Genomic DNA, 144,179 nt, shown 5'->3' on the forward strand with positions numbered 1-144,179 from the left:
TCATGTGCTTCTGAGCATCTACGGAAAGAGGCAGAAGGACAATGAAACTACCACTGGACGCTAAATGGTAGGACCTCCACGACTCTTCGCAGAATGTGGTGTTCGGAGGCTTCTCTGCTCTGTAAAGTAAGATACATTTTGATCTGTGGCATCTCTTCCGAAAGGACACAATGCCGGTGCACGCACATGTGTTTTGGAGCATACTGTTCGTCGTACAGTGTTGAACATGGAGCTCGACAGCAGACCATCCCTACGTATTCTCATGTTGACTCAACGACATCGTCAACTACGGTTGCAGTGGGCACGTCTCCACCGAGATTCGACCGTCAACCAATGGAAACGTGTCGGCTCTTCCAGTGAATCACATTTTTCCTACGCTAGGACAGGGGTTGTCTCCACGAACGCCGCCATCGAAGGCAGCTCGAAACATGCTGCGCACCATGGACGCAGGCTGGTGGGAGCAGTATTGTACTGTGGGAACACTCTCCTGCGCTTGCGTGGGACCTGTGGTAGTAATCGATGGAACTCCGACAGTTGCGAACCAAATGCATCCCTTCACGCTTGCCGGCCGGAGTGGCCGAGCGGTTAAAGGCGCTACAGTCTGGAACCGCACGACCGCTACGGTCGCAGGTTCGAATCCTGCCTCGGGCATGGATGTGTGTGATGTCCTTAGGTTAGTTAGGTTTAAGTAGTTCTAAGTTCTAGGGGACTTACGACCACAGCAGTTGAGTCCCATAGTGCTCAGAGCCATTTGAACCATTTTGAACCTTCACGCTTGATGTTTTCCCCGACGGCTATGTCATATTCCAGCAGTATAACTGTCAGTGTCTCGGAGCCAAAGCCGTGCTGCAATGGTTTGAGGAGCGATATACTGAACTCACGTTGATGTCTCGGCGACCAGATTCGCCTGATGTAAATCCTAAGGAACCCATCTGGGTCGCTATCGGACGCTGACAGCATGTACCCAAATCAGCGGCCTGTTATTCATGACCTGTGCGTAAATATCTAATGCAATATACCTCCACAAACCTACCAACTAACTGCCGGGTCCCTGATATGCAAAACCAGTGATGTATTACGTTCCAAAGACGTACAAACAACCTATCAAGCAGCTGATCATGACGTTCTCGTTCATCAGAGTAAAAACTTACCAAATACTTTGCCTCAAAATATTATGAAAGCCTACTGAAAACGTTACAAAATTCCTACCACCTGCCCATTATTTAGGGACCCAATTGACTACTACTGATGTAGATGATGAACTTCACTTAACAAAACAGAGTCTTGACTATCACAAGTACTTACATTCGCATCTATTTCAGCTTGTCAGGCATTCGTGTGCCATAGTAAATACCACAACATCAGAGCCGTCGAGTAAGTTACAGCAGTCTCTGCAAAATGGATTACATGTTGAGTGTGACAGTGACATTATCTGGTCGCATGTAACAGGTATAGGTGGATCCAAGTTAACTACGTATGTTTTTACAGGCCACCTGATTCAGCTGTGACAGCCGAAGAGTCTTTCTCAAGTAGTGACTGCTTCTACATCTACATTTATACTCCGCAAGCCACCCAACGGTGTGTGGCGGAGGGCACTTTACGTGCCACTGTCCTTATCTCCATTTCCTGTTCCAGTCACGTATGGTTCGCGGGAAGACGACTGCCGAAAAGCCTTCGTGCTTACTCGAATCTTTCTGATTTCACATTCGTGATCCCCTCGGGATGTATAAGTAGGGGGAAGCAACATATTCGATACCTCATCCAGAAAGGCACCCTCTCGAAACCTGGACTGCAAGCTACACCGCGATGCAGAGCGCCTCTCTTGCACAGTCTGACACTTGAGTTTGCTAAACATCTCCGTAACGCTATCGCGCTTACCAAATAACCCTGTGACGAAACGCGCCGCTCTTCTTTGGATCTTCTGTATCTCCTGTGTCAACCGGACCTGGTACGGATCCCAAACTGATGAGCAATACTCAAGTATAGGCCGAACGAGTGTCTTGTAAGCCACCACCTTTGTTGATGGACTACAATTATCTAAGGACTCTCCCAATGAATCTCAACCTGGCACCCGCCTTACCAACAATTAATTTTTTATGATCATTCCACTTCAAATCGTTCCGTACGCATACTCCCAGATATTTTAGAGAAGTAACTCCCACCAGTGTTTGTACTGGTATCATATAATCATACAACAAAAGATCCCTCTTTCTATGTATTCGCAATATTACATTTGTCTATGTTAAGGTCCAGTTGCCACACCTTACACCAAGTGCCTATCCATTGCAGATCTTCCTGCATTATGCTGCAATTTTCTAATGCTGCAACTTCTCTGAATACTACAGCATCATCCGCGAAAAGCCGCATGGAACTTCCGCCTCGATCTACTAGGTCATTTATATATATTGTGAAAAGCAATGGTCCCATAACACTCCCCTACGGCACGCCAGAGGTTACTATAACGTCTGTAGACGCCTCTTCGTTGAGAACAACATGCTATGTTCTGTTTACTAAAAACTCTTCAATCCAGCCACACAGCTGGTCTGATATTCCGTAGGCTCTTACTTTGTTTATCAGGCGACAGTGCGGAACCGTATCGAACGCCTTCCGGAAGTCAAGGAAAATGGCATCTACCTGGGAGCCTGTATATAATATTTTCTGGGTCTCATTAACAAATAAAGCGAGTTGGGTCTCACACGATCGCTGTTTCCGAGATCCATGTTGAATCCTACAGAGTAGATTCTGGGTTTCCAGGAATGATATGATACGCGAGCAAAAAACATGTTCTAAAATTCTACAACAGATCGATGTCAGAGATATAGGCCGATAGTTTTGCGCATCTGCTCGACGACCCTTCTTGAAAACTGGAAGTACCTGTGCTCTTTTCCCATCATTTGGAACCATCCGTTCCTCTAGAGGCTTGCGGTACACGGCTGTTAGAAGGGGTTCAAATGGCTCTGAGCACTATGGGACTTAACTTCTGTGGTTATCAGTCCCCTAGAAGTTAGAACTACTGAAACCTAGCAAACCTAAGGAAATCACGCACATCCATGCCCGAGGCAGGATTCGAACCTGCGACCGTAGCGGACACGCGGTTCCAGACTGTAGCGTTAGAAGGGGGGCAAGTGTTTTCGCGTACTCTGTGTAGAATCGAACTGGTATCCCGTCAGGTCCAATTGACTTTCCTCTATTGAGTGATTTCAGTTACTTTTCTATTCCTTGGACACTTATTTCGATGTCAGCCATTTTTTCGTTCGTGCGAGGATTTAGAGTAAGAACTGCAGTGCGGTCTTCATTGAATCACGGATGTCACGGCGGATAATGTTGTGGAATCTGCACAGTGTTTCAACGACACAGCTGCTCGTCCTCTTCAGGTGCTGACGTCTTGCTGCAGTGGCTCGCCAATGTATACGCTGAGTCGCTAGATAAGCCCAGGCGCCAAGGGTTGAGGCTATAACCTCATCGTAGAAGAATCACACAGCACGGCGATATCCAGTCCCTCTGCCGGTGAAACGGGCCACGGTCTGCGCATTCGCGACGCAGGAAAGCGCGGCGGCTAACAGCGGCCCAGAGCGCGCGCGGACAGTGTTGGCTCTCAGTTTAAGTGTGCGGACTTTGATTCTCCTTCTTTGTTGAACCGGATTCATTCATCTGCGGCCGACGATGCCTACGTACCCCCAGTGCTGCTTCCCGTGTCTTGCTGAGTTGAAATCCTGTGCCTCTGTCGTTATTTCTACGAATTTCGCCTGCTCCTTTAATGGAGTCCCAGTACGTGGAAGTGGACGAACGGATCTTTGTGTCTCCGTAGTTCATGCTATGTCCCGTGTCAAGACAGCGTTCAGCCACAGCAGACTTTCCTGGCTGATCCAGTCGGGGTCTATATTCAGCACATCTATCCTTATCGGTGCTGCAAGTCTGACCTGTGTATGATTTCCCACTGTGGCAGGGGATTTTATTTATCTCTGGCTTCCTCAGACCCAGGTTGTCTTAACAGAATCCAGCAAGTTTGCGCGCCCGCTGGAGGGCGGAGAACTCATTTTATTTGATGTTTCTTAAACAGTCTGCCAGTCATAAATTACTCGCCACCAACATTAGGTAGGAAAACCCTCCCTATGGAGTTCTCTGTTCCTTTGGCTGTTGAGCTTCAGTGCTTGCAGTTTTAAATACATTACGGATCTTTTTATCAGAGTATCCGTTTTGTACAAACACAGAGCGAAGATGGCTAGCCGGCCGGAGTGGCCGTGCGGTTCTAGGTGCTACAGTCTGGAGCCGAGCGACCGCTACGTTCGCAGGTTCGAATCCTGCCTCGGGCATGCATGTGTGTGATGTCCTTAGGTTGGTTAGGTTTAATTAGTTTTAAGTTCTAGGCAACTGATGACCTCAGAAGTTAAGTCGCATTGTGTTCAGAGCCATTTGAACCATTTGAAGATGACTAAGCTACAGAGCTCGCTGGTTCAAATGGTTCAAATGGCTCTAAACACTATGGGACTTAACATCTGAGGTCATCAGTCACCTAGACTTAGAACTAGTTAAACCTAACTAACCTAAGGGCATCACACACATCCATGCCCGAGGCAGGATTCGAACCAGCGACCGTAGCAGCCGCGTGGTTCCGGACTGAAGCGCCTAGAGCCGCTCGGCCACCATGGCCGGCTCCAGCGCTCCCTGCATCTGAGATAATTCTAGCCCTACGAACGAGAGACCATAACACGGCCCTGCGTCGAGATAGGTGATGGCAGCTCGTATAGATCAGTGTGAGTCGGTTTGCGAAACACACTGTGACCTGAGGTACCATCCTCTTTTCTGCGTACCAAGACATCAAAGAACGGGAGGTGTCCATTTTTCTCCACTTCCACGGTGAAGCAAATGCTGGGATGGAGGGAGTTAAGATGTTCCGGAAATGCAAGGAGCATTGCTGCTCTGTGTGGTCAAACTACAAAAGTGTCGTCCACATATCTCCAGAAACATTTAGGTTTCAACACCGCTGACTGAAGTAATTCCCCCCATCCCAGCATCTGCTTCCTCATGGAGGTGGAAAAGATGTTCCTTGATGTCCTGGTCAACAGAAAACAAGATGCTTCCTTGGTTCACATCGTGTTTCTCAAACCAATTCATACTGGCTATATATACGACCTAGACAAAGTTTCCTGTTGGTGTGGTGAATGGCAGGTAGCTCAAAATGTGGAAAAATTTAAGTCAGTGTGGATGAGTAGAAAGAACAAAACATAAATGTTTGGATGCTGTATTACTAGTGCCCTGCTTGACACTGTGAAGTCGTCTAAATATTTGGGAGTAACATTAAAAAGCCATATAAGATGAAACCAGCATGCGAGAACTGTCACAGGGAAGGCAAATGGTCGACTTCGGTTTATTGGGAGAAATGTAGTAAAGATTTATTCACCTGTAAAGGAGACCGTATGAAGGACGCTGGCCCGACCTATTCTTGAGTACTGCCCGAGTGTTTGGGATACGAATGAAGACATCAAAGCAGTTCAAATGCGGGCTGCTGGATTTGTTAGCGGTAGGTTTGAACAACATTTCGCTTAAGGACCACAATGTAAGGTACGGGAAATTAGGGCTCATATAGACAGTCGTTCTTCCCTCGCTCCATTTGCGAGTGGAAGAGGAGAGGAAACGACAGGTAGTGTTACAGTGTACCCTGCGCCACGCACTGTACAATGGCTTGCGAAGCATCTTTGTGTATGTACATGTTCTTTTTGGTTCAAATGGCTCTGAGCACTATGGAACTTAAATTAAATGAGGTCATCAGTCCCCTAGAACTTAGAACTATTTAAACCTAACTAACCTAAGGACATCACACACATCCGTGCCAGAGGCAGGATTCGAACCTGCAACCGTAGCGGTCACGCGGTTCCAGACTGTAGTGCCTAGAACCGCTCGGCCACCCCGGCCGGCATGTTCTTTTCCTTTTATGCAGTAGTCTGGTGTAAACGTAGAGGCTTTTGGTACCTGAAGAAATTCTATTCATTGTAAATAAACAGATTTTAATAAATGTTAGCTAAAATTCCCTAAATGGGTAATGTGCAATAATTAGTATCACTAGTTTTACATTAATACCAGCGGTAACCAATCTTAGACCCTCTCATATACACATATTTTCCATACTTGTTTACTGACAATAACGAGAAGTAGCCGACAATCGACGATTACTTGCACCGAGCCGCCTCCCCGCTTGCCAGAAAGGCGTGACACAAACATAATGTCTCGATATTACATTGCATCGACATACGAGCAAGGGTAAGTTTATACCATTCATATTCGTTTTATCTACATCGGCCACATTGCTATCGACAGACAGTAAATGTCCGGAAGAATTAAACCGATTTGACCCAAATGTTCCATGTTTTCGAAGTCTTTGTTCGACGTCGGCAATCCAAGTGATGACTGACCTAACCTGGGCCTAAATATGTAACAATGACCATTTGAGACAAAACTATTTTGATAATCAGAAACATTTTTCGGCCACAAACATTTCTTACGATTACAGACAGTCAGCGAGTTTCGCATATATATAACGACAGTCAAATGAAAAAGACACATCGGGAAAAAGTAAATAATTTGTTTATTATTTCAAAAGTAATCGCCGTATGTGTTAATACATAAATCCCATCATGAGACAAGACCATAGTTACCTTTATCGTAAGACGTTTGTGGTTGCCTACTGACCATAATTGTACCCAGGTACGGACCTGTTGGTCGTAAGCTAGTCGAACGCCACGTAAGGCTTTCTTTAGGCCTCCAAAAATCGCATGGAGAAATGTCGCGATTGTATGAAGAGTATGTAAACGCTTGCTAGCGAAACCGCTGAATCTTAGTCGACACCACCTTGGCAACATGTGTCCTGCTACAGAAAGACGTCATCCGTGAACATTCCTCGGCGTATGGCCTCGATGGCATTCTTCAATTATTGCGAAGTGTCCGCATATCTGTGTGTGTCGATTGTGGCCCCTTATTCCGAAAAGTATATGAGCAGCGGGCATTTGCAGGAAAACAAAAAGGTGGTCATGACTCTCCCGGAGCTGCCATGCACGGCTTTGGATTTTTTCGGTCTTAGTCGGGGGAGGGGGGGGGGGGTATGAACCCATGTGCTTCCATTGTTGGCCCAGACTCCTGCTCTCTCGATCAAAATGACGACACCATCTTTCACGTAACGCGACTATACGGGAGCGTAGATGATGTTCTTCATTTTGATAGCGCTGCAGGTGCTGCAGTGATGCCGACCTTCTGTTGAACTCCTGCTGCTCTTTCAGGCTACAGGGAACCCACTGTGCACAAAAGCGCTGCCATGCTGGCGTCAGCCGTATCGTGAATGACTCTCGAGTCAAATGTCTTCCACCATCTGTAGTATGTCGTTTCCGATGGCAGCATCCATCACAGTAATGACAAAAGGGGTAATGACACGATGAGCCTACTCTCGCCGGCTGCTATCTTTCAGTATCACCCTACCTTCTCGAAATCCTTTATTCCACGCAAAAATCCGTGCACATGACATACTGTGTTCGCCATATACAGTAGATAGTAGCGAAATTCCACTTACTACCACTCCTTCCGCTCCGAAAACCCCGCTGTTCACTACGCCTCTCTGTTCCTCTTTCTCGGGCTCTGTAGTGACGTCGGATGCAGAGACAACTCGTTGACCTCACATTGAGTACTTCCAACAGACAGACGGCGCACTGGCGAACGTTCGAGATGTTCCTTTCTGATTCCCAGTAGAGGGCTCCTGGGTTGCCGACGTCCGCGCAATGCTCGTTATACAGAGTGCTCAGAAACAGTCCTTACTGGTAGTGAGGGTGCTGCAGACTAGGATGCGCTGAAAAACCAGCTCGGTAGCTGTGGCGCTTCCGAGTTAATTAGCACTGAAGTTAGCCAATAAAGTCGTCGTGCGCTAATTCGAGTGAATCGCCACAGACGGTGTAGCCATAACAAGTTCTTCGTCTGGTTTCCTATAATCGAACAAGAGAGCGATACAAAAATTGGACTTGGGACGGTAAGAACCGAACGCGAGCGAAAGGCTGAGCAGTCTCGTGCTCTATTATCCACGCCACGTTTTCCAAAACTATGTTCCGCAGAACACTAGGGTTGCGTGGGAAGTGAATAAATGCTCACGAAAAGCTATTAATGACATGATGGTTTGTTCGATATTTTGACGATACTAATTATCTTTTTAATTTCATTATTACCTGTATTATTATTTATAATTTAAAACCAAAGTAATCACTGGAGAAAAAAAAGTTTTTCTCTTGTTTTAACTTTGACAAACGCTCAAAATAAACGAGGTTCTGCATCAAAGTACCAGGATTCTCGAAGTGTTCCGTCAGAGAAAATGTTATGGAACCCCTGGTCTACGCTATGAGAATCACTGACATTAATTGTATCCAGCGGACCTGATTAGCTAACTTCAATGCTAATTATCTCGGATACGACGTAACTATCAAATGGTTTTCTTATCAATTATTTCTTAGTACAGCCTACGCTGCAACACCATTACAAGCTTTTCAGATTATTTATGACCACCAAGTAAGATCTATCTCTTTTTCATTTGACAGCCCCTTATTTTTATATCAGGTGGGACTGACGGATGACATCGAAAAACTTCAAAAATATTGAGCACCTTTTTTATTATGGCGAAACTGGTGAGATAGTGCCACAGACATGATTAGGAGTGGCAATCATTGAAACAAAGGCGTTTTTCGTTGCGACGGGATAAAAAAAAATGTTCAAATGGCTCTGAGCACTATGGGACTTAACTTCTGAGGTCATCAGTCCCGTAGAACTTAGAACTACTTAAACCTAACTAACCTAAGGACATCACACACATCTATGCCCGAGGCAGGATTCGAACCTGTGACCGTAGCGGTCTCGCTGTTCCAGACTGAAGCGCCTAGAACCGCTCGGCCACACCGGACGGCTGCGACTGGATCTTCTCATGAAATTTCAATCATCAGTTTTGTCCTCCGATTGCGAAAACATTTCCACCTACATAGGGAGATCTGATTATCACGATAAAATACGAGGTGTGGCTAGAAAAAAACCGGACTAGTACTGGTGAAACAATAAAACGAATGCAATAAGGCTGAAAGTTGCGTGGGATGTCACGTGACTCTCGCTCCGCCTACTGCTCGAGTTTCATCTGTCTCCTGCACTCAGTCTGCCCGTGGCGTCTGTTTTAAGTAGTTGACGTTTTGTCTGTGCGTCGGAAAATGTTGAGTGTACAGAAAGAACAGCGTGTTAACATCAAATTTTGTTTCAAACTAGGAAAATCTGCAAGTGAAACGTTTGTAATGTTACAACAAGTGTACGGCGATGATTGTTTATCGCGAACACAAGTGTTTGAGTGGTTTAAACGATTTAAACATGGCCGCGAAGACACCAGTGATGACACTCGCACTGGCAGACTATTGTCAGCAAAAACTGATGCAAACATTGAAAAAATCGGTAAACTTGTTCGACACTTTCCTTGTCAACTCCTGTTAACTCAGACACTGCTCTGATTGCTAAACGGCGATCTTGTCGAACAAGTTTACTGATTTTTTCAATGTTTGCATCAGTTTTTGCTGGCAATGATCTGCCAGTGCGAGTGTCATCACTGGTGTCTCCGCGGCCGTCTTTAAATAGTTTAAACCACTCAAACACTTGTGTTCGCGATAAACAATCATCGCCGTACACTTGTTGTAAAATTACAAACGTTTCACTTGCAGATTTTCCTAGTTTGAAACAAAATTTGATGTTAACACGCTGTTCTATCTGTACACTCAACATTTTCCGACGCACAGACAAAACGTCAACTACTTAAAACAGACGCCACGGGCAGACTGAGTGCAGGAGGCAGATGAAACTCGAGCAGTAGGCGGAGCGAGAGTCACGTGACAGGCCACGCGACTTTCAGCCTTATTGCATTCGTTTTATTGTTTCACCAGTACTAGTCCGGTTTTTTTCTAGCCACACCTCGTAGAGAAGTCAGCTCTCGCACAGAAGAATTTAAGTCCTCGTTTTTCCCACGCGCCGTTTGAGAATGGAATGGTAGAGAGACAGCTTGAAGGTGGTTCATTGAACCTCCGCCAGGCACTTCATTGTGAACAGCAAAGTAATCACGTAGATGTAGATGCGCAGGATACTAAATGAGTACTGCCTTGTGGTCATAATTTTGGTGTCACCGCCAGACACCACACTTGCTAGGTGGTAGCCTTTAAATCGCCCGCGGTCCGTTAGAATACGTCGCAGCCGCGTGTCGCCACTATCAGTGATTGCAGACCGAGCGCCGCCACACGGCAGGTCTAGTCTAGAGAGACTCCCTAGCAGTCGTCCCAGTTATACAGCCGACTTTGCTAGCGATGGTTCACTGTCTACATACGCTCCCATTTGCGGAGACGACAGTTTAGCATAGCCTTCAGCTACGTCATTTGCTACGACCTAGCAAGGCGCCATATTCAGTTACTATAATACAAGAATGTATTCTGAACAGATAATGTTGTGAATCATGTACCGTCAAGAGCGACGTTCTTAATTACTGCATTAAAGTTAAGTATCAAACTAATTATGTCCGCTTTCTTAATTATCATTCCTTTTCATGTTCCAGACCTCACGTCAGTATAGTTCATCCCTCCTCACTCCAGCCTGCGTTAGCTAAAACGCGTGCATTTCGGCCTCCACTCGTAACACGGTGTTGGCTCTTCTGCTAACACAAAAATATTGACGTGTACAAAACAGCAGGGTTAATAGCCGATCACGTCTTACGTAACATGGTCAGAATACTTGCAAAAAGTACATAGGCCTGCATGCCTGTCAAGCTTGCAGTTACGTGTGTGGTCACCTCTACAGAATTGACGAGTACCGGTGTCGGAAGCTGTTTCTCCTACGATGTACACTCCACAGATCCGACTCGAATTCGGTCTTACCGACACAGCTCTGTGTAAAATTAAATTCCGGATATCCCTCAATGCTTTACCGTTTGCTAATCTTCAGCAAAATTTCCGTAAATAAATCGTTGCAAGTATCGGGTATCGATGTGGACGATCCTGAGAACGCGCGCCGGACGCCTCGGCCACTGGGCGCGCCTGCGGGGCCGCCCGCCAGATGGCAGCAGGGTCGAGCGGTTGTGGGAGAGCGCGGAAGCCGAGCCCAGTGCGACGCCGAACGCCGGCCGGGGACGTCGTCTGGCAGAGCGACGCCGAATCCTGCTAAAGGCGGTCTGCGCGGGAGGGGCAGGCGCCGCGGAAGCCGTCGGTCAGGGCGGGCGACGAAGAGCGAGGCAGCGCGTCTGTGCCGCGGGGCGACCGCGATCCGTGTCCGGGGCGACCGGCCACCTGCTACTCCCGTCGGGGGACACGAGGGCGTGTGGGACACACTAGCTGGGTGAGGGGGACGAGGCTGGCACCGCTGCCCGCCAAGGAGGGACTGCAGGAGGACGGAGACGTGGAAACGCCGGTGGGGAAGCGGCGGCCGCTATGCGGCGACAGCCGGCGCTTGTGTAGTGCAGTGCTCGATGGCTGCCGGAGCTCCGCGATGAAGAAGAGGCGTGTGGGTCGCAGCGGCGGGGGCGGCGCCGCCTCCGGAGGCTTCGGCGGCGGCCTCAAGACGGCCCTGCTGTTCACCGGGGCGCTCTGGGGCCTGCTGTCCGGTGAGTCCTCTGGAGGTGCCCCGTGGTCCATCGTCTTAAGATATCGCCTGACCGCACAAGAAAACATCTCCCACGTCACCGACAGCGATCTTCATTCCCCTTGTCAGCATCGTGAGAAGCTTGCGGGTTCCCAACAAACTACGAGATCACCTGCCCATAGAAGAACACAATTATACGACATCGAAAGTGACCCTCATCTCTCAGGTCTTGCAGATAGCGGATCCTATTTCCTCACCATCAGCTGCTCTGGAAAACCCACATTATTCCTCAATTTTTCTCCATGCTCTCAAAGCAGTCTGAAGAAAAATCTTACTGATGAGGTCGTAGCTGATAAAGTAAGAAATAGGTATTCCACAGTTCATTTACCTTTCTTTCATTTTCTTACTACTAGTTTTGCCGCCTCGGCCTCGTTCCGAAGCAACGAATGATAAATAAAATAAAAACAAAGTGTTAATGTGGAACTCCTATTTCCAAGAAAAATTTATTACGTAGTTTGTGCTTCGTCAACCACTATCTATAGCACCAGGGCACAGCATCAGCTTCCAGGGCTAACAAATACTTGATTTTATATATGTCCTATAATTATCGACCGACTTAAAAAATTTAATATGCTCTCAAAATCTACACATTAAGTGGTGTAATATTATGTTAAATGTTTACCACAGTAAGACAAGGAATGGAGTTAGAAATTATGTGTACTATGAGGACAGCCTAACTCACCTGATTATATTCACCAAGAGCAGGCATTGCCTTCAGGGACCGGGGGGGGGGGGGGGGGGGGGGCGCCTGTTGAAACTAAGTTTGAAAACAGCCACAAGTCGCACTTTGTATTTTTTATTTCCTGGTTTCGCTCTTCAAATGAATAAAAGCTTCACAGAGTATACATTTTAAAAGATACAAATTGAAATAATATGGAAAATGTACGTAAAGTACCTATTCTATTTCCAGTATGGTGACTTAAGTATAAAGTTAGATGGCAGCAGAATATACATTTTAAAAGATACAAATTGAAATAGTATGGAAAACTTACGTAAAGTACCCATTTTATTTCCAGTATGGTGACTTACGTGTAAAATTAGATGACAGCTCTCTTACTACGTGAAGCCTCCACCATAATATTCTGGAGTAGATTATGACAGCACTGATATGGTCTCATAATCTACTTATGAAGTATTGTAACACTATGGTGGAGGCTCAACTTAGTAAGACAAGTACTGGAGTTAGAAACAACAGCGAAACTGGCAAATAAAAACTACTAAATGTGACTTGTGGCCTTTTTGCAAAACCTCAGATTGTATATGGCCATTCTTTCAGAATGAGAGCACTTAAGGACTCCCAACGGACTTCACACATAATTCTGAAACCTTTTCGAAACCTTCTCTCACTCGCACATCCCACGAAAGAAAGGAAACAAGTTTATCGCTTACTGTACTTTCGCTGTTCATGCAGTTAAACTGCAGCCTCAGAAATAACGTTTTAATTTATTACTTCCTAGCAATTCTTGCATGTAGTATTTACACATCCCATTGAGTGTTTATCGAAAATTCTATCATCGTACGAAAAATAACTCAGGAGATATGACGTCATAAACACTGAGATGCATGAAACGGAAGTTTTACACACGGAAGTTCCATTCATTAAAAATTACCTTATGGAGGTGGGTTTGGTGAGTTTTGTAAGAACATGGTTCCACAGCTGGCTGCCTTGGAACGTGCGTTACAGCAATTTTTTGCTGGTAAGTTATTTTCCTAACGGCAGGAGCTGCAGTACCACAAATTTTACATATTCAGGCAGCTGTAGAATTACATTGTAACATATATAGATAAAATCCTTATTATTGCTACTATTTTCGACATACGTAGATAAAATCCTTATTATTGCTACTATTTTCGACTGCACCAAATCGTCAACACAGTCTGTGTTTCAGCCGTATTATCTGCGTGGATCCACACATGGACCCAAACCTGCCCCAAATATTAAGTTCAGATGCTCAATAATTAGGAACTAAACCCACAAAAGCTTGGATTTTCTACAGTATTAACTTATTTCGTTAACCGCTTTCGACTTACAAGGCCATCATCAATCTACAACTGGCTATCGTCACCAAAGAGAATACAGAACTGATGAACAATACTGGGAAGGAGTTACATATAGGGAGCTGTGTCAGCGCAACAGTAATGTAATGAAACGTATATTTAGCGAGTTTGACTGTATGTATAGTGGGTAGGAACGACATGTTTCTGAGAGTATATACGTCCACACAGATAAAGTGATTAAGAAATTTCCAGTTTCTATCGATGACCTCTAACAACATTAATAGAGATCGTAGAAGTTTTTCATGGGATCTGAAGGTGGTGCAGTACGATTTTAGATCGTGCGAAGCCATTACTGTTTTCTCACCCTTCGACGATACGACCTGCCTGTGCGTACAAGAAGGGTTTCGCAATGTGTGGACATAAGAAAATCTTTTTGAGATAACAATCGTCTCAAGCTTCGGGTAGCGTAAACTCTGGTCACATGTTCTGGTGAAATGAACATCAAAAAATAGGCAATTCCGAAACTCCGCCGTTTGCGAAGTCTGATATCACGAGATTTTATTGCATTAGCTAAGGATATTTTGCAGCCTCTCAGCCATTATCCTCTTACTTTTATAAATTTATGTGAAAATTTATTCAACAGGCGTACTTCCACGTGAAATTAGGTTTATAAAAGATTCGCCCTTTCATGGCCTTCATCAACTCTAATCGTCATTTGATAAAACCTCATCATAATTGAAACTACTTCCAGCCAGCTGATTAATACATCGTTCAGAGAATAATGCAGAAACCATCTGGCCTGGGATACATTCAGATGTAATTACGACTGGTTAAATAGCACTTACATCAACTATGAGCGCTGATTAGTAGCTGTAAAAACAATGAACGCACTCATAAAGCAAAATATTATTTAATTACTACCGAATTCAACTTCTATCGCTGAAAATAGCCATTATGTCCAATTTCATAAAATTAACCTAACTGACTTCCGAAACAATTATCTTTATGTAAACATTTAAATTTACGTCTCTCATTTATGTAGCAATAAACTCTGCCTCGTAAGTAACACACACACACACACACACACACACACTGTTTGAAATTATCTAATTTGTCAAATCATCGATACCCCACCCACGTCTGAAAACAAGTCTGCATTTTATTCATTGCCAATATCCTCCGGAAAAAAATCATACCCTATAAGTTTTAGTTATGGCAGCCATCTGTCAACAGCCACGAAAGGACGGGCTGCTTGTAGGAAGAAAATGGTGATATAGATTTATCATTACTTTGCGAAAAATTTTTTGCTGTTACATATAAGTACGACATAAGTACGAACCAAGCAATTAAAATTGTTCGAAAGACATGGCTGCAAATTTCGAAGAAGTTGAACGATTTTGAAACATTTGTATTTGCAATTTTCTAGTTGCTAGGAGGTTGCATTGGCACCTACGACGTTCAGATATACAAGAATGAAAGATGATTAAATCGAAACTGTAATAACGAGCCCTTCGTGAATCTGCAGTGGACATGCCACTACAGTTAATTTCATGGTACGTTGGGAACGTGAATGGACAACCACTGTAACAGAAGCGGTCTTTAAATTTACGAAGTCAGAAGGTTTAACGTAACTAAGTATCGAACCTTGCGGATTTTTTAGGATAATAGTTGAAATAAACAATAATTTAACGGTAAAACGAAACGCTCCGTCAACAATCATCAAATAAATCAGAAGGCAAAATTTCTGTTCAAAGCCTCGCAAAGGTTTCCTTACAATATTACGTTCACAACCATTTCCCACAACTTTAACTAGCGTGTTGAGTGACGCTCTGTTTTCAACGCACCAATACATGCTTTTTTTCCCTTTCCGCCGTCTTCGGTGAATTGTGAATTGCTGATGTGATAAATTCGTCGACACCCGGTTTGACAGGACCGCACACGGCTGCCCGGTCTCGACTTTATTGTTGTTTTTCGGCCGTCCACCGATAATTAGTAACCGTTCTCTTTTTGCTTCCGCTATCGTCAGCATTATTCGACGCCAGTGGAATGGCACGGGAAATTGAAAAATTAAAATGTGGTTGCACTTTTTTTTGTCCGGACCCAGCATCACAGCGAAAAAAAAAAGCTTGCCGAGGCTAGAAAGGTTTCCATTGCCGCCCAATTGTGCTTCTAAAAACTCAAACAGTTCACAAACAAAATGGCAACATCAGTTTGATTTTTTTCTCCATAGCGCCGGTTACATGATTACCACTGTTCCTTTTCGCGCACAGCGTCGTCGTGTTCAGAATGAGCGGATAGGCTGGTTAGCCTGTTGGGAATATATTTGAATATGTGTGAAGTTTACGACACCGGCTGAATCTCGCCGAAAGATGCAATCTATGGAATCCGTGTCAAGTTGTGGTAACAGCCACTGCACAAGGATGTCTAGGTAGATATTTGTTGAAAGATTTAGTTCAATGAAGAAAAACGGCCGGTGTAATTTTTCTCCTGACATCGCACAGAATAGATTAGCATTCGGTGAGTCACGCTGAAGTGCAGCTATATACGAAGTCATTTCTGTACCCCACATTCTCGGGTTCTGCAATTAACCTTTTCTGTTATGTCTAAGGCTACTTGATCGCTGAAAATTACACGTGCAGCAAATCTTTCCTCCTCCATGGCTTCCAGCATTCGTATGTTTGACGTAGTCTTCCGCAAGAAAAACAGTTACGGGCTATATTTTATATCTTCTGTAATTCTTATCGACATAAAACTATTTATGAAATTGGAAAAGCTCTTTGTAACAGCTATATTCATACCGAACAGCCATGTACAGGGTATAAATTTGGGAGGAAAGTCTCTTCAGTCATTAGTTCACCGATGATTGAGTAGTAATGGTGAGAAACTGCATCCCTGTTTTACCCTTTTTTGTTCTGAGTACTTCGTTCTTGGTCTTCAGTTCATGATGTTCTCTTTCTCATCTTGTACATATATGAGCCGTCTGTTCCTACAACTTACACCTATGTTTCTGAGAGTTTATAACATTCTGGACCATTTTAAAATGTCGAATGCTATTAGTAGTTCAGGAAATCCTGTGAAGAACTGGTTTTTCTTAAATCTTGCTTCCATTGTCAAGCACGTAAGAACTGCCTCTGTGATGTCTTTACATTTCAAAAAGCCGAATTGATCGTCATCTAATAGACTCGCAACTCTCTTTCCCAAACTTCCGCTCTCAACTAGAGACCAGGATTTGGTGTATTCGGTCTCTGTTTTGCTGCTGACATCGCTTGAACATCCATAATAATTTGAACACCATTATTACTAATATATTAGTGTAAATAAACTAAACAACTCTATTGAACGAAAGTACTAATACCAACCAACTGTAAGAAGTATCCATTTGCCATGGTATTACTCATACTGTAGAGTATCTGTGAGATTGGTTACAACCCTTACATTCAAGTTCCGGAGCTCAATTTTCCCTTGTAATCTCTCATGTGTCATGTGACTTCTGGAGAAAGTAACTCCCCAATTTCACAGGCCTTACTTATTCAGTTACTATTTACAGCAAAAGTGTAGCAGATATCCTACTATGTCGTTAATTCAAGGCTAAAAGTCTACGAGGAGGATAGTTACAGCATGACAGTGTGGTGTCACCGCCAGACACCATACTTGCTAGGTGGTAGCTTAAATCGGCCGCGGTCCATTAGTACATGTCGGACCCGCGTGTCGCCACTGTCAGGATCGCAGACCGAGCGCCACCACAAGGCAGGTCTCGAGAGACGTACTAGCACTCGCCCCAGTTGTACGACGACGTTGCTAGCGACTACACTGACGAAGCCTTTCTCTCATTTGCCGAGAGACAGTTAGAATAGCCTTCTGCTAAGTTAATGGCTACGACCTAGCAAGGCGCCATTTGTACCATTGCATGTCTCTCAAGATAGTCTCACTTGTATCATCAAGAATGCTGTATACCAAAGGACGATATAAAAGTTAAGTGTTCTAGTAGCTACGTTCTTTTCTTTGTCACATTCATTACGAATCCTGTTCCAGACTTCGCGCCAGTCGGCGTGAGTTGACGCGTGCCCTTTCGGCTACTTCACTGTGGACTGGCTGCCTTAGCAGTCCACTACAGACAGAATGACGCAATGAGAGAGAGGAGCTGCAATGATTAAATACTGTAAGATAAACGCCAGATTCGTCTCTCTGACATACTCTAACATATATATATACAGTAAAAAAACAGAAGTGGTATTACGGTGAGCGTTGCTGACCCTCGATTACGGGCCCCGGGTTCGATTCCTGGCGGGGTAGAGGGTGAGGGGGGCGGTGTAGGATTTTTTCCACTCTTAACTGATGTTGTGTGTTTTGTATTCATCACAGTGTCATCATCGAGACGCAAGACGCCGAAGGGGCGTCAAATAAAGACTGGTTGGCCGAACTCCCCAGAAATGAACTCCCAGCTCAAAAATGCCATAACCGCACTTCACAACACCCACTTGCAATCACACTAAGCGATATTGCGAAAACTATATGAATTCAAGGTAGAAATTTTTTTTAAGATTGTGAAGATTTTGCACCTGGTCGCAATTAGTTACGTTAACTTCAAGCTATAACTGCAACATTAAACTATCGTAATGTGTTGTACCATTAACATGATTATAAACGGTGACTTACTGAGAAACCGAAGGGTTGTGGTGATGGTGTGGCTAGAACACCGGACTCGTAATTATAGAGTTCCCAGTTCCATATGGTACGATAGTGTACAGTGTTCTGTGGTTTCCTGAAACAGCCTTAGCTAAGGATCGAAATGATTCGTTTGGAAATACTACCGGCGTCATTCCTCTAGCATAGCAAATTTGTTGGATTTTTCCACGTCACTATTGATTAAACTTTATATACTCATGTTTAATATCGTTTATCAAACGGCATGTAAAGAGAAAATCGAGTTATACTGGATTGACCCTATGCTTTGGTCCGTATATTACAAATATCAATGTGCGACTAATCCACACTTTCTTATAATCTGTCACGAATTGACACCAGATGCTTAACCTCCCGTCGACAAAGACATCGTTCGAGACGTAACATAAATTCAGATTCGGTAAGAATACAGGCCGTGTCTTCAACATAACAATCACATTTTATAACAAATTGGTGGAATCCATGGAAATCCTAAATCTGGATGGTCGGATGGAGGTTGAATCGCTGGCCTTCCGAATGCGAGTCTGTTGTCTCTTCAGTGAGAAACCTCGTGTTCGGTAAATCTGACACTGTGGCAAATTTGTCGAATACGCGTAGCGCAGAGTCTCTTTGTTATTTAAATATGTTTTCCATGCCTAGCGGTAGTACTGTATAATGTGCCCTTTTAATAAAAGGTGAGAAATATTTTCCATTCTTGACATTACATCACAAATCCAACTTACCACTCTGTATCAATGCAGCTGTTCGTGCCTCTCCCGCGATGTCTCTGTATCTTTCCACCTACCTACCTAACTTTCTTCTCCATACCTTCCTCTCTCCACCCCAGTTTTCCCTGAGACATGCTTATACAGTACTAGTTGCTTCACATTTCATTCCATTCCGTGACAGATACCTTTTCGAAGTTATCGCCGGATTGTTGCTTACATAGACTCATGTCCATCTACTTTCGTAATACATTGTATGACCACATGTCATAATACATTTGATACTGAACATTATCCGACAACATTGCACCTGAATATAAAACGACGATTCCTACTCACAGTATTCATTAATTTCATATCGCCGGCCGGAGTGGCCGAGCGGTTCTAGGAGCTTCAGTCTGAAACCAGGCGACCGCTACGGTCGCAGGTTCGAGTCCTGCCTCGGGCATGGATGTGTGTGGTATCCTTAGGTTAGTTATGTTTAAGTAGTTCTAGGGGACTGATGACCTCAGATGTTAAGCCCCTTAGTGCTCAGACCCAACTTGAACCATAATTACATATCCTATAAATCTGTACATGTGGTTCGCAACAAAATTTACGGATTGGCATCAGAGATAGCGGTTGTAATAAAGTACCTTTCATTTTTAAAAGGTTAGATTATTTTATTTCACTATGAAAATTATTTTTTTATGAACTACACTACTGCCGCTTCGGACTTCTGCATCAGTTTCAAGTCAAACATTATTCCGTGCTCCCATCCCATTGGTAGGCTTCAGTTTCTGAAACCTTCTGCGTAAGATCATAAACTATTGTACATGTTCGCTGCCTGAGAGCAACTCGTAATGAACAGCTTTGTGTTGATGCAGAGAGGAGTCTTCAATAAAGCTAATTCAACAGACGATAAAATGAAACGGCACTGAAAGGGTTCGACTTCGCTTCAGACACTAACATTTGACAAGGCACTGATCACGTTTTAAGAATTAGTTTCTAACGGCAGAAACCATGACTTTTTCAGCAATGTCGTAATACGATCACACAGGAAATACCTCAGTTCCAAAAATGTTTCTGATATTCATGTGTCCAGTCATGGTATAGGTTGATGCGGTACAAATGTTTTGTTAAATCCTATGCCTCCTCAGTAACCTATAAAACCCATTTTTTGTTATCATATGGATTGTATTACAGTTAGTTACAGTATAGATACGAGTTGCGTTCCTCGTGTTTCCTCTTCTGTCAAAGTGTCACCTGCGTACACATTTCCATATTTGGCTCAGAATTTTCTGCTCAACTATTTGCACTGCCACACACATCAGAGGTAAATAATAAATAATGTACCACTTTTAGGCATCTGCATTCTTTGTGTCGTCGTTTGCGTATTTTATAACGGATTATCGAGAAGCGCCTATCTTGATGAGAAAACAAGTTCTCGCAGTTTCGTAACATTAAAAAAAATCGCAAGGAAGTAGTCCACTGCCCAATTTATTTCACAATTGATTTCGTTGTACAGGCCAATTTGAAGTAATTCTGAAGTGGTTGGAGCGTGTCATAATCTAAAGCCACTCTAAACAGTCTGTACATCTGCACGCATTCTCAGCAAATCATCGTGTAGTGCGTGGAAGAGAACACTGCGTACTCTTATGTTTCTGTACGCGCCCTAATCTCTTCTCTTATTTTCATGACCTACGCATATAATGTACGGAGGTGGCAACAGAAGTTTCATTCTCTTTGTTGAACACCGGATCTCTAAATTTACCCAACGGGGTTTTCTGCACCTACACCTACACGACTACTCTGCAAATCAGACTCCAGTAATTTACAGTGGCAAAAAGAGTCACTTATAGGCTATTTTTTGATCGTTGCTCTCCTGAATAATATGTGGGAATAGTAGGAACATATACCTTTCCGTGCGAGCTCTGATTTCTGTTATTTTATTACGATGGTAGTTGGTATCAACAAAATATTCTCGTATTAGTAGGAAGTTGTCCGCCCCCGGTAGCTGAACGGGTAGCGTGACTGATTGTCAATCCTCTGGGCCTGGTTTCGATTCCCGGCTTGGTTAGGGAATTTTCTCAGCCCAGGGACTGTGTATTGTGTTATCATCATCCTATCAGCCTCATCGACTGCAGGTCGCCGAAGTGGCGTCAAAGTGAAAGGCCAGCACACGGCGAACGGTCTGCCCGACAGGGAGCCCTAGCCATACGGTTAAATAAAAGTAGGAAGTAGATAACGAAATTTATTGAGAATAGCGCGTCCTAACGAAAAAGTCTTTCTTTCGATGATTGCCACTCCAACTTACGTTTAATATGTGTGACACTCTTTCCCCTACTTTAACATAATGCGTAACTAATTGCTCTACTCTGAACTTTTTTGATGTCCTCGATCAATCTTATCTGGCAAGAATCCAACACGGCGCAGCAATACTCCAGAAGAGGGAAAACAGGCATAGTGTAGGCAGCCTTTGCAGTGGATTTGCTTCATCATTTTAGTGTTATGACAAGATAATGCTGTCTTTGGTTCGTCTTCACGAAAAAAATTTTCTGTGCACAATGTTACTTACAATCCGTCTTGATTGCAAAATCTTTGTTCTTATAACCGGTTTCGGTTCCTCCAGTACTATCTTCAGATCGGTAACGATAATGATACTAGTTTACTAATTCACGAATGCAAACGTTTTTCATCCTACTTAATCATCAACTAGGCCAGAACGGATCTGATATTTCGGTCACAGGAATAACCCGTCCAAATACAGAAACTTTCACATGCTGCGTCACATGAAATTTGCTGGTAAAATTCGCGTCACTTATATTAATTATAACACCATTGCCGACAGGTGGCGTATAGTACATTTGTTACATTACATATGCACATACTGTATTCAGTAGATTTTTGTAATTAACTTTTATCCCTAAAAATACTTAATTAAAATCTGTAGATGTCAAGGTTAAAATCTGTACGTATCAAAATTAAAAAACACACTACAGTTATCATTTTTATACGATCTAAACACAAAGGGCGATTTATATATCTATGGCGCTGGTGTAGACTTGTTTTCCTCCATGGTCTGCTTCCGTGGTTCCCGCCATTTCGGTGTTGTGCCGCGATCAGCTCAGTCGTCTGACGTCCATCGCCGTGGGCAAGAGGGCCGCGCTGGTGGGCCCCATCAACGACGCCAGGCGCTGCACGCATCTTCCAGCTTCTCTATTATGCTCCATCTCTCGGCCTGGACCTACACATGCAACAGTTGTCATCTTAGTAAGTCGTCATAAATAGCAAAATAGGCGTTATGATTTAACTCGCATTGCTCGTTAACGATTAAATCCGGATCTTTCTTTTTGTGGGTGTATATTTCAATTTCTTCCAAAATGTTAAGGAACCGTCCCTTATGAGCTCTAAGCAGGATGTCTAAATTTTGTTCAATGTTCGTGACTGTGTGCTTTCAGGCAGACATATAAGCCCCAAACGCTGTTTTGTTTTGAGAGTAGGTGTGCTCCCTGAATCTGGTCTCAAAATTCCTACAAGTCTGCCCTGCATATTGTTTACAGCAGTCATCACATTTGATCTTACATACACCTGAATCCTGAAATTCATTCCTACTATTACATATTTTATGCCGGAGCTTCAATTTTAGCGTATTATATGTTCAGAACCCTATGTTAACGTCGGATTTACGAAAGCATCTTTCAATCTTATCTTGTGAGAGCCACATTTTTTTATGTTGTTCCTCTTAACTGCGACTTGACTTCCTTGTATTTGTTTCATTTGCCTCTTCATCTTATAAAGATTCACCACTTGCTTACAGGTATATCCGTTCGTTATGGCCACTTGTTTTAAAATACTTAGCTCCTTTTCTTCTTCTTGTTGGCTTAGTGGCAATCTTAGTAGCCTGTATGTGTGTACCATCGAAGTAAAATACGCCCATTTGTATCGCAGTGGGTGACACGGTCGCTCATTGATAACCAAATCTGTACACGTAGGTTATCTGAATATGCTAAATTCATGGTTCCCATGTTTCTTTATTAGTGTTAAATCAAGTAATCTATACGGTCGTCTTCTCCAAATTCCATAGTCAATCTAATTTTCTGGTGTTGAGCTCATATTTTGCGCTAAGTTTTCGATATCATTTTTATCTCCTTTGTGTAATAAAATACAGTCGTCAACATATCTCCTGTAATATACAATTTTCTCAGCGATATCAGGATTTGCATCAAAGAATTCGTTTTCTAAGTGATTTACAAAAATGTCAGCCAGAATCCCAGCTAAATTGTTCCCCATTGCCGACCAGTCTTTCTGTTGATAAATTTTACCATTGAAAGTAAAGTAATTGAACGACAAGACTTGTTCCAACATTTCCACTAGTTCAATCACCTCCCCCAATGCTAATTTACCATGAGTGAGAAGATTGTTCTTAATGATCTCAATCGTTTCTTTTACGGGAATGTTTGTGTACAGATTGGTGATATCCAATGAAGCTAGTGACGCATCCTCAGGTATAACTAAGTCTTTAATTTCCTCGGCAAATTCGTAGCTGTTCCTAATGTTAAAAGTCCGACTATACGTATATGCCGCCTTCAATCTGTTATTTAGCTCTTTATTTAATTTATGACTTGGGCTACTGGTATTATTGATGATTGGTAGAATCGATTTTTCAACCTTATGGAGCTTTATTTGTGACCGTTTTTCGGGGATTCGCGGATTCATTACCTTCAATTTAAATTTTCCCTGCTCCGTGAAGAGAAACACACTGTTGTCTGTTTCCTTATGTCTGTTCGAAATTTCTTGTTTGGATCTTTCATGACCCCTACTACTCCGTTCTCCATAAAGAGCTTCCCGGTTTTCTCTATATAGTCTGTATCGTGTATTAAAACCATAGTGCCGCCCTTATCTGCCTTTGTGACGATAGCCTTATGTGGTTCAAACTTCTTAGTCAAGCCCTTAAGAGTTAGTAGTTCGTTTCTGTTCTTGTGAGCAGAGTGCATTTCATTTATAATCGGCTTCTTTACTTTAACTGCCGTGTTGGTCTGTTCGTATCTGTTCATATTTGCGATATCACATGCAACTTTCACTTCTGCGACAGTATTTATTGTTTTTGAGCTAACTGCGGGATTTAGGTTATACTGCAGTCCTTTATTTAAAAGGTTCTGCTCATCCTTTGTTAATTCTATTTAAATAAAGGGATCTGAAGATGTTTCTAGAGGAACTGAAACCGGTCATATGAATAAACATTTTGTAATCAAGACAGCTTGTAACAAACATCGTAAAATCACTGATTGCGGCTATCCTATCAGACATTGTCTGTTTTTGCAATTTTCTATTTGATTGCTCTAAAATAAGTTATCTGTAGTTGCCGAGCCCAAGGTTCTTAGTTGAACAATTAACCTTTAAAATTCTTTGATTTAAAGTGTAACTAAAATGTAACAATTTTTAGCACTTACTCGGAGTGCTTCACACTTTTTACTGTCTAGGATTAAGTGACAATTTTCACGCCATATAGATGCCTTGTTTAAATCGTTTTACAATGCGTTTTGATAGTCATATTTTATCGGGCGGTAAATGAGAGCATCATCCCCTATCACTGTAAGACAGCTGCTGACATTGTCTTAAATTGTTAACATACTTGAACGCCGAACGGGCTATAACACTTCCTTTGGGAACCCGCGGATATCACTTCCAGCTTACTCGATGACTTTCCGTGAGTTACTACGAACTGGGATCTTGTAGACAAGAAATCCATTTCCTTAAGTGAGACGATACTAAATAGGACCGCAATCTGATTAGAAGCCGCTTGTGACAAACGGTGGAAAAAGTGTTGTGGAAATTTATGAATATGTAATGAACTTGAGATTCCCTATCAATAGCACTTATTATTTCGTGTGAATTAAAAACCAGCTGTGTTGCTACAAGAATATTTTATGTGGTGGATGTGTGTCAGCAGATTGTTTTCTTGGATGTTTGAACACAATGAATGCTCCATGGATATCAATGATATAAGTCTGTAATTCAGCGAACTACTTGATTCTCCTTTCTTGTGAATTGGTATGACCTGTGCAACTTAATGATCCTTATTAATGATCTTTCGTCGTTGCAGTATGGGCCGGAAGACTTGCCTCTGTTAAGTAACTTAATATGTTACGTTACACCGAGGGTATTTGCTTCCAAAGTACTCATATTAGCAGATGTTCTTTATTCTGGAATATTTACAGCATCTCTTTTGGTGAAGAAGTTTTGAGAATCCGTGTTTGGAAACACTCTTAGTGGCGCCCTTATCAGCAACATCACCAATGAAACGGCACAACAAAGGTACTGCCCGTATCTTCATCGCTGATATACTTTACTACTGCGGAAACGACGCCGCCTTCCTTTCAAAGATTCAAATTTAAGTTCTTCTGAGCAACTGTGTTAGACTTTCGTAGTTTGAACTACTTGTTACAATCGTAGAATCGACTCCTTGAACTTGTTAATTTTTGCTACCAAGCTCACTTAAAAAGGATTGCAACCGTTGAAGCTTTAATCTAGAACTTGCCTCACTTGTATGGAACTACCTTTATAAACGCAGCGCTCCTTCTCAGAATTCTTTCAAAACTTTTATGTACTTCATCTCTGCTGCTCATGTTACGTATTCGTCCCACTGCATATATCTTCTTTGCATTACCCGCAAATATTTATGTGATCTCATGTGCTCCAGATCTCGTAACCTGATAGTATATTGTGCTGTGTGTCAGTTATGAGCGTTATGTTGAACATTTAACGGGCACTTACGTTCTGTACACCATTTAGAAATTTCGCTGAAGTCTTTCTGCATGTTCTTGCAGCGGTGTAGGACAGTTACCGTGACATCTCGATCTTAAGATATTAGTGGCTCGGTAGATATTTTCGGTAGCTCGCGGTAACGCTCAGGTTGCCTTAGAGAGCTCGGACCTTGCTCACGGCGGCTAAAGCTTGTTTCTCCAGCACAACTGTCATTGTCCGTACATAATACCGCATCCTCAGCCTCGAAGTTGACAATAGATGCGTGAGGTTGGGCACGTTATGATTTCTATCTGTATGTCATATGCTTCAGTCATGGACTGTGCGGCTGGTCCCGGCGGAGGTTAGAGTCCTCCCTCGGGCATGGGGGTGTGTGTGTGTTCGTTCTTAGGATAATTTAGGTTAAGTAGCGCGTAACCTTAGGGACCGATGACTTAGCAGTTAAGTCCCATAAGATTTCACAAACTTTTTTTTTATGTCACATTAGCTAACGTGGACAGTCTTATTTCCGTATAGATACTAAGCTATGTTTGTTCTAATGTTGGCGCCTTCAAGCCAAAAACAAAAAGATAATGACTTTAATTCGGATTGGGGAACCGATTACTTCTTTACCCGGATAAAGGAAAAATGTGCGTGTTGACAGTGCTATTCAAGTGTATCAGTTGGGAAGAAAGAACGCCGGACGTCGCCTCAAAATCGTTCACTCAGGGATTGAAAAAGATTTCACTTGATTCTGTTTCAAGGAAAGAAGTAGCATATGGACTACAAAATTTGTGCTCGACAATGAACTTTTTTAAAACCATTAGACAAGCAGCAGCTGAGGCGTCATTGGAGATTAAAAAATCTTAACACAGAGTAAGAAATCATACGCTATCGTTAGTTACTAAAAAATTAGCAGCTGCAAATTATTTGATAGTTTCAAAAATGATATTAATTAAAATTCATTTAATGCTTTGCAGAAACGTAAACTTACAGCCAATAAACCAATGTAAGATTTTAAAAAAAATTATCTTGTGCCCGTTTTCTTTTAATAACTCACAGTAGGATTTAAAAATGGTACGGTAGCTTAGAAGCTTCATAAGTTTGGCGACCACTAGTTTAGGATGGCAACGGCATCGAATCTGATGGTGCCGCTGATTCTGTTTATTAACGCTGTGAGCGAGGTTACGCCATTTGGCCCTTTTGAAAAGTTTGTGTACAGCTGTAAGCTTTGACAGTGTCACATAGGCTATACTTGTCTCGTTGCAGTTCATCTTTAGAAGAAGACATACGCGTTTTAAAGCTACTTCAAAATGGCCTGTATGCCGACATCTATAGTGGAATAAATTGAACGTTATGTTCCTTACTGTCTTCAGGTGAAAATGTTCACTTTTCACACATCGCGCCCCTGACGCAGAGTCTGGAAATCATTCGGTCTTCAGAAGGAAAGGGAGAACCTGGAACAATTGTACCGGTGTGTTGAAGTAGAGGTGCGATACATATTTCCTAAACAATTCAGCTCTGAACCGCACTAACACACGCAACGTTACAAGCATAGCGCCCTTGTTCTGTCAGCCAATGCACGCACTTCGAATGAAACGAAGTTACGACAGAGTTGGGACCTGCCATGAACCTAACGTCGTTGAGCAATACAGCGCGAGAGAAAACTGCATTTTAAGCGTCTCATTATGTATTCCAGTTCAGTTCGAACGGCGAAGGTTGGCCCGGGATTCTTACTGGCCGACAGCGCTCCGTGCAGCGACGCAGATCATAAACGCCGCGAGTGTTCCCCGTGCGATATGCTTACTGTGCGTTCGCAGTGAAGTGGCTGGCCAACGCGCTACCAATTATGGCGTCTGCGTTCTGACATTCTTTAACCGCTCTAGACAAGAAAATGCGACGAAATGTATTGCATTCACTGTAGCCCTCTTCCATGAATTACTTCAGCTGTAAACCGATACTAGTGAGAGTCCTTTCAGTAGTAAAATTCACATACATGGTGAATAACGTAAGACGTGACGCACCTTTTATTTCGTGAACGGTTGTAGATATCGAAGCAAGATTTTCGGCGAAAGATAGTACGTCAAAGGGCACGTATTTTCTTGTGTGCTAAAGAGCCTGAAGTATTATGTAGATCGAGATGCTGAGGCAAGCATGATCTTTTAAGATGGAACGATACACCTGCGTTGGAAAGCATTTGGAAAAGCGAGTACAATGATACAACTCTTTATAATATTGACATTGAAACCTTTCGCCAAAGAATCCGAGAAATATAGTAATTAGAAATCAGTGCTGCTGGAATCGTCTATTGTAGAACTCTTGTGCGTCGCTATACACAGCAAGAGACGGCTACGCTACTAAGATAGAACATGATTTCCTTTACGAAATAGATAAAGCATGAACTACGATTTTTGTACATGGATCTCCGGCATATGCTAGCTTCTAGTGTAACGGATGGATCTTAGGAAACATATTTCAATTGTGTGTACGCTTCCAGTGTTTCGCGGAAACTACAATTTCGTCACGCAGTTGGCGATTTAAACCCACCCTGTTGTTGCTTATTTGTCAAAGCCGAAACAGAAATGCCGGTAGTTCATACTTTATAATGGTACACGGACTTACTCGCTGAAAAAATAAACTAGTTACTAACTCCCTTTGATTTAAAAAAAATTACCCGGCCTCTCTTTGTCTGGAGACACCTGAATGACTCTTAAACACCTGCTGTCGGACGAAAGTGTCTACAGATACTATTATCTGCAGTTGGGCTCAGTAAACTTCAAATGATCTAAACATTTTTTTTCCTTAGTTACTGACGACGTATAACCCACAAAATAGATTTCGTTAATTAAATGTAGTTTTACATCTTTTTTTAAGCAAATGCTCAAATTTTTTAGCATCGACTGCAAGGCACATTTGAAATCGCCGCTCCAGAGAAAATTGTACAGTATTGAATAATGTTCCGTTGCGTACTGTACCATTCGATGGCGCATATAGTTTGGCATAGTCGGGGCATCATTATAGACTGGTTTTTCCAATGCTCCCCATAGAAAGAAATCAATAGAAGTCAGATCAGGAGAATTGGCCAGGAACTGCACTGCAACATTACGTCCTACCCAACTTAAGGCAATTTGGCATCCAGTATTTGTTACAACACGGGAAGACAGTGCTGGAAACCGCATAAAATGGCACTTACGCAGTGAGTGTAAGTATTTCCATTTAACACCTCTGGGATGAAATAAGGTCCCTTGATGATGACGCACCACATGTTTACGCGCCACGATCGTTCCTGCTGTACCTCAGGAAGCCAGACTGGAGTTTCAGCTGCCCATAGTGAATGTTACGTAAATTTACATCACCGTGGTTCGTAAATTTTTTTGTTTTGCGGAAGAGCATACTCTGGAAAAACGTAGTGTCGTCTCACAGGCTGTGCAGACCGACGAACAAAATTCCATTCGCGGTTCGAAATAAAGTCCTCCGAGTGCCTGATGTAGTGACAGGCGATAAGGGTGGAATTTATGTCGATGCAAGATGCGAATGGCACTCGATTGGCTGAACCCGCGTTCCTTGGCAGTACGTCTCTTGCCATTGTGCGGAATGACAAGCGTCGTAACTTGAATATTTCCTTCACGTGCTCGATCAGCCACGATCTTTGTTCTCGTCCTGTGTTTCTTCGACATGCGTTTGACGGTGAAGCTGCCCCTTCGCTCTAGTGACCTCATAATATGGTCATGCGCCTGCCGCGACGGACATAGGCAATCAGAATTGACATCCTCCTATCGCCGTACTGTTTGGATAGCATTTCTCTGACATTCGCCATTAAAGTTGAATATTTAGGTTCTCCTTACTGATGAACATCTCTGTGTGCAAGGAATATTGAAGCACAAATGACCTGCCGATAGAGAACAGAGTTCCTGCTAGTTCTGCAGTGCAGACGAGTACACAGTCGAAACATTGATACAAAGATGTAGCCTGGCATGAGCGTCTTTACATCACAATACCCGACTCCGATCGACTTACCTTTCAATTTTTGAATATTGGTCGGATCATTCTGCGAAGAGTTCCAAACTAAAAATTGACAAGAATGATATCACTGTTAGCGTCTTATTCGGATGCTGTTAAAAAAGTATATCATTCCAATTAAAAAATCATGCTTGATTCACTATTTCGATCGATACAAGAGTTAAGACACACACAAATACGTGCTCCTTAGCGTACTATCACTTGCCGAAAAACTTCGTTTTGGTACCTAGAACCGTTGACGAAATAAAAGGAGTGTTACGTGGTACGTGACCCGCCCTGTTTACATGATTGTTACAATGTGTAGTGGTGGTCTTCATTTAAAGACTGGTTTGATGGAGATGTCCACGCTGGTTAACTCTGAGCAAACCACTTCGTATCTGTATGATTGATGTAGCCTTTATCTATTTAAACCTGCTTATTGCCGAGCCCAGTTCTCTAGTGCAGCACATATGGTTTTTAACCACGTACTTCCCTACCAAGCTGTCTATATCTTGGTGTCTCATGATGTGATCTATCAACCGATCCCTTTTAGTCAATTTGGGTAACAAATTTATTTTCTGCTTAGTTCTATTCATTAATTGCCTGATCAACCTATATAATCTTCAGCATTCTTCTTTGATCTCATATTTCTAACGCTTCTCTTCTTATCCAAAGTAATAAATGACGACGTTTCGCTTCCTAACATCGAAATTTCTAATCGCTCTTTTTAAAAAAAAGAACTCTCTAGATTTTTAATAGCCTCTACCGGAATCAAAAATAAAATTTCTATTAGCTGATTATCATTTTCGGTTGATTAACAACAATACTCAGAAACAAGTAGAAAGTAATTTCGGATAATGTGGACTTAGTTCTCTTTACAAACCATATACTATTTATAAAATGACTCTGAGCACTATGGGACTCAACTTCTCAGGTCATTAGTCCCCTAGAACTTAGAACTACTTAAACCTAACTAACCTAAGGACATCACACACATCCATGCCCGAGGCAGGATTCGAACCTGCGACCGTAGCAGCCTCACTACTATTTATAATACGGAAAATTAATGTAAATTAACTCCAAGGCAATTTTCCTTTCATTTTCATAAATCTGAAACTGCTTCTCAATCAAACGAAACCAACGATCAGCATATACTACTTCTATTTCTTATAGCGGTTAAGAATATTAATTTTTAAATTTTTAGCAAGTAATATAGATCACTGTATGTAAGGTCTTATAAAAAAAATTGTTTTTCTAAAATTCTGTTCTTGCCGTGGTCTGTCTGCGTTTTGTATTCTCTGTACTTCGGTCGTCGTTAGTTATTGAACTTCATTAACAGTAAAATCTTATTTTTCTGAAACTGGCCTTATTTAAAACTTCCTGGCAGATTAAAACTGTATGCCCGACCGAGACTCGAACTCGGGACCTTTGCCTTTCGCGGGCAAGTGCTCTACCATCTGAGCTACCGAAGCACGACTCTCGCACGCTCCTCACAGCTTTACTTCTGCTAGTATCTCGTCTCCTAACTTCCAAACTTTACAGAAGCTCTCCTGCGAACCTTGCAGAACTAGCACTCCTGAAAGAAAGGATAATGCGGAGACATGGCTTAGCCACAGCCTGGGGGATGTTTCCAGAATGAGATTTTCACTCTGCAGCGGAATGTGCGCTGATATGAAACTTCCTGGCAGATTTCTTCTCATTCTGGAAACATCCCCCAGGCTGTGGCTAAGCCATGTCTCCGCAATATCCTTTCTTTCAGGAGTGATAGTTCTGCAAGGTTCGCAGGAGAGCTTCTGTAAAGTTTGGAGGGTAGGAGAAGAGGTACTGGCAGAAGTAAAGCTGTGAGGACGGGGCGTGAGTCGTGTTTGGGTAGCTCAGATGGTAGAGCACCTGCCTGCGAAAGGCAAAGGTCCCGAGTTCGAGTCTCGGTCCGGCACACAGTTTTAATCTGCCAGGAAGTTTCATATCAGCATTCTATTACTCAAGTTTTGCCACCTCTCTTCAAGAAACTATCCTTTCCCAAATTTTTGTCTTCTCACGCTACAGTATCGTGATGCCATTTAACAAAGGGTCAATGCTTGTCCACAGATGTCACGTGCCTCGATGAACGTCTGCTTGGTGTTGATGGCCTCTGAGACATTTACAGCGTGTATGGCAAAGGAAAATCTTTTCCCTGAACCTTAATTATCTTTCCACATTTCTCCTTCGTTTCCTTTCCAGTTTGCTCAAAGCAAAAAAAATGGAAAAAATATATCCACGTATCTGTCCCCAGCATAACCGTCCCAGTGCCCGTATTCGGGATATCAAGGAACGATTGTGAACCCGATTTCCTCAAAAGGGGTTACTACGGCTTAATGACACGCGTCCTAATCGAATTGGGCAAGCATCCATGCTAGAGGGCGATGAGATGTCGTAGTGTTAACTGGACTTCTGATGTCAAGCTCCTTGTAAATATGTCGCGATTATTTAATCACTGAAACAAAACCACAAACTCCTTCAAGCCGTGACGTATCATTTTCTCTCCTCCTGCCCTTCTGGGTAGTTCACATTTTTGTCAGGCAGTGTAAATTAAAAATCAACATAACATAAAAATAATAGAGGACATGATTATTACTCAGTCATTAGGAGTTTGACATTTCTAAACAATTCCACAACATGCTCATAGTTTTAGTAGTTTTGGATTAGTGCCAGCTATTTGACATGGAACTTGCGTTAAGTTTTACGCTCTTCATCTGTTCTTATCACATTGACCAAACATGTTTTGTGATATCTATCTAGACTCCACTATGTCGTGTCCAACTTTTCTCTTTATCGGAGACCAAGAAGGAGGTTAGTTGGTCCTTTGCATTACTTCCATAATTATGTCATCGAGCGAGGTGGCGCAGTGGTTAGACACTGGACTCGCATTCGGGAGGACGACGGTTCAATCCCGCGTCCGGCCATCCTGATTTGGGTTTTCCGTGATTTCCCTAAATCACTCCAGGCAAATGCCGGGATGGTTCCTCTGAAAGGGCACGGCCGACGTCCTTCCCCATCCTTCCCTAATCCGGTGATACCGATGACCACGCTGTCTGGTCTCCTTCCCCAAACAACCAACCATAATTACGACGTACATTTCATTTCATTTGCTGTTCTCTATCATTTTCGTCTCTCTTCTCGTAATTTACCACATATATCTCTCCATTGGTCGCTGTATAACCCTCAATTTTTGAATAATTGTACATTATTGCTTACAGACGTCAGCCACAAGTCAAAATTCGTAGTAGCATGGGTTGTAAACATTTCGTTTCAGATGTATCAGAAGCATAGTTTTGCAAACAGTATGTAGCTTACCGAAAACACTTTCGAGCTTTTCAACTCTTCAGCTTGTATTTTTTTATTTTCGACCGGGTGCCAACGGCCTTGCCACAGTGGTAACACCGGTTCCCGTCAGATCACCGAAGTTAAGTGTTGTCAGCCTGGGCTAGCGTTTGGATGAGTGACCATCAGATCTGCCCAGCGCTGTTGACAAGCGGGGTGCACTTAGCCCTTGTGAGGCAAACTGAGGAGCTACTTGATTGAGAAGTAGTGGTTCCGGTCTCGTAAACTGACATACGGACGGGGAGAGCGGTGTTATGACCACATGCCCCGCCATATCCTCATTCAGTGACGCCTATGGGCTGAGGATGACATGACGGCCGGTCGGTACCGTTGGACTTACCAAGGCGTGTTCGGACGGAGTTCAGTTCGACCCTGTCTTTCTCTTTCTCACCTGAATACGCAAACCCGTCAATTAGTTCTGACATGTAGTGTTTTTGTTTATACTACTGCCTTTTTTTTTACATGCGGTTTGTATGCTACTTTGGTCTCAATATGATTTACTTTCTATAGATCTTTTTAAACTGCTTTTTCCAAATTCGTTATGCACAGAACACTGACATCGACCAGGCAACTACATAGCGGTAACAGTAATTGTTAAATGGATGCAATTGAAAAGTCATTGGGAAAAAGAAATACTCTACATATATTTAGTGTGTACAAATGTTATTAATATTTATTGTAGAAATAACGATCTACTTTTGAATTAAAGTAATATGAAAAAAATAACAAATATACTCCTTCAAAAGGACTTTGAACGCAGCTGAGACGTGCTTCGTTTCGTGTTGCTGCTTCAACATTCAGGCAAATGTGGAACATAAAAGCGGTAGGAGCCTTGACCGTACGATAGCCGCACACCAGCTGGCAGTTTGTCAAATAGCGTTGTTGGGATCGCCAGAGAGATGTTCGAAATACCAAGTGTGTCCACACTCTGTGGGAAACAGGGCGAGGTCGTAATTTCGATTTATTACGGAAGACATCCCTACTTCTATAGAATTTGTAGAATTCTTGACAACGTCGACTTGAAATTGCTAAGGTACTAGGGAGAAAATTCAGGGAGCGAGAGCTTACGACCTGTGCGGGAACCGGACGGCAGTTAAGAGAGTAGCTAGATTTGAAAGGGGGACATTTGCTACCTGCAAGGTTATTGAACATTTGTACTGAGCAAACAGGAAAAGAAAACAAAGATAAATATGGAAAGAGAATTAATGTTCAGGGAGAAGTTTTCCTTTGCCATAGGCGCTGTAAATATCTCAGAACATCAATGTTACGCAGACAGTTCATAGAGACGAGTAGAATGTGTGGGTGAGCACTGTCCTCTTGTAGGATGAGATCACGATACTGCAGCGAGAGAGGTAAAACAGGAGGTCCTTGAAGTACTGTTGAGGCGCCAGTGTCCTCAACCACTACCCGCCATGATCTCACGTCATACCCGATGGCTCACAACGCCGGGAATAACACCACTGTGCTTCACCAAAATACTGGAATAATGGATGCTCTCTCCGGGTCGCCGCTGCAATAGGCGACGCTGGTAGTGCAGAACCGCGATTCGTCGCTGAACGCAGTGCGATGCCGTTCATCGGTAGTCCATGCTTTCCGGTCACGGCACCATTTCAACCGCAGCCATTCGCGTCGAGTTATTAACGTCGGCCTTCACATGGGGGAGTAATTGGCTACTCAAGCTGCAGCTCGAGTCCGGCTAATGGTGCAAGTGACAAAGAATGTTGCAAGTCCAATCCTTTATGGATGGTACTCGCAGATGTGTAGGCGCTACGATTTGCTTGGCGCACAATTAAGCCAACCAGCCTTGTGGTGTCGATCAAAACCTTGGCGGTGAGTATGCCTGCCCTCACGTTACTATGCATTCCTGTCGTGTCCTGACACAGGACGGGGGGAAGTTAGGGGTTTATAATCAGTCTGCAATTTCCGAGCGGTGAGGAGAAAGTACAAAAAGACAAACTCCCACTGAAGGCAGGCTGATGACTTGGTATCAGCGCCAAACAATGTCACGGGGCATCTACGAGAGATGCAGATTTTGGGACTCGGCAGGATTCTTGCAGCAGGAGACTCATTGAATTATATGCGATCACACTAACTACTACACTGAACGCTACTTCTAAATACTAGAAAAAGCAAAAGAGGCAACTGGTTGCACATCATAAGTCAGTGTCTGAAGCCACGGAGGCATGTGCAAACAGAAGTAGCGACACTAGCACCACGATAAGTACAGGCTTGAGAGCAGCACTCCAAGTGAGAAAAAGAGACATGTCGGAGCCTACTGACGCTGACCACGAGCGACACGGATTCGATACCCCAGCGATCTGACTGAGAACTCTGAATAAAAAAATAGGTATTAAGGAATAGTGGCGGCGCACCATTTATCCCTTCCTACAGTCGACCCATCAATCCACCGGCTCTTAACAAGCTTTGGCCAATCCGGTAAGTCATTCCGCACGTCCAGGACGCCTCTGGCCAACCACATGTAGATTCACAAGCTGCGACATGGTTGCGAATTGAACAGTGACCCGGAAACACAATAAATTTTCTTTACTTCATGTCTATGGACACAAAGTTTTATGTCATCAGACTACCTGTTTCGGTGTATAATGACATCTTCAGATCTGTTTTATAAAACCAGATCTGAAGATAAATGTAGCGGGACTTTGGGTGGTCGATTTCTAATAATAAAATAGTAACAGCCGTTATTTTGGTCTTATTTGTTAGGCAACACGTTTCGGCATTACATTATGCCATCTTCGGGCCTGCATGTATCGAGTAACCCTCGTGTTAGGAACCAATGCAGCACTGTCAACTGGTATCGTCTTTTTTTCCCAAGGGTATGTGTGCTCATTGGACAGCTGTCAGCAAGGAGCGCACATGCCCGAGGGTAAAAATCTTAAGATACCAGTTGACTGTGTTGCATTGGTTCCTAACACAAGGATTACTCAATAATTCAGGCCTGAAGATGACGTAATGCCGAAACTGGTTGCCTAACAAATAAAACCAAAATAAAGGCTGTTGGTATTTTATAATTGGAGATCTGAACATAGTCAGTACAGAAATGAAGTAAAGGAAATTTGGAAATTTGTCACATTCAGACTCCTCCCTTGCTCCTACTCGATAGATAGGGACGCTTCTGGATTTTACATTAACAAACTCCAAATTTGGTATCAACAATGATCAGCTAATAGCTCAGCGTCACTGCCACTCCTGTTATGGCCAGCAACGACAGTGCTTCATGTCACTTGGCCCCGCCCTCCGTCCTTGTGTGGGTGGGGACTCTTGCAGTAGCACTCTAACCTTGTGAACTCACTGATGTCGCAGTTCTCAGGAGTAGGTATCAAGCTTGCTGCCCCTGCTAGGACGTGCCTTTCTGTGGCCATCTTCTAAAGCGAAGCCATGTGACAACGTCTAGGCGGTGTATGGAGTTAAGAGTTAATTCTCTGAGTGAAACTTCTCCCCTGCCACTTTTGCGCGCCCTCTGCACTCTCTCTGCCCTTGATGGCTCCAAATAGCGGTAAGAGTAACAACGTACAATTCATTATGTCGTCAATATTTGACAGTCCAAATTCGGGCCACTGTCGTATCCTAATAGCCCACAAAACTAGATGTTGAAAAACCCAAAGATACCCTTTCAGACACTGCTTCATGTTGATGACGCTATCTCGGACGGGTACGCGACACCTCTGTGTCCTTCCCAATGATGACTCACCATGTGACGATGTTCACGCCCTTATTACTCTGTCAGGTAAAAACACGACACGAACAACACTAATGCTATCTAGTGCCCATTCTGTTTATCTCTAATGATTTTCATACCCTTAGAAGGTGTTTCCATGTAGGAATTTATACCAACCATGTATGTGGGTGCTCCACTTTTTTCTAGCAGGCACTATAGTTGATATTTTTGCTAGGACTTTTTAGGTGAAGGCTATTTGCAACATGTACATCTACTCTTCTGTTCAGAGTAATTGTTTGATAATGTTGTCATCCTCTGCCTTCAACTCGTCTTCGAGCAAATACACACGCAGACGCGGTTTTTGATCGTTATAAAAAAAAAAACAAAAAAAAACTGAAGATGGTACTCTCAATCTTAACATTTTGAATTAAATTACCATTAGACTGTCAACGGTAACATTTACTCTTCGTTTGCACATCTCCGTTTGTAATATCTTCCGCAGTGTTGTTCACCAATTGTGTAATCTCTTTGACGGCTACCGTTAAAGTCTGACAATGGTTTTGATAGCAGACAAGAACCAGTAAATAAAATATATTATTTCGACGAGGGTTGGAACTTAAATAGTGGTAACACTGCTGTGGAGACACTATGCAATTGAATCTATTGTCGCTGATAGCACACGTTGTTGACGTACCTGCCTTACCTCCGAGCAAATGGACTGGCCTGTCCCACGTCACCGGCATGCTCACAATAGAGGAAAAAAAACAGCCATTTGTGAGCGAGCGTTCTAACGTACGACTGATTTTTTCCTAACGCATTACGTTCCTCCATGGTAGACCGTCATTGCACAGTATTACTGTTCGTTTTTGAAGCATCGCCTGCGACCAGCTTTGCGAAAGAAGCGGCGACGCTTTCTGCGCAACCCTCCAATCATTTTGCACGACAATGCGCGGGCGCATACAGCGCAAGCTGTGGCTGCTCCGTTCGGTCGCTGGGACTGGGAAATACTGTACCATCCATCATGCTCCCCTAACTTTAGTCCTTGTGACTTTTATTCCGAAGATGAAGGGACCACTTCGTGGCATTCGCTTCAGAGCTGTTCCTGAGATTAGCGTAACAGGCTCTGCTAACGGTGTACTATGCGTTCCACATCGCTGGCAACGGGTCCTCCACAACGCTGGTGACTACTTCGAAGGACAGTAACAGGTGCAAACATGTAACTCTTTTTGTATCGGTCGTAAATAAATAGTTCCTACTAAGTTCCAATCCTCGTATATGGCATCCCAAATTTTGTGCTTTTCGTGCATAATCATAAAGATATTTTACTGTGAAGCGACGAAAGTATAAGTTAACATGCATTCCGTATCAGAGGTACAGGTATACACAAACAAATCATTGTAACGAAACGACTCGACATTTTATGTCGCTGGATAAATACACATTCAACAGACACCAGACAGTATTTCATGAACAAGGCTGAGCAGCATGGCGCAAGCTCGCCAGTGACAGGCAACCGTATCTCGACGTGTTGACGAACTTTGCAATTCCACAGATGCCCTCCGACGTCACTTTCGGGCCCTCCTCTCTCCCCCTTCTCCCCCTCTATCATGGTGATGTTACCACCTTTCTCCACAAGATGTTTTTTGAGCGGTGGATTGGATGGGGGCGGCCCTCGGGCCCTCGGTCTCCCGATCTCTGCTGGATTTCAGTACGTGTGGATTTATCAAGGACAAAGCTACATAACAAGCGTTCGAGATCTGGATGATCTGAGACAACGGTTCTTCGCTGAAATAGAGGCTATTACACCTGTCATGCTTATGAATATTTAGCGAAAAGTGGAGTACCGTTTCGATATCTGTTGAGCTACAGACTGTATCCATATTAATCTGTGCCAACATGCATAAAAGTGTCTAAGCTCCTGTGTACGATGTTGGACAAATAAAGCTACAAAACTTAATATACATTGAGGCAACTGTTTTTGTGTATCCCTATCCCGGACAGCCTGCGTAAAAGCTACAAAAGTAAATGGGTACAAAATGAAATGCTTTCTATGCAGTGTTCTTCGTACATTCGTTACTGTTCGTAAGATCATTAGATCTACACGATTTATATTGTCATTGTCATCACTGTAACACTTGTTTCTAAGTTACTTTACTACCAAACAGGGTCATCTCCACATCTAGAGGTAAATTCTTCCAATCACTTGAATCCTCCAGGTCGTTACCAGTAAAAGTATCTTACAGTTTTCCTTGTAAATGCGGTCTTGATATGACAAGACTAATTTTTCTTGTATTCTCTGCATCTCATCTGGAGGTTTGCACTTTCAATTATTCTTACTACACGAACACCGCAACACTTATCCAAAATTTACAAGAGATGAATACCACTCACAATTGCAAATCAGCAATTTTCCACATTTTATAAGTGCTTAAAATTTGTAACCGTCCTGTTTCCGTAATTTTCTGTTTTTAATGGTCGGATTGTTTGCGTACATCGCTGTCTGGAGTATAGAGTTTCGTTAACGTAGGAGAACTGTGCGCTAAAAGTGTAGCTGCAGCACCGTTTCACGGCAATTGCAAAGTAAATATAGAAAGTTAGTTCTGTTTTGTTGACCTCTGGTTCTTTCCCCCATGAAAGTTTTGTGAAATGTTTCAGACTGAACACTGCGTGTTGTCACACTAATTCCAGTTATAAGGACGTTCTCCACTTTTTAGTAGTAGCAATAATTGAATCAAAACGCTACATTCGGTCCTGTTCTGTTGCGATCTGATATTAGGTCGGTACGTCAACGTTTTAAATCAATAGTGTTCCATGCCATTCTCAATCTGTACATCCGTCGTGTTGAACGTTTGCATTATAAGTGTTTAAGGTACACAAATTTCCTCACAATTGTTCACCAGTACCAATTAACAAATATTCTACCAAGTGTAGCATTAGGCTGCCATTTCTTCTGATAGAAGTTTCCTCAAACATTAGTTCCCGTTTCTTTCACGTAGCTGGTAATGGCCAAAATCGGAGATATTAATGTTTTTAATATTTCCTCTTTATGCAGGTTCAGTAACCCAAATATTAAACAAGACTGAAATATCATCATTTGCGATAACTGTGGTGTTGGTGCATAAGCTAAAGGCAGGTATTGTTGTGTAAGAGAAAGTTATTGGTACCTGAAGAAGTGGTTGTCGGTTCTAGTAATATGAGGACATTCCTTTCAGTGTTTTTGTGTTTTCTAGCAATATGATTTTAAGTTTGTAACTGAAGCTTAATACGTGGAATAATGAGTAAATTAGAGTAGAGGTGAAATTATAGCAAACTATGTGGGTTTATTTCTTCGCATGTTATCTCCATTATCAGACGTAGTATTTATTATTTCATATCATCTCATATCAAACATTTTGTGTTCTACTGGTATGTAAGTAAAGTTTCACTTCGATCTTGGGTTGTATACAGTAATAGTGCTTTCACGTTACAATAATATACGCGTAGAAGAAATGAATACATTCTTTACATGTACCTGAACAGGTACGGATGTTAATAAATTGGTTCACGGATAAATTATTATAATGTTTGCCTGTGAATAGACGTGTGTTCAGGAAACGGTGGTTCGACTTCTAAGTTAAAACACTAGCTACATATGCCATTTCAGCGTGTCACACTTTCAGAGATATTAGCATTCCACTACCCGTGCCTCACGATCCTATTTTTCTGTCTCCTGGAACCTAGTAATATATTTACAGAAACTGGTACTTGCTCACTTTTTAATGAGTAGGTTACATCCCAACCCACATATGAACAGCACAGTTCATGTCAGTGATCATAGCTCCCGCTTCCATCACTAAAAGTGGTACGCAGTTCTACTAGTATTCCGTTAGCTATTACATATGCCTCTTGTCGTGACAACCTATCGAATATTTACCTATCATCATGATATATGGACGAAGTTGCAATAACAGGATAAGAAGTCTAGAGCTATAAGCGTAAAATTACGTCCTACAAACAGTTCTCCCAAGCTATCGATCCCTCCCGTGAAGTTACTGAATAAATGTTATCATTAGTTTCCATTATCATAAAGATAATTATCTAGCAACAGTCTTGTTCTGAACCTGTTGGGCACCTCACGGTCAAGTTATGGTGACTTGATGGACTCTCCACGCTAGATATGCCGTTTAAGTCTCATATCTCCATAACTACGGCAACCCACATTCAGACCTGCTTCCTGTGCTCAAGTCTACAATTTTTATCAAAATAACCTTCCGTCCATTACCAAAGTGCCAAAAGATGTATCAGGAGATGAAGATTTCGGCATTTCTCTCAGAAACACACAGCGTCGCATAAGAACTGCTTTTAAATAAAAAAAAAAAATGAATACATTTAGACATTGACATGAACAGTTACTGATGTATTAACGTGATACACTAATTGGCGCAATTCCTAATGAAATGTACTCTTTACTTCCCAGTTTGCTACTGTATCTAATTAGCAGATCTGTTTCGAAATAATGTGTTTTTATGTTTTGACTCGACGAGTTACATACATTCTACGACATGAAATAAATTCTTTTTAATAATCGGTTAAATAAAGTGACATTGTGTAATATATCGCAACTATATTGTAGCTCGTAAGTTTTAGGACAGTGTTAATACAAAAAGTGTAATTCAAGTTTCATTGACTCTGACTCTACCTTTCAGTCTAGGTCAGTCTAATCGATAATTTCTCTGTAATGCATATTTTTTGATTTTCCATTGGTGTCGAAAGCATCAGATTACCAAAAGAAGATAAAAACCTGCAGTGCACGGTACAGTAACGGTACTGGTATACACTGCCACTTACATCACATATTACAAATTACAAATAATGCGTTGGAAATCAGAGCGTATTACCGTGAAGAGCTTAACCGAGAAGTCGTTGACGGAAGCTGCATTAGGTGTTGCTACTCGTAGTATTAGGTTCTTGAATATGAAGTGGATGGAGCAGTCAGTGTAAGAATACGTATGTTATTTTGTTCGGACCTCACCACAATTGCCTAAGTCAGATGTTATTGAGTAACACAGGTCGCAGATTAACTACTACAATACGAAAATGCAGCCTTCCATTTGTCCGAACTATGTAGAGTTAGAACAAGACGGGCGCATCTCTCTCCATCCGTCGGAAATTAATTCGAGAGAAAAGAGGGAAAAGGTAAACCGAAACGCAGATAGGCAAAAATGTGGATGCAGTCCCTTCAAGCAGCATGAAAATACACTCCTGGAAATTGAAATAAGAACACCGTGAATTCATTGTCCCAGGAAGGGGAAACTTTATTGACACATTCCTGGGGTCAGATACATCACATGATCACACTGACAGAACCACAGGCACATAGACACAGGCAACAGAGCATGCACAATGTCGGCACTAGTACAGTGTATATCCACCTTTCGCAGCAATGCAGGCTGCTATTCTCCCATGGAGACGATCGTAGAGATGCTGGATGTAGTCCTGTGGAACGGCTTGCCATGCCATTTCCACCTGGCGCCTCAGTTGGACCAGCGTTCGTGCTGGACGTGCAGACCGCGTGAGACGACGCTTCATCCAGTCCCAAACATGCTCAATGGGGGACAGATCCGGAGATCTTGCTGGCCAGGGTAGTTGACTTACACCTTCTAGAGCACGTTGGGTGGCACGGGATACATGCGGACGTGCATTGTCCTGTTGGAACAGCAAGTTCCCTTTCCGGTGTAGGAATGGTAGAACGATGGGTTCGATGACGGTTTGGATGTACCGTGCACTATTCAGTGTCCCCTCGACGATCACCAGTGGTGTACGGCCAGTGTAGGAGATCGCTCCCCACACCATGATGCCGGGTGTTGGCCCTGTGTGCCTTGGTCGTATGCAGTCCTGATTGTGGCGCTCACCTGCACGGCGCCAAACACGCATACGACCATCATTGGCACCAAGGCAGAAGCGACTCTCATCGCTGAAGACGACACGTCTCCATTCGTCCCTCCATTCACGCCTGTCGCGACACCACTGGAGGCGGGCTGCACGATGTTGGGGCGTGAGCGGAAGACGGCCTAACGGTGTGCGGGACCGTAGCCTAGCTTCATGGAGACGGTTGCGAATGGTCCTCGCCGATACCCCAGGAGCAACAGTGTCCCTAATTTGCTGGGAAGTGGCGGTGCGGTCCCCTGCGGCACTGCGTAGGATCCTACGGTCTTGGCGTGCATCCGTGCGTCACTGCGGTCCGGTCCCAGGTCGACGGGCACGTGCACCTTCCGCCGACCACTGGCGACAACATCGATGTACTGTGGAGACCTCACGCCCCACGTGTTGAGCAATTCGGCGGTACGTCCACCCGGCCTCCCGCATGCCCACTATACGCCCTCGCTCAAAGTCCGTCAACTGCACATACGGTTCACGTCGACGCTGTCGCGGCATGCTACCAGTGTTAAAGACTGCGATGGAGCTCCGTATGCCACGGCAAATTGGCTGACACTGACGGCGGCGGTGCACAAATGCTGCGCAGCTAGCGCCATTCGACGGCCAACACCGCGGTTCCTGGTGTGTCCGCTGTGCCGTGCGTGTGATCATTGCTTGTACAGCCCTCCCGCAGTATCCGGAGCAAGTATGGTGGGTCTGACACACCAGTGTCAATGTGTTCTTTTTTCCATTTCCAGGAGTGTATGTCCACTCGCATAAATTGCTCTCATTTTTATGAATATTCATGCATACTGACAAAAGGAATAATTTAATAAATTATTAAGTCTGTTCCGGATCACGCCTTTTATAATTCCTAGTAGGTTTACTCAATCATTGGCATACGTGTATGACGACTTGCATCGGAGCGTGTAATTAAAAAGTTACATAGCGTTTCATATTAATTTGTAACCAATGGGCTCAACAAACAGAAGGAACAGGCGAAACCCTGAGACTTCTATACAACTCTGATACCGGTTAACTCACTTTCTTAAAAATGTTCCAGTATGCGGAGATTTTAAAACTCATCATCGCGACGTGCGTCTGTCAGCGTTCCATTGTCGTTTCGCATCTACAATAATGAGAAAATAGCGAAACTGTGAACTGTTCCAACATGAAATGTTTTTAAAAATATGTAACCGAGGATAAGCACAATAAGAAATTAGATGTTTACGCTACACAATTTCTACCGTAGTTAAAGGTACGAAAATAACAAACAGTTAAACAGTGTTCACTACACCGTCAGTTGCTAGAGACACAGACATTTTTTTGAGGATTTCAATACTACTGTCGTCCGAGCTATTTCTTTATTGGTGAACTAAGCCCTGGATTTAACATTTTGTATAATTTACACAATTTTACGAATATAACCAAAGGAATTTTGACTGACATCAGCGCACAAATAGTTCCCGGTAACTGATTTCACTTCAACATGTATTCTTTTAAATTGTCAGTGAGAACCAGTACAACCAGAACCAGTACATTTAATGTGTCAGAGACTGCGGAGAAAATTACACTGATAGGTACGCATGTGTTGAAGACAGTGTTGTTGTAAAGACTACTATCCATGCTATTCCACAAATATCGCCTGTATAGCGAGTAACACAACGCATAATATTTTAAACTCCTTTGCCGTTGCTCAGTTTGCTGAGACAAAATTATAAACATTTCCCGAAATATTATCCACAAAACCGTAACTAGCTGAAGATATTTTTGGCCATACGCCACTCCACACATAACTGAGCAGCAAAATAAGTAATCCTGGAGCAACAGAAACAGGTTTCCTCTCCTAGTATCTTCTTCGCTAATGCTAAAGGATGCGTTTACCACGCGTTTCGTCTCATGAAGTGCCTTCGCTAATAAAAAATTTTGTCGAATTTATTTTTAATCAGTAGAGAAGTGAATGGGTAGAGACCAATGGTATTGGTTTTGTTAAAACCATCCTCTTAGAAAGATAATGGGTTCTAGACCAGTTAACCCTTTACTTTTGTAGTTCTAACTGGTTTCAATTTCGCTTCCAATGTTTTGAGAAACAAGTCCTCAGTTGTGAAAACTGTCAGTCAAAATCTAATTATCTTCCAACCGATGTCCAAAGAAATATACGTGAACCTCGTACTACGTAAAAGTAAGATTTGTTTCCTCTTACACACAAGAAAACAGTTTACTGTAGACACAAGCACCCTCAGAGAAAATGCAGAAAATGCTGCTGACACCGGAGGAATCATTTACGTTTGTTGAGAGCATTAGTGTTACTGTTAGAACGTAATATTGATAATTCCGTTCTGTTGAATATTAGTCGCTCAGTATAACGTAGTTGGATCTTTTAGTCAAATATTATTCGATCTGGTAACATGTCGAAGGCAATATTCCTCAGCATGTCATCTTGTATATCAGTCACTTGGTAGCATATCGAATTGGTTTCATAAATCTCTATGAAAAGAGAATCAATTTTTTTATCCATGTCACCTGTGTGGAAGATACCGCATACAATAAAGGAAACTGTATCCTGCACGAGTGTTTTTTTCCTGAACAAATGTCGGTTCTCTGACGGTAAATTATTTTACTCATGTCACGTTGTAATAGTCGGGGTTGAAGTGCACTCCACGATCTCGCGAAAGACGAACGGTTATGATTTTTGTCTGATTTAAGCATCATATAAGCTGTAGCTTATGGAGGCTACACGTGTACTGTTGTCGCTGTATACAAGAGTGACGTGCGTTGCAATGTTCCTGTCAATTACCTAATCCAGTACTAAAGCGACAAACTGCTTCCGAGAAAGCTTGCAAGCATTGCAGGTTAAATTATCGACCATGATCTGGTAATAGAGAAGTATTAGTAGGGAACTGACTAATTTCATTTAGTGGCGGCCGACTGCCAGTGGTCGGCAGTCACGCGAGCCCTAAGTACCAACACGTAACCCGAAACGTCCGCTGAATGTTATATCAGGTTTCGAGGGATGCAATAGAATTCTGGTTGCAGTTGACGACATTTCAGTGCGTCTCTGAAGTTTAAATACCGCCTGCAACGAATAGTTATTTATAATACGGTGTGTCCTGTCAATGTGCACTGCGATCATTGTTTTCAGTCAGATTCAGTGTGACTTGTTAACTTCCTGACACACAGTATGAACAACAATTTAGTTCCAATGACGGTTAACATACTCTGGTTTCAGTTTTTCGTAACTAGGAATTGTTGATGACAAACCATTTCCATACATGCAGTAACAAGTTCTTCGACGTTTAGTGTTACTGTAAATATTTACAAAGAGTTTTCTTTGACATTAGCTTCATTAGAACACAACTCATGAATTTGAATTGTATTATTTGTAACAGACCTCGGCTCGTTTCATCTCAGTTCACCATTCCGTTCCCACAGCAAACAAAAACTTATTAAAAACAGTCGTTTCCCCACAGAGGCTGTACGTCGCTCTAAATATAAGGCTTTAATCTGTGTCACGATAAGCCGATTTAGTTCATACAATCCTTTTCAAGCATGCCTAAACACACGTTGAGTAAAACTAACGTCAGTAGAACGTGAATGATAGCGTGAGCAATTACCAGATCAATACAATAACTGAAGTATATATCTACATCTACATCCATACTCCGCAAGCCACCTGACGGTGTGTGACGGAGGGTACCCTGAGTACCTCTATCGGTTCTCCCTTCTATTCCAGTCACGTATTGTTCGTGGAAAGAAGGATCGTCGGTATGCTTCTGTGTGGGCTCTAATCTCTCTGATTTTATCCTCATCGTCCCTTCGCGAGATAGGAGGGAGCAATATACTGCTTCACTCTTCGGTGAACGTATGTTCTCGAAACTTTAACAAAATCCAGTACCGAGCTACTGAGCGTCTCTCCTGCAGAGTCATCCACTGGAGTTTCTCTATCATCTCCGTAACGCTTTCGCGATTACTAAATGATCCTGTAACGAAGCGCGCTGCTCTCCGTTGGATCTTCTCTATCTTCTCTATCTCTTCTATCAACCCTATCTGGTACGGATCCCACACTGTTGAGCAGTATTCAAGCAGTGGGCGAACAAGCGTACTGTAACCTACTTCCTTTGTTTTCGGATTGCATTTCCTTGGGATTCTTCCAATGAATCTGTCTGGCATCTGCTTTACCGACGATCAACTTTATATGATCATTCCATTTTAAATCACTCCTAATGCGTACTCCCAGATAATTCATGGAATCAACTGCTTCCAGTTGCTGACCTGCTATTTTGTAGCTAAATGATAAGGGATCTATTTTTGTATGTATTCGCAGCACATTACACTTGTCTACATTGAGATTCAATTGCCATTCCCTGCACCATGCGTCAATCCACTGCAGATACTCCAGCATTTCAGTACAATTTTCCATTGTTACAACCTCTCGATACACCACAGCATCATCTGCAAAAAGCCTCAGTGAACTTACGATGTTATCCACAGGGTCATTTATGTATATTGTGAACAGCAACGGTCCTATGACACTCCCCTGCGGCACACCTGAAATCACTCTCACTTCGGAAGACTTCTCTCCATTGAGAATGACATGCTGCGTTCTGTTATCTAGGAACTCCTCAATCCAATCACACAATTGGTGTGGTAGTCCATATGCTCTTACTTTGTTCATTAAACGACTGTGGGGAACTGTATCGAACGCCTTGCGGAAGTCAAGAAACACGACATCTACCTGGGAACCCGTGTCTATGGCCCTCTGAGTCTCGTGGACGAATAGCGCGAGCTTGGTTTCACACGACCGTCTTTTTCGAAACCCATGCTGATTCCTACAGAGTAGATTTCTAGTCTCCAGAAAAGTCATTATACTCGAACGTAATACGTGTTCCAAAATTCTACAACTGATCGACGTTAGAGATATAGGTCTATAGTTCTGAACATCTGTTCGACGTCCCTTCTTGAAAACGGGGATGACCTGTGCCCTTTTCCAATCCTTTGGAACGCTACGCTCTTCTAGAGACCTACGGTACACCGCTGCAAGACGGGGGGCAAGTTCCTTCGCGTACTCTGTTGAACTCGTATTCCATCAGGTCCAGCGGCCTTTCCTCTTTTGAGCGATTTCAATTGTTTCTCTATCCCTCTGTCGTCTATTTCGATATCTAACATTTTTTAATCTATGCGACAATCTAGAGAAGGAACTACAGTGCAGTCTTCCTCTGTGAAACAGCTTTGGAAAAAGACATTTAGTATTTTGGCCATTAGTCTGTCATCCTCTGTTTCAGTACCATTTTGGTCACAGAGTGTCTGGACATTTTGTTTTGATCCACCTACAGCTTTGACATAAGACCAAAATTTCTTACGATTTTCTGCCAAGTCAGTACATAGAACTTTACTTTCGAATTCATTGAACGCCTCTCGCATAGCCCTCCTCACACTACATTTCGCGTCGCCTAATTTTTGTTTGTCTGCAAGGCTTTTGCAATGTTTGTTTGCTGTGACGCTCCCTTTGCTTCCGCAGCAGTTTTCTAACTCGGTTGTTGTGCCACGGTGGCTCTTTTCCATCTCTTACGATCTTGCTTGGCACATACTCATCAAACGCATATTGTACGATGGTTTTGAACTTTGTCCACTGATCCTCAACACTATCTGTACTTGAGACAAAACTTTTGTGTTGAGCCGTCAGGTACTCTGTAATCTGCTTTTTGTCACTTTTGCTAAACAGAAAAATCTTCCTACCTTTTTTAATATTTCTATTTAAGGCTGAAATCATCGATGCCGTAACCGCTGTATGATCGCTGATTCCCTGTTCTGCGCTAACTATTTCAAATAGTTCGGATCTGTTTGTCACCAGAAGGTCTAATATGTTATCGCCACGAGTCGGTTCTCTGTTTAACTGCTCAAGGTAGTTTTCAGATAAAGCACTTTAAAAAATTTCACTGGATTCTTTGTCGCCGGCCGAAGTGGCCGTGCGGTTAAAGGCGCTGCAGTCTGGAACCGCAAGACCGCTACAGTCGCAGGTTCGAATCCTGCCTCGGGCATGGATGTTTGTGATGTCCTTAGGTTAGTTAGGTTTAACTAGTTCTAAGTTCTAGGGGACTAATGACCTCAGCAGTTGAGTCCCATAGTGCTCAGAGCCATTTGAACCATTTGATTCTTTGTCCCTGCCACCCGTTACGAACGTTTGAGTCTCCCAGTCAATATCCGGCAAATTACAATCTCCACCCAGAACTATAACATGGTGGGGAAATCTACTCGAAATATTTTCCAAATTATCCTTCAGGTGCTCAGCCACAACAGCTGCTGAACCCGGGGGCCTATAGAGACATCCAATTACCATGTCTGAGCCTGCTTTAACCGTGACCTTCACCTAAATCATTTCACATTTCGGATCTCCGTCAATTTCCTTCGATATATTGCACTTATTATCGCTATAAACACGCCTCCCCCTTCACTGTCCAGCCTGTCTCTGCGGTATACATTACTATCTGAGTTTAGGATTTCATTACTGTTTACGTCTGGTTTCAGCCAACTTTCTGTCCCTAGTACTATATGGGCGTTGTGACCGTTTATTAATTAGAGCAGTTCTGGGACCTTTCTATAGACGCTCCTGCAGTTTACTATTAGCACATTAATATTGTTATTCCCTGTTGCATTTTGCCTACTCCTACCTTGCCGCGTCTCAGGAGGCGTCTTGTCGGGCCTAGGGAGGGAATTCTCTAACCTAAAAAACCCACATTTGCACTCCACACGTACTCCGCTACCCTTGTAGCCGCTTCCGGCGTGTAGTGCACGCGTGACCTATTCAGGGGGACCCTACATTTCTCCACCCGATAGCGGAGGTCGAGAAAATTGCACCCCAGATCTCCGCAGAATCGTCTGAGCCTTCCACTCGGCTCCAAACCAGAGGACTGCGATCGGTTCTGGGAACGATACTACAAATAGTTAGCTCTGATTCCACCCCGCGAGCGAGGCTTCCCGCCTTCACCAATTCCGCCAACCGCCTGTACGAACTGAGGATGACCTTTGAATCCAGACGGCAGGAGTCATTGGTGCCGACATGAGCAACAATTTGCAGTCGGGTGCACCCAGCGCTCTCTATCGCCGCCGGTAGGGCCTCCTCCACATCTCGGATGAGACCCCCCCCCCCCCCACCCCGGCAAGCAGACAGAGTGAACACTGGCCTTCTTCCCCGCCCTTCCGCTATTTCCGTAAGGGGCTCCATCACCCGCCTAACGTTGGAGCTCCCAATAACTAATAAAAGTACTTTAACGTACTAACTTCGGTATGCGTTGCTTTGGCAGAAGGTACGGACGTGGAGATCGAATAGTACCTATGTGCATGTACATCACTATCCTTTCTTTAAAAAATTTCATCCTTTTCGCTAGTACACAAAGCGAGCATTTCAAGATTCGGTCCATCAAACAGCTTCTTTTCTTTCAGTAAAACCATTTCGAGTGAAGCATGGAGGTTCCCAATTAGGAAAGTGTGATAAGGTATTGTTCCGGCATCCGTCGTGTAATCAGCTGAAATCTTTCGATAACCTTCAGACTATACTGAATGATGGACTTACTTTCAATTTGCTTGTCTCCAAGATAAACATCGTAGAGATCTATTGTACGTTCTGTAACTGTTTGTATGAGAGTGTGAAGTTAATGACTAGCCCTAAATGTACTGAAGTGTTCTTGCATCTGTGTGAACCGTGGGACAAATGGTTCAAATGGCTCTGAGCACTATGGGTCTCAACTGCTGTGGTCATCAGTCCCCTAGAACTTAGAACTACTTCAACCTAACTAACCTAAGGACATCACACACATCCATGCCCGAGGCAGGATTCGAACCTGCGAGCGTAGCAGTCGCACGGTTCCGGACTGCGCGCCTAGAACCACGAGACCACCGCGGCCGGCGAACCGTGGGACATCTCGATATTTTTTTTTTTCCTATTCCTCCATCATGGAGTGGGCTGTCAGCTATCGCTGTAGATCTCTTCAACCTATATAATGGTTAAATCTTGTAATTTGAAGAAAGTTATAAATTTGAAATAAACATTTACTAAATGACAATGTTTGTTCTCCGTTCCATGGCAAGTATATTGCACGCAAATGGGAACCTGTTCTGTGATTGTGAATATATGGATAAATGAGTAAATGCTAAGTTGAGTAATACTGGTAGCAGATGCTCAGTTTGGGTATGTGTCGCATGTAGCTGTGCGTGCCAGATGTTGGGTGAATACTCGAGACCTGCAGTGAGAGCTGGAGGTGTAGGTAACAGAGGCCTGGTTAGTAGGCAGGAAAGGGTTGGCTTTATCTAGTAGAAACTATTTCTGTACCGATTTGTAGGTCACAAAAGGTCAATTATTATCCGTGGGAAAGGATATACTCAAGAGATACAGGCACCCCTTTGTACAAGGAAACAGGATGCAATGAAAGTACAGAATACATTACCGTGAAACGAAAAAACCGCTTGGTACCGGTAGGGTGTCGTTTATATTACACAGCAAAACAGCTCTGAACGCTGCGCTCGTATCCATTACAGATCGCACGGAAGTACAGGGTTTCCAGTCGGCTGAAAAACATTAAAAAAATGTACAACTCGTGCGAAATTAAATTATGCCGTTCGTCAGCTATACTCTTACTGCTGGAACACTCAATCTCGCTAAAGTTCTTATTTTTCACTTTTATGAAAGTGATGTTTATGAAAACTTCTACTTCGATGTTTAAAATGTTGAAAAACTGTATGAATTATAGAAATAGATGTTGGATAACTGTGTAGACGATAGAAATGGCGATTACATTTGAGTTCTAAGAACGCAGAATCTTATATTAAAAGTCTGTACTTCTACGAAAGAATAATTAAACTGAAATACGAGGGCTATCCACAAAGTGTATTACGTTCTGGAATGAAAAATAAAGTATTGGATTTTTTTTACTATATACAGATGAAAGCCACACTTACATAGTACTTTTCTACATAGTTGCCATTTAAATGAAGGCACTTACGTAGCGATGGACGAGCTTGGAAATTTCTTCGTCGTAAAATTCGGCCGCCTGCGCCTTCAACCACGTGGTTACCTCTTTTGGGACAGAAAAGGTGTGATTTTTGTGGATTTCCTGGAAAGAGGCACTACAATAAACTCTCAAAGTTATTGCCAAACTCTGCACAACCTCAGAAGAGCAATACAAAACAAGCGCAGGGGAAAGTTGGGCTCAAAGATCTTGCTGATTCACGACAACGCCCGGGCCCACACGGCAAATACCACTCGTAAAGTTCTCGAATCTTTCAAGTGGGAGTTGTTTCCTCATCTGCCGTACAGTCCCGACCTGGCACCGAGCGACTTCCACTTATTCCCAGCAATGAAGAAGTGGTTGGCTATGCAGCGTTTTGATGACGACGCACAGCTTCAAGAAGAGGTAACCACGTGGTTGAAGGCGCAGGCGGCCGAATTTTACGACGAAGGAATTTCCAAGCTCGTCCATCGCTACGATTAGTGCCTTAATTTAAATGGCAACTATGTAGAAAAGTGGTATTTAAGTGTGGCTTTCATCCACATATAGTAAAAAAAATTTCCAATACTTTATTTATTTTTAATTCCAAAACGTTATGTACTTTGCGGATAGCCCTCGTAGTAGAAATTTAAGGACACGCAGCACGTTCTATTGTTGATTAGGCTTCCTAATTTTTGTCTCTTTTGAATCATTTGGGAGATGGGGGAAAGATCCATCAACGTTAATCGTATCGATTTCAAAAATTCTCAGATTTGTTTCTGCGTAAAGGAGATAAAGTACAATGGTTTCAAAATAATTTAATAAGATGTGATTCTGATATAGCTTATGGAACTGCATAAGCAATGTATTTTGAGAATATAATACTTTCATCGATTAGCTGGGTATATCAAGACCGACAGCTTCTTTGTTTTCCTTCGCCACGCGTGGTAATATCTCGTTTCACTCACTTCTCTCTTCTGTTGTCTGTGAAAATACATGACAATAGTTCGATTTACAAAGACCTGTCAATGTTTGACATACGCCACTCGTTCAGCGTTATTATTGGGTGTAAGGAAGAAGAAATCTCCAATGTGAGTACATTAGACTTAGCGCTGCATTTCACCCACGTGTTAACCGTTGTTTTTAAATTTCATCGAGTTGGCGGTATCGTAACATCAGAAATATCATCCCAATATAACGAAGACAGTAATTTTAAGCTACTTAGCTCCAAATTCTATCAGAACGTAAGTCAACTAACATTTTATTTTTGTTTGTATCCATTTTCAGAAAAATACCTATCGTAAAATATTTATCTTAAAGTATATATTTAAATTTTGGTGTGTTCGGTTGTATCTGAGCTCTTGTTTTGCTGCACTTCAAGCGTTAAGATTTAAGCCTGTTCCTTCTTTACCCACTGTCAACCCATCCTTTCTTAAATCATCTTGCATCTCTTCCAATTTACAAGCCAATGATGATTTGGGAAATTGTCCCTCCTTCGGATGTGCCCCTGCCAAAATTTTGTTCTTCATTAATTTGATATCCAATTGTCTCTACTTTTAGCTCTTGCCATATTGCTTAGGTTCTCATGTGGTCTGATATTCACTAACAACTCAAGTAATCATCTTCCAAGGTCTTCATTCCTTACGAATTGAAGGAGATACCATTTATCCTTATGAGAGATGTATGTTTATGGTATGGCCCTTGTAAATAGCTAGTAACAAATATGTTCGTCTGATCGCTAGGTGGTACAAAAATTTAGGAACTTTAAAACTGACGTTATATAAAGTATAACAGTGTCCGCACTTCCATGTGAAGTAAATTACATTCACTGTTTCTTCGCTTATAGCTAGTTAGTTTTTCTACTGTGTTAATTCGTTAAATTTTTGGTAACAGATTATTCGATTCTGCGGAAGGATAGGGTGTTACTATTTTAGTTTATTTTGAGTAAGACGCTTTATGCATTTTATTGCATCTCTAAGTTGTTAATGGACTTTCTTACTGAGAACTAATCAAACCTTTCACCATAATGCCCTTCACAGGAATTATCGAATTGCTAGAAATCGGCGAGCAATATATTTAAGCTCTCTCTGCGCGAGATAATTTACTAGAGCTCTAGCTGCAATCTGCGTAATCTGAGGTATGACTTAGAAAAATTTAAGAATTTTCCCAATAAACTTCGATAACTGTCGTCACTGTGTCCCTACATGCCTGTTGCTGCGAAGTTTTCCACAGATATCCTCGTGTAACGTTGTTACGTAAGTAGCGCCTTTGAAAAGTAGCCTCTGTACTGTGTTAAGAGTTGGCTTGGAGGCCACTCACAACGCGAAACTAAACTTGCTGTAGGCGGACACGTAACATTAGTCACAGGAAGTAGTTATTTAGAAACAAATGCTGATGTGACAAACCTCTGAACAAGGGAGTAGTCATCGTCTCGGCACAGAACTGGCGTTAATTGCAGAGAAATTATTTTAGTTCTGTGGGAATATCACCACCATCACCAAAATGATCATCATAGCCTTCTTCCTCTTCTGCGCGTCTTAGGCTTTGCATGTAATATTTATAGAGAGATTTGTCCAAGTCCTTCCAGTTGGGTGTTGGTCTCCCTACGTTTCTAAGTCCGGTTGATTGTTATGTTTTCTTTCAGTAGTATCGGCAGTGTATCATCCTCAATCATACTGATGTACTCTTTCCACCTCCTTCTGTTTCCGTTTCTTATATTTTTTGCATTTATTTCTATATTTCACTTTCTATACCATTGAAATATGCTGCACATTAATGCCAGACTACTGTCTAGATAATCGATGGAACAGATAAGTTTGTTCAGTTATTTAAAGTACTCGTGTTTCCTGTATCCCATTATTATGCCATCTGGTGTATTTTTCGGATGCTTGATTTAATTTGCCAAAATGAATTTAAAATGGCATCTAATATCGAAACTGATCGGTGAGATAAACTAATATAGCTTAATTTTTGATACAAGCTTACAGTCCGGATTGGAACAAGGCTTTAAACCAGGAACAAGTTCATAGCGTCTCTGAAAATCCGGAAAACTTATTGTAGGTGATGATTTACAGCTTGTAAATACACTCCTGCAAATGGAAAAAGAACACATTGACACCGGTGTGTCAGACCCACCATACTTGCTCCGGACACTGCGAGAGGGCTGTACAAGCAATGATCACACGCACGGCACAGCGGACACACCAGGAACCGCGGTGTTGGCCGTCGAATGGCGCTAGCTGCGTAACATTTGTGCACCGCCGCCGTCAGTGTCAGCCAGTTTGCCGTGGCATACGGAGCTCCATCGCAGTCTTTAACACTGGTAGCATGCCACGACAGCGTGGACGTGAACCGTATGTGCAGTTGACGGACTTTGAGCGAGGGCGTATAGTGGGCATGCGGGAGGCCGGGTGGACGTACCGCCGAATTGCTCAACACGTGGGGCGTGAGGTCTCCACAGTCCATCGATGTGGTCGCCAGTGGTCGGCGTAAGGTGCACGTGCCCGTCGACCTGGGACCTGTCCGCAGCGACGCACGGATGCACGCCAAGACCGTAGGATCCTACGCAGTGCCGTAGGGGACCGCACCGCCACTTCCCAGCAAATTAGGGACACTGTTGCTCCTGGGGTATCGGCGAGGATCATTCGCAACCGTCTCCATGAAGCTGGGCTACGGTCCCGCACACCGTTAGGCAGTCTTCCGCTCACGCCCCAACATCGTGCAGCCCGCCTCCAGTGGTGTCGCGACAGGCGTGAATGGAGGGACGAATGGAGACGTGTCGTCTTCAGCGATGAGAGTCGCTTCTGCCTTGGTGCCAATGATGGTCGTATGCGTATTTGGCGCCGTGCAGGTGAGCGCCACAATCAGGACTGCATACGACCGAGGCACACAGGGCCAACACCCGGCATCATGGTGTGGGGAGCGATCTCCTACACTGGCCGTACACCACTGGTGATCGTCGAGGGGACACTGAATAGTGCACGGTACATCCAAACCGTCATCGAACCCATCGTTCTACCATTCCTACACCGGAAAGGGAACTTGCTGTTCCAACAGGACAATGCACGTCCGCATGTATCCCGTGCCACCCAACGTGCTCTAGAAGGTGTAAGTCAACTACCCTGGCCAGCAAGATCTCCGGATCTGTCCCCCATTGAGCATGTTTGGGACTGGATGAAGCGTCGTCTCACGCGGTCTGCACGTCCAGCACGAACGCTGGTCCAACTGAGGCGCCAGGTGGAAATGGCATGGCAAGCCGTTCCACAGGACTACATCCAGCATCTCTACGATCGTCTCCATGGGAGAATAGCAGCCTGCATTGCTGCGAAAGGTGGATATACACTGTACTAGTGCCGACATTGTGCATGCTCTGTTGCCTGTGTCTATGTGCCTGTGGTTCTGTCAGTGTGATCATGTGATGTATCTGACCCCAGGAATGTGTCAATAAAGTTTCCCCTTCCTGGGACAATGAATTCACGGTGTTCTTATTTCAATTTCCAGGAGTGTATTTAAGGTTCGTCATATTCACCAAGATTAGCTGCGAATTGAACATGTTTTTATTTACTAACAACTGATTACTTTCCCAATAATTGCTATAAGATACGATGATATGTCCAGACAGCTTAGTCACATCAGCTATCCAAAATCAAGGCTGGCGACGGCGTGCCAGGCGGAACGCGGGAACTATGTTCTGGCCAATGGCGGGTTACCGATCGGCCTGTCTGAACTCTGCTCGGTGCTTCCCCGAAGTACCTGGTACAGCGCGGCGGCCCATTTAATATTACGGCGCTAAATGTTTTTGTCACCACGACTGTCTTCAATTCGTTAGAATATTGGAGTCAGCGCTGATTGATCTTCGCTGTTTATTTGTGGTATTACGTAGGTTCACAGGTCCACTGCCTACTTGCACGAAAAAGAGGCAGCTAGCGATCTATCGCCACAAGCCTTTGAAACTGAATGCGAATGACACAAAAGAGATATGTGAATTTTCAGTATCCATTATGTAGTTGCATAATCGACGTGAACATCAAATTTGCTTTGAAACGACATTACAATACCACTCAGAAATAATAAAAATATTTATATGACACTTCAATAGCAATAAATTACTACGGTGGACAGGCCGGGTTCATTGTTCTTTTCGTCAACAAGCAGTTTGTACCAAATTTGTAGGAATAGAGAACATGGCGAAGGTGAACTGAACTTAGTCACACACATTATTCCACTGTATGCCGCAACAGTTTCCGATGGAATTATGCGAGATTATGCAGACCACCTATAATATTGCAAAGCCCGTTGGGTAAGTCCAGCGGCATGCCTGGAACAATTTTTCGATATTAAACCCGACATTGATGAATTCATGAAGGAAAAATGAGTGCAGGAATGACGATTGGAACATGCAGAATGAATTGCAGACCTCGTACATAAAGTGGACATTGTCCACGGTAAGAAATTGTAGGGTGACAAACAACTTATTTCTAATTTGATGCGGATCCGTTTCAAAACAAAATCGTCTTGAGGAAGGGACAAATTCTGACTGAAATCAAAGTTGAAGTTACCTCATTTCACAGGCATTAAAGAACACGCGAGGTCTGAAGAATTGTACGCTGGGAAAAATTACAAGGTTAATTTTCTAAACGTTATTAAGGACATTGCCAATCTAACATCAGTTTTCGAACTGTTTTCGAGGCCGTTTGCCGTTACAAAAGAAAGTGCCCCTGTGCATGTGCAAATATAACTGATTGATCTGCAGTGTAATTCCAGTTCCAAAGACAACTGCTTTTAATATAAGACTGACCAGGTCGTCCACATTCTCTACCTCAGGGATACTTCCTATGTCTCCATAATGAGCTCGTAAAAGTGATAAAACATATCATCATAGGTGTGTGAAAGACTTTTCGGTTATAAAACTAAATAAGTCATGATTACGTGGCAATGTGAGTACAATAATGTGTCAAATGGTGTGTGTCGGCTTGTATGCCGACAGTTTGTACCAGATACAAATTTTATCTTCAGTGCATCACAAGTAATTACGTAATACTCAAAATTTTTTTAGTTTATAATCCACGTTGTTGAGAAGTATGAAACCAAGTCGTATACAGTACGACTGGACTGCCATTTAAGCACTGCGCGCTCGCCGTTTACCCATATTCTCGCTCATATAACGTGGCGTGGCGTGCAGTCTGACCAATTGCTTTGACACGGGTGGTAGGTCGATTCTTGCCCCCCCCCCCCCCCCCGTCCCCTGTCCTAAACGATAAAATATAACTCTAGAATTTCTATTACAGCTATAACCAGTGATAACCATACAGCATCACAGGTCTGGTGACCCTCTAGCATTATCACAAATTGTGAACAGCAGTCACAATTCGTGAGAGACGATGAACATAATAGACATTATAGTTAAGGATTTTAATGAGCCCCACTGATCACAATAGGCACTTCGACAGATAGTCGTAGTATTGCACACACAAGGCATAAAAGGGCAGCGCACTGGCGGAGCTGTCATTTGTACTCAAGTGATTCATGTCAAAAATGTGTCCGACGCGATTATGTTCGTATTACGGGAATTAACAGACTTAGAAGGCGGAATGTCAGTTGGAACTAGACGCATGCAACATTCCGTTTCGGATCTCTTTAGGGAGTTCAACACTCCTAGATTCACAGTCAAAAATTTCAGATTTTAGGCATTACCTCTCATCATGGACAACTCAGCGGCCTATGACCTTCACTTAACGACCGAGAGCAGCGGCGTCTGCGTAGAGCTGTCAGTGCTAACAGACAAGCAACGCTGCATGAAATAATAGATGAAAACAATGTGAGACGTACGATGAATTTATCCGATAGCACACTGCAGCCAAATTGGGCGTTAATGGGCTTTAACAGCAGACGAGCGACGCGAGTGCCTTTGCGGACAGCACGACATCGCCTCCAGCGCCTTTCCTGGGCTCCTGACCATATTGGTTGGATCCTAGACGACTGGAAAAATTTAAGCTATTAAAATGAGTCCAGACTTCATTTGTTAAAAGCTGATGGTAGTGTTTGAGTGTGGTGCAGACCCCCCCCCCCCCCCCCCCCCCCCGAAGACATGGATCCAATTGCTTGACTATACATTGTACAAACTGGTGGTGGCTCCATAATGGTGTGGACTGCGTCTACATGGAATTGACTGGGTCATCTGGTCAAACTGCACCGATCATTGACTGTAAATTGTTACGTCATGCTACGTGGAGACCATTTTCAGCCATTCATGGACTTCATGACGCCAGACAACGATGTAATGTTCATGGATGACCATGCACCATGTCACTGGACCAAAGTTGTTCGCGACTGGTTTTATGAACATTCTGGATTGTTCTAGCAATTGATCTTGGCACGTAGATGGCCCGACCACAATCCCATCGAAAATAATGAGACATAATCGAAAAGTCAGTTAATGCAGAAAATTATGCATTGGTATACTTCCGCAGTTGTTGACGGCTATAGAAGCAGATGGCTCAGTATATCTGTAGCGGACTACCAACGACTAGTTAAGTGCATCCCTCGTCGAGTTGGTACACTACGCCGGGAAAAAAATAGGTCCTATGACTTTTTAAACATTACTATAGTCCTTCAATATTTGTGATAACAATGTGATCCTGAAATTTCGGAGTCATTGAGGGATGGTTTCTAAGAATTTTCCTTTCTGGGACTCGTGCTCTTCGGTTGTTCGTTCCACAGCTATAATTGTAGGTATGATCTTCTAGATTCGATGCCTTTGTTCCTGAGGCAATCCCTTAATTGTATTAAAAATCTCTTGTGATTTACAATCATCAAAATGTACAACACATTAATCCAACAATTCTCCTATACAAACATAATGTGCTGTGGTTGCCGGCACTGGTGTAAAATCTCTACACAGCGTCGTAGTGCAGTGCTTCCACAGCATTCAGTGAACCCATACATGACGTCGATATTTGTCGACTCTTCGCATATGTACCTGTACATACTCTTTTGTACATCCGTTAATGTACAACCAAAACTGCTGGACAAACAAATCCGAGGTAGAATCGTGCAATACACGATGTAGGATTGAGGACTAAGATGGAAAAATGAGAGTTACTGTTATCAACGCCAGTCACCTGTGTGTATGGAACAATTTTGTTCCCAAACAAGCAAAGAGCGCAAATGGTCGACACTTGCATCACACTGCAAATACTTTCTGTGCAATACAGATACAGAGGCAATTGCTAATAAGAAATGAAGCAATACGCACTTATTCCATGGCCAGTCACTGGAGACCACGGTTATGCATACCAAAAAATTTCTATGTACTTTGTGCATTTGGTGCACCATTCCTCTGAAGTCTGAGAAAAAAGATGAATACATTAAATGGGCTGGAGCGTCTGTTAAATTAATCTTTATTTCTACTAGTTTCGATCTTCTGATGGCCTTCAGGACCCATAAAACTATTTGGGAAATGGTGAAATTTTACAAAGACTGGGCCCTGATAGACAAACATATAAAATAGAAGTAAACCGAAGGGAAAATGGAACTGTGGAACAATGCAGGAAAGATTGCAAATGTGACATTTAATAAAAAGCCTAAAACAGGAAACTGAAGGAAATGAGTGAACATCTATTTAAGATTTGTTCTCTAGACAGTGCTTACAAAGTTGCAATATCCACTTAAGAGAGGCAGCCAAGTTCCGTCCTCCCCTGAGGGTAGCGGAAGACATTAGTCATAAAGTACCATATTTGCGTCAAATAAAATATGTATGTAGAGTTGCTTGTCTCCACGGGAAAAGCTGGCTCTTGAGTGTGTGTAAAGCTAGACTTGCAGTACAGTAAATTTTAACGTTGACTGCATATCACATTTTACAGTTGATGGCGTTGACCAAGGATCGGCTTTGTTTATAAAATAAAAATGTCTCCGATTCAGTTTTCTTACCCAGTGTTTATTCGCTCTACGTGTCGCGGCGGCATGCTGCCGTTATCAGTTCCTCAGTTCCGTAATAAATATTTATAAATTCGTTGTTATTGCCAATACATGACAAAATTCTTTGCTCGGTGAGACACTGCCATTAAATCACACATGAGATTTTTTTTGGCGATATAATGTCGTCTATTTTAAGTATGTTTCCTGGACATCTCATTATGCCTGATGACAGTCGGTGTGATCGAAACGGGAAGTAAAAGAAAAAAAGTTCTTCCAGCAGCTTGTTTTGGTGAATTTGACGTTCTTCAAAATTTTTTAACAGAAGATATTGATCTGGACAGCTGAGCTAATTATATGCGTTTCATCAGTGTGGTGAGACTGTTGTGCGAATCTGGCAAAAGCAAAGAGCGAGCCGGGTGGCTCTGGAACAGGCCTTCAGAGGCCCTGTGCGCCTGTAAAGCGAGCGACCCGCCGCGGCGTCTCTAGAGAGCCACAAGTCGCCTCACTGACACGCAAGCGCGGCAGGCAGCCTACCTGTAGGGGCAGCGCTAGCTGTCGGATTGACGCCGTCTGCTACTTGCAGGTAGCTGTGGAGCGACACATCGCTCTGCAACGTCGCTGTCTTCCTTAAGTGGGGGTACTGCATCTTTTGTCAGCACTGTCCAGAGAGCAAATCTTAAATACATTTTCATTTGTCTCCTTCAATTTCCTGTTTCACGATTTCTGTGGTATATCAAATTTACAATCTTCCCTTCAGTGTTCCAGAGTTTCATATTCCTTTCGATTTATTTCTTCTATTTCATATATTAGTCTTTTAGGGCGTAGTCTTTGTGAACACTTATTTCACCATTTTTTTCCTCTTTGAACATTTCCCTTCACACTTATGAAGCGAACGGCAGAATCCGACATAGTAGGAACTAACTTTCTCACGTTCTGGTTCCTTGCAGTGCGTGATGTCTATTGTTACATTTTAGAGCCAGTATGAAAAGCGATCGCTGGATATTCTTTCGCGGGAAACCTCGTCGACTTGTTACTGCCGTCACTAATGTTAGATGCCATAATAAGGAAATAGGAGTAACTGTTCTGACAGAAAAGGTGCCTGTATTAGCTTGATAGTGTCTTTTGTTAAGATGTCCAGCTTCCGAAACAGGTTAGATATAAACTGTCATTGGTTTTCCGTCTTATTCTTACAAGGGAACCTCCCCATCGCACCCCCCTCAGATTTAGTTATAAGTAGGCACAGGGATAGGCCTTGAAAAACTGAACACAGATCAATCGAGAAAACAGGAAGAAGTTGTGTGGAACTATGAAAAAAGTAAGCAAAATATACAAACTGAGTAGTCCATGCGCAAGCTAGGCAACATCAAGGAAAGTGTCAGCTTACGAGCGCCGTGGTCCCGTGGTTAGCGTAAGCAGCTGCGGAACGAGAGGTCCTTGGTTCAAATCTTCCCTTGGGTGAAAAGTTTAATTTTTTACTTTCAGATAATTATCAAAGTTCAGGCACTCACACATAATCAACTTCGCTCTCCAAAATTCCAGGACATGTTCAGATTTGCTTGGACATATGCAGGATTTGACGGTCTACGCACGGAAACATTTGAAAACGTAAAAAACATATGTTTTGATAGAGCACAGGGAAAACTGTGCGACTGTGAAACTGTTGCATTTATTTGTTGCAGTTTATGTGACAAACTCTTATGTTTTCATCACTTTTTTGGGAGTGATTATCACATCCACAAGAAAACCTAAATCGAGCAAGGTAGAAGAATGTTTTTACCCATTCGCCAAGTGTGCAAGTTAGGTGGGTCGACAACATATTCCTGTCATGTGACGCACATGCCGTCACCAGTGTCGTAAAGAATATATCTGACGTGTTTTCCTGTGGAGGAATCGGTTGACCTATGACCTTGCGATCAAATGTTTTCGGTTCCTATTGGAGAAGCACGTCCTTTCGACTAATCGCACGGTTTTGCGGTGCGGTCGCAAAACACTGACACTAAACTTATTACAGTGAACAGAGACGTCAATGAATGAACGAACAGATCGTAACTTTGCGAAAATTAAGAAAGTAAAATTTTCACTCGAGGGAGGACTTGAACCGAGGACCTCTCGTTCAGCAGTTGCTCTCTCTAACCACGGGACCACGGCGCTCCTCAGCTTGTCTTCTCCTTGATGTTGCCTATCTTGCACATGGACTACTCAGTTTGTATATTTTGCTTATTTTTTCATAGTTCCACACAACTTCTTCCGGTTTTCTCGATTGATCTGTGTTTAGTTTTTCAAGGCCTATCCACTGTGTCAATTTATAACTAAATCTGAGGGAGGTGCGATGGGGAGGTTCCCTTGTTAGTACATAGAGAGCATATTTTCACCTGACGTTTTTCACTTTTCTTTATAAAGCATCATCTGTGATAATGCAGGAAATACAGTCTACAAAATACATTTGTGTTATTTATAGTATTTCTGTATGAATATGGCGTACAATTTACCTGCGGTGTTTCTGTCTCTTGTTTATGTACTCTGAAGTTCACTACTTGATCGTCCGTTGTTAGTGGAGGCTAACGCCGAAAGAAACTTGGTTACACACCCACTTAACGTAATTTTTCGCCTTTATCAAATCCGCTTTATCTGATGATGCATTTGTGCTTTTCCACTTTATCTCAATGGACTTTATGAGAGAGAGAGAGAGAGAGAGAGAGAGAACGATAAATTCACGTCCTCCGGACTCAGCACCGTGTTAATGTTTGTTCATTTGTTTTTCTGCGTACGTTTTGAGTGTTACCAACCTCGAACCTCGAATTGGCTTTTTTCTTTCGTATTCTTAAGTGTGTGTGTGTGTGTGTGTGTGTGTGTGTGTGTGTGTGTGTGTGTGTGTGTGTGTTTTTTTAGGGAACTGTTTTGTCGCCTTTCTCGTGCAGTACTACTTTGTTGGCCTCTCACTATCAAAGGATTTTCTTCTGTTTCTTCTAACGCACATTTAAATGATGTAACTCTCAAAAATAAGGAAATATTTCGCACATGACTTTCTTAGGTTTTGTAGCCTTAAGTCATTTCTCTAGTATGAATATCATCTAGCCTTTTTACTTCCATATGTTTATTTACTATTATTGTTCATAGAATTACCTACTGCAATTTCCAATTAATTTACCACGATGTTTTTAACTGTTTATTTCTGAGACTGCTGAAAACTCTACTTCCTTTTGGCACAAATCTTTTGGCATTTGTTCTTCCTTAACATTGATATTTATTACATTCTGTGTTAACCTAATTAGCCATCATGTATATTTTCGCTCTTGCATTGCCCTTGGTTGAATGATCTTCGTGGATCACTCCTGTATCAGACGAGCCTGAAACGTGATGTCTCACTATGTTTTTTATTTACATATCGTTGTTAGGTGCCGTAATTGCTCTTATCTAGCTGTAATTATGAGAACACATTTGTATGTGATACACTCTTTACGTGCACGTGTATTACCTATCTGAACGTATTCATCTCTTAATAGTGAGACGTACCTTTCTTGGATAACTGCCAAACATGAAAATCGGATTAAGCTAGTATTTGTGGTTTTCCCAGAGCTGTTAACCCTTTATCTGTTCAAGACACACAGGATTTTCCATCATGATTTACTCTTCTAGCCCTTACGCCCGGACCTAATGCCACAACGCCTTCGATTTTATCCTTCTGTTCTCCTGTTCTCGTAGTGATTGGGACCCAGAACAATCCTTTCCATCTTTTACATAGTTTTTCATTTGTTCAGTTATATGAAAGAAGAAAACATTAGCATGACAAAGGAACAAATTTAACAAGTTGTTAAAATCGAGAGCCATGTCGGAAAGCACCTAGATACCTGAAGTGCTACGATCCTTCACCGTGTTTCTGTAATTATTATATTTATATTTTTTATGTTTACTAATCAGTCTTGTGACTGACTGGAACTGAACTGCCAACAATTGCTGCCCTGCTCTAATCTCTTTATCTCAGGGTCCCCAATTGTTTGTTGTATTCATATTTCCAACAGTTTTAGCCTCTACAGCTCCCTTTATTACGATAGCAGCTATCCCCTGATGCCTACTCATATTCTATCGTCATGTCCCATCATCTTGTCAGTGTTTTGCGTATGTTCCTTTCTTGGTTGATTCGACGATGAATTTCTTCATTAAGTTATCAGTCCGCATACTTTTCATCACTCAAACAAAATGATTCTCTTCTGTTCAGGTTTTCCCATTATCCCTTATTCACTACCATACGCTTCTGTCTTCCAAATGAACATTCACAGAAACGTCTTCCTCGTATTAAGGCTTGTGTTTGATAAAAGTAGACCCTCTTAGTTAGGTGTACCATCTTTGCTGTGTTTGTCGTCTTTTTATGTCCTTCTTGGTTAATTTGTTACAGGTTACTTTTCTTCCTAGGTGGCAGAGTTCCTTAACCTCGTCATCTCCGTAATTTTCTATTTCGATGTTAAGTTTCACTCTATTTTCATTTTTGCAACACTTCCACTTCATTAACTTTGACTTTCTTCAGGTTACTTTCACTTCATATTCCTCGTTAATTGGTCTGTTCATTCCATCCTACAGATTCTGTACGAATCTCATAAGCGAATGTCATCACTGATATTCTGTCACCCTCAATTTTAATCCCTCTTATGAACTTTTCTTTCATTTCCATCTTTGCTTCTTCAGATTGAAAACTAGATGTTGAAGACTACATCTGAGACTTATACCCTTTTTAATCCAAGCACTTCTTTCTATGTTTTCCAATTTGATGGTTCCCTCTTGGTTATTGCACATTTTGTACAGTATATTTCTTTCCAAATAGCTTAGTCTTACCTTTCTCAGAATATTGAACGCTTTGCACCATCTTACACTGTAGAACAATTTTTCTGGGCCGACGAATCATATAAACTAGTCTTGAGTTTCCCTCAGTCTTGTTTGTATTAGAAAGAGCAACGTTAGAGTTGGTTATCTGTGCCTTTTTCCTAAAGCCAAACTCAGTGGCATGTAACTGATCCTCAATTTTCTTTCTCATTCGTCCTACATCATTCTTGTTAGTAGCTTGGATACATGAGCTGTTAACGTGATGTTTTCGCACTTTCCACCCTTGCCATCTTTGGAGTAGTGTGGATGATATTTTTTCGGAAGTCTCATAGTACGTCGCCAACCTCACAGATTCTACAAACCATCTTGAATATTCGTTTGGTTTCCACTTTCCCCAACGACTTTAGAAATTACGATGGAATGTTGACTATCCCTTCTGCCTTATTTGATCTCAGGTCCTGAGCTCTTAAGCAATCTGATTCTCGTACTGGATCCCCTATGTCATCCATATCGACTCCAATTTCTTATTCTACCACGGCACTAGACAAGTCTTCATCATAGAGGCCTTTAATCATCCCTTTCACTCCATCTGTTCATTCTTCTGGGTTTAACTCTTGTTGTTACCACCCTTACTTTTATTTTCACTAAAATTTGTTTTGATTTTTCTGCATTCTGAGGCAGACCTCCCGACAATCAATTCTTTTTCGATTTCTTCACATCTTTCCTACAGCCATTTCGCCTTGGCCGCCCTGCACTTGCCATTTATTTTTTTCCTTCGGTATTTCGCTTTATTCCTGTCTTTCCCTGAGCACTTTTGTACTTCCTTCTTTCCTCGACCAACTGAAGTTTTTAAATCTGTTACCCAAACTTTCTTCGCAGTTAACTTCCTTGTAGCTATGTTTACCTGTTGAACATCTTTGATTGTCGTTTTTAGAGCTGTTCGCTCTTCAACTGAAGTGCCTATTCTGGTATTCCTTGTTATACTATCCACATCCTTAGAGAACTTCAAACGCGCCGCGTTATTCCTCAGTACTTCTGTATCCTACTTCTACATTGATTCTTTCGGACGATTCTCTTCAACTTAAGTCTATACTTCATCGTTACTACATTGGGATCTGAGTCCATACCTGCACCTTGGTAGGCCTTTCAATCCAGTATCTGATTTCGGAATTCTGCCTGATCCTGATGTATACCAGATGGAACCTTCGCGTGTCTGCAGGTCTCTTCCTAGTATATCTCTTCCTCTTGTGATTCTTGAGCAGAGCATTCACTATTACCATCTGAAATTTATAGCAGAACTCAATTTACCTAACTCTTCTCTCATTCCTTCTGTCATTCACATATACTCCCGTAACCCTTTCTTCTTTCTGTTCCTTTACAATCACTTTCTGTGCCCGCGTGACTATTATATATTCATTTTGCATTCTGAATTACCCGTTCACTATCCTCATATACTTTCCATATCTCTTCATCTGTGCTTGCGACGTTGGGACGAATGCCTAAACTAACATTCTCTCTATTGGTTTGCCATCGAACATAATGTGAATAACCCTATCACTGAACTGTTAACACTAGTTCAATTTCTATACTACTTTCCTCTTCATAACGAATCCTACTCCCGTTTATACCGTTGTACGCTGCTGTTGGTATTCTCCCATATTCAACTCAACAGAAATGCTTATCTTCTTCCCATTTCACTACAATAGCCCCAACTGCAACTATATTGAGCTTTTTCATTTATCTTTTCAGATTTTGTAGTTTGCCTGCTACGATCACTTCAGACATTTTATGGTGCGACTAGTAGATGTTGTTTGATATTTTCTCGTTTTCACGTCCTCTTAGGCCGTCCAGTCCTTGATATCCGAATGGGGATAGTCTGTAAACTTTACCCAACGGAGGGATTATTATGACACTTTCTCAATTACGGCGAAATTTCGTATTCTTTCACATTGTGTCTTTAATGGAGTGGTTTCCATGGACTTCTCCTTGTTCATGCAGTTGATCATTACTGACTTTTCCATCTTTTAAGGGCAATTTCTCCCCACCAAGGGCAACCGAGAGCCCTGAAGCTCCGTTCGCTCCTCCATTGTCTTTGATAAGGCTGTTAGCAGAACATGGGTGTTTTCTTACCCTGGGAGTCTTCGGCCGCCGTTGCTGATTACTTTCATTCAAAGTTTAAGCAATTGCTGGTTTACAGCCTGTGACCTAAGAAGTTTTGATTAGTGGTCGAAGACGCTATTCCTATATGCGTACTAGCTCTGTCCAAAGACTACTTGTGTAATGATCCGCCGGCCTTTGTGGCCGAGCGTTTCTAGGCGCACAAGTCCGGAACTGCACTGCTGGTACGGTCGCAGGTTCGAATCCTGCCTAGGGCATGGATGTGTGTGATGTCCTTAGGTTAGTTAGGTTTAAGTAGTTTCTAAGTCCAGGGGACTTATGACCTCACATTTTACGTCCCATAGTGCGTACTCATTTGAACCATTTTTATGGAATGATTCGGCGATCTGGCCCATACAGCTGTACAGAATTGTCTCTTCGTTATTATTACGTACTTCATTTTCTTACATGACGTCGAGGTTGCCTTCAATAGCTATTTCCAGCAACAGTGGCACGGACGGGTGCTAAATGCCGATCACAAATTGTTACACGCGAAATGTACACGTGTCCAATTAGACATTGTGTCTGTTCTACTGAAGTTTCGGTTCAAGCCCCACTTCTTGCACTTTTTTTAGCACTGGACATTCCTACGATATTTCTGATATGTCTCACTTGGATATATTAAATTATTGATTATTTAACTTGAGAAACGATTTTTCTGAGAATTCATCAGTTAGGAAAATAGTACAGATTGCAAAAAAGAAAGCACTGAGAATAATATCTGGTTTCTTCAACAGTTATCTTACGAGCCAAACCATTATAACCACTGGCTTTCAGAGACCGTCTCTTTTACCATTTGAATACATGAGACATATATCATTGACAATTTTTTTTCCGCTTTGTGGTGCTGAGAAACAACAGCGGATGGTGTTGTACGTTGGAGCACTTTTCAGACTTCCTCCTACAAGCAACCCTGTAACAGAAGCTTAATATATTTCTTTATTCGGTTTCGAAATTATAGCATTTCTTGTACGTGTGCGCGGTCTTCTTATGAAATTACAAAAATTACTCCGGAAGAGTAAGGTTTTTCCTAATGTCGAATACTGTCCAAGGTACAACATCGCCATTTGCTTAGAAACTGAATATCCAGCTAAAATTGAAAAGTTTTGCAGACGAAATCTTGTCATACCGTTTTTAGTAGTCTGTGTGCTGCAGTCATCATCAGTAAGTGAAATAAAATAAAGGAGAAGTATTACAAGAAGTCAGTTGGTTGTTATGAATGTGAAATCCTTCCTCCAAACATGTCATAATAATATCACATGTCTCACGGTAGTCAGTGTGAAATTAAATTGAAGAAACGAGGCTCCCTGCTTACTTCTCATTGTGGAAATGTTGCACGTTCCCTAAAGGATTTCGCTTGAAAATATAATGATGCTTTGTGGTCAACCAGAAAAGTTAGTATCTCTCAAAAGGAAATATTAGCAATATATAAGGCAATCGCTCGAAAGCATGTTACCTCATTATAGGGAAAATGATCACGTTTAGCGCCATGAAATTTAATAACTGCCAGCAGCGTGCAGTACAATATTCTCAAAATTCCTCTCGGTATTTTTAATTATAAGTACGAAATGAAGTAACGCGGTCTTTCACAGTAATGACACACTACGTCAAGCTTGAAAATACCATAATGCAGAGAATTTTCTCACAAAGTAAAACATCCGAGCGAAACAAATGTAATGAATAAGCGTGCCGTTTGCTAGAGAACAGGGACGGGCAGTTTGGCTGTTTACTTCGCTCCCGTGTCATTCAAAGTGCGGCCCAAAAATTCTCTGGAGTATTGTACCGCAGGCTGCTGTGGAGCTATACGGAAACGCGCATCAATAATGCATGTAATTGCAAACAGAGTCTGCACTATGGAAGAGTATTTGCGAGATGTCTTATTCATAACATTCGCAAATTAGTTTGGCTTTGATTTGAGATTCGTTGCTGAAACGCAACGAGCAGTGCTGCGAATGGCGGGTGCAGCAGCCGCCGGTGATTGGAAATTTCGAAACAGTTCCATTAATTATTCAGACTCCGTTCGTATCACGTTTCATTGATGAAAAAAAGCCGAAAGCAACAGCTCGCAGTATTTAACAAGTTCTCTAAGAGAATGTTCAAACCAAACTAATTTAGTCTTTATTGAAGTGCACTAAGTCTTCGTGTAAGACGAGACGTGTATAATCTTGACGGAAGCCTGTCGTATTCAGTGAAGAGCTAAGCATGCTATCTAGTGGGTATGCCGTGAACGTCTTGCAAACTAAACTGTAACAATGATCCTCAGCGCCACATTTAGGATCTAATTACAGATCAGTAGGTTCAACCTGTGGTTAGAGTCCTGAGGAGCGAAATTTTATTGTAACAATTTCACAAAAATAGCAGTTTAAAGCAGTTTTCGAGTAGTAGTACCTATAGGTCAGCATTCAAGATTATTATTAAACTATTTAAAATTTTACTGTAAAAATAAAAGGAATTGAATTTATTTAGGTATAAGTACGAATTATTAACATAGCTTTGAATAGCTATATTCAAAAAAGTTACAAGCTGATATTCACGTCTAAGTTAGCATAGCGCACGTTTTACGGTGAATTTGACATCCACCCAAGATTAACGTTCATTTCTTATAACAACTTCTGCGATCTCTTATGAATGTAAATAAATATAGCGTCAATTCAATGAAATTCATGGAAATTTGTATTTCATGTAGACAGTAGAGAGATTTCCTGTCTGCTGCAACAGTTCATTGTTCTGAATATGGATGCCCGTCCAAGAGTATGCCTATGTCTCTTCCTGTTTTTTGAAACGGTTATTGGATACCATTAAGAAGTATTAGAGATACTTTTTCACGAAAATGTCCGCTGTTCAACTGCCGGTGTTGTATGAGGACTACCTGTAACTTCTTATAGTTTCAGATCTAGGTCATTTGCCTACCGCGATATTGTGTAAGCGTCATTCGCCCGTGACACAGCAGGAGCATTATTCTTAGGGCTGATACTTAAGTTCAACTCGATATCGTCAGTACGTAAGTGGTAATTACCAAAGTGTTGCACACATGAAATATTACTCCATACAGAGTGAAAAACAACCGATAAATAACACAGTCTTTGGTAAATCTATGTACAAATGTTTCCATATTATCCCCAATCCTCAGATGACTCATTGGCATCTATTTCTGAGGTAGTTTCCGAAACACATTATTGCACTGTTTGAGACGTAGAGAAATAAGGCCATAGTGTAAAATAAATGACTTAGTTATCACACTAAAATTTTTTTCACTACCTAAAAACCAAAACAGTCGCTACCACTGACATCGTTAGTAAAACTGATATCGCATGTATCAGTGTTACTTACTGAGCTGTTAAGCCCCAAAGACATAGTCAACATACGACTAATCGAGTAAAATGGTCGCATACATCATGACGCAACATCTCTCTCCCGTCTTCCGATAAGACAGTTTGCTGTGTAGCTATTGCCAGTGACGTCAGTGTTCGAGAGTCAAACAATAACGGCACATTTCCATGTTCGTTTACGTAGCAACGTTAATGTAGTTTTATTTCAGGCTTAAGGCCAATTTGATATTTAACTGAGTGGGATAGTGAAGGGAGTTTTCCACGAAATGGAATTTATTTATTCGTGCAATTCATGGTTCATAATGATAGAACGGTGTTGATATGCCGATGGCAGTAGTAGACAAACACATCCTAAATACAAATTAAGCTCTATGTCATTTTGATGCATATCAAACGATAATATCTGAAGTGGTGTGAGAAATTCGTATTCATTAAAGAAACGATTTGCTACAGAAACTAGCCCTTTGCAATGATGCGCTTGAACCTCCCATTTTGATTTACATAGCTCATATGTATCAGAACAGTGCTTTCGCATGTGAAGTTCAGTGCTATTAGGTCATGGGATCTATCCTCACAAAACCTGTCATAAATATGCGAATAAAAAATCATTCTGACATATAACTAAATGTTAGCAACTTTACGCAAGATTTCAAAGCAAAGAACGAAAATTTTGAGTAAATGTTTGTAACCTGATTAGCAAGCTTCTCGAGAAACGTATTTCCGAGCAGTCTTCTGCAATTGTCAAATGTGTAGGTGATGTCACAATATAGTCAACTTTTGTGAGCCTACTTTGAAATTTAGATTAAAATAATAAATCAGCTTGTAACACGTATCGGACGAACAAGTGTCGATCGTGAGCCTGCTGCTAATAGTGGAATACTAAAAGTGATTTATTTATTCTATTAAGCAGTCTCTTGAATCATATTCTTTAACATTAAAGAAATAGTATACCGAGTAGCTGCACGTTACGTGACAGCGCAGCTACTTTTCCAGTACTACGGCCAGTGCCGAATGAAAAGTCCTCACTCAACCGAACAACCTTTATTTACCATCCATGCAGTACAGTAGTGACCCAGTGGCCAGTCCTGGTTACTAGGCAGTGCGTGATGTATCCTGAGACGGTGGCGGGCTGCGTCAGTCAGTGGCTTCGCTGACAGGTTGTCAGATCGACAGTTCAGCATAACCTCGTGCCTCCTGGACTGGTCTACACCGAGCCCGGCCCTCAGCGGCACGTAGAAAGCGCGCAGACCTGACGTCGAACCCAGGGCCCTTGGAGGGACTGCGGTGTTAGTCGGTGACGGATCTAGCTTGAAACACAGAACCATCAGCTGTAACATGCGGCTTGAAAATATGCGGCTTTGCCATCTATTTGAGCGCTGCTCTACGCACTCGACTACATCCATATTTCGCAAGCCAGCGTGTGGTGCAAGGTACATTGTGTGTTACTATTTCTTACCTCTCTTCCTTTTACACTTGTGTATGGTTTGCGGGAAGATCGGATTCTGATAAGCCTGGCGTGCTCGTTTCTATATAATTTTGCCTTCACGGTCTTTTCACGAGATATACGTAACAGGAAGTAACATGTTGGTTGACTCTTCTATAAACGTATGCTCTCGGAATTTCAACAGTAGACCATACCGTGATGCAGAACGCCTCTCTTGCACCGTCTGCTGCTATAATTGACTGAGCACCTCCGTGCTGTTTCCTTGTTCGCTAAATGAATCTGTAACGATCATCTCTATTACCTCTTCACAACCAATCTGGTACAGGTCCCACAATGAGTATTATTCAAGTTCTGGTCGAAAGATTGTTTTTTAAGCCATTTCCATTGTTGATGGGCTACATTTCTCGAGGTTTCTGACAATGAATCTCAATATATCATCTACCTTACCCAAGGTTAATTTTACGTGGTCGTTCCACTGCGTATCTCTCCACACGGATACTCCTAGATGTTTTGTGGAAGTAACTGCTTCCAGTCCTCATTCTGCAATTTTGTGATTATACATTAAAGGTTCGGTCTATGTATTGACAACACAACATTTTTTAATGTTGATGGTCAATTGCCATTCCCTTCACCTCGCGTAGGTTCTCTGCACCTATTCCTGCATTTCACTATAATTTTCCTAGCGCCGTGACGTCACTGTATATAACAGCACTATCGGCGTAAAGCCTCATGGAATTTCCAACGTTATATGCAAAACCATTTATATAGGTTGAAAATGATTTGAACCAACAAATTCTGGGAGGTTGCACCGAGCATCAAAAACAAAATTTTTCTCTAACTTCATAATTCTCTGTTAGCGTTATTTAACCCGATAGAGTGGTTATTCACACATCAGTTGTATTGACGGATCTGTCGTAACAGTTCCTGTTGTACTCTTCAGTTGTAATAGTTGTTTCACATTCACATTTAGTTTTACCTCCTGACCGATCACAGTACTTCTTTAGTAATGGACCGATACACCTGGAGTGAGTACACTGATAAGAGTTGGTGCTCACTACATAGCGATGGGGTCTTAAAAATTCGCAATCCACATATTTGGATTGCGTTTAATCCACTTGCCACATTTACTGACGCTCATCAATTTCGGATGTACGTAAATACGTTGGCAGGTGTTACTGGTGACTATATTTATTGGTCATGCCTCCTACCTAGGCTATTATGTAGCCAGGATTATTAAAGGTTCCACAGCAGAGCATTGACAGAATTGATGGATGACCTGCCACTCGCTATAAGACACAGCACGTGGCTCCACCATGAGGGGGCGTCAGCACATTTGAGTTTTCCTGTGCGTCGGCTCTACACGAGCAGAGCTGGTCCTGTACCAAGGACTTCTTGAGCCCCTTTTTTCACGCCCTGGACTGTTTTGTCTGGGGAGAGATGAACAACATCGTTTACAGAGCTCCTGTTGAGTAAAACAGGTTCTGGTTGTCCAGACAGTAGCAGCAGCAGCAGCAGCAGGAGACAATCCTGCATTCTTTGACTGTGTTAGGCAGAAGATGACCCGTCGGTCTTCCCTCAGTTTAAAAGTCAATAGAGGCATTTTTCTGATAACTGTTTCCTCTTAATGTAGTTGTCACTTAATAATAAAGAATTTAAAATTGTTTGTGTTTCTTTTTGTCTAGCGTAAGTAAGATTTTGATCTCCTCGTACAACGGTGCCTCACAGGAAAGCACATAACAAATACTGTTCTCAGTGACACATGCAACCTGACAAAGTTTATTGGTTTAATTAATTTTCATTCAGAGAAAATCCCCTCTACCGGTTAAAAAATCCTCATAGGAGAAGATTACGTCAGAAAAAATATTTGTTCCTGTGTCCCGCGCAACCTCCCAGTGTTTATCTGTTTAAATAATGTTAACGCTTTATATGTATTACGAAAAATAATGCACATATAACACTCACTTCGAAACGACGTCTGTTACTTTTATATCTGAAGACTTCCATCTTTTCAGAATGACACCCTGTGGCGTTCTCCAGAAACTCTTCAATCCAGTCACGTAGCTGGTCTGATATTCTGAACGCTAGTATTGTGTTTATTATGTGGCTGCGTGGAAGTGTGGCATTTGTTTCGCATCTACTTCTATTTTTTTAATTAATTTCTTTTTGAGTCGTCAGTCTTCTGACTCGTTTGATTCGACCTCCCATGAATTCCTTCCTATAACAGCCTCTTGATCTCAGGGTAGCACTTACAACCTACGCCTCCAATTATTTGCTGCATGTATTGCAATCTATGTCTTCCTCGACAGTTCTTGCCCTCTGCAGCCTCATCTATTACCACAGAAGTAATTCTCTCATGTCTTAACAGCTGTCCTGCCATCCTGTCCCTTCTCCTTGCCAATGTTACCTACATATTCCGTTCTTCTCCCATTCTGCGCAGAACATCCTCAACCCTTACCTTATCTGTCCACCTAATTTTCACCATTCGTCTGTAGCATCACGTTTCAAATGCTTCGATTCTCTTCTGTTCCGCTTTTCCCACATTCCATGTTTCACTCCCATACGACGCTTTACTCCAAACGCACATTCTCAGAAATTTCTTCCTCAAATTAAGCCATATGTTAGTTGCTAGTTGACTTCTCTTGTCCAGAAATGCCCTTTTTACCAGTGTTAGTCTCCTATTGATGTCCTCCTCGCTCTGCCCCTCAACGGTTATTTTGCTGCCTAAGTAGCAGAATTCCTTAACTTCATCAAATTCGTCGCCATAAATCCTGATGTTAAGTTTCTCGCCTCTCTCATTTCTGCTACTTCACATTACTTTCGTCTTCCTTTAACTTTTGTCGTCCTTCGACTTACTCTCAAACCATATTCTGCACTCATTAGACTGTTCATTGTATTCAGCAGTGTACTTATTCATCACTTTCACTCAGGACAGCAATGTCGTCAGTGAATCTTATCACTGATACCTTTCCACATTGAATTTTAATTCCACTTCTGAACCTTTTATTTCCATCATAGCTTCTTCGACATGCATATGGAACATTAGGGGCGAAACACTACACCCTTTTTAATCCAAGTACTTCGTTGCTGGTCGTCCAATCTTATTATTCCTCCTTGGCTGTTGCACATGTATGTTACCCGTCTCTCCCCATAGCTTATATATATTTTTATCAGAATTTCGAACATCTTACACCATTTTACATTGTCGAACACTTTTTCCAGCCCGGAAACGCCTATGAAAGCGTCTTGCTTCCATTACCAACCGCAACGTCGCAATTGCTTCTCAGGTGCCTTTAGCATACCTAAAGCCAAACTGATCTTCACCTAACCTATAATCAATTTTCTTTTCCTTTGTTCTGTATATTATTCTTGTCAGTAACTTGAATGCATGTGCTTTTAAGCTGATTGTGCGATAATTCTCGCACTTGTCAGCTCGTGCAGTCTTCGGAACTTTGTGGATGATATTTTTCCGAATGTCAGATGGTATGTCGCCAGACTCATACATTCTACGCATCAGCGTGAATTGTCGTTTTGTTGCTGCTTCCCCTAACCTGCCTTCCTTGATCTTAAGTCCTACAAAGCTCTCTTAAATTCTGATTCTAACACTAGATATCGTACCTCTTCAACACCTACCCCCCTTTCTTGTTGTACCACAGGAGACAAATCTTCCCCCTTCATAGAAGTCTTCAATGTACTGTTTCCCCCTATCTGCTCTCTCCTCTGTATTTGCGCGTTGCACTCTTAATGTTACCACCCTTGCTTTTAATTTTACCGAAGTTCGTTTTGACCTTTCTATGTGCTGAGTCTGTCTTTCCGACAATCGTCTCTTTTTCGATTTCTTCACGTTTTTCATGCACCCATTTCGTCTCAGCTTTCTCGCACTTCCTATTTATTTCATTCATCAGCGACTTGTATTTCTGTATTCCGGCAATTCCCTGATCATTTTTGTACTTCCTTGTTTCATCGATCATCTGGAATAATTCTTCTGTTATCCATGGTTTCTTAGCAGTTACTTAACTTTGTACCTATATTTTTTTCTTTCCAACTTCCGTGATTGCCGTTTTTCAGAGTAGTCCAGTCCTCTGCCTACTTAGCTATTCCTTATTGCAGTATATATAGCCTTAGAGAACTTCAGACCCCTCGTCATTTCTTTGTACCTCAATATTACAATACTCTGCATACTGATTCTTCCTGTGTAATATCTTAAACTTCAATGTACCTTGCATCACTACTAACCGGGATCTGAGTCTATTTCTGTTCCTGGGTAAGCCTTAAATCTATTAACTGATTTCGCAATCTCTGCCTGATCATGATGTAATCTAACTGAAATGGCCCCGTATCACCCGACCATTCCAAGTATACCTCCTCATCTTGTGATTCTTGAACAGAGTATTTGCTATTACGATCTGAAATTTATTACACAACTCAATTAATCTCACTCCTTGTCCTAAGCCTCTATTCTCCAGTAACCTTTTCTTCTAGTAATTCCCCTACAGCTGCAATCCAGTCCCGCATGACTATTAGATTTCCATCTCCTTCTATGTACTGTATTACCCTTTCAATATACTCACACACTTTCTCTATCTCGACATCTTCAGCTTGCGATGACGGCATGCGTACCTGAACTATCGATGTCCGTGTTGGTTTGCTGTCGATTCAGATAAGAACAGCCCTATCACTGCACTCTTCACAGTAACACACTCTTTGCCCTACCTTCCTATTTATAGCCAATCATACTGCCGTTATACCATTTTCTGCTACTGTTGATATTACCCTATACTCATTAGAACAGAAATCCTTGTCTTCATTGCATTTGACTTCAGTTACCTCTACTATATCAAGATTGAGACTTTGCATTTCTTTTTACAGATCTTGTAACTTCCGTACCACACTTAGGCTTCTGACATTCCACGCCCTGATTCGTAGAGCTTTATACTTCCTTTGATTATTCAATCCTTTTACTATGGTCACCTCCCCCTTTGACATCCGAATGGGGCATTATTCTGGAATATTTTGCCAATGGAGAGAACATCATGACACTTACGTGTTGTAATTGCCCGAAAATGAACCATGGAACAATTATTGTCAAATGCTTCTAATCAGGACCAATGTGCCCTTACTCTTTTATTAGCTGCGAAACGACAAACATCGGCAGACATACATCGGAGAATGAAGAATGTGTATGGGGCAGCATATCTGTCGAAAACGTCGGGAAAACTGCGACAAAGGGTACTGCTGACTCGTGTTAACTCACATCCCCGTCCTAAAGTAGAAGACAGTGGGAGACAATCGAGCACCCGCCCTATAATCCCAATGTCACCTCATGTGATTATCACACCTTCGGTCCTTTAAAAAAAAAGGCCTTAAACGGTTGACAATTCCTGTCGGACGAGAATGGGCAACAGGCAGTCATGAACTTCTTCACGCAACAAGAGATGGTTTCACCAAACAGGTACCTCAAGCAGGCGCGTCGGTGCGAAGATTGCCTCAGTGCTCAAGGAGATATTGCCCTATGGGCATAACGATTCTGGAGTATGCGGCCTTCGAACTGAAACTTTTGATTGCCCCTTATTGACTGAAGCTTAATGACAAATAAATTGAGAGTACTTGTAAAATGATAATAATAATAATAATAATAATAATAATAATAATAACTGGAACAAAATAATGTGCAATCAGAAGAAGAAGAAAATACAGTAATGGACTCAAACATCCAAGAGCAAACAAATAAAGAACAACACGCATCAATTAAACAATCAGAGGAAAACGAAATCTTAAGACAGCCACCAGAACAAGTACAAATAGAACACGAAGTGACACACATGTTAGATATAGAAGAAAAATTTCAGCTGACATATATAGAATACAAAGACACAAATACAGACATTAGACCATTCTTGCATAGACCGCAAAATAACCCACAAGTCGAAACAACAATAAAAACTATCAACACAATCATACACAAGAAAATAAATGAAAACACAACTATGGAAGAGATACAACTACTGGTTTATATAGGAGCACTCACTACACTAAATATACACACTAGGCAGAGATCAGAACCAACCAACACACAGAGGAAACCCACAAAACCAGCATGGCAACACAGGCTACAGATCAGAATAGAAAAACTGAGAAAAGACATAGGACAGCTAACACAATTTATAAGAAATGAAATGTCAGAAAAAACGAAAAAGGTTAGGTAAAATCTCACAACAAGAAGCGATAGAGCAATTAGCTGAAAAGAAGCAGAAATTACAAGCATTGGCCAAAAGACTTAGAAGATACAAAAAAATTGAAAATAGAAGGAAACAAAACCAAACATTCAACACAAACCAAAAGAAATTTTACCAGACAATAGGTAACACACACATTAAAATAGACAATCCACCAAATATAACAGAAATGGAACACTTCTGGAGCAACATATGGTCAAACCCAGTACAACATAACAGGCATGCACGGTGGATACAAGCAGAAACAGGCACAAACAAGTTGATACCACAAATGCCTGAAGTAAAAGTTTTGCAACATGAAGTCACGCAAGCAATTAATTCTACTCACAATTGGAAAGCCCCTGGTAAAGATAAAATAGCAAATTTCTGGCTAAAGAAGTTCACCTCAACACATTCACATCTAACTAAATTATTTAAGTTACATTGCAGACCCATACACATTTCCTGATAAACTTACACAAGGAATAACTTATCTGAAACCTAAAGATCAAGCAGACACAGCAAACCCAGCTAAATATCGCCCCATAACATGCCTACCAACAATCTATAAAATATTAACTTCAGTCATTACACAGAAATTATTGACACATACAACACAGAACAAAATTATAAATGAAGAACAAAAATGCTGTTGCAAAGGAGCACGAGGATGTAAAGAGCAACTGTTAATAGATGCAGAGGTGACATATCAAACTAAAACTAAACAAAGGTCGCTACACTACGCATACATTGATTACCAAAAAGCTTTTGATAGTGTACCCCACTCATGGTTACTACAAATATTGGAAATATACAAAGTAGATCCTAAACTGATACAGTTCGTAAACATAGTAATGAAAAATTGGAAAACCACACTCAATATCCAAACAAATTCAAATAATATCACATCACAGCCAATACAGATTAAGCGTGGAATATACCAAGGAGACTCATTAAGTCCATTCTGGTTCTGCCTTGCTCTGAACCCATTATCCAACATGCTAAATAATACAAATTATGGAAACAATATTACTAGAACATACCCACACAAAATCACACATTTGCTATACATGGATGATCTAAAACTACTGGCAGCAACAAATCAAAAACTCAACCAAGTACTAAAGATAACAGAAGTATTCAGCAATGATATAAATATGGCTTTTGGAACAGACAAATGTAAGAAAAATAGCATAGTCAAGGGAAAACACACTAAACAAGAAGATTACATATTGGATAACCACAGCGACTGCATAGAATCGATGTAAAAAACAGATGCCTATAAATATCTAGGATACATACAAAAAATAGGAATAGATAGTACAAATTTTAAAGAAGAACTAAAAGAAAAATATAGACAAAGACTAACAAAAACACTGAAAGTAGAATTGACAGCAAGAAACAAGACAAAAGCTATAAAGACTTACGCTATACCAATATTGACCTACTCATTTGGAGTAGTGAAATGGAGTAACACAGACCTAGAAGCACTCAATACACTTACACGATCACAAGGGCACATATATAGAATACATCACATACATTCAGCAACAGAAAGATCCACATTAAGCAGAAAGGAAGGAGGAAGAGGATTTATCGATATAAAAAACCTACATTATGGACAGGTAGACAATTTAAGAAAATTCTTTATAGAACGAGCAGAAACTAGCAAAATACACAAAGCAATCACTCATACAAATACATCGTCTACACCACTGCAATTTCATAACCACTTCTACAACCCTTTAGATCACATAACATCAACAGATAAGAAGAAAGTAAATTGGAAAAAGAAAACACTACATGGCAAGCACCCGTATCATCTAACACAGCCACGCATCGATCAAGACGCATCCAACACATTGCTAAGAAAAGGCAATATATAGAGTGAGACAGAAGGATTCATGATTGCAATACAGGATCAAACAGTAAACACCAGGTATTACAGCAAGCATGTTATTAAAGATCCAAATACCACAAAAGATAAATGCAGACTTTGCAAACAACAAATAGAAGCAGTAGATCACATCACAAGCGGATGTACAATACTAGCAAATACAGAATACCCCAGAAGACATGACAATGTAGCAAAAATAATACATCAACAGCTTGCCTTACAACAAAAAACTTATAAAGCAACACGTTCCCAGATACAAGTAAGCACCACAAAATGTACTGGAGAATGATGAATACAAATTATACTGGAACAGAATCATTATAACAGATAAAACAAGACCACATAACAAACCTGACGTCATATTCACCAATAAAAAGAAGAAATTAACACAACTAATCGAAATATCCATACCCAATACAACAAATATACAAAAGAAAACAGGAGAAAAAATTGAAAAATACATCCAACTGGCTGAGGAAGTCAAGGACATGTGGCATCAGGATAAAGTTGACATTATACCAATTATACTATCAACTACAGGAGTCATACCACACAAAATCCACCAGTACATCAATGCAATACAGCTACATCCTAACTTGTATATACAACTACAGAAATCCGTAGTTATTGATACATGTTCAATTACCCGAAAGTTCCTAAAAGCAATATAACATATACCATATAGTTAAAAGGAAGTCACGCTTGGTCAAGGTCCGCGTGACTTTCCATTTTTGACCAGACATAACGTCTGAGAAAAGAAATAAATAATAATAATAATAATAATAATAATAATAGTGTATTGACTGGCATTGTGAGAAGTGTCTTGCACTTAGTTCATGGTCGCTATGGCCTTCGATACCTTCTTACCGTCTCGTGACCGTGAATACTATTTGTCTTCAGAATGAGATTTTCACTCTGCAGCGGAGTGTGCGCTGATATGAAGCTTCCTGGCAGATTAAAACTGTGTGCCGGACCGAGACTCGAACTTGGTACCTTTGCCTTTCACGGGCAAGTGCTCTACCACTGAGCTACCCAAGCACGACTCATGCCCCGTCCTCACAGCTTTACTTCTGACAGTACCTTGTCTCCTACCTTCCAAACTTCACAGAACCTCTCCTGCGAACCTTGCAGAACTCCTGAAAGAAAGCACTTGTCCGCGAAAGGCAAAGGTCCCGAGTTCGAGTCTCGTTCCTTCACACAGTTTTTATCTGCCAGTAAATTTCACCATCTGTCTTCCTACACAGAAATATGGGTGATTCTAACAAGTAATTACAGGTTCCGGTTGTCACGAGAACGAGACAGCATTTTACTCCAGCAAGATAACCAAACCGAAAAAAAAAAAACGTAATGCAGATATCATAACTTCAAGTAGCAGAGCCACTTCATAAGCGCGCTACTACATATAACAAACATTACATATATTGCAGCTTTGATCTCTCGGTGAATAGTTACAAGATTAACTTGGATATTACAACATAAACTGAATGCAATTCAGTTAAATATAACAATATTTTTCTGATATTTTATTTCGATTGCTCCGGAATATAAATCATTTTAAACAGAAATTTCAACAATCACAATCGTCTCCATTATCTCCGTTGAACAGGGGTTGGTTTAGGTATTCCGAAAGTGTCAAGCGGTTTTGTGAGTAAAACTGAGACGCATGAAGAAGGAATGAAGGTGCAGTAGTGGAAGGAATTATCGACTGACGGAGCTATCTGGTATGCGCTGAATAAGCCGCGTTCGAGACGATACTGGTCGACATGCGCCGTGGTGTCGGCAGCGGTGTAGGGTAATATCGGGGCGCACGGCTCGGCAGGATGGAGAAAGCGCTGCAGCCACTCCAGCTCCAGCTCCAGACGGCGGAGCCGTTCTTCCGCCGCATTTCTGCCCAAGGACGTCGCCCGTCGCGCTGCTGAAGGCAACGAGTGCCCGCAGTCTCTGCTAGTAGAACTCAGGGCCAGGCCTTCGCAAGGGAGGCGCGCTCAGGCCATGTCTACGGAGGAACACCGTGAGACGCGTTCACCCGATTACTGAACTCCGGTCACCCTAAGCTACGGGCAAGAAAAGCTGGAGGAGACGCAGTGTTACATCTACTACGTATCGACACCAATCTCTGCTAACTTTAATAGCAATGTAGCATTGCCAGGTAGTCAAAGCTAGTCTACTGACTAGTCTCATGCTGCCTGCAACGGCATATTCTCCTGTGTGAGCGTCCCCGTTCCAAGAGGAGAACACGGCGATTCCCCAGAAACTTAGATGAATACGTGTCAAGATAAACGACCGAGAGTCTCGGCTTATCTGTAGATATTTCACCGCATGATCGTTATTGTGAAACCCAATTTTAATTATACGGTCAATATAACTTCCTTGTGTCCCCTATCATGAAATGAAACGTTTTTGTAGTAAGCTATGAATATAGATAGATAATGGAAAAAAATTAATCGGTTTCGATCATGGGACCCAAAAGTGAAAGACCGTGACGCAAGCCACTGTGCAAACAGGTGGGCTGTGCCGAGCTCGCTGAAAGGCATCTAAATTGGGTCGCAAATTTTGATGGAATTTTTGTAACGGCGACTGGAACGGTCGCAGGTTTGAAGTGACGGAAAGCGCGCCGGGACCCGCGGAGCGGCCCGCTAACAACAACACAACGGGAGTGGACGGACACGACCAACGAAGGACAGAACGAACAAGAAGAAGATGTAAACAACGGAGTCAAAAGTAAACCTAAGAACCACATCCATTCGTACACAGAACAAGAAAGTAAATAAGCTGTCAAAGGCGAGGCGATGTGTCCGGAGACGACCGCAAGGTTAGACTGGCTGGCTGAGTGAGAGGCAGGCGCTTAAATAGTCTATCGGGGGCGTCGCTATTGGCCACGGAAACCACGTGTTCCACTGTGGCGCCCTCACACTAAATGCGGACCAGGAGACGCGCGCTGCCACAGCTTACGACGCAATGGTGCACAGACCTCTAGTGGCCTTCGACGTCCATGACGTCTGGCGGGGATTCAAATTCCGCGGCGCGCAGTACCAGAGGAATTTTTCTCTGAAATGCTCAAGTATCTTCGGATAAGCCGTGATACGTGTCTGCATATTTTGGCTTCTCTTCCACTGAACGATGTTTCTGGGATTTGGGTTATGGTACGTGCCGCGTTCTCCTTATCAGAATAGGACTTTCATCTGATGCTAACATACGCAATTATTTGTTGTGTATATTGCAATATCTTTCCTCCTCCACTGTCTCTCCCTCTGCAGTTCTTTCTGGTATCTTAGAAGTTATTCGCTACTGTTTTAGTAGTCTTGTCCTTTCTTCCCGTCTGTGTACCATGTACCGGGTGATCAAAAAGCCAGTATAAATTTGAGAACTGAATAAAACATGGAATAATGTAGATAGAGAGGTACAGATTGACACAAATGCTTGGAATGACATGGGGTTTTATTAGAACCAAAAAAATACAGAAGTTCAAAAAATGTCCGACATATGACGTTTCATCTGATCAGAATAGCAATATTTAACATAACAAACTAAGACAAAGAAAAGATGATGTTCTTTACAGGAAATGCTCAATATGTCCACCATCATTCCTCACCAATAGCTCTAGTCGAGGAAGAATGTTGTGAACAGCACTGTAAAGTGTGTCCGGAGTTAAGGTGAGGCATTGGCGTCGGATGTTGTCTTTCAGCATCCCTAGAGATGTCGGTCGATCACGATACACTTGCGGATTCAGGTAACCCCAAAGCCAATAATCGCACGGACTGAGGTCTGGGGAGTGGTGGCCGAGCACACGATCATCACCATACGACGCGCGCAAGAGATCTTTCACGCATCTAGCAATATGGGGTGGAGCGCCATCCTGCATAAACATCGTAAGTTCCAGCAGGTGCTTATCAGCCAGGCTGGGGATGATGCGATTCTGTAACATATCGGCGTACTTTTCACCCGTCACGGTAGCAGTTACAAAACCAGACTCACGCATTTACTCGAAGATAAAAGGCCCGATAACGGTAGATGTGGTAAATCCAACCCATACCGTGACTTTCTCGTCGTGCAATGGAGTTTCCACGACAGTTCTAGGATTTTCGGTAGCCCAAATTCTTCAGTTCTGGGAGCTGACAGACCCTCGGAGCGTGAAATGAGCTTCGTTGGTCCACAACACGTTACTCAGCCAATCGTCATCTTCCGCCAACTTTTGAAATGCCCACACCGGAAATGCGCACCGCTTCACAAAATAGCCAGGTACCAGTTCATGATGCCGATGGATTTTGTACGGATAACATCGGAGGGTACGCCTAAGTGCCAACCAAACAGTAGTGTATGGAATGCCGGTGCGACGTGCGACTGCACGAGCGCTGTCTTCCCCGTGCATAGATGAACCCGCTACAGTCTCCATTTCTTCCTGAACTCTCAGCAGCATTGCGCCTTGTGCTCGGTCGGCCACTACGGGGTCTGTCTTCTAAACAACCCGTGGCTTCGAACTTCGAAATCATTCTCGCCACAGCTGCATTTGTCAATGGACCTTTACCCGTTCGAATCCCATTCCTAAGGCGATAGGATCGTAACGCTGAACTAGCACATTCCCCATTCTGATAATACAGCTTGACGAAAAGCGCCTTTTCAGGTAACGTCAACATGCTGCGACTGCTGGCACATCTGCTTCTCTCTCTCATTATAGCTCCTTTTATACACGATTTTCATGCGCAGTCACTGACGTTTCGCTGTCCAGCGCCATCTGTCGGACATTTTGTAAACTTTGTTCTTTTTTTGGTTTTAATAAAACCCCATGTCATTCCCAGAATGTGTGTCAATTTCTACCTCTCTATCTACATTATTCCGTGGTTTATTAAGTTTTCGAATTTATACTGACTTTTTGATCACCTGGTACATTCCCTTCCTCGCCGATTTTGCAAAGAATCCCCTCATTTCTTATCTTGTCATTCCATCTAATTTTCAGCATCTATCTACACCACCTAATCTCAGACACTTAAAGTACTTTTTTCTCAGGTTTTGCTTCAGTCCATTTGTATTCAGTTCTGTGCTTCAAACGGATGTTCTCAAAAATTTCATCCTCAAATTACGGTCGATCTTTAATACTAGACTTAGTTTGGCCAGAGAAGCTCTTTGCCTGTGCTAGTGTGCTTCCTACGTCCACCTTCATTCTTCTGTCTTGTGCCACTTTGCTAGCAAGGAAGCAGAATTACTTAATTATTTTTAATTTATGATACCGAATTTTGATAAGCTCATTCTTAAGCTTTCAGCTTTCATCGGATTACCCTCTGGCTGTATACTGTACTCTATACTCTCTTCATTCCCTTCAGTAGATACTATAATTCTTCACTTTCACAAGGATAGCAATGTCATCATCGAATCTTTATTGATATAATCTCACCTTTGCTCATGTACATATTGCATATTACTTGTCTTTCCACATATTTAATACCTATTTTTCTGACAATTTCAGACATCTTTCACTATTTTGAAACATCGAATGCTTTTTCTAGATCGAGTAATCCTATGAATGTGTCTTGACTTGTCTTAAATCTTATTTCCATATTAAGAAAACCCTCTCTGGTGACATTATCTTTCCTAAAGCCAAACTGATCGTTATCTAAAAAATCCTCAGTTTTCCATTTATCTGTATATTATTCTCAGCAACTAGCATCTATCAGTTTTAAGCTTACTTTGCGACGGTTATCGCATTTATCTGCTATTTTCTGTACAGACGAAAATTTTTAATTTTTCTCCATATTCACATCTATATTTCACGTGGCATATTCCGTAATCAAAATGCACGTATAGTCCCCAGAAATAGCCTTCTAACGCGTTGGTGACAGTAACGGTTGTGAATTGCCAAGCAAAGATGTAAGAACTGCTGAAAAGAGTGCTAACGCCGCAACAGTTATTACGAGAGCGACCCGAAAAGCAATGCCTCCGGATTTTTTATGTGAAAAAACTGAAATCATTCTGAATAAAACTAATATTATTAACATTTTACGTCTTCATGCTTACATATTTATTTCTCAACACAATCACCGTGACATGTCTCCTAATGGCGGACACCTTAAGTGACTAGTTCAATGCCTATCCCCAACAGGCGGTTTAATCAGCAATGTTCAAGGTCATGAGGATGCAGAAGGCAATGGAAACCGCTTCATTAAAGACACACAATGTTTACCCACAGGACATGTGGCCTGTAATTGAAAAAGTGTCATGATGATCTCTCCATTTGCAATAAATTCGGTAACAGTCCCCCATTCGGATCTCGAGGCGGGGACTGCCAAGGGGTAGAAGACCACGAGAAAAAGATTGAATAATCAACGAACGGATAACGTTCTACGAGTCGGGGCGTGGAATTTCAGGAGCTCTGTGATACGGAAGCTAGAAGATCTGAAAAAGGAAAAACAAAGGCTCAATCTTGATATAGTAGAGGTCAGTGAAGTCAAATGGAAAGAAGGATTTCTGGTCAGATGAGTAAAGATCAACAGCAGCAGAAAATGGTATAAAGGGAGTATGAGTGGCTATGAATAGGATGGTAGGGCAAAGAGTGTGTTACAGTGAACATTTCAGTGCTAGTGTTGTACTTATCAGAATCGACAGCAAACCAACACAGACAACTATAGGTCAGGAACACATGCGGACATGGCAAGCTGAAAATGAAGAGAGAGAGAGAAAGTATTTGAGGATAATTGGAGGGTAATGCAGTACATAACGGGACATTATAATCCAGTAGCCATGATGGACTGGAATGCAGTTGTAGGGAAGGAGAAGAAGAAAACGTTACAGGAGAATATAGGCTTAGGCTATGGAATGAGAGAGAGAAAAGATTGAGTTCTGTAATAAATTTGAGCTAGTAATAGCGACTACTCTGTTCAAGAATCACAAGATAAGCAGGTATACTAGGAAAAGGCCGGGTTATGTGGGAAGACTTCAGTTAGATTACGTCAGGATCAGACGGACATCCCGAAATTAGATAAGATTGTAAGGCTTATCCAGGAGCGGATAAAACTCACATCACCATATAGTAGTGATTTAGAGTAGACTGAAATCCAGGAGATTAGTATGGAAGAATCAATACGCAAAGGAGTGGGGCAGGGAAGTACTAAGGGATGACGAGACACGCTTGAAGTTCGCTAAGGCTATAGATACAGCAATAAGGAATAGCTCAGTAGGTAGTACAGTTGAAGATGGACGTCCCTAAAAAGGGCAATTACAGAAGTTGGAAAGAAAAACGTAGGTACAAAGGAGACAACAACGAAGAAACCATGAGTAACAGAAGAAATGTAAGTTCATCGATGAAAGAAGGAAGTACTAAAATGTTCAGGAATACAGAAATACAGGCCGCTGAGGAATGAAAAAAATAGGAAGTGCAGGAAAACTAAGACGAAATGAGTGCGTGAAAAATGTGAAGAAATCGAAAAGCAATATCTTCGGTGATATTAAAAGCAAGGTTGGTAGCACAGAGGGTGCAACAGAGATTCCACTATTATTGCAGACGAGAGGGTGGATAAGTGGAAAGAGTATACTGAAGACCTCTGTGAGGGGGTAGATTTGTCTGATATGATAGAAGATGAAACAGGAGTCGATTTAGAAGGGATAGGGGATCCAGTATTAGAAACAGAATTGAAGAGAGCTTTGGAGGACTTAAGATCAAATAACGCAGAAGTAGTAGATAACATTCCATCAGAGTTTCTAAAATCATTAGGGGATATGGCAACAAATCGACTCTTCAAATTGATGTTTAGAGTGTATTAGTCTGGCAATATACCATCGGACTTTCGGAAAAATATCATCCACACAATTCCGAAGACTGAAAGAGCTGAAAGGTGTGAGAATTATCGCACGATCAGATTAAAATCTCATGTATCAAAGTTGCAAACAAGAATAATATACAGAAGAATGGAAAAGAAAATTTAGGATGTGCTAAATCACGATCAGTTTGGATTTGTAAAACGTAAAGACACTCGAGAGGCAATTCTGACGTTGTGGTGGATAATGGAAGCAAGACAAAAGAAAATCAGATAGAAAAGGAAGATGCGGATATCACTGACAAAGAGAAGGCACAGGATGATAGGACATCTGCTAAGTCATCAGGGAATGACTTCATTGGTACTATGGGAGCCGTAGAGGGCAGAAACTAGGACAGAGATTGGAATACATCCATCAAATAATTATAGCTGAAGACGTTCGTTGCAAGTGCTACTCTGAGATAAAGAGGTTGGCACAGGAGAGGAATTTGTGACGGTCGCACAGAACCAGTCACAAGACTTATGACTTACTCAAAAACTGTAGGAGGCTGCATGATTCAGACTTCCTGTTTTACGTGACGAATGTCATCTTGCCCTATATGTTGAAAAATGTGTATCAGTTTAGACGAGTAGGAAAAATAACCTTATAACATAATTTTACTGTACCGTGACGCCCTGCTTAACATCGTCATGTCGATTAAATATCAGAGCGCAATGCTGCAAAGCGACATGAAATTTGTCGAGCAGGTAAACTTAGTTGTAGGAGAGGAAAATGGTCGATTTCAGTTTGTGTGATTATTCTGGGAAACGTGTAGCTCATCCATAGAGGAGACCGCAAACAGAATTGTTATACGAGCCATGCCATATTTGGGATTCCCATCAGGTCAGATTGTCGAAAGACATCGAACCGGTTCAGAGTGCACTGTTTGGTTTGTTAGCGGTACGTTCCATCAGTACACCAGTGTTACAGAAATTCTACGTGAATTTAAACGGGAAATCCTGGAGGGAAGAAGAGGTTCTTTTAGGAAAACTTGATGATAAGGATTCGAGAACCGACTTCAGCAACATACTGCCGATCAAACCTGCTGCCACCAATTTACGAGGGGTGGGAAAAATTATGGAAACACCAAACACACGACACCATTACCATGCCCAATACTACACTCCTGGAAATTGAAATAAGAACACCGTGAATTCATTGTCCCAGGAAGGGGAAACTTTATTGACACATTCCTGGGGTCAGATACATCACATGATCACACTGACAGAACCACAGGCACATAGACACAGGCAACAGAGCATGCACAATGTCGGCACTAGTACAGTGTATATCCACCTTTCGCAGCAATGCAGGCTGCTATTCTCCCATGGAGACGATCGTAGAGATGCTGGATGTAGTCCTGTGGAACGGCTTGCCATGCCATTTCCACCTGGCGCCTCAGTTGGACCAGCGTTCGTGCTGGACGTGCAGACCGCGTGAGACGACGCTTCATCCAGTCCCAAACATGCTCAATGGGGGACAGATCCGGAGATCTTGCTGGCCAGGGTAGTTGACTTACACCTTCTAGAGCACGTTGGGTGGCACGGGATACATGCGGACGTGCATTGTCCTGTTGGAACAGCAAGTTCCCTTGCCGGTCTAGGAATGGTAGAACGATGGGTTCGATGACGGTTTGGATGTACCGTGCACTATTCAGTGTCCCCTCGACGATCACCAGTGGTGTACGGCCAGTGTAGGAGATCGCTCCCCACACCATGATGCCGGGTGTTGGCCCTGTGTGCCTCGGTCGTATGCAGTCCTGATTTTGGCGCTCACCTGCACGGCGCCAAACACGTATACGACCATCATTGGCACCAAGGCAGAAGCGACTCTCATCGCTGAAGACGACACGTCTCCATTCGTCCCTCCATTCACGCCTGTCGCGACACCAGTGGAGGCGGGCTGCACGATGTTGGGGCGTGAGCGGAAGACGGCCTAACGGTGTGCGGGACCGTAGCCCAGCTTCATGGAGACGGTTGCGAATGGTCCTCGCCGATACCCCAGGAGCAACAGTGTCCCTAATTTGCTGGGAAGTGGCTGTGCGGTCCCCTACGGCACTGCGTAGTATCCTACGGTCTTGGCGTGCATCCGTGCGTCGCTGCGGTCGGGTCCCAGGTCGACGGGCACGTGCACCTTCCGCCGACCACTGGCGACAACTTCGATGTACTGTGGAGACCTCACGCCCCACGTGTTGAGCAATTCGGCGGTACGTCCACCCGGCCTCCCGCATGCCCACTATACGCCCTCGCTCAAAGTCCGTCAACTGCACATACGGTTCACGTCCACGCTGTCGCGGCATGCTACCAGTGTTAAAGACTGCGATGGAGCTCCGTATGCCACGGCAAACTGGCTGAAACTGACGGCGGCGGTGCACAAATGCTATGCAGCTAGCGCCATTCGACGGCTAACACCGCGGTTCCTGGTGTGTCCGCTTTGCCGTGCGTGTGATCATTGCTTGTACAGCCCTCTCGCAGTGTCCGGAGCAAGTATGGTGGGTCTGACACACCGGTGTCAATGTGTTCTTTTTTCCATTTCCAGCAGTGTATGTAGGTTAACCGTTGGCGTTCAATGAAGCTTCCAGTCGTCTCTGAACGGATGCACACAGCTCTGGTATGGTTATGAAAGGAATCTTATCCTAGTTCTCCTGCAAAATAGCGGCAACTTCAGGAACATCGATGGAGCTGGACCGCGATCACACACACTTATATCCATAGCAGACCACAAAGGTTGAGTACTGTAGAGGCCTGTTGACGGTAGTGGCCAGGAGAGACACGACAATTCATCCTCGTGCTCAGGAAACCAGTCCTGGTGAACAGGGTACCCATCGTCTTGGAACTTAGCATCACCATTATGGAACAAACTTTGTGCCAAAGGATCAACATAATCAGCCAGAATGGTCACATAATCCTTTTAAAGTAATGTGACCTTGCGGAGTAACTATGTGACCCATGAAATACCACGACAAAGCCGCCCAAATTGCCACAGAACGCTCTCCACCTTTAACTATGGGTGTGAAACTCGGACAGAAGCTGGAAACTGTGTGAAAGAAGAATCATACAACGAAATGATTTTCTGTTATTGCCTATAATACTGTTTTGGCACCGCGTTTTCCCTTTACGGGCAATGACATCATCGATGTGGTTTTGTAATTCCAGCACACCCTACAACTCCCTTGCTTATGGGGAACCCTTCGTGTTGCTTTGGTGCTGACAGGGTTCGCGAGTGCGACATTCAGTTCCGCAGTAACTTTTGCAGCTGTAGCACTCGTATTTAGTCGCAGGTACCTTCATGTCTGTTATGAACACTCAGCACACACTTTCGCCCACGTTTTGACATAGGGGATGATGTTTATCTGCTTTCCCAGTATTCGATACGGTGCCCCTTGAAACAGTGTCTCTTGCTTACTAAAGCACATTCCATACGAGCACTTCCAATTTCCCCATGTTCGAATTCACTGAGCAACGACATAATGCACATTTGCAACGTATTACCGCGTATATATATATATATATATATATATATATATATATATATATATACTCAGGACTCAGAGAGAAATACACAGTGTTTCGATTTTGGCTGCCTCCTATTATGAGTCGAACAGGAAAGAGAATGTACCAGTTATAGTACAAGGTTCCCAATGCGGTGCACAGTATGGTGGCTTGTGGGTGTAAATATCTGCTGAAGTTCGCTCGGTGAGACATTCAGTGCACATAGACTTGTTGCTGTATGAAACTTCTTGGCAGATTAAAACTGTGTGCCCGACCGAGACTCGAACTCGGGACCTTTGCCCATCGCGGGCAAGTGCTCTACCACATTGTTGCTGTATGCTTACGGAGGATTCTCGGTTGTGTGCCTGCGATAAGGATGTGTTACACAAATGTGGACGAAATTAAATTTTCTTGCGTGGTAACACTTCATGCGTTTGAGCTGATTTCCTCCAACCAGAGCGCTCAAGGCCCCGATCGAACCGTTCGCCATTGCCAAACTGTCCATACACTTGTTCAGTTCAGTTCCAATTCCGTGTCTGGATTTTGTTCTTGTTGTGTTTTGGATCCCGAATCATAGACCTCGCAGTTTGATGATAGTGTAATGCACGCGTTTCATGAATAGCACTAACCAAACACTACGCGTACTTCCGCAGAAGAAGCGATTCGGCGTCACAGATACAGGTATCATAAACACAGAGATCGGGAACATTAGGCTGAGTTTCTGAAGGCTGCAATTCATCGTTCCGACTGGTTACCACACTTACAAATATAACTACTGAACCAAAGGTTGTGGCGTATTAACCCCTCCAGTAGCGGTTCGAGTCTCGTCACATAAATGTAGCAATTTTCTTAAATTTCTAAACCTCATAGAAAAGTGTATGACTTTGCCGCGTCACATTCATAATCATATTCAGTATTTTACTTGCTCTTATTGTTCTTCCAACCACCCATTTTTGGTTTGAAATCCTCCTGCGTCGCCTATAATTTCAACCACTTGCCAAGGAGGACTGCTCTTCCATTGGTAACGTGGCAGCTCGTCTAGCCAATGTGAGGATACTTTCAGATAACTAGTGATGGCGAGAAATTACATTTGCTTTTAACGCTGAAAGCATGTTTTTCTTGAATTTGCTCGTAGAAGGTATCTTCAATCCTCATGAGCAAAGCGATCGTGATTTTAGATCTGTGGTTTTCTCCGATAGATCGCACATAAGGAGGTCGTGGCCATCTGAGTACATGAGTGTATATTCAATACTACAAAATGTGTCGTCTTCTGCAGTTTAGTCATTGATCAGTTACAAAGCAGTTGTCCACAGAGCATCTCGCTTTTCCGTCATAGCTGTCGGCCGATTCCACCATTGCCTCGCGTTACACATGAACCGTTTTTGCAAAGTGACCAGTCGTGTTTCTGCGTCACCTACAACCGAACGACAACCGGCAGCTGATGTAAAACCGTAGCGCCCAGTACAGACGTCAACAACAAGGTAATGTTAATCGGAATATAGTCGATGTTGATTTAACATCTTGGGAAAATATAATATTTTCGGGAGTGAACGCTTGGAGAAGATGCCATACATATTATGAGTTGATGCAGTATGGTTCCAAATTTCCTGTGATACAAGCGGCAATTGTCAGTTTCGCTACAGTGGTCATTCATTAGCAGAATTCAAGCTGTCTCCTGCTGTATGGTATTCAAATCCGGACAGATAAATCAACAGCCGCCAAAGAGGCGTTGTGTGGCTGGGTGTGGATTGGCTGCTGACGCAGCCGGAGGAACAATACCAGCAGCGGGGACAGACTCGGCACGTCTTCCCCCACCCCCTCTTCGCCACCGCCACGGCGGCACTCCGGAAATTGCGGGCCTGCTGAGACACGACATCGCGTCGCCGGCCGAGTTCGAATATCCTGTCCGTTTGGCCTGGAGGCGGCGCTGGAGGCGGCGGCGGGAGGCTGGAGTCGGTCGTGGAAGGGTGTGGGGCGGAGGAAACTGCGGCCGCGACTCGCGTTAATGAAGTTAGCGGCGAGGCGTCGCGCCGTGGCGTCGCGGCGCGGCAAGGGAAGGCGCAGCTGGCGTCGACCGCCTTCCCCGGCGCCGCGACGGCTGCGCCCGCCAAGTGCTCGCAGTCTCGGCTTCCGCGTTACGTCAGCAAGGGGGTCGGCGGCGGCGGTGAGGTACACCCAGGAAGCCAAGAACTGTCACAGCAGCGGGACGTCTCCTAGCGTAACCGCAGCAGCGAAAGGGAGACGTTCTAATGACTCGAGTAACGCCACTGAAACATTACTGGGAAGACCAAAGCAGAAGGCATTATTATTCTATTGACTTTTACTCGGTTGTGTGGATGAATAGCTTCCGTGGCGTTACAACAAGTGAAACGAAATTACTTAAATAACCACACTGTAATTCTGCCAGAGTCATACACGGTCTTAGAACATATGCCGATAGGAATGGACAGTGTCTTGAAAAGAAAATGGAAATCAGTCATAGGAAAACAAGGCTATTGGTGTTAAATCAAGCGATAGTCAAGGAAATGCGTTTGAAAACGAGACACTAAAGGCAGCAGTTTGATATAGGATAGTGTAACTTCTTTTCAGATCTTCGGCCTTGCCTAACACTCAGCGGTAGAGAAATAAGATTATTTCTTATGTATCAGTATTGACGTTACAAACAGAACATTGATGAACTCGGGGCTTGTGCGAGATATTTACTTCCCCATATGTCGTAATTAAATCGTTTATATTCGATGGTTCATCAGTTGCTATTTAAATATTAATAAGTTCAAATAAGTTCCAGCGACACCAAATTACCTATAGACTGGTTGTAATCTCAAATCTATAATCAGTCGTAACAGTGTTATTAATTCATAACATCAAGGAGTTTCTATATAAGCGCTGAGCGCTTCAGTCAAATAAAATCGTAGCACGTTATCTCTATAAATAATATTGTAAAACTTGAATGATAAATGCTTGAATTGACACGATATGCTGGTTTATTACACAATATTAGTCACTTCCTAACAGAGCCGTGAGGAAGCAGCTTTCCCAGGCGTTTGGAGAAATTATAAATTATATGCTTCTTAACTACAGCCCAGTTCCACAGTCCATTAGTTATTACGAATGAAATTGTCTATCTGTGTTCGCTTCCTGAATAGTGCTAACTTCAGGTTGTATAATTAAAATTCACTTCTGTCTAATATATGCAAGTCCTCCATTTCAATTCTAAATAACGTAATATTTGAAGACTATCGTTTCACTGCGTCATAGGACATCACAATAATCAATTCTGAAAAAACAATCTGATAGCGCCTACATATACGTGCATTCAAAAGTATGACCTGCTTTGGCTAACTCTCGTGACGTAGTGACAATGGATTGAATTATCCTCAGCCATTACTCACGAATCTCAAAGAGTACTCACACGGAGTATTCTTTGGGAACGTTGGTTCTAATTTGCGAATTTTAAATTTAATGATTTTGCGATTTACTATGATTTTGAATTTTGAGCTAGATTTTACTGGAATCCTATCTTTCTTTCGTATGTTAATAAATTACTAAGTATTAGATTCCTGATCCAATTACTGGTTAATATCCAAATAATAGTGTTAACTGGAAATTTGTTTGCTTGTTCACTTTTCATGGAATTTGTTTTGGGGAAATTTCTGGGAATTTTGGAGCTAATTTTTTATTTTCATTTCTCGTCCGAGGAAGTGGCATTACAATAGGTCCAATGACTTCAATTAATTACCAAGCTTCCCCGTTTCGCTTAAGGTAACTTGCCTGCCAGTGTACGCCTGGAGAAATAATAACAAATTTCTCTAAAGTTTGCATGGGTCTAAGTAGGACGAAAATCGAATGACAATAGGAGTGTTCATTACTGAACATCTTGATATACAAATGTGTGTATATGTGCCATGAAAGCGAATATGCTCATTCGGTGCAGAGCACTCTCCGCTCTACCTCGTGCGGGACATCGCGTGATGCGACGAGCTAAATGAGGAAAACGACTTTGGTAGTGTGCGTCAAATGTGTATTTGGATTGAGGAAAGACGCGTGCTTCCGTAGTCCATACAGCTGTGTCTAAAAATTCTGCCAAGATGGAGTAGATGGTTAACACAAATGTCTAGTAAGCGGAAAACTCCTGGCCTTCATCCAAATTTTTGTCACCAATTAATTTTTTCGTTTCCAAAATCGGCAATTTCTCCTTCCTGAGCATAATCACATTATTTCTCACACTGACTATATTACGAATTTTTGTGAAGATCAGTAAATTACATTTGTATATGCCGATCTATACTTGTAATCTATACAATAATTGATTAACTTACATACTTGAAACTGTTTCTACACTTCAACAACATGTCTCTCTAAAAAGTAGACTATAATGTCATATGAGAAACAAGTTTTCATCAAAAAAAATGGTTCAAATGGCTCTGAGCACTATGCGACTCAACTGCTGAGGTCATTAGTCCCCAAGAACTTAGAACTAGTTAAACCTAACTAACCTAAGGACATCACAAACATCCATGCCCGAGGCAGGATTCGAACCTGCGACCGTAGCGGTCTTGCGGTTCCAGACTGCAGTGCCTTTAACCGCACGGCCACTTCGGCCGGCCATCAAAATTAAGGTTATTTTTTAAAATTATTTGTATGTTTTTTTCTTCCTGTTGATAGTGTTAGCATCTAATTTACTCCAAATAATACACTGAAACATCCCAAAAGTTTCAGACCTCTAGCTGAAATAGATGCTTTGTGCTTAAAATAAGCATATCAAAAAACTTAACTCTCGGAAAATTCAGTTCAAAATTGTATTTGGTATATACCTCACCTTCGTTGTTCCTAGTACACCCAGTTGTATAATATTCTTGGTTTACAAGTTCATTTTCTCTCTTCCTTTCTTGTTTCTCCTCGTTATTCTGTCTTCAGTAGCCTCAATGACTCGGTCAAATCAACTGCCAATAGCGACTATTTAATATTAATTCCAGCACATATTCCTAGCAAGTTTAGAACTTTACACCCGATAACTGCCCCAGCAGTAAAATAAATTATATCAATAATAATAATAATAATAATAATAATAATAATAATAATAATAATAATAATAATGGAGGCCCGGGAAAAGAATAGGCCTCCGGTATGTTCTGCCAGTCGTAAAAGGCGACGAAAAGAGCAAACCACTAATAGGGCTAACCCCCCTTTTAGTGTGATTACTTGGTTCAGGACAGAACTAAAGAAGCCTCGGACAAGCGCCGTCATGGTCGGGGACGGCGCTTGAACCCTATGCCCGCCCACAATGGTAATGACACTGCTAGCCAACTGGAAAATGATTTAAATCCAAATAGAGGTGTTTTGCAGGATATGCTTCCTGCAACCACCCTAGAAGGAAAACAAAGACAGAGGATGAGATGGTCATATGAAGTTAATCGACACCTCATGTTCTGTTATTACCAAGCAACAAACCTAGGAACCAACACAACTGGATACAGATCACAAGTATACACAACATTTATTACCAGATACCCAGAATTAAAATTTTTAACAGAACAACGTCTAGCTGATCAGATTCGTGTAATAATAAAAAATAACAGGATACCCCAGTCAGAATTAGAAAACATCAAACAACAAGTACAACAAATACTGGAACAAAATAATGTGCAATTAGAAGAAGAAGAAGAAAATACAGTAATGGACTCAAACATCCCAGAGCAAACAAACAAAGAACAACACGCATCAATTAAACAATCAGAGGAAAATGAAATTTTAAGACAGCCACCAGCACAAGCACAAATAGAACACGAAGTGACACACATGTTAGATATAGAAGAAAAATTTCAGTTGACATATATAGAATACAAAGACACAAATACAGACATTAGACCATTCTTGCATAGACCACCAAATAGCCCACAAGTCGAAACAACAATAAAAACTATCAACACAATCATACACAACAAAATAAATGAATACACAACTATGGAAGAGTTACAACTACTGGTTTATGTAGAAGCACTCACTACACTAAATATACACACTAGGCAGAGATCAGAACCAACCAACACACAGAAGAAATCCACAAAACCAGCATGGCAACACAGCCTACAGATCAGAATAGAAAAACTGAGAAAAGACATCGGACAGTTAACACAATTTAAAAGAAATGAAATATCAGACAAAAAACGAAAAAGGTTACGTAAAATCTCACAACAAGAAGCAATAGAGCAATTAGATGAAAAGAAGCAAAAATTACAAGCTTTGGCGAAACGACTTAGAAGATACAAAAAAAGTGAAAATAGAAGGAAACAAAACCAAACATTCAACACAAACCAAAAGAAATTTTACCAAACAATAGATAACACACACACAAAAATAGACAATCCACCAAACATAAGAGACATGGAACACTTCTGGAGCAGCATATGGTCAAACCCGGTACAACATAATAGGCATGCACGGTGGATACAAGCAGAAACAGATACATACAAGATGATACCACAAATGCCTGAAGTGATAATTTTGCAACATGAAGTCACCCGAGCAATTAATTCTACGCACAATTGGAAAGCCCCTGGAAATGATAAAATAGCAAATTTCTGGCTAAAGAAGTTCACCTCAACACATTCACATCTAACTAAATTATTTAACAGTTACATTGCAGACCCATACATATTCCCTGATACACTTACACATGGAATAACTTATCTGAAACCTAAAGATCAAGCAGACACAGCAAATACAGCTAAATATCGCCCCATAACATGCCTACCAACAATCTACAAAATATTAACTTCAGTCATTACACAGAAATTAATGACACATACAACACAGAACAAAATTATAAATGAAGAACAAAAAGGCTGCTGCAAAGGAGCACGAGGATGTAAAGAGCAACTGATAATAGATGCAGAGGTGACATATCAAACTAAAACTAAACAAAGGTCTCTACACTACGCATACATTGATTACCAAAAAGCTTTTGATAGTGTACCCCACTCATGGTTACTACAAATATTGGAAATATACAAAGTATATCCTAAATTGATACAGTTCCTAAACATAGTAATGAAAAACTGGAAAACCACACTTAATATCCAAACAAATTCAGATAATATCACATCACAGCCAATACAGATTAAGCGTGGAATATACCAAGGAGACTCATTAAGTCCTTTCTGGTTCTGCCTTGCTCTGAACCCACTATCCAACATGCTAAATAATACAAATTATGGATACAATATTACTGGAACATACCCACACAAAATCACACATTTGCTATACATGGATGATCTAAAACTACTGGCAGCAACCAATCAACAACTCAACCAATTACTAAAGATAACAGAAGGATTCAGCAATGATATAAGTATGGCTTTTGGAACAGACAAATGTAAGAAAAATAGCATAGTCAAGGGAAAACACACTAAACAAGAAGATTACATATTGGATAACCACAGCGACTGCATAGAAGCGATGGAAGAAACGGATGCCTATAAATATCTAGGATACAGACAAAAAATAGGAATAGATAATACAAATATTAAAGAAGAACTAAAAGAAAAATATAGACAAAGACTAACAAAAATACTGAAAACAGAATTTACAGCAAGAAACAAGACCAAAGCTATAAATACTTATGCCATACCAATATTGACCTACTCATTTGGAGTAGTGAAATGGAGTAACACAGACCTAGAAGCACTCAATACACTTACACGATCACAATGCCACAAATATAGAATACATCACATACATTCAGCAACAGAAAGATTCACATTAAGCAGAAAGGAAGGAGGAAGGGGATTTATCGACATAAAAAACCTACATTATGGACAGGTAGACAATTTAAGAAAATTCTTTCTAGAACGAGCAGAAACTAGCAAAATACACAAGGCAATCACTCATATAAATACATCGGCTACACCACTGCAATTTCATAACCACTTCTACAACCCTTTAGATCACATAACATCAACAGATACGAAGAAAGCAAATTGGAAAAAGAAAACACTTCATGGCAAGCACCCATATCATCTAACACAGCCACACATCGATCAAGACGCATCCAACACATGGCTAAGAAAAGGCAATATATACAGTGAGACAGAAGGATTCATGATTGCAATACAGGATCAAACAATAAACACCAGGTATTTCAGCAAGCATATTATTAAAGATCCCAATACCACAACAGATAAATGCAGACTTTGTAAACAACAAATAGAAACAGTAGATCACATCACAAGCGGATGTACAATACTAGCAAATACAGAATACCCCAGAAGACATGACAATGTCGCAAAAATAATACATAAACAGCTTGCCTTACAACATAAACTTATAAAACAACACGTTCCTACATACAAGTATGCACCACAAAATGTACTGGAGAATGATGAATACAAATTATACTGGAACAGAACCATTATAACAGATAAAACAACGCCACATAACAAACCTGACATCATACTCACCAATAAAAAGAAGAAATTAACACAACTAATCGAAATATCCATACCCAATACAACAAATATACAAAAGAAAACAGGAGAAAAAAATTGAAAAATACATCCAACTGGCTGAGGAAGTCAAGGACATGTGGCATCAGGATAAAGTTGACATCATACCAATTATACTATCAACTACAGGAGTCATACCACACAATATCCACCAATACATCAATGCAATACAGCTACATCCAAACATATATATACAATTACAGAAATCCGTAATTATTGATACATGTTCAATTACCCGAAAGTTCCTAAATGCAATATAACGTATACCGTACAGCAAAAAGGAAGTGACGCTTGATAAAGGTCCGCGTCACTCCATTCCTCACCACACTTAACGTCTGAGAAAGTAATGATAATAATAATAATAATAATAATAATAATAACCCCGTGGAGGCCCGGGAAAAGAATAGGCCTCCGGTATGTTCTGCCAGTCGTAAAAGGCGACGAAAAGAACAAACCACTAATAGGGCTAACCCCCCTTCTAGTGTGATTACTTGGTTCAGGACAGAACTAGAGAAGCCTCGGACAAGCGCCGTCATGGTCGGGGACGACGCTTGAACCCTATGCCCGCCCACAATGGTAACGACACTGCTAGCCAACTGGAAAATGTTTTAAATCCAAATAGAGGTGTTTTGCAGGATATGCTTCCTGCAACCACCCTAGAAGGAAAACAAAGACAGAGGATGAGATGGTCAGATGAAGTTAATCGACACCTCATGTTCTGTTATTACCAAGCAACAAACCTAGGAACCAACACAACTGGATACAGATCACAAGTACACACAACATTTATTACCAGATACCCAGAATTAAAATTTTTAACAGAACAACGACTAGCTGATCAGATCCGTGTAATCAAAAATAACAGGATACCCCAGTCAGAATTAGAAAACATCAAACAACAAGTACAACAAATACTAGAACAAAATAATGTGCAATCAGAAGAAGAAGAAGAAGAAGAAGAAAATACAGTAATGGACTCAAACATCCCAGAGCAAACAAACAAAGAACAACACACATCAATTAAACAATCAGAGGAAAACGACATCTTAAGACAGCCACCAGAACAAGCACAAATAGAACACGAAGTGACACACATGTTAGATATAGAAGAGAAATTTCAGCTGACATATATAGAATACAAAGACACAAATACAGACATTAGACCATTCTTGCATAGACCACCAAATAACCCACAAGTCGAAACAACAATAACAACTATCAACACAATCATACACAACAAAATAAATGAAAATACAACAATGGAAGAGTTACAACTACTGGTTTATGTAGGAGCACTCACTACACTAAATATACACACTAGGCAGAGATCAGAACCAACCAACACACAGAAGAAACCCACAAAACCAGCATGGCAACACAGGCTACAGATCAGAATAGAAAAACTGAGAAAAGACATCGGACAGCTAACACAATTTATAAGAAATGAAATATCAGACAAAAAACGAAAAAGGTTAGGTAATATCTCACAACAAGAAGCAATGGAGCAATTAGATGAAAAGAAGCAGAAGTTACAAGCATTGGCCAAACGACTTAGAAGATACAAAAAAAGTGAAAATAGAAGGAAACAAAACCAAACATTCAACACAAACCAAAAGAAATTTTACCAGACAATAGATAACACACACATTAAAATAGACAATCCACCAAACATAACAGACATGGAACACTTCTGGAGCAACATATGGTCAAACCCGGTACAACATAACAGGCATGCATGGTGGATACAAGCAGAAACAGACTCATACAAGATGATACCAAAAATGCCTGAAGTGATAATTTTGCAACATGAAGTCACCCAAGCAATTAATTCTACTCACAATTGGAAAGCCCCTGGATATGATAAAATAGCAAATTTCTGGCTAAAGAAGTTCACCTCAACACATTCACATCTAACTAAATTATTTAACAGTTACATTGCAGACCCATACACATTCCCTGATACACTTACACATGGAATAACCTATCTGAAACCTAAAGATCAAGCAGACACAGCAAACCGAGCTAAATATCGCCCCATAACATGCCTACCAACAATCTACAAAATATTAACTTCAGTCATTACACAGAAATTAATGACACATAAACACAGAACAAAATTATAAATGAAGAACAAAAAGGCTGTTGCAAAGGAGCACGAGGATGTAAAGAGCAACTGATAATAGATGCAGAGGTGACATATCAAGCTAAAACTAAACAAAGGTCACTACACTACGCATACATTGATTACCAAAAAGCTTTTGATAGTGTACCCCACTCATGGTTACTACAGATATTGGAAATATACAAAGTAGATCCTAAATTGATGCAGTTCCTAAACATAGTTATGAAAAACTGGAAAACCACACTTAATATCCAAACAAACTCTAATAATATCACATCACAGCCAATACAGATTAAGCGTGGAATATACCAAGGAGACTCATTAAGTCCTTTCTGGTTCTGCCTTGCTTTGAACCCACTATCCAACATGCTAAACAATACAAATTATGGATACAATATTACTGGAACATACCCACACAAAATCTCACATTTGCTATACATGGATGATCTAAAACTACTGGCAGCAACCAATCAACAACTCAACCAATTACTAAAGATAACAGGAGGATTCAGCAATGATATAAGTATGGCTTTTGGAACAGACAAATGTAAGAAAAATAGCATAGTCAAGGGAAAACACACTAAACAAGAAGATTACATATTGGATAACCACAGCGACTGCATAGAAGCGATGGAAGAAACGGATGCCTATAAATATCTAGGATACAGGCAAAAAATAGGAATAGATAATACAAATATTAAAGAAGAACTAAAAGAAAAATATAGACAAAGACTAACAAAATACTGAAAACAGAACTGACAGCAAGAAACAAGACAAAAGCTATAAATACTTATGCCATACCAATATTGACCTACTCATTTGGAGTAGTGAAATGGAGTAACACAGACCTAGAAGCACTCAATACACTTACACGATCACAATGCCACAAATATAGAATACATCACATACATTCAGCAACAGAAAGATTCACATTAAGCAGAAAGGAAGGAGGAAGGGGATTTATCGACATAAAAAACCTACATTATGGACAGGTAGACAATTTAAGAAAATTCTTTCTAGAACGAGCAGAAACTAGCAAAATACACAAGGCAATCACTCATATAAATACATCGGCTACACCACTGCAATTTCATAACCACTTCTACAACCCTTTAGATCACATAACATCAACAGATACGAAGAAAGCAAATTGGAAAAAGAAAACACTTCATGGCAAGCACCCATATCATCTAACACAGCCACACATCGATCAAGACGCATCCAACACATGGCTAAGAAAAGGCAATATATACAGTGAGACAGAAGGATTCATGATTGCAATACAGGATCAAACAATAAACACCAGGTATTTCAGCAAGCATATTATTAAAGATCCCAATACCACAACAGATAAATGCAGACTTTGTAAACAACAAATAGAAACAGTAGATCACATCACAAGCGGATGTACAATACTAGCAAATACAGAATACCCCAGAAGACATGACAATGTCGCAAAAATAATACATAAACAGCTTGCCTTACAACATAAACTTATAAAACAACACGTTCCTACATACAAGTATGCACCACAAAATGTACTGGAGAATGATGAATACAAATTATACTGGAACAGAACCATTATAACAGATAAAACAACGCCACATAACAAACCTGACATCATACTCACCAATAAAAAGAAGAAATTAACACAACTAATCGAAATATCCATACCCAATACAACAAATATACAAAAGAAAACAGGAGAAAAAATTGAAAAATACATCCAACTGGCTGAGGAAGTCAAAGACATGTGGCATCAGGATAAAGTTGACATCATACCAATTATACTATCAACTACAGGAGTCATACCACACAATATCCACCAATACATCAATGCAATACAACTACATCCAAACATATATATACAATTACAGAAATCCGTAATTATTGATACATGTTCAATTACCCGAAAGTTCCTAAATGCAATATAACATATACCGTACAGCAAAAAGGAAGTGACGCTTGATAAAGGTCCGCGTCACTCCATTCCTCACCAGACTTAACGTCTGAGAAAGTAAAGGTAATAATAATAGTAATAAATCCCGTGGAGGCCCGGGAAAAGAATAGGCCTCCGGTATGTTCTGCCAGACGTAAAAGGCGACGAAAAGGACAAACCACTAATATGGCTAACCTCCCTTTTAGTGTGATTAGTTGGTTCAGGACAGAACTAAAGAAGCCTCGGACAAGCGCCGTCATGGTCGGGGACGACGCTTGAACCCTATGCCCGCCCACAATGGTAACTGTGTGCCCTTCGAAAACTTATTCAACTTCATAATGAATCTCTTCTTCGCTCCAGTGATAAATTTCCACTGTTGGCAAATTGTTTATTGGTTTGTCTTGAACATGTTGATACCACAGAAGTTATTAGAGAACACTGGACACTGTCCCAAGCTATTTTTTGAAAAAGCGGTGTTCTATGTTATGTTGATATCATATCATATTCTAATATACTGTTCCGATTAACTGAAGCCCACACAACAAAATTACATTAGGCTGTTCCGATGTAGTTTTATAGGACTAAAACTACCTCCCAACCTTACGGTTAAGTCCATGATAACACGTGACGTTAATAACACTGCCGCGACTGAAATGACTTGATGAGAGTGGGAATGCGGGCTAAGGGGTCCTCATGCTGACGTTTATGGTACTCAGCCACTCTCACCTGTCGCTTACATGAAGCCCTCCTACGCCGGGTTGCACGCACCGAATCTAAAATTCACAGTACGTGAGGCACTGGCGTTGTTCGTCAATTAAAAATTTAATAGAGTGCCAGGACATTTTTTATTAAATCGAAAGCCACCTGTCGAGAGTTATTCCACTCGCGAGAGCCAAATCCACTAATTTCAAATATTGTTGGGCGGCTTTGTCCTTAAAAAGCAGAAGGATCACTAACACTTGTGACGCAACACTATGGGCACTGTTGGGCGGCCACCACAGACTTTTATTCACGCAGTTTCATTAGCTTCATTAGCGCCAAGACGCGCGAAGAACAAAAGGATTCAGCTGATGCCATTATCAGTTGGAAACAAACAGTCTCATATTTTATAACAATATACAATACAGCAAATCAGGTAAACGTAAGGCATCACCACCAGCCACCTGCGACCCTGTGCTGGATGAAGCCCTCTACTAGGTACGACATCATCACCAGCCACCTGAGCCCCCTATGCTAGATAAAGCCCTTCCCTAGGCGTCGCCATTTTATGCTCTTCAGTTATCGTGAAAGGACTATGAGAGAGCACACCTTTCCCGTAAAAATTGCGCTGATATAAATCGGATTACTTACTAGTGCAACCTGGTAGGATGAAGGACCTAGCGATCACCAACTACTAAGTGGTGCGTAAAACCACAAATTTCGGTATACTCTCTGCACACAAGCATACTACTTACTCCGAAGCGATAAATCAGTTGAGTCATCGGAATTCACACAAGAGAGCAAATCAAGGAACTCGAATCATCAACCTGCACGATACTTCATAAAGCGTTATAAGCACAGAAATCATGTAAAACATTACAATGGAAAGCAATGATATGATGAAGTAGCAAGAAAACGTAGTAACTAACTAGTTCGCAGAGGACCGCTTGAGTTCAGAAGAAGCAGTGCTGTATAAAATATTCTAGTTACTGTTTCATGAATCACTTAGCGAAATGTATCTCAAATAATTAACCCGAGGGCAGATCTGTAAAGACCAAAGTAGAGAAAAGCTGATTATCCTCTCTCACGCAAACTTTACATGCAACAGCGAATATCGCCCGATTACTGCAGAGCAGTATTTTAAAATTTAACCAATTTAGAAAGTGATCAGAAGTTTGAAACTTTCGAGATTGATTTTTTATATGATTTCATGTAACCGAGCGTTCATTTGTTTCGGTCCCGTTATCAATACATCTCATGTCAGATAGCCTGTTTCAGTTGAATGAAGGTTGATTTGTATAAATTTTAAGCAGCTGCGTCATTTAGAACTAGGTAAATCGCCAGCATGCAGCCATACTCGAAAATAAATCTCTCTAATTGTCTCATTCCACACTATTTATAAAGAAATGGAGCAAATTATCTGTGGAACCTGTTACTAAGTAATTAAACATCTACGTCGTAAAGGCACTTATATTTTCAGGTGACAAAAGTCATAGGATACCTCCCAACAGCGTGGTGGACCTCCTTTCGCCCGGCGTAGTGCAACAGCTCACGTGTATCATGGACTCAACAAGTCGTTGGAAATCCCCTGAAGAAATACTGAGCCAAGATGCCTCTATAGCCATCCGTAATTGAGAAAGTGTAGCAGGTGGAGTAGTTTGTGTGCGAAGCGATCTCTCGATTGTGAGTCATAAATGTTCGACGGGATTCATGTCTGGATTGATGTCGGGCGATACGGGTGGTCAAATCATTCGCTCTAATTGTCCAGAATCTTCTTCAGACCAATCACGAACAGTTGTGGTTCGGTGACACGGCGCATTATCATCCACAAGAATTGCATCGTTGTCTGGCAACATGAATGGCTGCAAATTTGGGAACATGAATGGCTGCAAATGGTCACAAGTAGGCGAACGTCATTTCCAGTCCATGATCAGGTCAGTTGAACCATAGAACCCAGTCCATTCCATCTAAACATAGTCCGAACCATTAAGGAGCCACCACCAGCTTGTACAGTGTCTTGTTGACAACTTGGGTCCATGGCAACACGAGGTCTGCACCACACGCGAACCCTATCATCAGCACTTACCAACTGAAATCGGGACTCATCTGATGAGGCCACGGTTTTTCAGTCCTGTAGGATCCCATCGAGATGGTCACGTGCCCAGGAGAGGCGCTGCAGGCGATGTCGTGCTGTTACCAAAGACACTCGAATCGGACATCTGTTACCATAACCCATTAAAGAGATATTTCGCCGCACTGTCGTAACGGACACGTTCGTTGTACGTCCCACTTTGATTTCCGGGGTTATTTCACGCAGTGTTGCTTCTCTTTTAGCACTGAGAACTCTGCGCAAATGCCTCTGCTCCAGGTTGTTATGTGAAGTCTGTCGATCACTGCCATGTTCGTGGTGAGAGGTAATGCCTGAAATATGGTTTCCTCAGAAACTCTTGACGCCATGGAACTCGGAATATTGAATTCCCTAAGGATTTCCGAAATGTAATGCCGCACTTGTCCGGCTCCAACTATCATTCCCCTTTCAGTTTCTGTTTATTCCCGTCGTGAGGCTATAATTACGTCGGATGTTTCACGTGTATTAACTGATTACAGATGACACCTCTCCCCACGCACTGCCCTTCTGTACCTTGGGCAAGCTATACTACCGCCATCTGTATGTGTGTATATCGGTATCCGATGACTCCTGTCTCCTCTGTTTATATCAGAAACTGAAACTGTTTTAGATTCACGAAGCTGGACTGATAATGTAGGGTGTTCAAGCAGGTCTGCGATCATTTAAAGAAAAATTCACAATTAGGGAACTATTGTTGGAAGACGTTGTGTACTTCTGAAAATTTGTTTATGTTAGACATAATTTCAATGTAGGCTCCTTTAGTCGTTCTTAAGATTTCAAGGTGATACTGGAGTTCTGTCCATTTATGGGTCAGCATTGTAGTATGTCGTTCTAATTGTTTCATTTATTCGTGCACGAAGATACCGATGTCAATGACTGCTGTAGTGTATCTGCTGTCCTTGACGCTACCCCTCCTAACAGAAGTCTAATTTGGTGACATCAGGAGACGCGGATGGTATGCGATAGGAAGATTACGGCCCTTGTTCTTTTCTAAAAATGTGTCATTCGGCACAACTCTCATGATCAAACTCAGTTGTGCGGTGTTGTGGGGTGCACCGTCAAGGTGCAAAATGGTGGGCAGTAGCACCTCTTCGATCTCTCGAACTATGGTGGAAGGGACTGTTCGAATATGTCCAGGCAAACATTTTCCGTTATTGTTTTCTCTAACAAGGAAAAGGGGCTTATCACCTTATCGCACTTCAGACCATTCAGACAGTAAGCTTCGTGCTTCCTAGGTTGTGTTCACTTGTGTTCTATGGGTTTTAAGAGCCCCAAACTGTAATTTTGTCGCAATTCGAATGTGAAACATTGCTTCATGCGAAAACAGGCGTATTTGCTGGTACCAATCGTCAGTAACTGTGGAGATCAACACAGAACAAGTGAAAGTACACCGAAGGTAATGCTTGGACCATTTGCACATTCTACACAAAAAGGCTAACGGCGTACGTAACACTTTACAAACATTTGATGTTGCTTCGTGCAGTTAGTGATGCACGACGTGAAATGCAGCTTTCATTCTTATCTACACGTCCTTGAGATACAGGGGGACGTGCAATTCCTGAAAGGTCTTCGTCACTGTCCGTCTCCTTAAGGTTCTTTACGGTGGTGCCCCTCCAAACTGGGGATAATTTCACAATCTAAGTTTCACCGATCTGGGTTCTGCGTACTATATGATACATTGTCTTGTCCTGTTATGTCACCATTTTCGTGCACTCCAAATCTTCACCAAAGCACAAAACAAGAACCTTAGACAGCTTGTAAACAATCCCCTCTCTCTAATAGTTTCCGTGTTACGATTTTCTGAAATGATAGCGAGATTTTATAGACCTTTTGTACTGAGAAATATAATTACGATTTTCATTTAGCTCACTCTCGTGCGTCACAGAGGCGAAAGATCCTGCATGTTACCTCCAATTAATTTAAACTTACACTGCAAAGTTATTAGTGTCTACATAATTGGAGAGCGCCCTGATGATCTCCTACTGTGTTTTCAGTAACTGAATAACTCTACAGTTGCTAATATGTGTTAATTTTATTCCTTGACCAGCTATGCTCAAGTGGAAATTGAAACTGACACTGTAAATACAGGATACAATTAGTATTTAAATACTTGACAAGACATAAGTGAGTTCCGACGAGAGTGAGAGTTCCGACGAGAGTGAGAGTTCCGACGAGAGTGAGAGTTCCGACGAGAGTGAGAGTTCCGACGAGAGTGAGAGTTCCGACGAGAGTGAGAGTTCCGACGAGAGTGAGAGTTCCGACGAGAGTGAGAGTTCCGACGAGAGTGAGAGTTCCGACGAGAGTGAGAGTTCCGACGAGAGTGAGAGTTCCGACGAGAGTGAGAGTTCCGACGAGAGTGAGAGTTCCGACGAGAGTGAGAGTTCCGACGAGAGTGAGAGTTCCGACGAGAGTGAGAGTTCCGACGAGAGTGAGAGTTCCGACGAGAGTGAGAGTTCCGACGAGAGTGAGAGTTCCGACGAGAGTGAGAGTTCCGACGAGAGTGAGAGTTCCGACGAGAGTGAGAGTTCCGACGAGAGTGAGAGTTCCGACGAGAGTGAGAGTTCCGACGAGAGTGAGAGTTCCGACGAGAGTGAGAGTTCCGACGAGAGTGAGAGTTCCGACGAGAGTGAGAGTTCCGACGAGAGTGAGAGTTCCGACGAGAGTGAGAGTTCCGACGAGAGTGAGAGTTCCGACGAGAGTGAGAGTTCCGACGAGAGTGAGAGTTCCGACGAGAGTGAGAGTTCCGACGAGAGTGAGAGTTCCGACGAGAGTGAGAGTTCCGACGAGAGTGAGAGTTCCGACGAGAGTGAGAGTTCCGACGAGAGTGAGAGTTTGCATGTATGTATAATATAGGTACAGAAAATAAAAATGTAATTTGTTTTGTGCTGTGGTGATGAAATGTCATTTGGTTCTGTAAGTAAAAGTCGGGTAGGTCTAAAAGTGATGTGATCTGTAATATCGTTGGCAAAAGGGCGTACCATGATCCTAAAAACTATATTTTGAGTAATTAAGTGTTGGTGTGCTCCAGGACAAACCAAATATCATCATCATCATCATCATCATCATCATCCAAGAGCTCTTCCGCCCGCACTATGCAATACAGTGTACTGTGCTCGAACATCTGGAGGTCAGTAAGGCCCAGCAACACTATGCATCCCCACACAGTACATCCAAATGGTGAAAGGTCGGAACAAGTAATTCATCCACAAAAATTTTCTAACATGGTTGTTTCGGTGGTCGAAGTGTTTCGGTGAAAAGAGGCACGATGTTTCGTGGCAGTACTAACATCCAATTCTTTGAACTAGACATGGCCTGCCACTTGCCTCTGACTTACATCCCATCGAATACGTGTAAAAGGCGATAAGGAGACCTATTGCAGCACGTCCACAAGCACCCGCGACGGTCCAGCACGTACAAGGCGGCGGTCAAAAAGGCACCCCGAGAGCTAGACTGTTCGTTGTCGCACGCCAGTGGTCATCTGTTGCAAAGAACAGTATACAGGATTTGGTGACAAAGTGGTGTACCACAGAGTCAGATGCAACCGCAAAAAAGAACGGTGCCGCGTCCGTTCGTACACCTGCTACGATTGCAGATATTCGAACACTGTTGGTCCAGAGAGCAAAGAGGTTGATAGGTTTCGCGTAGGTCTTGCCGACTTCTTTTACACCATATAGGGGTGAAGCCGTACAAAATGACCTGTGTTCAAGAACTGAAGGAGGAAGATAAGGTAAAGCGTGTGAATTATTCTACGTGGCTACACAAGAGTCGAGAGTGGAATGTTCGATCGGCTGCGGTGTTTTATGAGTAATAAAACCTGGTTCGATCTGACAGGACACGTGAACTGTCAGAACACGGGATATTGGTCAACAAACAATCGCTGTACTATTAACGAGGAAGCGCTTCACAGTGAAAAAGTCGGAGAATGGTGTGCCGTGTCAGCAAGTGTGATTGCGGGTCCAACATTTTTTAATGACGATAAAAACTCCGGTGTATATGCGAATATTGGAGGAATTTTACGCAGAGCTGACGCCCATGAACGCACGTATGCGGTCATTCAACATGATGGGGCGACACTTTGCGCGAGTCAGTCTCAGGAATTCATGAAAGGTTCGCAGAAGACGGAACTCTCACCAAACGATTGTGGCATCAGCGTTCGCCGCAATTAACAACATATGACTTTTATATGCGGGGTAGTCTAAAGGCAAAAGTGTACGGAAATAAACTTAAAACGTTAGAAGACTTGAAGGACAATATTAGTAATGAAATCTTAACAATTGGTGCGGAAGAGTTACTCGTGTTTGGATGATCGGAAGTGCACTGAAATTCAAGGACTTCAGCATCTAATACAATGTAATGTAAAATACAGACATTTGTGTTAGCTTATTTGTTATTTCTTTATTACCTAATTACTACATATTTAGCTATTTCTTGTTGTATCTTCTTGTCGCGAGCAACAGTTCGTGTGTAATTGGAGAGCTGTCTGTAGTCGGGCCGGTTTTTCGTGAGTCACCCTGTATATCTGTGTAGGCTTCCGCAACCACACTCAGCTGACATGAAAGTTTTTCTGAGTGTGGTGCCGCCTTATAGTGTGAAAATTATACTCGCCAAACGAATGATGATGCGGCCACGGCTATAGTGACCTCCTGAGTAGGTCAACCACCAAGCAGTTTTCAACAGCGTTGATGGAGGAGTACGTCGCAGAGCATACCGTGCCTTCTGTCGTAATCAAATACCGCATTAAGGTCCATGTCTTGCCATTTATAACGGCCAGGGACCATCGTAAGTCGCAATGACTACAGGGCAATTGTCGTCTTTGAATAAAAGTGTCATTTCTGTTAGCCTCATTGGGTATTTCTTTAAGTTAGCTCTTGTGCTATACTGTAGCAGTTATTTCTGTATATCAAGTGTACCTTGTATGAGATGAGATGGTAGTTTGAAATCCTACGTTTTTTCCGTTTTAATTCGGTGTGTTCCTTGTAGCGTGTACTAAAAACGCTTTCGGTATGTCCGATGTAGCTAGTTTCACAGACAGAGTAGTATATATTGTGTTGCCATCGTTTTGGCATGAATCTTGCTCTTTGTAAATGTCCTATATTAGAATATGTGACAGTAAAGGTTTCTGTTTGTCCGGTTTTCTTTCTTTCAAAGAGATTACTGATTGTGGCCTGACAATAGAAACGGGTACAATTTCTTTTCAATTTAGTTTCTCGTTTGTTTCCTTATAGACTTCTTTTAAACTTTGTGATAACATAAATTCCGTCAACTACTACGTTACGATAGCCGTTTTTCTGGGTTGTTTTTGTATATGTTTCGTACATAATTAAATTTCTTTTGTACTTCATCACGATGTAGTGGCAGTTTGCCAAGTTGGCTTTTTGTAGATCGAAAAAAAAGGCCTTTTATGTTGAGCGCGATGACACCATGAGACAAGACTAACAGCATCAGAAGATGTAGGTGCCCCTGATGGAGAATTTACAGAGTTGCAGCACGACAAAGGTCATTATGCCGTGCTTCCAAAGAACTCTGAAACAAAGACTGTTCGGGGCCAGCAGAGCTGCTCGCGGCGTCGCCCCGCTGCCAACTCGGCCGGCAGTCCGCAGCCTTTAATCAAATCAGCCGCCAACTTACACACGGAGCTTAGCTGTTGTCGGGAATCGTTCCGTGCGAAATGTTCAAAGCCGGATTAGCCGGAATCATGCGTAACTAAGTCGGCCACCGCCACAAGCAGCGAGCATATGCGGGGACCGTCCTCGCAGATCGATGTGGCTGCGGGGGCGGCCTCAGCAACTCCACCAGCTTCGGCCGCCACTGGTCTCCGTCGACTCTGTACTAATGAGCGAGGGTACGGCGTAGGAACTAAAAGCAGTGTGTTGGTATTACCAACCCAATACAACATTGGCTTTCACGAACCGTTGTTGTTGAAACTGCCGGGCTGAGAGGCTTTTCGATATATTGATCTGTCATCCCCATCTCGACGACACATTTTCGGGGATAAATCGAATACCAAAGTTACGCCAACCTCTGCCCCGGTAGCTGCACAGTGAGCGCGGCAGAGTGCTAACTGAAGGGGCCAGTGTTTGATTCCTGGCCTGATCGGAGATTTACTCCATTAGATCTTCGTACATCCGTATTTAATCTGGTTGAAGGTGGGACACAGCTGGTATAATTTTTATTAAATTGAAATTTCTCCAGCTGTACTTCAGATTTTATATTTACATCGTTACTAATTTCTACGTTGCGTCAACGCCATCTTCAGGCCCGTACACATCGATGACATCAGTTGTGTGTGGCTCAGTCTAGAAGTCCGCTGTGAGACCAACACGTGCTCAACATGGATGGCGGGCAGTAACTAGTGTAGGACAGTGTGTTGTGTTGTCCTCACGTTCGTATCGTCATTTTTGGCATTCCACTGTTGATGTGGCTGTATGCGCACGTACCGAAAGATATTTTTTAAAAAAAAAGTTACACCAACTTGAGAGGAAAACAAACGACTTGAGGTGATTAGGGCAGAGATCTAGGTCGAAACGGGGAAAATTTGGAGGGAGGGGTCAGAAATGTGTTGATGTCTTAATGAAGAACATTATCAAATGATTTGCTGCAACGGATTTCGACTAATAATGAAAACCCTAGGTCTGAATGTGTGTATGGGGTTGTCAATTCACCCTTTCTGTCGCCCCTCTCACCCCCTCCCTACAAACAACCAATGCACGCCTCGCGATCCAAGTTCAGATCTTCAATCTAGCTTTGAACGCCATTATATTAAAACACTTAACACTCACTCCCTGATAGTCTTTCCCACTATTTTCTCTAAAATTTTCTCAAATATTACAAAAATGAACATCTCTAACGCTATTTAATCACTCCAAAATACTGCAATGTTACCAATTTACAGTTTCTCAATATTAATGACTTGAAACTTCTTGACTGACTAAAGCTATGTACTAGTCTAGGCCTGGACCCTGTAACTGCTGGCTATGGCGTAACAAGTGTTCTATCGACCGACCTATCGAAACACGACTCACGATCCTCTCTCTCAGCTTCAGTTCCACCCGTGTCTCATCTCATACTTTCCAAACTTCACAAGAGTTCTCTGGCACACGTTGCGGGACTGGCACTACTGGAAGAAAGAAAACTGCGACGAACTGGAATAGCCATAGCCTAGTGGATTGTTTCCAGAATGAATTTTGACTTTGCAGCGGAGTGTACGCTGATGCGAAAATTCCTAGCTGATACTAATGTATTCTGCACCGGTAATCTAGCCAGGGATTTTGACACTGGCGGCAAAGTGCTCTACCGACCAAACTAGTCACTACTCGCGACACACAGTCAGAGCATTAGTTCCTTACTTTCTCTGTTACAGTGGAATTACATTGTGTACCTTTTCGGAAAATAACTATTAACAGAATAAAGATTAACAGAACCTAAAAACTTTGTTATACGTCAAGTACTTTCAATATCATGTTATCTACAGTTACTCATTTTCCGACAGGTTAGTTGGATGGTAGCATGGAGCAACAAGGCGTGTGGCGGAGTGTACTTTTTGTACCACTACTGTCTAAAACATGCCTTATTCATAGCCCCGCGCTGTAAATTTTTGTCACTAGTGCTTCATTAGAGCTTTTTCGCTCATGCCGGCCGGTGTGGCCGAGCGGTTCTAGGCACTTCAGTCTGGTACCGCGCGACCGCTACGGTCGCAGGTTCGAATCCCGCCTCAGGCATGGATGTGTGTGATGTCCTTAGGTTAGTTAAGTTTAAGTAGTTCTAAATTCTAGGGGATTGATGACCGCAGATGTTAAGTCCCATAATGCTCAGATCAATTTGAACAATTTATTCGCTCTTTTTTTTTCTTTATTGGCTTTAGGAACGTGCTCATACAACCATCTAAACACTGGAAATGTTGTGTTACAGATACATGTCTGCTTTGACAATTCAGTGTAGACATTAAGTGGTACGCTGACACGGAGCTACTTAGGCCTAACAACAGACTTACTCAAACATAAAGGAAGTTTTACAGCCACAGTAAACTGAAATGATAAACAAGATGAAAATGTAACACAGGATGCAGGGAGATACTATACCATAAAAACTTTACTGATAATACATTAAAAATCGGTAAGTCTCCGTTGGTACTCATTTGGGATATTCCCAATTCAAATCATGTTAATGACTGTTTGTTTAAATTAAAATAAATTTTTCTGTTCTACGTCCTGCAAGAACTGTTTCATAAGCTGCGGGTGGAGAATTGAATGTTGTGCAGGTCTATAACCATCGTCTAGAGACAACAAAACAATAGTTTACAGGAACTGGATTTGGTTACTAAAAACTAGACGTATACTCCAGTATTCAGGCACACACGTATATTACATTGTGACATACATTTAGAGGCTGAGCGTTCCATATTCTGTTGCGTAGCAAGTCGAAATTTTGTTCCTTAACTGAGATTTGGTCTTACTCTGGCATTCTGCATCATCTACATCAAACTCCACCTATTGGCGTGTGGCGGAGTGTACATTTAGTACCACTAACTGATCCCTCCAACCTGTTCTACTCGCGAATAGCGTGTGGGAACAATGATAGTCGGTAAGACTCTGTACTGGCTCCAATATCTCGAATTTTTTTCTCATGGTCATTACGCGAGACGTATGCAGTTGTTCGACTCTTCCCGGAAAGTGGTATTTCAAAGTTTCAATAGTAAGTCTCTCCCTGATGAACAACGTCTTTCTTGTAATTTCTGCCAGTGGAGTTTGTTGAGAATCTCCGTAATGCTCTCATGCCGACTACACGATCCCGTGAAGAAACTTGGCGCTCTCCTTTGCATCTTGTTTGTCTCTTCTATCATTCCTACGCAGTAGGGATCCCAGATAGATGAGCAGTACTCAAGAACGGGTGGAACAATCGCCTTATAAGCCACTTCCTTCGTGGATGAGTTACATTTTCTTAAGAATCTGGGTGTGGCATCTGGTATTCTAATTACCAAGAACATTAGATTAGCAGTCCAGGCAGCTATATTTTTTATGTAGGCGTGGTTGACGAACTCGTACAGTATTTTATAAGTTACTATATCACTGGATGCTTATAAGGTTTGGCGGCTGCTTGGAGACTGATGAGCAAGACTCCGAAGATTCTTTGAAAGTACGTTTACGTGATACACCTTCCTAGGACATTGTACAAATATATGGTTTTAATGGTCTTCCTCTCAGCAAAAACGTAGAGCGATAGCGTTTAGGTTAAGCCGGTAGATGCGCTCGTTGAAGCTCAAATGATTAAATTTCAGCTGTGCTGTACCTGTCGTGAAACTGATCGATGTTTGTACCTAATTATGCTATACATGTACCATAGAGTTGCGAACAGGGAAGACAATCAACTGTATAATGGAATGACAACAGTCAAAATTATTGCCGGGCCGGGACTCGAACCCGAATTTCCCCCTTATTGCGAACAACGTCCTTCTGGACAACACAGGCAGTGCAATATGTTTATCACTCCACGATGTTCTCGGAATTGTTTTATGAATTAGTTCAAATGTACAAATGTGTGTGAAATCGTATGGGACTTAACTGCTTAGGTCATCAGTCCCTAAGCTTACACTCTACTTAACCTAAATTATCCTAAGTACAAACACACACACCCATGCTCGAGTGAGGACTAGAAACTCCGCCGGTACCAGCCGCACAGTATGACTGCAGCGCCCTAGACCGCTCGGCTAATCCCGCGCGGCGGTATGAATTAGTGCATAGTGACTCCCAGGAACTTCGTAAATCTGTGTTCACAGCGCTTTACTCGCCTAGCATCTGGATTTCGTGTAGCTGTAATGCTGGTAAAAGGGTAAAATGCAGGGAAACCAACGTCCGTAACTGCTTTTCCGCTTGTTCCCTTGTAATGTTATCCCGCCATACCAACAAGTCAGATATGACGCAAATAACGAGCACGAAATAGCAATATTCAAGCGTATTAAAGCATCTTTGGGGCTCGTTTGATTACACTCTCTTTCCTTCTTTGGAAAATATCTGAGCCAACTGGAAATATACTAGAAGACAAAAAAATCAGAATGGGGCGGAAATAGCTAGATTGATGTACATGCACACACTAACTAATGACTATAATCTATCCTTCAGGATGACACCCAACAAACCTATGAATCAGTACAAAGCAGAATAACTGCACGCGTAAGGGCCAGAAATGGACCAACGCGTTATTGTCTTGTTTAGTTTGTGAAGCTCTTTCTGTTGAACAAATCCTCCAATTGTTCTGAGGCTGTAACCGTTTGTTAGTACAGTTACACCAAGCCTACAGACTTCCATCCCATTCGGATAATATATTCGTGACACAGCGCTATTTTTTTTTTATCTTACTGTGTGTGTATGCTTAATTCACAGATAAACTTTATAAACTAAACGATGATCACAATAGAATAAATTATTACTCGAACAACGCAGATTGGAACGTACTTAGTACTAAATGTCGACTCTCCCTCCAGCTATCCTGACTGAAACCATGTTTTACCCCCGAGTCTGCGTTAGTAGTAAATAAATGTGTTAACTAACAGTAGCTTAATCTCAAATACATTCCGAAGATTTCTGCCTTTTATTCTGTGTCTCGCTTTGACATTTTCCTGCTACGGTTTAGAGATATACATGGAATGTGGCGAAGCTGTAATACACGCTAAATCTAGGCGTACTTGTGTTACTCCGAAATATTCATTTATATGATGTAGACAGGTGTAATCACATGTTGTCAGTTGAAAAAATTCATTCCAACTATCACGTTTTTCAGAATTGCTTCGTACATAACGTAACTGCATTAGTCATGCATATTTTTGCACCAAATGTAGCCGTATGTTGATGAAGTTCGCGAAGTGCTATTTCATTTTATCAATTTATGCCTTACCAACTAGCCGTTTTTTAACACTTCGTTGGCAACTGGACAGCTGAATAGGAGGAAAAATATCACGTTACTGTGCAGGCTGCATTCAGTTCCATAAACACACGGATACCTACACGGTCAACTCTTCACAATCACTCATTGTAACTGAGAATAAATGGGAATATTTCTCTTCGCTTTATTGTATAGTCAGACTTTTATTTTGCTAATAAGTAAATGATTCAGTACAAGTACCATCAGCAGGGCATCCCATGAACAAAAAAATTACAGTAGGTAGTTGAAATATTCGATAACAAACATTTACCAAATATTTTTCTCTGTGTAACCAACGAATAATATGAAGTGCTCATTTGAAATTTGAGGAAGCCCCTTATCCCTTGTGTGCAGTCATCACACTAACTTGCCCGAGTACGTTAGTCATACTCGGAAAACAAAGGTCAGTGGTAAGCATTTAACAATCCGACAGTGCGACCATGAGTGATCGGTACAGAGATTTTCTTTTTATTATTTCTTAAAAACGATTCACAGTGTTAAACTCACCGTAAAATAAAAATCTCGTAAAAGATTGACAGTAGGAATGAAAATAATAAAAAATAAAGAATGAAACAATCCCCAATGTAATAAAACGTAAAAAACAAAATAACGCATCAAAGTTACTATGTGTGCATGTACCGTTTCTATACAGTGCGCAATTCCATTAACATTCATTTGATTATTAATCTCCTAATCAGGTACGTGTGGCACATAATATCATTTTCAGTAAACAATGCTATTACTATGTAGAACATACAACTCGTTAAAATATCCATGGTCACGCCGAAGTTACATAGTCGTTCCCGCCTTATACATGCGGTGGCTGGAAAGATAAAAGCTTGAATGCCTTTAGTGTTTTATTACAGTAGGGAATATTTCATTTTTCATGTTTTATTTTTTGTTATTTATCTTCTTATGATTCTTATTTCGTGAGAATCTTATGTTGAGATTCCTTTTATAGCTGTGGCTCTTTTTGATAAAAGAAACTACTATATTTAGGGGCAATCTTATCATTTCTGGCCGCAATGTACTCATCTTTTAAGCGTGGCATTAACCTATACTTTTGATATATGACACACCTATTTGGGTAACAGAACTGGACTACTGCGAGTTGCAGGTAGTCGACTGCCTCTTTTCTTAAGTCTGCACTTTATACCACACGTTGCCTGTCAAGGAGATTGTGCAAATAATTTCCTCTAATTGTGTTACTTGCTGTTCCAACGGACAGCATGCCCGGAATATGAAACAGCCGACAGATACCTCCTATTTTGCGAACTCAGATACGGTATTGCCAAAAGATGTACTTCTAAAGTATACTCATTTTATTTACTTATTTAAATAATCTGATCTAATTAGGGCCATCAGGTCCTCTCTTACATTGAATAAGGGCTCAACATATACAGTACAATTTTTGCTTCATACTTGCCTAGGAAATAACAATTTTAATATGAAAAATAGTATTAGTGACTGTGAATTAATAAAGTTAATACTGATAGTACTTCTACCACTACTACCGCTGTGATTAAACTCACAACATAATAATCCACTGACTGACATAGGAAGTGTTACACGACGAAGCATGAGTCTGATATTTAACGAACTTTGTGCATATGTTCCTAACATAACGAATATTAAACTTACGCTTTGCTACATACAAGCAAACAGCCGATTTACGTCTTGAGAAATTTTCTGACCATACCGGGAACACATGCTGTGTCAGTTCTTTAAGGTTTCTTGTTAGACGCTAATATGAAAATACGCGTCTTCATCGCATACCGGATATGCTCTATCGGTGAAAATTCAGGCGATCGGGCAGGCTAACGAAAGATATATATATTTTTCAAGACGTTTGTGGTGTGAACTACAGTGTGGTATCTTGCACTATTCTGCTGGAATACGATAATTGATGCTGTAGTCATGAAAATATAAAAGTATGAGTTACCAGTCTTGCCACATTCTGTTGTGCTTTCAGCTCCAATCCGTCAATTAACAAATCAGTTCAGTGGTCACGTCTAAAAACTTCCCAGACCATGTTTCCAACAGTTTGAGGTGTATGGGCGTCCAGGATCGCTGCTTCCTGTGACCACTCACTAGGTCATCTATGGACACTACGGCGTCGCTTCAATCGCCTGAGACAGAAATGAGATGCATCTCTAAACACCACAGAAAGCCACTCAGTGTCACAGTTGACTGTGGTTCTACACCACACAAGTATCTGTTCTCTTTGGTATGATGCCAATGGTAAATGGCTTATGTCTTTAACAGATATAAGTCTAGCTTCTAGTAATCTGTTGCTGAGTGTTCCTGGTGGTACTCTGCTCGTAGCCTCTCCTTGGATTTCAACTGTTGTCGTCCAGTCTTCAGAATCAGTACAAAGACTACATCCTTCGGGTGGTATATTCCTTCCGGAAGGACTCGACCCCACTCTTCCGCCCATAGTCCAACACGTCACCAATCCTTTTGTAGTCATTGTGCGACAGCCAGCTACAGAGGGCCTTGCGGAGGCACCTCTGCACGAAGTCAGAATAGCTGCTGAGAACCTGTGAACCGTCTTTGACGCTAGTAAATCATCGTCACAGTTACTTATTCTCAATGTCTAAAAGCCTCGTATGCTGCTCATTCAGCTGCGTGTTGGAGTGCAGCTGACGTCCATCAAGTCAGGTGAGCGACTGCACGCCCAGGCGAGGTTTAACGGTCCCGTCGCCACGGCGGGTTGTTTGTGAGCAGGGGGCGACCTTTGAACAACGTGTAGTGATCTCGGGCTGGCTGCTGCAGTGTCGTCGGTCTCACTCTGCATCTTATAATGATCCTCGATGACCTGTCCATGATGTGCCTGCTGTCGGTAGTCGTGCGGTATATTGATCTGCTCTCTACCCCTGGTAGGTTTCAGCACAAAGAGGAGCCTGAGTGCTCAAACGAATTCAGCCCACTAGAGACTCTGTTGCCAGTTTCCGTGTTGAAGTTCAGTGCTGACAGAACCCTGTATTTTGGTGTTGTTGAAAGACAGTTAGTTCCTTCAACAATTGATCGTAGGCTTTAACAGCATGGATTTCGTAAGATGTAGGCCCTCATTCCAAGTACATCTTCGACTAGTTCGTAGACTGTGCTGGAGCATATAGGTCAAAGATACATAGTATCGAGTGCTGCTACTATGAATGTCATCAATCCCAATTATCAATTCTTCACGAGAGCTGAAGAGCTAGGTTATTTAAAGGGAGCTTGTGTGACGCTACGATGCTAGGCTTGGTTTGTAGTGACAGCATGTGTCCTCCTTAATCTGATATCTTCACTTAACAGGCTGGTAACTGCTGTGTCAGTTCCTCGCTATGTTCTCTGGTGAAAGATATTTTCTTGCAATATCTCTCACTAGTTAATGAACATGCATTTCTCTTTTCCTTTCTCTGTCAGTCTCCTTTCTGCTGAATGTATATCCTCATTCGGCTGACGATGCCGCAATGTGTCGACGACCTGACCCACTGACTCGCTTCCTGCTTCTGCCTCTGTCCCCGACATTTCCTGAATTTGCCTATGGCAATGTCAGTGAGTTCAATTTTTTTTCTAGTTTCCACTCCTCACTGTTCTGTGCCGTAACACAACTGTCTTTGGGATCTTTCGGTAAGATGCTTTCATGTCCCACACGCCAATGATTCGACATTTCTCACAGATTGGAAGAAGGCGATAAGCTACACATGCATGTGCTCTGAGCAGCCTCTGTTGCATTCTCCATCTACAAAATCACAGTAAATGTAGATATACCCTAAATCCACCATGTACTCGCACCATTCTTCATCAGTAGAAATGGCTTTTTCCTGCACTTAAAAAGGCTCACATCAGAATGCGATTTTAATGAACGTACTCCACAGGCACCAAAACATTGGCGTATCAGGGGGGAAGTGTTCAGTTAAAATGTTCATGGTGTAGAACTTCACATCAGTAAAATATTTCTTCATCGTAACATCACCTGGCGGAGCACAATCATTTGCTGACACGATTTTGATACGTAAAACTTTGGTCAAGTTGCAGGACACCAAATTGCAATGCTGGAAGGTGAGATCAATGGGATCGAAGTCATGATTTGGGCTTACGACATTCAGGTATGCACAATGGCTTGCTTGACTGTAGGTTTACACAGATTCCTACGTTGCTTACCCATACTCGTCTAGAAAAGACACAGAAGTTTGGGAAGATAGAAGACAAGGTACTGGCCGAAGGTAAGCTGTGAGAACGGGTCGTGAGTCGTACTCGGGTAGCTGAGTTGTTAGAGCACTTGCCTGCGAATGGCAAAAGTCCTGCATGTGAGTCCTTATCTTTCATACAATTTCATTCCGCCATAAAGATTCACGCACAACCTGTTACTACTAGATCTTAAGAATAAAGTATAGATGACTTACTTGCAATTGGCATGGGCGATTTTCTCTGCTGTCATAGTGCAAATTTCTTCTTGTTCTTCTTCTTCGTTCGGACCCTTCAGGATCACGTGTGGCTTGTTTTGCACTTCTTTCTTCCCAATACCTCTTCATTCTCTCGATTCTTCCGTTCCTTTCTTCTTCTGTTAAGACAACTTTGATTTCGGTGTCCGGCTACCTGTGACCATCTACCATCCGTTTATACTTCCTGTCCTGTACTACTGCCTGCAGATTCCTTTCTTTTAATCCTACAGCCTTCCAGTCATTTCTGACTTCCTTCAGCCGGTTCTTTCCTGCATGACATGTTGCATTCCATATCTTCTCAGTCAACCTCTCCTCGCCCATCCCCATAATCTGCCCAACAAGTGGTAACCTCCTCTTCCGTATCTCGCTCGATACGGGTTCAATATTTTCGTACAGTTCCTGTCGTGTTCTGTGCATCCAGATATCCCCATGTTTTCCCGCTCCTCCAACTGTATACGAGCTCTCTTGCCGAGTGTGATCGTTTCTGATGCATACAGAGCAGCATTTCTTACAGTTGCTGTGTAATGTTGCAATTTGGCATTCCACCACAGACTTTCCTTGCCATATGTTGTTTTCACCGCATACCAAAGCTTCTACAAAGGCTATCATCCAGTCAGACTCAGTGTTCAATATCTTGGTCTTCTCGTATGCAGTCTTCAGTCCGACCCTTTCTGCTGTTTCGGATAGATTTTTTAGTGCTATCTTTGCCTCTTCTTCTATCTAATTTAAGAGTGCCATGTCATCTGCGAATGCCTGGCAGTCCACTATTCCACTCTGTTTGACCTTGTACCCTATTTGCATACCTTTGATCTTCGTGTTCGTATTTAGTTGCCTCCACTGTCTCACTGCGTTGTCCAAAACCAGGTTAACTAAAATTTGTGACAGTTCGTCGCTTTGCCGGACTCCTGTTTTTATTTCGAAGCTGTCTGACAGCGTATCGCGATGCCTGATCCTGGTAGTAGTGTCGCTTAACGTTTCCTTTATTGTTACATGTATCGTAGCATCCAATCCTCTATCTTCTAACACATCAAGCAGAGTACTTCTGTCAACTGCATCGTAAGCCTTTTGAAAGTCATAGTGTAAATAACTAAGTTAGATGGTTAACCGCTCTGAGAACGTATCTTGAAATATGAATAAAGTAGCGTATTACAGTACTCCTCGTTCACACACATGGCGGAAGTGTACCGACAACAAGTCATCCTCACAACAAGTCTTCCTTCGATGTTACAACGGCCTTCAGTCCGAAGACCGGTCTGATGCAGCTCTCCGTGCTAGTCCATCCTGTGCAAGCGTCTTTATATCTGCATAACTGGGGCAAGCTATCTCCAGTTCAACTTGCTTATTGCACTCATCCCTTGATCCCCTCTAAAACCTTCATATCCTGCCATCCATCCCCAAACTTCTTTCCATCACCAAACTGACTATTCGTTGATGCCTGAGGACGTGTCCTATCAACTGATCTCCTCTTTCAGTCAACTCGTGCCATAATTTTCTTTATTACCCAGTTCATTCCAGTACTTCGTTTGTTACTCGATCTGCCTACGTAATCTGCAGCGTTCGTCGGTCCCACCACATTTCAAACGCTTCCACACTCTCCATATCTGAACTACTTGTCATCCATGACTCACCTCAGTTCAAAGTTACGTCCCAACAAATAGCTACAAAAAAGACTTCTAACACTTAAATCCTTATTGGATGTTAACAAATTTCTCTTCTTCATAAATATTTTTCTTGATATAACTAGTTTACTTCTTATGTCCTCCCTTCTTATTTGACTGGCCAAACAGAGAAATTTCCCTACTGCTTTTAGTGTGTCATTTCCTACTCTAATTCCTACAGAATCGCCTGATAATACGACTCCATACCATTTCTCTCATTTTACTTCATTTGATATTCATTTTAAATGCCTCATTTCAGGACGCTATACATTCTGTTCAGCTGCAGCGATTAAACTGCGCTAGACGCAAAATACAGCGTGATTCCGTGATAAAGTTACAATCTTTCAGCGATGATGGACTAAGGTAAATGAATCTGTCTTAGGTAAGGAATCCTTGTCAGGAAACGATCGAGTAATGAATGGAAGTAAAATGAACCGCAAGACAACTGTAAATGGTCTTCTTTTAACTATCAGCTGGGTTAGAAAAGCATCCTCAGATGAAGTACACAACATGGAAAGGATCCTATTTAATACATATGGTCTAAATACTATAAGAACAAATATATTTTTTTTAATTTTAAATTTTTTGAGAACTTTTAATTTTTCAAAATGCTTCTTACCGCAGTCGTGACAATAAATAAAGCACCACTTTCAGCTACCTTGCGGTTCCTTTTACTTCAGTTAATTATGAAGTTTAACGGATGTGGCTGCCGGCGTTACAGACAACGTGAGAGTCAATAGTTGTAAGTGAACATCTTTCTGCTTCCTCCGACAGTGTATCAGCTGTCCCGGTACTGTTGTAGTTAACACTGTACGGTATAAAACTCCCAGAGGTGGCATTATCATCCCAAGAAAATAAATATCGGTTCTAAAATATTTTATGAGCTACGGGAACTCGTTCCGTACAAGAGATGTTTCACAGTAGCAAAGATGAACAAATGCTCACACCTCATACGGTATGCATTTTAGGGCGCATGGATAGTAGAATTTTGTTCTGGTTTTGTTCCGTACTAACATCTCTGAAAGTTCTTAGCAACAATAGCACCAGTAGATGTACTTCACTGTCACAGCTATCAGAACGATTGTCATTCGCAACTTTCGTTTCGGTTGTTTCCGGACAATAGTCCCACTCCTCATACTGATACATATAGCTTTCTCCATCATCCCCGAAGGTTTGTAGACTCCTGACCATTAAACGTGGTACAGCACAAAGATGACGTGCTACAGATGCGAAATTTAAGATGCTGTGATATGCAAATGATGAGTTTTTCAGAGGATTCACACAAGGTTGGCGCCAGTGGCGACACCTACAACATGCTGACATGAGGAAAGTTTCCATCCGATTTCTCATACACAAACAGCACTTGACCGGCGTTGCCTGGTGAAACGTTGTTGTGATGCCTCGTGCAAGGAGGAGATGTGCGTACCATCACGTTTCCGACTTTGAAAAAGGGCGGATTGTAGCCCATCGCGATTGCGGTTTATCGTATCGCCACATTGCTGTTCGCACTGGTCGAGAGCCAATGACTGTTAGCGGACTATGGAATCGGTGGGTTCAGGAGGGTAATACGGAACGCCGTAATGGGTCCCAACGGCCTCGTATCACTAGCAGTCGAGATGACAGGCATCTTATCAACATGGCTCTAACGGATCGTGCATCCACGTCTCTATCTCTGAGTCAACAGATGGGGACGTTTCCAGGAAAACAACCATGTGCACGAACAGTTCGACGACGTTTGCAGCAGCATGAACTATCAGCTCGGAGACCATGGCTGCGATTACCCTTGACGCTGCATCACAGAAAGGAGTGCCTGCGATGATGTACTCAACGACGAACCTGGGTGCACAAACGGCAAAAAGACATTTTTTCGGATGAATCCAGGTTCTGTTAACAGCATCATGATGGTTGCATCCGTGTTTGGCGACATCACGGTCAACGCACATTGGAAGCGTGTATTCGTCGTCGCCATACTGGCGTATCACCTGGCTTGATGGTATGGGGTGCCATTGGTTACACGTCCCGGTCACCTCTTGTTCGCACTGACGGCACTTTGAACAGTGGACGTTACATTTCAGATGTGTTATGACCTGTGGCTCTTCCTTACAGTCGATCCCTGGGAAACCCTACATTTCAGCAGGATAATGCACGACCGCATGTTGCAGGTCCTGTACGGGCCTTTCTGGATACAGAAAATGTTAGACTGCTACCCTGGCCAGCACATTCTCCAGATCTCTCGCCGATTGAAAACGTCTGGTCAGTGGTGGCCGGACAACTGGCTCGTCACAATACGGCAGTCACTACTCTTGATGAACTGTGATGTCGTGTTGAAGCTGCATGGGCAGCTGTGCGTGCACACGCCATCCAAGCTCTGTTTGAGTCAATGCCCAGGCGTATCAAGGCCGTTATTACGGCCAGAGGTGGTTGTTCTTGGTACTGATTTCTCAGGATCTATGCACCCAAATTGCGTGAAAATGTAATCGCATGTCAGTTCCAGTATAATATATTTGTCCAATGAATACCCGTTTATCATCTGCATTTCTTCTTGGTGTAGCAATTTTAATGGCCAGTAGTGTATTACCAAGGGACTAACCTGTAGAAATGGAATAAGAGACGAGATTCGAAGCCTCAGAAATACAGGCTGCTTCGAACTCACAGATCGCAAGCGGGACGACGAGAAATACAGCTGAATAAGAGAAAGGCGTGGAATGAAGACAACAGACCAGCTCCCCGGCCACATTTGCAGTGGTGCGGTGAAAATCCGGTGTAATTAAGGTGACTACGCAGTTAGGTGCGCGTGCGACGGGAGCCACAATTCCCGCTGAAAAACTGCGGCAATGTGTCCGGGCTTCCGTAGCGATAGGGCGCGCCCAGCGGCCGCCGTCGCCGTCGGCGTATATAAAGGCGACCGCGGAATTCATTAGCGGCGCTAACTAGCCTAGCCCGGCGCACCGGCCGTCGCGCTGAATACGTTGTTAGGCGCGGCAGCAGACGCAGGCTGCAGCAGAAGCGGCGAGGGGCCGCCTCCAGACGGCGGCCGCTCCCAGCACGGGTAATCCCCTTACGGCGAACGCGATCGAGCGCCGGCGCCGACGCAGCGGCTTGTAGCGCTTGCTCAAATTGCGTTACGCCCCTCAGCGCCGGCTGGCGATTTTATGCGCTCAACGAGGCCTCTCTTCCATTCAGAGATGACGAGGCGCGCCGCTCATAAAAGCCTGCGGCACTGGTCGACGCCGCCAGCGAAAAGTGCCGTTACTGGTAGGCGGGCTAGTGCGGGTATGCGCACAAATCCCTCATCACTCTAATATGTAACATAATCTGCTACACGTACTTTTTAGGGAAACTCGTTGTTGATGATGAGGTAGCCTAATTCCGGCTAGCTCAATATTTCCCTTGTTTTGTGCTGCACTCGGTAGCTCACTCAGGCAACCAACACCGAAGGTCATTCTGACACGCCTTTGTGACTTTGGTGCCGGAGCTGTTAATGTTCCTTCCTCTACAGCTATGTTTTCTTTGTGGTCGAGATAAACATATTCTCCAGAGTTCAGTCAGAAGTCCTTATTCTTCCTGAAAATTCTTCGATCTGAAATCCCTTGTGTTGTGTAATAGTTCCGCGTAGTCAGCGCGTACACAACTTTCCCACTAGAGCGCGCCCCGCTAAACACAACAGTGCAGCCGCAGCGCTCGTCCGTCTCCGCACTACGAGATGGCGCTGCCTTAGAGAGAGATCAAATTCTGCTTCCGCCAATTCGCTTGTTAATATGTAAAGAAGCCAATGAGATTGCAGCTAACGTAGAACCTTTTCTCCCCGCGGATCACACTTGCGCAGTGATACCTGAACGCGCGAGGGATTATAACAAGTGTACAGACCTCCAGTTAGTCTGCGTTTGTCTGCACCAGTCCGTACCAGTCTGCATTAGTCTCTACCAGTCTATAGTCAAGTTTCAGTCGTAATAAGATTATCATATTCCTGTACATAGCCATGAAGAGAAATGTATAGACACTTTGTCAAGTATCAGAGATATGTGAGAATAATATTAACGTACCAAGACCAATAGAACTTCAGATTGTCATTAGTAAATAGCATCCAGAATCAAGTTACGTAAGGTTTATGCTTGCTACTATTTTAATAAATGTGTCTTAAAATTAATCAAGTCTGTTTAAAGTTGGTCACCGTCAATCTGCTACTCTAAGCGTGCAAGTGGCATTTCTATCGTCTGACCTAGCGGCAGAAGATAAACACGCCACGATAAGACCACAAGACATATTGCTGACACTCGCCTACTTCGTTAGAGCGACAAGTCAAATAATCTGATGGTGTGTGTACCGAAGGTCTTACAGTACGCACACCACACCTTGTAAATAGCATAAAGTGTTGAGTGCTATTGACAAGGGATTTGAGATCGATTTCGTTTTTCTGGATTTCCGGGAGGCTTTTGACACTGTTCCACACAAGTGGCTCATATTGAAATAGCGTGCTTATGGAATATCGTATCAGTTATGTGACTAGGTTTGTGATTTCCTGTCAGAGGGGTCACAGTTCGTAGTAATTCACGGAAAGTCATCGAGTAAAACAAAAGTGATTTCTGGCGTTCCCCAAGGTAGTGTTATAGGTCTTCAGCTGTTCCTTATCTATATAAACGATTTGGGAGACAATCTGAGCAGCTGTCTTCGGTTGTTTGCAGATGACGCTGTCGTTTATCGACTAGTAAAGTCATCAGAAGATCAAAACAAACTGCAAAACGATTCAGAAAAAATATCTGAATAGTGCGAGAAGTGGCAGTTGACCCTAAATAACGAAAAGTGTGAGGTCATCCACATGAGTGCTAAAAGGAACTCAATAAACTTGGGTTACACGATAAATCAATCTAATCTAAAAGCCGTAAACTCAACTAAATACCTAGATATTACAATTACGAAAAACTTAAATTGGAAGGAACACACAGAAAATGTTGTGGGGAAGGCTAACCAAAGACTGCGTTTTATTAGCAGCACACTTAGGAAATGTGACATACTAAGGAGGCTGCCTACGCTACGCTTTTCCGTCCTTTTTTAGAATACTGCTACGCTGTGTGGGATTCTTACCAGATAGGACTGACGGAGTAAACGAAAAAGTTCAAAGAGAGGCAGCACGTTTTGTATTATCGCGAAATATGGGAGAGAGTGTCACAGAAATGACACAGAACTTGGGCTGGAAATCATTAAAAGAAAGGCGATTCTCGTTGCGACGGAATCTTCTCACGAAATTCCAATCACGAACTTTCTCCCCCGAATGCGAAAATACTTTGTTGACACCGGCCTACATAGGGAGGAACGACCACCACGATAAAAAAAGGGGAATAAGAACTCGTACGGAAAGATATAGGTGTTCATTCTTTCCGCGCGCTATACGAGATACGAATAATAGAGAACTGTGAAGGTGGTTCGATGAACCCTCTGCCAGGCACTTAAATGTGATTTGCCGAGTATCTACGTAGATGTAGATTCAAGCCAGGTAAGACGTACTTTGAGCATGTCATGCGAAACAGTGGTATGAAGCGTACTATCCTTATCTAATTGATGAAACGTGTCTTTGACAGTTCACATACGTGTAAGTTTGTGCCTAAATAGGAGTAGGGGGTAGTTCGTAATAGCTGATAGTAATAATTCTGGTACCCGAAGTTTGGAGTCAGTTTAATCAAACAAATTTCCGAATTTTATTCCATATGCCGCTTTTCCAGCGCCATAGACGTTGGGCCATTGGTAAGTTGGGTTTACTGCGGACCCGTAACTATGGCAGCGGCTGCAAATAGTTCCAATGAATGGGGTATCTATCTTTGTGACCACTGGTTTCATCATCTACGGATTTTCCTTCTCAGCCGTCTGCAACAGATGTGGATAAGCCCTCAGAAGCCATAGTAGGGCGTTTGCCCACTGCAGTTCATAAAACGCAGAAAACAGTAATTGCACACCTAATTTACTTCCGCCATGAAACCTAACACCAAGGGCAGGTAAAGCAGAAGTACCGAGCATGTCTCCTTTTTAGAGGGAGTCTCTGGCCAACGGGAAAAAGAAAGCAAGTACGAAGACTCCAAAAAAACTTCACATTTGGCAAAACCTACCCCCGGAGATTAATTTGAGGCGTCTCATAAATCTTCAACATCTGGGACTACCGTAAGAAAGAACTAGAAAGTCACGAAGTAGCAGGCTCATGGTGAGGACGACTCGGATGCAAGCCTTAATAAAATCGTGTTGAAACACTTGAATACGAAGAGGTCGAGGAGTGCATTTACTGCGAGCAACTGTCAACTGATTCCTCTAAAGAGACCTGGATCATGTGCACCGGTTGCTTTCGCTGGTGTTATGAGCATTGTGCTGGTGTCGACGACGATACTTGGACAGACTTTAAATGTGATCTTTGTGTCAAAAAGCACTCAAGATTGACCGTTACCTTGTTATGGCCGGAACGTCTACAGAGAAAGGGAATGTTATGCAGCATTCTTTACTTTTGAAACAAACATTTCGTGCCAATAAAGGTTATGTTCGTAATTCATTAAAGTTCAGTGATTATTTACAACCTGTAAATAGAAAATTCGAAAACACGAAATTGTACTTGCTGTTGTGGTCTTCAGTTGATAGACTGGTTTGATGCAACTCCCCATGCTACTCTGTCCTGTGCGAGCCTCTTCATGTCTGAATAACTACTGCATCCTACATCCTTCTAAATCTGCTTACTGTATTCATGTCTTGGTCTCCCTCTACGGTTTGTAACGCCCATACTTCCCTCCAATAATAAACTGGTGATCCACTGATGTCGCAGAATCTTATCACCCCAATTTTATTCAGTACCTCCTCGTTTGTTACGTGATCTACCCATCAGCATTCTTCTGTAGCATAACATTTCACAAGCTTCTATTCTCTCTTCGTCTGCACTGTTTATCGTGCATGTTTCTCTTCCATATATGTCTACAATCCAGACAAAGAAATGGTTCAAATGGCTCCGAGCACTATGGGACTTAACAGCTGTGGTCATCAGACCCCTACAACTTAGAACTACTTAAACCTAACTAACCTAAGGATATCACACACATCCATGCCCGAGGCAGGATTCGAACCTGCGACCGTAGCAGTCGCACGGTTCCGGACTGCGCGCCCAGAACCCAGACAAAGACCTTCAGAAAAGACTTCATAACACCCTGAAGTTAATGTTCGATGGTAACAAGTTTCTCTTCTTCAGAAATGCTTTTCTATGGTAACTCATCACTTAGCAAGTTGCACAAAAGCGAGCAGTAAGAATAATACGTGGTGTACCTCATCAAGGAGGTAGACATTTTAATCGTGTCGCAGTTACATATTTCCGCTAACGAAAATCCTCGTAAATAATTCGTCACGATTTGAGTGAAACAGTGTTGTAAATATCTACAACATTAGAGGGTAAATAACCTATATTATGCATTGTTAAAGCTGTCAGTGGCTCAGAGAGGCGTTCAATATGTAGCAATAAAAATATTTGACCATTTCCCAATAACATGAATTGGCTGAAAGGTAGCGAACCAAGTTGTAATTTAAAATCATTTCTTCTGGACCACTCATTCTAGTTCATTGACTAACTTATACTTAATAATTCGTAGCCAGTAAAAAAAGCTCATTTTAAATGTAGTTGCATGAGTAGGAGTGAAATGATTAAGTGTTGATTAATGTTACCTTTAACCTTGTGTGCATATTCCGTAAACTCCGTTGTTCCACATCATTTCGATACAAGAAGCGTTCAAATGATAGGTGGAACACAGGTTGTGCTGAGCAGTAATTGTTGGTGAAAAAATTCGATTCTTTGTGCCGTTTTTAATCAATCAGCGTTGAAGTTAGCCAATCATGGCGTTGCACGCAAAAATTCAACGTGAGACGGTGTCGCCAGACGTATTCCTCGTTTGAGTTCCTAAAACCGAACAAGAGAGGGGTACAAAAATTGGACATGGGACGGTAGTAAGGATCGAACCCGAGCCAAAGATTGACCAATCTCGTGCGCTATGAAAACTGACAATAATTGTATCTGGTGGTCGCTTGAATTGGTTCGTGCAACGACCTGATTGGCTAACTTCAATACCAAAGAAATCTGAAACTCCACAATGTACAGAAATATTTAACAATTATTGCTCAGAACAACCTACCCTGCAACACCCTTATTAGCTTTTAAAATGTTTCTGACGAATTTTTAGCATATTGCAGCCACGTCAGCAAGTGTGATAGACTAATATACTGAAAAATCCACCCTAGGTGCGAAAATGTTCTGCTCTTTACCCAAATTTCGGCTAGAATAATCTTCCTGTGAAACCCGAAACTTGGGTAAAGACCAGAAAATTTTCGCAGCTGAGGCGGATTTTTCAAAATATTATTTATGTTTCTGATGACCCTGTATACCGGAGCCTGATGACTGTGGATTTCACCAACGAAACTTGTGCAACTGCATGGAGCAGGGGAACGGTGTGTACTGGGTTCCAGCAGACTAAATTTTAAATCAGTAATACCTTTTTATTTTCCAGAGGGCACCACAGGAAAGTTGACTCAATCTTTTATATGGAGAATTTTAGGAAATGTCGTTCATCTGTAAATGAGACCGTGTATAGGACGCTAGTACTACCTATTCTTGAGCTGTGCTCAAGTGTTTGGGGCCCACACCACGCCTGATTAAAGGTAGACATTGAAGCAGTTCAGAGGCGGACTGCTAGATGTCTTACCGGTAGGTTCGAGCAGGCAGGTGTGGCCGAGCTGTTCTAGGCGCTTCAGTCCGGAACCACGCGCCTGCTACTGTTGCAGGTTCGAATCCTGCCTCGGGCATGGATGTGTGTGATGTCCTTAGGTTAGTTAGGTTTAAGTAGTTCCAAGTTCTAGGGGACTGATGACCTCAGAGGTTAAGTCCCATACTGCTCAGAGCCATTTGAACCATTTGGTAGGTTCGAACACCACGCGAGTGCCACGAGGACGGTTCGGAAGCTCAAATGGGAATCCCTGGAGGGAAGGCGACTTCAATTCACATGCTGCGACATGGTCGCGAACAGAACAGCGATGCAGAAAGTATAGAATAAAATTCTTTGTATCCGTCAACTAGTTAGGCTACGTGTTTGGGCCAGCAATGCTGATCTTTAGATCTTTTTTAAAACATGTCCTTCCACCACGGCTGCATTATATTACGAGATGCTTTAAACAGATCTGAAGTTAGTCATTGCTGGCCGAAATTAGTAGTTTAAGGACTTAAAAATTCTGTGATCATAGATGGAAAAAAGAAATTTCTTGAGAAAATTTTGAGATTGTAGAACGAACCTATTGCCATCAACATACATTTCGTGTAAGGACCACAAAGATGCGATAAATTAGGGCTCATACGCAGGCATATAGACTTTTATCCATCACTCTGTCTGCGAATCTAAAAGGAAAGGGAACGACAAATGTCAGTACAGGGTACCCTCAGCGACGCACCGTTCGTTGGCTAGCAGAGTGCGTATGCAGACGTACACGTAGAAAAAAAATCACTCAACTTAATTTAAAACAGATTGAACAAAGCACTCTGAATAAACCGTCAACTGAAATTATGTAATAATTATTTTAAAGGTGTTGACAGTTGACTTTACCGCTTCAACTGAGAACTTTTAAAACCAATAAAGGAATGAAGTAACAAAGTTCAATTCTTGCTTTAAATATTTGGTTATTACCAAAATTGACTGACAGGATTCAAAAGCAATAACAATTCGTAATCAGATCCTGTATAGTAAGAGGTCGAATCATCGCACCAAATAAGTTCGGCACGGTACAGCTGGTTCAAATGGTTCTGAGCACTATGGGACTCAACATCAGAGGTCATTAGTCCCCTAGACTTAGAACTACTTAAACATAAGGACATCACACACATCCATGCCCGAGGCAGGATTCGAACCTGCGACCGTAGTAGCAGCGCGGTTCCGGACTGGAGCGCCTAGAACCGCTCGGCTACCGCGGCCGGCGGTACAGCTGGTGAACGTGTCTTACAAGTTACGAAAATCTGTACTCATTTGAGTACAACGTACAGAAAGTAAAGCTACACACACGCCATACACTTAAATGCATAAGACATATAACCACTCACGTAATAACCGGAAGGCACCGATACCCTCAGTTTATGTAACATCAGTGCCTTGTTGGCTTCTGCTTTACGTTAATAGGATCTGGAAAATAATTACAATTACAGTCTGGTTCCATCATAATAAAAGCGTCTTAAAACAATATTCTACAGAAATTATTCTTCTGTCGCGAAAGCGCTGCGACGGACAGTACAATCAAAATGGGCCTCCCACAGAACAATAAGCACTGGCTCAGATTAATAAATGAAGGCTCCCCAGATTCAACACAACACTGATGCGCAGAAAAGACAGCTTAAGGGGAGATTTACCACCTTTGGCCCGAAAAAATCATGTTCTTTGAGAATTTTTTTTTTCGGGATGTGTTTATACAGTAGATATCAATGTCAAATTTGGTCAAAATGTGTATTGATATTTCTTCTACAAACTGAAAATTTTTCGACCAGTAAGGTCGAAGAGCAAAGGCGGAAGAGCCGTCGGAACGAAACAAAATTTCGATTTACACCTCCACGCGCGGTGTGTCACAGGTCAGCCGACTCGTCTGAAATCAAAATTGAGTTGACGTTAGAGAATTATATAAGATTCTTTAGGAGTTGTACCTCGCCTAAGTTATTTGGACCATAGGAAGCAAAATGATGCCATTTGAAAAAAAAATACGGTTTTTTCAACAATTTTTCGACTTCCTAGACCAAGTACAAATATTAATAGTTGATGGATCGGAATAAAAGTGGTACAACTCCTAGACAATTTAGTTAGCTTCGTCGGAAACAAAGAATCATACCAATCGGTTCAGTAGATTTGAAGTTACCATAACGCGCGATAGGAAACAGTCATTCCGAGAAAAACGCGTTTGAAGTTTTGACTACATACAAATGCAATATTATGCAACTTACGTTCACTCTGCTATTCCGGGTCCATAAACTAGTCCTTCTTCTTCCTCATAGATGGCGTTCTGCTCGATATGGGCCATCCTGCGCTGCTCCAGAGACGCTCGTACGGCTGGTGACAAGCGGTTTTCGGACACTTGAATACGGTGGTCGTCCGAATGCTTGGCGAACAGCGTCGAATAGAGTCCCAGGGTGACGTCCATCGTTGTCATGGTCTTCAGAATTGCTGAATACCCTTCGTTGAAGCTGCCCACAGCCATGAAAGTCGCAATCTCCACAGTCTTCGCACCAGAATGCAAATGCTTGGGGGCTAATTTCCAAACACACGCGTTTAAACTTTCATTTGAATGTTGTGTGTTTCCTCCCAAGCACCGGTACAATAACTCGTCCTCCGATAGAAAAAAACCGGTGCGTGAAAAAGGCCGATTTCAGGCAGGTGCATTTTTTGTTCAACCGCGAATAACAAACATTTCCGTTCCGTATTCGGAAAAACCGTTTCAGGGGTGGATTCTAAACACTTTTATGGATCTAAAAATGCAGTTTGAAAAAACTATTTTTGAACCAAAAGATAGTAAACCTCTCCTTAAATCACCAGTGAATATGCTTCAGCAACCTGCGACAACTTTAAATCTTGCCCCACAGAAATCTTCAACGGGAATGACGCAGTATGCTGCCGGACGACACTACTCGATAGCACCGTTCTCCACGATGCATCACACCCCGATAAACAGCCGGTACAACCCGTCCACTGCAATGTGTAGCGCCTCGGCACTCTAACACACAAGACCTCTAGTGCATGACGCAGCGAGAAAGATCTATCTATCTATCTCTCTCTCTCTCTCTCTCTCTCTCTCTCTCTCTCCACATTGCGTTGTTAAATCCTCTGTTCCCTCTTCGCGCGGCTCCTATCTGGAAGCGGCGAAAACAACGGCGCCACGGTGCAGCAACACGGTCAGGTATGGATACAAGTCGGCGCATGGCTCAAAAACTTAACAGCTTACAAGGGAACCTCCCCATCGCACCCCCCTCAGATTTAGTTATACGTTGGCACAGTGGATAGGCCTTGAAAAACTGAACACAGATCAATCGAGAAAACAGGAAGAAGTCCACATACCATCAATTCCACTAGTACCTCGTCTCCTACTTTCGAAACTTCACACAAGCTCTCCTGCGAAACAGCACTCCAAAAGAAGAAAGGATATCACAGCCTGGGGGATATTTACGGAATGATATTTCCACTCTGCAGTGGAGTGTGCACTGATATTAAACTTGGCAGATTAAAACTATGACCTGGACCGAGACTCGAAGTCCGGACCTTTGCCTTTCGGGGGCAACGGTCCTACCAACTCCTTTTCCTTCTTTTTTTTTCCAAACAAAATAAAAATCTCTGGTGTTCTAAAATAAATGACGGCCTTCTGCATAAAATAAAATAATAAAAAATGTTTCTTGAAAATGTAAATAAGGATACTTTTGTGATACCAGGTTTTGTTTTCAGTTCATGTATCACACTAATTTATTTATTTATTTTTATATATTTGTTGATATCACATAGAACGCCCTCCAGGCGAAAAACAATTATGTGTAATTACCATCAATAACAAACAAAATGAGGAGGGAATTACAGAATTTAAAGAAAACGCCCTCCTGGAAGAACAGACTAAATGGCTCCCGCGTCCCGCCAACTTGTGGGTAGACGCACATTGAATCCCAAGGCAGTCTGGTATGTTCCAGGCACGTCTTCACGAAGAATATTGCATTTGCCGATATATTGGATCGAGTCTTGATATTACACAATTCACCGGAATTACCTTGCCAACCTGGGACACCCCAGCTGCAGGGGGGGGGGGGGGGGGGGGGTCGAAGACACTATCCAAAAAGTTGACATGTTGACATACTACTGACGGTATCTCGGATGGTGCACGAGAAAAGTAAAGCGATCTTGCAGGAACGTCCAAAAATCAAGAACACTCTTACCACCATCATGGAACAAATAAGAGATAGAGAGTTCACAGCGTTGGTCGTCGTACGTGGGAAGTATGTCTCATCTGGGAACAGAAGAGATTTCGGTGTAATGGCATGGGGAGCCGCACGTAGAAGAAAGGCAAGCATCTTCTGAATCAGCCGCCTCACCGCTGCAGAAGATCCACACATCAGTCGATGTTCGTCCGTACCAACTAAGCTACCCGAGCACACCGCCCTGCGCCCTCTCTCAAAGCTTTAATTCTGCCGGTATATCGTCTCCTACCTTCCAAACTTCACAGAAGCTCTCCTGCGAACCTGAGAATTTTGGAACGTAGGAGACGAGATACTGGCAGAATTAAAGCTCTGAGGCTGGAGCGTGAATTGTGCTTAAGTAGTTCAGTGCGTGGAGCACTTGCCCGCGAGTCTCAGTCCGGCACACAGTTTTAATCTGCCACTAAGTTTCACTTGGTCCTGTTGGTTGCAAACGTTCTTTAGGACTCGTTGTTACTAGTACTTCACTAAAAAGGCAGTGAATACATTGTTTTGTTTCTTAATAGAAGGGCGGAGTAAAGCTGCGGAAACCTTAAAGTAACTCAATAGCTATGGCGTCACCCTGTCCAAATAATTTTCTTGTCTTTCCTACCAAGCACTTAAGTCAGAGCATGTCTATATAATTAATAATTTTTTTCTAAATCCTTTTTGACTTCGTGGATCCAACTCGTTGACTTGGATCCAGCTTGTTGACTCTTTATACCAAAAACATCCGACGATACTGTTACTTTATCTACTACCTTGCATACGATACAAGTGTCCAAAAACCGGAAGACTTCTTTTTCTCGTGTCATTTGTTTTCTATGCTTCGATGAATTTTATCATTACTTCGTAAATTCCAACCTCCCATTAGTTGCATATACTCAGGTCAAATTAGAGTATTCAAATGAGCTTTGTTTTGCTTTCCTCCTCTGGCGTTTTATATTGCAACGATCTTTAGTTACACCATATACCCTTCCGATTTTGTTTGTGCTTTATCCTATAGTAGTATTTTCCAGACTATTTTTTTTGTATTTCCTAAAGATATTTACGTTTTTAACCTTTTCTATGTGGTCACTATCTCTTTTCAGAAATGTCAAAAGTTGGTTTTCTTCTGCTGAAATTTGCAATTTTTTTTACCATTTTCTATCTGTTAGTGACCGAACCGATAAGTAATTCACAAAATGCTATTTGTAACATCAAAAAATGGTTCAAATGGCTCTGAGCACTGTGGGACTTAACAGCTGAAGTCATCTGTCCCCTAGAACTTAGAACTACTTAAACCTAACTAACCTAAGGACATCACACACATCCATGCCCGAGGCAGGATTCGAACCTGCTATCGTAGCGGTCGCACGGTTCGAGACTGAAGCGCCTAGAACCGCTCGGCCACACCGTCCGCCCTTTGTCACATCCAAGCATTACATTTCATATTTGAGAATGTAAGTCTTATCGCTCATATTTTTAGTTCGTTGAAATTCTGTTGCAAATCGATCCTCGGAAATTGTCCTGATTCCTATTGCTATCGACATTTGACTCGAAGAACGCTACAGAGCAAGTCAAAAGCGCATGCCCTGCAGAAATGTAGCTCTAAGTGGAAAATACGTAACACTCTGCAGTACGATCACAGATGCAAAGCCGGCCGCTGTGGCCGAGCGGTTCTAGGAGCTTCAGTCCGGAACCGCGCGACTGCTACGATCGCAGGTTCGAATCCTGCCTCGGGCATGGATGTGTGTGATGTCCTTAGGTTCGTTAGGTTTAAGTAGTTCTGGGTTCTAGGGGACTGATGACCTCAGATGTTAAGTCCCATAGTGCTCAGAGCCAGTTGAACAGATGCAAATGAAAATGAAACTATATAATATTAGTGTAGACTTCGCTGTTTTATTTGCCCCCTGGATGGATACAATAACTAAATGGATTGTAAAACAATCCGGTACCACACCCAGCAGTTAACTTTTGCAACACCGATAGCTAAATTTCTTATCTCACTCAGCAAAGTTTAGCAGTTTGTTTTTCTTCCTTTACTCAACAGGCGAATTGTAGGCGGGCATCGAACTCACACTTGCCAGAAGCCTGGAATCCGCATTAATCACGTCTCGGCCGCTGAATTCGCCTCGCTTCCCTTTCGGCATCTGGCGCAGGCGAGAACTTTATAATCCGCGGTCGGCCACTGGGACTAAATTTACTCCTTAATAAATGTGTTATTTTAAAAGGACGTAATGAGAAATAGGGCTCAAGTTAATTTCTGTTCAACGTCCCGTGAAGCCCCGCCAGCCGTTTGGCCAACTTCTCTCTCTCTGTCTCTCTATCTTCGCCACTGCCCGTTCCCTTTCCTCTCTTTCCTTTTCTTTGCTGCTCCTTTCTTTTTTTTTTTTTTTCTTTTTCCTCCTTTTGGTACAAAGTGCGCGAGGCCACGTTCGCTATGATATTCCTTGCCTTGCCGTGGAGCACTCACAAGGAAACAACCTCCGCCGCAATGGTTGCCGTGCCGTGGCAACAGCGGCGACACAAATGGAATTTGACTCTCTCTGCTGCAGCCAATGCCTGGCCTTCGCTTTGACGGTCACCCATTGCCGGGCGGCTGAGTACCAGTGCTCTTCGGTCCAAGCAGCGTTTAAAATCGGCAGGTGACGTTCTCGGAACACTGAACTTTCAAAGTCGATGCACCGCATTTCCAATGCGTATGTGCCAAACATCCCTTACTTTCAGGTGACTTTCACTGAGGTCTTTGTAAAAAGTTCACACACCGCAGACGTTCTCTTGTTAATTGTAGCTTACGCGTACGTCACCTCTTACGTTGTGGAAGGCACTAGAGAAATGACGAGGTTTTTGGCCCTTCGGTTATATCTACATACAAACGCCGCAAATCACTGTACAGTGAGTGGATGAGGGTATTCCATATCAGTATTATCGACTTTCGTGTACTTGAGCATATTATTTAAACAAGCCCTTATTTCTGAATCCTTATTTTTATGGCACCTACGAGGGACACACGTCGGTTGTAGCAGTATAGTCTATCTTATCGAATGACAGAGCACGTAGCCGCGTCCCCTGTGCGCTGTTCCGTATAGATCGGAGAAACGACCACTATGGTACGATCTGTTAAGGACCCATCACTGTTTTGGAATAGAGCGGTTTTTAATCTTTGACATACCGTCTTTTACCGGTGTTTTGTCTTGACGGACAGCGAACGTTGGGTAGAAAGATTCCAAGCTTTTCCGCTCTAATGTTTCAATTACATGTTCACGTGAAGACGTGGCTTTTAGTGCCACGAAACCGGTAGTGGCCGGCAGGAGTGGCCGAGCGGTTCTAGGCGCTACAGTCTGGAACCACGCGATCGCTACGGTCGCAGGTTCGAATCCTACCTCTGTCATGGATGTGAGTAATGTCCTTAGGTTAGTTAGGTTTAAGTAGCTCTGAGTTCTAGGGCACTGATGACCTCAGAAGTTAAGTCCCATAGTGCTCAGAGCCATGTGAACCATTTATTTGAATCCGGTAGTGGTCCATTAATAAAGGACTAAATACAGCTGAAGCGGTTATTCGTACCCAAGATGAATACTCACAGCAGTCGTTGCCCCATCTACAATGTTGTCTCATTATCAACTGTATCCAAACAACCCAATGTAATCGAGATTTGAACACGGAAAGCGAACCCGCCAGTACAAAACGAGAAGGGTGTGCTGTTTGTCAGTAGGGAAGCAGTAAGAATAGTATGGGTCAGACAGGGGAGCTTCGAGCGTGGACCAGTCACTGGATGTCCCCTGAGTAAGAAATCGATGAGGGACGTGACATCCGTTCTAAAACTGACAAAGACGACTGTTGGCGATATGATAGGGTAGTAAAAAAGCGAAGGAACAACCACAACTACACCAAGACGAAGTAAGCCTCATGCGCTGCCTGTTAGAGAACGACGTGCTTCGTGAAGGGTCGCCATAAAAAATCACTTGAAATCTGCGGAAGGAATCAATCTTAAGTTCCAAAGCGCTGTCCAGCTAGCACACCGACTGTCTGGAGGGTGTTAAAAAGAACGAGAGACAATGATCGAGCAGCTTATCATAAGCTACATAGTTTCTGTTAGCAGTGATACGCGATATTCGACTGGGTACAAAGAGATATGCCACTGAGCAGTGACGAATCACGCTATAACCTATGACAGTGTGGTGGAAGGGTTTACTTTGGCGAATTCCTGGACAACGCTACCTTCCATCATGTATAGTGCCAACAATGAGGTACAGAAGAGGTGGTGTTACACTAAGAGGATGGTTTCATGATTAGGACGCTAATGGAAACGGCAAATGCGGAAGGAACCGGCGAACAGAAAACGAACAGCTGGACAAGATAATTGTATCAGTGTGATTTTGCACGCTGTTATAAAGCATCGACAGTGAGGAAGTAATTTGAAGACAATAACGTTCCTGAAATGAATTAGCCTCTCCACAGAGTCCCGACCTAAACCCCGTGCAACACATTTTGGATTAGTTAGAACGTCGATTTCGCTCCAGACGCGAGCTTGCTACATTACTACCTTCTCTCGCTTCGGTAGTTGATGAAGAAAGAGCTGCCTTCCTCCACAGACGTTCAGAAACCTTACAGAAAGTGTCCCCAGCAGAGTTCAAGCACCCATAGAGCTGGAGGGTGAACACACACTTTTGTCCACTAACAGGTGCCTGCACTTCTGATCAAATAGTGTACACACAAGTACTCCGCAGCGCCCCATACGGTGCTTGGCTATGACTACTTGGCTGCCATATCACTGATTTTCTGTACTGTGAGATTCACATGGGGCCTACACGACCCTATATCTCACTCTCCCTCCCCCCCTCCCCCTTATTCACAATGAAACTTCTTTGTTAATATTTTTTACTTCACTGCTGAGTGCTTACTCAATGTTCTTAAGCTGCTGAGTGAAACTGAACGTACCGTCTCTTTGCTGTTTTATTATTGCAACACTGACCTACAGAATTAGCCCAGACAAACACAACTCAAAGTTTTTCTATTCATTAATTACCCACAATATTCAACGATAACGCGATCAGACTACTTTAAAATTAACTCAAAAGAATGGCCCTGAACTAGAAGAAATCCTAACAATAAACTATACATTTCATAAGGTAACTTACCTCACAAAAATCTCCATTACACGAACTACAGCAATGCCGCAAGCGCCAATACACCCAGCTAAATAAAATATACTAACTGCAGAAGTCTCTAACTACTAATAGGCATGTGGTTAGCAAAGGAAAGATTTTGTTCCAGAGCAAACAATGTACGTGCCTAAATAATGTGACAACCAGTTCAAAATCCGTGACGGATACACATTCAGACAGTTTGCTCGTGCTAATACTGCTAACCACCAACACTGCTAATTATTAACCTCTAACCTACAACTCAGCTGACTACTCACCACCAACTTCCACCACTTCTGGCTGTTCACCTCCTACTGCTATCACCGCTGACTGCTAACTTCCAGCTGCTAGTGCCACCAACCAAAGAGTCTCTTACAGAGTGCGCACAGCGCTGTCAGAGTTATTAATGCAGTCTATCGCACTGCCAACATATAAACACATAAACAGGCTACTTACTGGCGTCATTCTTTTGAACTGTACGCTATACATACAACGGTGATAGCAGAATGTCAGGCAGTCTTTCTTTGACACCACAGTCTCTAAATTTGCACAATAGTTTTTCTAGGAATGAGTTCGTATTTTATGAAAATTATACTAATTAAATATGGTGGTGATGGTGATGGTGATGGTGATGGGTATGTGGGGCGCTCAACTGTGTGGTCATTAGAATCCGTACAAAGCTCCAGTTTTTACACCAATCCAGCCACTGCCACGTATGATGATAATTATGACGAAATAATGACAACAGAAACACCCAGTCCCCACGAAAAGTAAATCCCCAACCTTGCCGGGAATTGAACCCGGGACCCCGTGACTCACAGGTGGATACGCTAGCCACTATACCACGAGCTACGGACTAATTAAATATCCTGTGCATGTCTAACACTATTGTATGGGCTATGTCGACCCTTTGCGATTCCAGCAGCGTCTTCCTGAATTAGTTTAACGCTAGCTTTCGTACATACTTCATCGGGACTCCTAACACTGGAGCAGTCTAGAACGCCCGAAGTAGCATTTTTTCGTGTGACTTGCTTTACAAATGAACTGCCGTTTCCCAGCACTCTTGCAATAAAGTAAAGTCCTACATTCGCAACTTCAACTTAGATTTCTTCGTCTCATTTCATAACGCTTGTTATTTAGTCGCCAAAATTTTAAGCCACATGAGAAGGTACAAATTGTATGCTATCTGGTTCTGTCTTTCCTCAGTGGGTATTCTTACGAATTTATCGACATTCCCGTTCACTATACCAGGTGGAAATATTGCCCAATCTTCTTCATTTTTTTACAATAACTGACGTATATTGCGATTTTGTCAAATGAAGACATGGTTGGAGACCATTGCTGTTCCGTGGGATAAATTGTTGGTGGCCTACAGTAACCAGACACAAAATGGTTGTGGGCTACTTTTTTCAATAAAGATACCTAAAACAAGTTGTGGCTGATTTCTGTACATCACAAACAATTACTGACGTATTGCTAAATGAAAGCAAGTGACTTCGTAAATGTTGATACAACAACTTATTACGTCAACATAATCTGATTACTGTAATATTAACATTATCTGTTTTGGCAATTTATTGCCATCTTCAAATATGATAATTAATCCACATAAAGGTTCATTGTGATGTACAAACATAATTTGTACCCTTTCTGTACATCAGGAAATGTATAAAACATGTTAATGTAATACACATCATGTTATAAGAACCTCAAATCAAAGAACTGTGGTGAACATTGCCCATAGGACTTTCGGAAGAGAACACACGGCAGTTGGGAGCAGAGAGCGGAATTAAAACGATTAGCCAAGTGGGCAGATAATGCCAACGCACTGTATTAATTTATAATTGCTATATGCATATGCTGTCTTAAATGTAACACATTAAACACAAATGTGAGTAAAAAGTAAAACCTCTATAAAATATATATATATATATATATATATATATATATATAT

General features: G+C 42.2%; 1 protein-coding gene across 1 annotated transcript; it reads left to right on the forward strand.

Annotated features, from left to right (window-relative positions):
• Positions 1 to 11,523: 11,523 nt before the first annotated feature.
• On the forward strand, positions 11,524 to 109,986 carry LOC126195526 (germ cell nuclear acidic protein-like). The gene is made up of 3 exons (XM_049934153.1): positions 11,524 to 11,638; positions 93,663 to 93,910; positions 109,273 to 109,986. The coding sequence occupies exons 1-3, from the start codon at positions 11,524 to 11,526 to the stop codon at positions 109,984 to 109,986; spliced, it is 1,077 nt and encodes a 358-aa protein (XP_049790110.1).
• The last annotated feature ends 34,193 nt before the right edge of the window (positions 109,987 to 144,179 follow it).

This window comes from Schistocerca nitens, chromosome 7, assembly GCF_023898315.1.
Source record: "Schistocerca nitens isolate TAMUIC-IGC-003100 chromosome 7, iqSchNite1.1, whole genome shotgun sequence".
NCBI lineage: Eukaryota > Metazoa > Arthropoda > Insecta > Orthoptera > Acrididae > Schistocerca > Schistocerca nitens.

What these genes read in the sequence shown, in the direction of transcription:
- LOC126195526 (XM_049934153.1), top strand. Translation starts at nt 11,524, where the DNA reads ATGAAGAAGAGGCGTGTGGGTCGCAGCGGCGGGGGCGGCGCCGCCTCC. An exon ending in GCTCTGGGGCCTGCTGTCCG is followed by an intron (nt 11,639 to 93,662) that starts GTGAGTCCTCTG and finishes TTTGGCCTGGAG; the next exon opens with GCGGCGCTGGAGGCGGCGGC. An exon ending in GGGTCGGCGGCGGCGGTGAG is followed by an intron (nt 93,911 to 109,272) that starts GTACACCCAGGA and finishes AGTTCCGACGAG; the next exon opens with AGTGAGAGTTCCGACGAGAG.